The sequence below is a fragment of the Ochotona curzoniae genome, unplaced genomic scaffold (genome assembly GCF_017591425.1).
Source record: "Ochotona curzoniae isolate NIBS_2020 unplaced genomic scaffold, NIBS_Ocur_1.0 scaffold_1852, whole genome shotgun sequence".
NCBI lineage: Eukaryota > Metazoa > Chordata > Mammalia > Lagomorpha > Ochotonidae > Ochotona > Ochotona curzoniae.
In genome coordinates, this window is record NW_024467087.1 from 23,510,152 (window position 1) to 23,636,143 (window position 125,992).

Genomic DNA, 125,992 nt, shown 5'->3' on the forward strand with positions numbered 1-125,992 from the left:
TTTTTTTTTTGCCCTTCATTACCTGAGCACAGGAAAACTTAAGTCTGCTTAAGTGGCTTAAGTGTCCTGCCTTGTGCAGGACAGATGTATGTGTCAAACACAAGGACACTGAGCAAGTAGTTTTGATGGATTTCTGATCCTTGGACTGATTACACTAATTCTAGCCCTGACTTTTTTTAAAGAAAAAGATTTGCTTACTTATTCAAAAGACAGAGTACCAGAGAGATAGGGACACATACAACAGAGAGAGAGAGAGAATTATTTCCCATCTGCTGGTTCACTTCCCAAACGGCCCCAATAGAAGAAGCTGGCCAGGTGAAAGTCAACAGCCAGGAAATCCATCTGAGTCTCACATGTGGGTGGCAGGGTCCAAGCACTTAGGCCATCTGCCTTCCCAGACACATCAGCAAGAAGCTGGATTAGAAGCAGAGTAGCCAAGAATGAAAGTTATTGGAGTCCTTATGTCACAAGCAGCAGCTTAACCAGGTGTACCACACTGCTGATCCCTTTGAAAATAATTTTTAAAATATTTTTACTGATTATTTGAACTACAGTTTAAGACAGAGAGATAGAAAGAGAGAGAGAAGTATCTTCTATCTGCTGACTCACTCCTCTAATGGCCACAGTAGGCCAGGATGAAGCCAGGAACCTGGAATTCCACCCAGAGCGCCCACATGAGTGTCAGGCATTGACTTGGGCCATTTTTTATTGTCTTCCCAGGTACACTAGCAGGGTATTAGATTGGAAGTGGAGCAGCAAGGACTCAACCCAGCATCCATATGAGGATACAGGTAGCTGTCTAACCCTCTGAGCCACAACTTCACCCCCAGTCATAACGTTTTTTTTTTTTTTAATGAAAAACACTAAAGATAGTAAGAGTAAATTAGGGTCCTTATCTCTGAGAATCAGAGGGGAAATGAAGACAATAGAAAGTTGTTTGAATGACTGAGCAACCAGTCACCAAATATGCTAAGATTCTATGTATACAGGTATATACACACACCCATGCACACATACACACATATACTCTCCAGTGCACATGGTTCAGTTTAACATCAAGCATCAGGTCACCAGCAGCCAACTCCTTTCACTTAAGTTCCTTCTAGAAATTTGGTCTTTACTTCTGGTGGGGAATTTTAGCTCTACTGGTTTTCCTTCTCCAAGGAAAAAGTCCACAATAATTTTCCAATTCTCAGTAATCCTCAAGCATGCTGTGGAATTCAACCTACCTAACGTTATGAGAGGATTTACTGCAAATTCATTTATGAGGAAACAGCCCTGAGATCCTGGGCCACTACAGACAGAGACACAGCCAGCCTTCTCTGACCCTGTGACGTCAACCTCATAAAGGGCAGCTATCACAGGTTCTTATCAAGAACTGCCTTGGCTCTCGTCAGACCTAGCGTTGATGCTAGAGTGAGGAAGCTATGTGTGGTGCCTGAAGGTGATTCTAACGTTCTGAGTATGTTTCTTGGAACAGAAGCCGAGAGAAGACTATGCATTTCCTTGTGAGTAATGAGAGAAGAAAAGGGACTATCATGACAGGTGACTATTGCCCATCCTGTCCCCTCTCCCTTAAGTAAAAATAATTATTGTCAGACTGAAGAAATGATCTGTCCTTCATGGTCCTGTCTCTTACGGAATTAAAAAATTACTGTTGCTTATATAGTCCCTGTGAGCGGGATGGGAAGTTAGTCATGCACTATTACCCAGGGAAAGTAACAGACTGTGCACACACAGCCACCAAATCAGTCAAGTGTGTCCCTGTGGGTCGCAGTCTCTCTTGCAGTTAGATTGGGGCCACAGTTACTTTCTGCTTCCAAAACATGTGCAAAAGTGATGTGTGTCACCTCTGGGATGAGGCACGTAACACACATGGATTTCCAGTGTTTTCTCTTTGCCATAATATCGTTGGAGGTCATATGTCCCAGGTTGCCCTGCCACGAGAAGGCCAACCAGTCTGCATCAAGTTCTATATAGGCAACAAATAACCCTTGGTCATTTGTTTGCTACTACATCAAAATCTAACCAATTAAGAACAACACGGGAGCAAAGGAATTGTTACATGCAAGATGCCAGATACTTTGGGGCAAAAAAAAATGATTAGTCACACCATAATATATAGTTCCTTTTGAAGCTGCAAGTTTTACCAGGATGATGAGATTTCAGTTTCCTGAGACTATTCAATGAAACATTGGCCAGGGCGGGGTCACAGGTGGGAGAGGGATGGTTCATCCTGAACTAGTCACATTTAAGAAGTTCAAGTGTAAATGCTGCCTCTCTCCAGGACACACAATCTTCCAAATATCATAAGTTTTTTCCCAAATATCCATTCAATAGCTCACAAGCTTTCTTCCTAGGTACCCAACGTCTCCTTCTGTTACTTTTCATTTCACTGGCAGCACCAGACACAAATGTTGGCTTATAGTGTCCCTGAAGGAACTTTGTAAACTCTGTGGAAAATGAAATCAAATGTAAGTTTATTATGGTGCAGAAAATTTAGAAATCTAAGCAAATAGGCCAGCACCGTGGCATAGCAAGCTAAGCTTCTGTCTGCCATGCCAGCATCCCATATGGGCATCAGGTCCAGTCCAAACGGCTCCACTTCCCATACAGTTCCTTTCTTATAGCCTGGGAGGGCAGCAGAGAATAGCTCAAGCTCTTGGACCCTGTACCCATGTGAGAGACCCAGAAGAAGCACAAGGTTACTGCCTTCAGATTGGTTCAGTTTCAGCCCTTGTGCCCATTTGGGAAGTCAATTAGCAGATGGAAGATCTTTTGCTGATCTCTCTCTCTCTCTCTCTCTCTCTCTCTCTCCTTCTCTCTGTAATTTTGCATTACATGCAAAAATAAATACGTCTTAGAAAAGAAATCTTTGCATAGAAGAGGTCTTCAAAAAGGTCATGGGAAATGTGCATTACGACAAACATTATACATAAATTTTAAAAATTGTTTCAGCTAAGAAAAAGTTATCTTTCAACTCCATTGTTACCAAAAACATGTTGACATACCCTCAAAGACACAGAACTTCCTTATAAATTTAATTCTTGGGGTCTGGCATGGTAGCCTAGTAGCTAAAGTTCTTGCATTGAATGCGCCGGGACCCCTTTTGGGCACCGGTTCTAATCCTGGCAGCCCCGCTTCCCATCCTGCTTGTGGCCTGAGAAAGCAGTCGAGGACGACCCAAAGCCTTGAGACCTCTGTGCCTGCATGGGAGACCTGGAAGAAGCTCCTGGTTCCTGGCTTCAGCTCAGCTCAGCTCCAGCCATTGAGGCCACTTGGGGAGTGAACCATCAGATGGAAGAACTTCCTCTCTATCTCTCCTCCTCTCTGTATACCTGACTTTCCAATAAAAATACATAAATCTTTTTTAAAAATTTAAGTCTTACCAAAAGAAAAGAAAAGAAAAAGGAGAAATAATTACGTTTCTGTCAATAAAATCTCACGTTCAATTCACTTCTAATGTTTTTTATTTATTTCTTTAAAAGGGGAAGAGAGAAGAGGAGGTGAGGGAAAAGGAGATTTCTCCTTCATTTATTTAGTTTCCAAATGTTTCCACCAGCCAGAATCGGGCCAGACTGAAAGCAGGAACCAGGAACTCAATCCTGGGTCCCCCATGTGGGTGGCAAGGAGCCAAGCACTTGAGCCATCACCTGCTGCCTCCCAGGGTGCCCCTCAGTAGGAAGCTGCTGGGGCTCAGACCCAGGTGCTCCAACACAGATTGCAGATACCCAAACCAAATGCCCACCTCTCAATCTATTTCTAAATTTCAGAACAGAAAGAAGATGAATTTCCCCACTCACAGCTCCCAGAACATTCACAGTTAGCCTCTGGATTTCTCACAGCGAGTCAGCAACTCGAGTGTAAAATAGGAGATGCCAGGCTTCAAACCTTCCAACAAAAAGGCTGGAGATTACTGGGGCTTGGCCCTCCTGGCAAGCCAGGGAAAATCTACCTTGTGGCTGCTTTCCATGATAACTAGTTGAAAGCCCTACCTTGGACCCAGTGCAAAGGCTCAATGGCAAATGGCTAAAACCTTTCCTTGCAAGCGCAGGGATTCCGTATGAGTGCCAGTTCATGGCCTGGCTGCTCCACTTTCTGTCTAGCTCCCTGCCTGTAGCCCAGAAAAGCAGCAGGAAAAGGGAAAACCTTGGGACCCTTCAGCCACGTGTGACACCCAGAGGAAGTCCTGGCTCCTGGCTTCAGATCAGCTCGGTTCCGGCTGTTGTGCCAGTGCCAGTGGATAAAAGACCTTTGTCTCTGTCTCTCCTTCTCTGTAAATCTGCCTTTCCAATAAAAATAAATAAATATTTTAAGAAAGAAAGCCAGGCCCAGCGTGATAGTATAGCAGTTAAGGTCCTTACCTTGAACAACCCAGGATCCCATATGGGCACCGCTTCTAATCCTGGCAGCTCCACTTCCCATCCAGCTCCCTGCTTGTGGCCTGGGAGAGCAGTCGAGGACGGCCCAAAGCCTTGGGACCCTGCACCCAAGTGAGAGACCCAAAAGGAAGTTCCTGGCTCCTGGCTTTGGATTGGTGCAGCACTGGCCATTGTGCTCACTTGGGGAGTGAATCATCAGATGGACGATCTTCCTCTCTGTCTTTCCTCCTCTCTGTACATCTGCCTTTGCAATAAAAATAAATAATAAAAAAGAAAGCCAGCCATCCACCCCTACCTTGCCGAGCGTCTCCTCAAAGAGATGACTAGGAACCCAGCCGGACTGTCAATGAGCAAGCTTCATGCCTCTTCACATGAAGACCATTCTTCCAAAAGGCAGATTGCATTACAGAGAAAGTTGGAGGACTTGTACATAGAAATATTCTTCTTGGGACTAGGACTTGATGGAAATGTAGGATGTTCTCAGCCCCCAGTGAGAAAGACCTGTCTGGAGGTGAGGGGCTCTGCCAAGGCCATGACCTAGGTCCTGGAGACAAGCTTGTTCCCTTTGCACCATAGCTGGGATCCAGTTGTACTGCAAGGACAGGGTCAGGGAAGTCTTTACCTCGCCGACCCAGAAGGCCTCTTCTGCACATTGCCCAATGTTCCTGTTATACAACATGCAAAAGAAATAATCAACCTTAAAAGTCAGGCAGCCAGAGCTCTACTCACATAATAAGGCCTTTTACAGGCTGCTTATCATCTGCCAAAATCAGCTCCAGAGGAACACCAGGAACTCAAAATTCTATTGTTCTCGTTAACTACTTGGGCGAACTAGACAAGCTGCAGTGGCTTTATTGGTTTGCTAAGAGACGGAAACACAAAAGTTTTCATTTATCCACACCCCTTTTCCTTGACCTTAAACATTTAAATACAGCTCCTGTCCCAGTATCTCTCAGAGGGTCTCTTAAAAAAAAGTGTGAGGCTAGTGAACAGGCTGCTCTCTGCTTCCCTCCCTCTGCTGAGGTGTGGAAGGGAGGAATTGAAATGCCAACCCTTTGCAGAAAATTCAAAAACCTTTCAAAGTTTTCTGAAAACTCACCACGTTGAGAGGAAGAAGACAGAGGGATGTGAAATGTCACCTTCTGCCTGTGAGAGCCCTCTGGGTTAACCACAAAGGAAAGAAGAGCTTTGCCCAAGGAGACTATTCAAACCCGTGTCTGGCGCACTTGGTAAGTCTGGTACAGACAGAACGGCTTCTCTGGGTTTCAAAATACAGGAGGGGGCCACTTGCTCAGTGGATTTTTTTAATATTTATTTATTTTTATTGGAAAGTTAGATATATAAAAAGAAAGAGAGACAAAGAAGATCTCCCTTCTGCTGATTCCCTCCCCAAGTGGCCTCAAAGGCCAGAGCTGAGCCAATCCGAAGCCAGGAGCCTCTTCCAGGTCTCCCACATGGGTGCAGGGCCCCAAGGCTTTGGGCCGTCCTCCATTGCTTTCTCAGGCCATAAGCAGGGAGCTGGATGGAAAGTGGGGTCGCTGGGACACGAACCGGTGCCCATGTGGGATCCCGGTGCATTCAAGGTGAGGACTTTACCCACTAGGCTACCACACTGGGCCCTCAGTGGAGTTCTTAAGGGAGACAGATGGGAGAAGTGTTATAGAGCTCATCCTGGACGAACCATCAGAGAGACTGCTGTATTTATTTGCTCCCTTGATCCCAGGTCTACCAGCAGATGCAAAAACTTAGGCTCACCCTGCTCCAGAACACCTTACCACTCTGCCCTTTCTCCTCAATGCTCCCTCTTAGAAAATCGGCCCCTTCCTCTACCAGGCTAGATGACATAGCAGCCTTCTCATAGTCAGCTCCTTCACTAGCTTAGGGTTTTCTGAGACCAAACTTGCCATCACCTCCACATCCCTGCTGCATAGCACAGTCCTTGGAACTCTGCGTGTGCACTGCAGTATCTAATTACTGGTAAGGATAATACTTAATTTTTTTTACTTAGTATTTTAATGTTCAATAACTCTGGATTTAACTTCCTCTATTTTTCTCATTTCCCAGGGAAGGGAGTTGAAGCACTGAGGAGTTAAACATCATACCTACTTGTGTCTAGATATAATTGTCAAAGCAATGATATGGACTAGATTGTCAGACTCTAGAACCTTCGTTTTTAACCACCATCCAAGCAGGACATAGGAATGGATCATCTGACAACTGGGCTACACAGATATGAAAGTATTCAACATGGGCATAAATTGGTTTCATTTCTCAACTTAGCTTATGTATACAGAAAGCACCTCATACTCCGTAGCCAATCCCAGTGTTAAGTACCACGTGCATAGGATAAAAAATATGGTCTTATTCAAAAAGAGAAGTGGATAATAAAAGCTTTGCTGAGCATGTACTCTGTGCGGGACACTGTTCTAAGTACTGCGCATGCGTGAATTCCCATCATCTTTACAAATCCCCTATGAGGACAGAAGTGTTCTTATTATGAAATGGAGTTAAGATGGACACAAAACCATGGTACAGGGAGGTTAAGCTGTTTACCTAAACCACTATGTACACAACAGGAGCCTGCTCCAGAGCTCATGCGCTCATGCACTCCACTCCCCAGCTCCTTCAGTTTGCAATCACACATGCCTAACGAAATGTGCTTTGTGCTGGAAAAGACAAAAAGAAAACTTGTTCTAGAAATGCAAGCCAGAGATTATTTTGCCTCAGAGAGGATATAAATTAATATTATATATAATATATATTATATACTAAATATAAAATTATATATCAAATATAAAAATATAAAATATAAAATTGGAACCCTGGAGACATGATCATAGAAAAAAATTCACACAAAAATACTGCAGGAAGATCAGTAAAACGTGTAAGTAGCTTTCAAAGCCATCTCTACCAAAGCAAGCTGCAAAGCCAGAGCAGCATCACACTGTCTTTGGCTACAGAGCCCCTAATCCCATGGAACGGAGACATGAATACAACCGTGGCCCAAATTCTTGGGTCAGTTTTCCCACTTGGTTCAAACTCTGAGATTCAGTCAGCCTCACCATATGCCTAAGAACTTCCTACTTTCACTCTTTCTTCAATGTTATCAGATAATATTTCTGGAAAAAGACGCCCAGGTTCTCTTGTGGCTGAGGCCAAGCCCTCCAGAGGTGGCACGGGAGGCTGGCATTGCTCTCTGGCTGAGTACACAGCTGGACTTCACTACCCTGACATTTTCTACACAGGAGGGTACTCTTGTTAACTGCAGAGGTTCCAAGCTCACCTTTATAAACATCATCCACAGATTTCCTTCAAACTCATTCCACTCAAACATGCTGGCAACATCCCCTCCTGTGACATCCAGTTGCCCTGGAAATTACCAGCTACTATCTCAAGAACACATGTGAATAAAAACAAGCGAGAACTCTTTTTTTTTTTTCAGTATTCTTGCAGCAACCTGGTAGTCATTTCTTTTATTCTAAACAATGTTTTCTTGACTCCACACCTCACGTGAGTAACTGCCTCATGCCTCTGCTGCTCTTAACAGCAATTATCTTTTTTCTTTTTAAGATTTATTTATTTTTATTGGAAAGGCACATTTACAGAGAGAAGAGAGAAAACGAAAGACCTTCCATCTGCTGGTTCACTCCCCAAATACCTGCAATGAAGCCCAACCAAAGCTTCTTCTGGGTCTCTCAAGCAGGTACAGGGGTCCCAAAGCCTTGGGACATCCTCTACTATTTTCCCAGGCCACGAGCACAGAGCTGCATGGAAATGCAGCAGTCAGGACACGAACCAGCACCCCTATGAGATCCCGACACTTGCAGGTGGAGGATTATTCACTGGAACCATCATACCAGCCCCAACAACAAAAAATCTTCAGATGATTTATCTGAGGCAGGCATTCACATCATGGCTAAGACACCAGTTAGGATGGCTGTGTCCCATCTCATAGTGCTTGGGTTCAGTCCTGGTTCCAGATCTGACCCATGCTTTCCATTAAATACAAACTCCGTTTTTCACTTACCATCGGTATGGAGGGTGGGGGACAGCTGTCTCAGCCCAGTTGCAGCCACTACAGGGAGTTCAGGAGTGAACCATCAGATGGGTCTCTCTCTCTCTCTCTCTCTCTCTCTCTCCCCCCCCCTTCTCTCTTTCTCTTTCTCTCTCTCTCTCTCCCCACTCTCCTCCCTCCCTTTCAAATTTTAAACGAAAATAAAAATATTACACAAAAGTATTACAGTGTCTCAGGTGTGATCCTTTGACCCCTTTTCTTGTCCATTCTCACTTCCTCGGTGCTTTTATTCATACCATACTTTAAATGCTGCCTAGATGCTCATGACTCAAAAATGTTATCTTTAACCCAGACCACTCCTCTGAATGCCAGTCTCATATCTCACAACTTATAATATCTCCACTTAGACCTCTCGAATTTAGCATATTCAAAACTGAACTGCTTGTATACTCCCAGTCCTGTTCATCCAGTCTTTGCCACCATCAGGAGTAGCAAATCCATCTTTCCGGCTTCCCAGGCCCAAAACCTTGTGTCTAACACACGCTGCATGACACAACTGCAGGCAGCACCAGACACACTGTCCATGCTATTGGTATTGTGCTACACGGCCGCTCTGTTTCCCTTGATTTCTCTCCCATCCCAGTTGGCTCTACCTTCAGGATATATCCAAATTCTAACAATTCCGTCTTCCCACCCTGGCTCTCAAGGTTGTGTTTTTTTAATTTACAAAAGTGTATTAAAAAAACAAAGTATAATTAAAATATAACCTTAGTTTGGTGCAAAACATTTGAAATCCATACACATGAGAGCTCTTTAAAAAAAAACTGTGGATCAGAAACAACAATCTCACAACGGGGTATAAACCTGAAAAAGATGAACTCAGTGTAACAGAGAGATACCATGTTTACTGCAGCACTGTTTGTGATAATCAGAATATGGACTCAACTAAGGTATCCATCAGCAAATGGATAAAGAAAATGTGGTACAGATGCACAAAAGAATGCTATCAATCCAAAACGTGAAATTCTGTCAGTTTGCAGCATAATAGAACTGAAAGGCATCATATTGAGTGAAATAAAGGAGACACAAATACTTGCTCCCCCTCATATGTGGAAGCTAATTAAAAAAAAAAAAAACTCAGTCTGAACATAGAATGTTACCAGAGGGCAAAGCTTGGTAGGGTGGATCGAGGGAATTTGGATTTTTTTTAAAAAAAAAGGAAGAAGAAGCAGTATTGCATGGCAGCACGCAGCAATCCTGCAACGAACAAGGCTGAAAGATAGGAGCTGAAAGACTTAGAAACACAAGATTCAAGATTGATGGCGTGGATGAGGGGACTTGACACACTCTCGGGCCAGTGAGTGAGCAAGTTGTTCCCAAACACCAGTTTTATTAGGTTTCTTCCAATATGTCATTACAAACATCCCAGGGCCTTGTAAAAAGATCACAGAAACATAGTAGCATAATGAACAAGGTCTTGTTGTTTATCCCAACTGTTCTGGGCAGCTGCGTTGCAGGTGGTCGACCTTCCTCCTATTGCCAGATTACCATGCAATTGACCTTCCCCCTATCTCCAGATTAGCACTCAGTCAACAACAAAAGGCTTCCTTGACATCCCGGCCAAAACACAGTTCTTCCAGTATGTTTATCATAAGCTTTCTCCAGCGGCCAGCCATTCAGAGCCTGTGAGTTCCCATCCTTCCGATAAGGTTGCCAAGGGTAGCCCTGAGAGCGAAGCGTGTCTAACCTTGAGAAGACAAGAAGAGGCCTCACACCAGCAGCTCCCCACTTGTCATGGCCTACCTAATTCCTAAGCCTAAGCATGCTGAATTGCAAAGAATTACTGAGAGGCCACCATTGTGGTGTAGGTCAAACGCTAAGACACTGGTGTCCGTATGGGCACCAGTCCATGACCTGACTGCTCCACTTCTGCTCCAGCTCCTGGATAATGTGCCTTAGAAAAGCAGTGAGAGATGGCTCCAATGTTTGGGTTCCTGTCATCTGCATGAGAGGTCTGGATAAAGCTCCTGGCTCTTGGCCCCGACCTGGCTCAGCCCTAGCAGTTGTGGTCATCTGGGGAATAAGCCAGCAGATTGAATATCCATCTCTTTCCCTCTTTCTCTTTCTCTCTGTCTCTCTGTAATTCTAACTTTCAGATACATAAACTAATCTTTAAAAAAAAATAGAGGAAGCTGGGTTGGTTCACTAATTATGACAAATATTTATTAATATGAAATGTTAATGATAGTGGAATCTGGGGGTGGAGTATATGGGAACTCTAGTAGTTCACAATTTTTCTTTTGTAAAAAAAACTTTTGAAACAAAAAGTTTGATTTTTAGAAAATACATATTCTATAACTGTGTAATAGAAACTATCATATCAAGATATGTGAAGATACAAATTAGTATGCAGCTCTACTTCCAAATCAAAAATGGACTCCCAATGAAACTGTTACATTTCTTGACAATAGAATGCCGGGTTGTCTGCCATGTCCATACCTACAATATCAGGATACACTTAAATAGCAGAATGATGGAATTATGGTTGTTTATGAAAGATTATACAATTGCAATAACATAAGGGAAATCAGTAGTGGGGAGAAGAGACTTGGGGAAAAGGGAAGGGAAATCCCAGAGCCTATGGAACTGTATCATAAAATAATAAAATCAATTTTAAAATACATATTAAGAAAGGGCCCAGCGTGGTGGCCTAGTGACTAAAGTCCTCGCCTTGAACACACAGGGATCCCATATGGACACCAATTCTAATCCTGGCAGCTCCACTTCCCATTCAGCTCCCTGCTTGTGGCCTGGAAAAGCAGTTGAGGACAGCCCAAAGTCTTGGGACCCTGCACCTGTGTGGGAGACCTGGAGAAGGTTCCTGGCTCCTGGCATCAGATTGGCTCAGCCCTGGCCATTGTGCTCACTTGGGGAGTGAATCAATGGATGGAAGATCTTCCTCTCTGTCTCCCCTCCTCTCTGTATATCTGACTTTACAATAAAAATAAATAAATCTTTTAAAATTACATATTAAGAAATTATGCACAGATTTCAAATGGTTACACTAAAACTTATAGTTTAATTCTATTTTCTATAAACTTTTGGAATACACTTGTACTGTCTACAAAACAATACAAGCAATATGAAAGTCAGATCACAACGCTTCTCTACTCAAAATTCCCAACATTTGCCATCTCACACAGAATGAAAGCCAAAGTTCTTACAATGGTTAACAAGGTCTTTGCAGGGTTTTTTCTTCTTTTGTATTTATCATTGTCTAACAGATTATGAATTTTATTTATTTTCAAATTTCATTTATTATCTATTGTTTATATATATGTATATATACATATACATATATATATGTTTCATGAGGCCGGGGATTTGCCCTATTTTTTAAAAGATTAATTTTTATTGAAAAGGTAGATTTACAAAGAGGAGAGAAGGATCCTCCATTTGCTGGTTCACACCCCAAGTGGCTGCAATGGCCAGTGCTGAGCTGATCCGAAGCAAGGAACCAGGAGCCTCCTCCAGGTCTCCCTCACGGGAAAAGGTTCCAAGACTTTGGGCCAGCCTTGACTGCTTTCCCAGGTCACAAGCAGGGAGCTGCATGGGAAGCGGAGCTGCTGGGATTAGAACTGGCGCCAAATGGGATTCTGGCGCATGCTAGGTGACTTTACCACTAGGTTACCGTGCCAGGTCTAGATTTGACCTATTTTATTCACAGATGATGCCTCAGCATCACAGTATCAAACACAGTGTCCATACTTTATAGGTGCTTGTGGGCATGTAAGCAGAATGAATGTAGTTGACTGAGAAAGGAGGAAATCTTGATACATGGGCTAGAATCACACCAAAACTCACTATGACGAGGTAAATGGATTTGAGTACACCGCTAGTGCCAGCCTTGGATCAAGTCAAGTTCCAGGAGAGGTTTACTTCCTACTTCCTACTATTTGTTTTTCCACTGCTTTGACATTTTTTTCTGAGGAAATCTTTCCCTTGCCTCCTGAAGAAAAATTGATTTATACGTGGTAAAGTGCGCCCCCTAGTGGGAACAACTCCATCAAAGCAGTGGAAGAGAATAGGCAGGGGCTCCAATTTGCCAGGATCACTGAAAGCTAAGGAAGGAAATCCAATACTTCACTGGAAAAGTCCCAGAGAGAAATGGGCAAACTACAGATCCTATTCACAATTCTCAAGGAATGGTAACTTGCTCTACTATTGAACCTCTTTTGTATGTGACAGCGGGAGAAAATAATCTGTTTAAAATTGAACATATGCACCTGCCCTCACGGAATTCTCAGAATCTGGTAGAGAATGCAAGTGATGAACCAAAATAAGTACAAAGCAATGAGAGACATCCTGGAAATATATTAATACACTATTATATTTTTATCAATTTTAGTATCCATTGACAGTTCTTGCTTGAATCCATGGCTACTGTGGTAACTGCCAAATGGCATGTTTTTATTTCCATTATTCACTCTATATTAACTGGAACTCTACTATAAGCTGTTGCCTTCTTCCTCACTTATTCAGTTATCTTTTGATATTAGTACAGACTCGTGAATTCTTCTCTCTGAGGCTTACGGGGCACTACTATTTGTTTTGTTGCCACAAATCACCGTTGTGAGCCCCTTCAAGTTCATTCCTGCATCCTTTTCAGATGCCCCATCACTCCACGTACATTTCCTTACCCCTGCCACAGGACATTACAAACTAGGCTTACACCTTCCCTAACCAAGCTCAGAAATCAGCTATTTCTTGAAACAGCCCAGTCACCTTCACCCGGGGAATGGCATCTACCATCCAGTGCTAGGGGTGCTCCTTGGTATCGGGGTGTCCTTGTTCCTAGGCCTTCTCAGCAAGACAGAGCTAAGAAATATCACTACGTATGCCAACATCTAGATCTGCTGTTACATCGATCTCTGTGTGACCATGGAGTGGTGTTTATGTGTGTGTGTAACGATGTGTTCATATGATAGCCCTGATCACCGGCAGGTTCACTGTAGTCTGCTTTCCTTATTTGTAATCCTTTCCGTGACAGAGCAAAATCCGGCCTTCTTTATTTGCAATATATTTACTTATTTGCTCACAGTTCTAAACACACATTTGGAACAGAAAACAAAACAACACTGCAGTGCTTATGCAGTTATGTTTGTCTTTAGCTTTTAAACAGTGATTCTAAAGCCTGGTTCCTTGACGAGCAAGTTAGCATCACTTGGGAATTTGTTACAAAGTATACACATGTGACCTCGCCTTAAACCTGCCAGTCAAGACTTTATGGGAGTGGGGCCTGGCAATCTGAGTTCTTTCGAGCCCTCTAGGAGACTCTGATGCACACTGAAATTCAAGAGCAACTGTCTTGGTTGCTCTTATCTTAGTCAATGTGTTGTTTTCCAAATGCACTTAGCATGCCAGTCAAGAATATCATAACAGAACACCACACATGCTAACTTAAATAATGGAAATGTATTTCTCACAGTTCAAACTTCAAAGTCCAAGGTTGGTAGGGTTGGCTGCCGGGAAGGACTTCTCCTTGACCTGTGGATAACCAACTTCCTGTCATGTCCTCGCCTGGCCTTTGCTGTGCACACGTATTCCTGCCGTTTTATCCCCCATACAGACACCAGTCCCATCGGAATATGACCCAATGCCTTCATTCACTGGTAACCACCTGCCTTAAAGGTCCTGTCTCCAAATACTGGAGTTAGAACTTCAACATGAGAACCAAGGGAAGGGAAATTCTAGGTTAGTTACTTTCTCCTAGTACTCCTTTTGGCAGTATTTCATTTGTAATACAGTAGCATTCCTTTGTCTCTATTTAACTTCCACTGTGGGTCACCTTTTATCCACATTAGTTTTTTTAAATCAGGTAAAATGTTAATATGGTCCTAAAAATCAGAATAATGTACAAAAATGTATACATGGAAAAGGGCCACTTCCCGTTACTTCTATTCACATTACTCTATCATCTTACTCTGCTCCTATCTACTCCTGCAAATCACCTATCTCATCACTTTTTGATTCCACACAGGGATTGTTGCTTTTCTATGGGTCTTTAAGCACCATAAACATCAGGGCTCAAAACAGCACAGCTGAAAAAAAAATATGAAAAGTAATCTCAGGCTCTGGCACAATGGTTCAGTGGCTAAATCTTCGGTGGTTAAATATGGGACCCTATATGGGCGCCAGTTCGCATCCCTGCAGCTCCACTTCCCTGCCTGTGACCTGGGAAACCAGTGGAGGATGGCCCAAAGTCTTGGATCCTGCACTCACATGGGAGACCCAGAAGAAGCTCCTGGCTCCTGGCTCCTGGTTCCTGGCTCCTGGCTTCAGATCAGCTCAGTTCTGACTGTTGTAGCCATTTGGGGAGTGAACCAGGAGATAGAGGATCTTTGTTTGTCTCTGTTTTTCTCTGTAAATCCCCCTTGCCGATAAAAATAAATAAATCTTTTAAAATAAAAACAATTACAGTTGAATTATTCTATGGTTCTGAATGTCAGAAATCTGAAATAGCTCTCATGGAGTTAAGGCATGAGCAACATTATATTCCTTTTGGAGACTCAATTAAGAATCCATTTCCCAGTTGCCTCTAGGTGGCGCTCATGTTCCTTGGCTTACAGTCCCTTTCCATCTCCCAGCTGGCATTAGAGTATTTTCACGCCTCCCCCTGGCTATGACTCCTGCATCCCTCATCCCACATCCTTTTGCTGACTCGGGCCTTTCTGGCTGCCTCTTGTAATAACCCTTGTTAACTAGACCACCTGCATAACCCAAGATAATCTCCCCATTTCAAGACACTGAACTTAGTCACATCTACAAAATCACTTTTATTATCTAAGCGGACATATTCAAACTCTGGGGGCTGAAACATGGCCATCTTTGGGAGTCCTTTTTCTGTACACCAGACATATCTCAATTCAAATGTTTAAATTTTCTTAAAAACACAATAACAGGTCATGCTACTCTCCTTCTAGAATTGTAGAATTTTCCATTCACTGAATCAATTCAATCTTTTTATTGTGCTAAATTCCATCATTTTCTTCTAGTCCTTGAACTTGCCAAATCCTTTCTGGCTTAAAGGCCTTTGCACTTACCATTCCCTCTGTCTACAATATTCTTCCAGGCCTGGCATGGTGGCCTAGTGGCTAAAACCTTCACCTTGCATCTTACAAGATCCCATATGGGTGCTGGTTCATGTTCCAGCTGCCCCACTTCCCTTCTAACTCCCTGCCTATGGCAGCTGAGGACAGCCCAAGGCCTTAGGACCCTGCTTACACTCCCCCTCCCGCCATCAGAGACCCAAATCCTGGATCCTGGCTTCAGATTGGCTCAGCTCCGACTGTTGCTGCTATTTAGGGAGTAACCAAATGGGTGGAAGATATTTCTCATTTCTCTCCTCTCTGTAAATCTGACTTTCCAATAAAAATAAAATATTTTAAAATTTATATAGAATATTCTTTCCCTTTCTCATGATTGCCTCATTCTTCCGGTTGCACTTCAAATATCTCCTCTTCAATGAAGTTACCCCCACTAACCAAATGCATAACAACCATGCATGGATTTCAAACATTTTTTACACCTGTTTTTAGTGTACCTTTTGTTAAGATATATTTTTTATTGGAAAGTCAGATATACAGAGAGGAGGAGACACAGAAAGAAAGATCCTCCATCCAGTGCCTCACTCCCCAAGTAGCCACAATGGCTGGAATTGAGCTGATCCGAAGCCAGGAGCCTGAAACCTCTTCTGGGTCTCCCACACCAGTGCAGGGTCCCAAGGCTTTGCGCCATCTTCCATTGTTTCCCAGGCCACAAGCAGAAAGCTGAATCAGAAGTGGAACAGCCGGGACACAACCGGCACCCATACGGGATCCCAGTGCATGCAGGGCGAGGACTTTAGCCAGTAGGCTACCATGCCAGGCCCTAACTTACCCTTTTATTCTACTTTTTTCCGTGAATGTTTTGAGGTACCCTCATATGGTCTTACTACTTACAAGCAAGGGTGACTATGTCTCAAAGAAAACTTGATTTACGGGCCCGGCAGTGTGGCCTAGCGGCTAAAATTCTCGCCTTGCACACTGGGATCCCATATGGGCGCTGGTTCTAATCCTGGCAGCTCTACTTCCCATCCAGCTCCCTGCTTGTGGCCTGGGAAAGCAGTCGAGGACAGCCCAAAGCCTTGGGACCCTGTACCCGTATGGGAGACCTGGAAGAAGTTCCTGGCTCCTGGCTCCTGGCTCCTGGCTCCTGGCTCCTGGCTCCTGGCTCTTGGCTCTGGATCCGCTCAGCTCTAACCCTTATAGGCATTTGAGGAGTGAACCAGAAGATGGAAGAAGATCTTTTACTCTGTCTCTCCTTCTCTAACTCTGACTTTCAAGTAAAATAAATAAATCTTTAAAAACCTAGTTATATAATCCAAAATAGGTGATCATATCCATGCATTCTTGCTGGAACAGTGCTTGGGAGACATTTTCAAGAATTGCCTCCCTCAGAGCCTACAAAATCACAAGCATTAAGAAGCCTTATGGATAAGAAAGCTCTACTTACTAGTTAAACTGCAGGGGCAAATACGAGCAGCACCATCAACATCTTCTGGCTACTTCACAGAATGGCAAGTTGGTCCTTGGGACGCCTACAGCAGGGGAGAGTACACGTGGTCCCCAAACCACATGTTTGCTCAAATCAGACTGAATGCTATATCTTTTCATTTAGAATAGTTCCCTTTTCAGGGCAGGAGCTTTGCTCCTTGCTATAGCTCCCAGGCCTATAAAGGTTCTTGACTACATAATCATATCTCATTAAGTATTTGTGTAATTAATTGGTCCAAAACTTGGGTGCTAGAATGATTTACTCCAGAGTTTATCGCATGCACCCATCTCCCTTAATGTCCAGTTCATAGTTAATAAAGACCAAAGAAGTGAAGTTAATCCCCAAGGTCACACAGTAAACACATCACAATTGCTTTGCAATAATCTTACTCTCTTAAAATAGGAGGTGTAAAAACCTTTTCTGTAAAGGCCAAATAATAGCATTTTATGGTTTATGAATCAAAAAGCAAAATCAGTGATATTAAAATAGGCACTTCTAGTAATGAGAGAAAACAAATCTCCATAGAGCTTCAAAACAAAATAACTGAACACAAGACGGGGCTTTGGAAGATGGGTCTACAAATGCAAACATGGGATATGAGAGTACCATCCTGCCCCGCTGGGCTCAAACCTTCTGTTCCCTCCCATCAAACTGACCAAAATATGTCTCTGGAGGAAGAAAATCCATCCTAACTCACAGTTCATCCTCCATCAGTCCACCTACTGTATCATGTGGCTTACTCAACATTTTTGCCTTTTCTTTTGAAGTTTGAGTGGAAATAACATTCCTCTTTAACTGACAGCTGCAGCTGGGTGCTGCCATATGGAAGCCACAGGACATTAAAGCCCCAATGACGACACAGCTCCTCAACCACGAACACTGTCTTACTTCAGCTGCTGAAGGAGCTCACCACTGCCCCTGTCTGTCATTCAGACTGACAGGAGGCAGACTGCATTGTGACATACCTTTCGTAACTAATCCATTTATCCATTTGTTAAAACACACTGGCATCTAAAAAAAAAAAAAAAAAAAAAAAAAAAAAAGCTGAGGGGGGGAAACGCTATGGCTTAGTGGGTTAAGCCACTCTGTGCAAAGTCAGCATCCCATACGGGTGTCCATTGAAGGCCTGGCCATTCCCTTTCCCATCCAGTTACCTGTGAGTGCATCTGAGAGGCCAGCAGAGGATGGCCTATATGCTTGGGCCTCTATTTCCACATGGGAGATCCAGAGGAAGCTCTCAGTGCCTGCCTTCCGCCTGACCCAGCCCCAGCTACTGCAATCATTTGGAGAGTGAACCAACAGATGGAAGGTTTCTCTCACTCCCCCCTCTCTGTGGGTAACCCTCTCAAGTAAATAAAACGGAATCAATTTTTTAAAATTTTTTTTAAAGATTTGTTTATTTATTGGAAAGCCAGATCTATAGAAAGGAGGAGAGACAGAGAGGAAGATCTTCCATCTGATGATTCACTCCCCAAGTGAGCGCAACGGCCGTTGTTATGCTGATCTGAAGCCAGGAGCCAGGAACTTCTTCCAGGTCTCCCACATGGGTACAGGATCCCAAGGCTTTGGGATGTCCTCGACTGCTTTCCCAGGCCACAAGCAGGGAGCTGGATGGGAAGTGGAGCTGCCGGGATTAGAACAGGCGCCCATATGGGATCCCGGCATGTTCAAGGCGAGGACTTTAGCCGCTAGGCCACACCGCTGGGCCCCGGAACCGATGTTTAAAAGGAAGTTAGTGCTATAACTGCATCAGGGCTCTCTGGGTTGCCTGGTCACTTACAGCCACAGAACAGATGGCAACGAGATAAGCTCTGGCACGTCATTCTTTGAGGATGACAAGCTCTTCTAAAAAGCTAAGTCCGAGTCCATGATTCAGTATTTTAGGAAGCCAAAATTCCTAAAAGGTCATCTTCATGCACCTGAGGCTTCCCATTTAGAGAAAAAGAACCACTAGAAAGATCTTCAGATGATGGTAACCCAGTTGCTAAAGAAACAGGTAGACGAAAGGGCCCCCAACCCACTTGATATGGAGATTGGGCACTGAAAGGACCCTATGTTCATTTTTTAAGTCCCATATCCTTTAACCTCAATACCACTGTCTGAAAATGGACCTCTGAGGGATAGTATTCCTCATTACTTTCTTTCTTTATATCCGTTAAGTCATCTCATTTCCATAACATTCAAAAATACACATGATGCCTTTGGCAGGCCGGCATCATGGCTCAATAGACTAATCCTCCACCATCAAGTACTGGCAACCCATAGGGGTACTGGCTCATGTCCTGGCTGCTGCACTTCTGATTCAGCTTCCTGCTTGTGGCCTGGGAAGGCAGTCGAGGATGGCCCAAAGCCTTGGGACCCTGCACCTGCTTGGGAGACCCAGAAGAAGCTCCTGGTTCCTGGCTTCAGCCCAGCTCAGCTCTGGTCGTTAGAGCCTTTGAGGGAGTGAACCACTAGAATATCTCTCTTTCTCTCTAAATATCTGCCTTTCATACATGATCATTTTGGAAGAAAAACACGCTGCTATTCATTAGGAAATTGAAACTATTTTCACATTAGTGCAAATTAACTCGAACTTAATTGCACTGATAGATAAAATGATGATCAAAGCTGATAATCTTCAATCCACTTTTTCAGGTGCAACAGTGGTTTGTAGAATGCACTTGCAAATAGGATGAATTTTAAATATCAAAGAGGAAAAGCTTGTAGAACTATTTGACTTTTTAAAGTTACATGATAAAGGAAACCAGAGGCACATTAAGAGCAATTCCAGATAAAAGCTGCTTTGGGCTGGGGCTGTGGCACACTATGTTTAGCTTCCACCTGTGGTGCCAGCATCCCATAAAGGGGCTGATTTAAGTCCTGGCTGCTCCAATTCCTATACAACTCTCTGCTAATGTAATGGGGAAGTCATATGGGATAACTCAAAGCCGCAGGCGCCTCCACCCACGTAGGAGACCCAGAAGAAGCTTCAGGTTCCTGGCTTTGGCCTGGCTCAGCTCTGGCCGTTGCAGGCATTTGGCAAGTGACCAGCAGATGAAAGATCTCTTTCTGTTCTCCCTTTCTGTCTGTTAATATGTCTTCTCAAATACAGATAAATTTTTACAAGATTATTTTTATTGGACAGTCAGATATACAGAGACTAAGATTTTCCACCTGCTGGTTCATTCCCCAAGCAGCCATAATGGCTGGAGCTGAGGTGATCCGAATCCAGGAGATTCTTCTGGGTCTCCCACATGGGTTCGGGGTTCTAAGGCTTTGGACCATCCTCTATTGCTTTCCCAGGCCACAAGCAGGGAGCTGGAAGGGAAGCAGAGCAGTCAAGCCCAAATAAATAAATCTTTAAGAAAGAAAAGGAAGGCCCAGCACAGTAACCCAGTGGCTAATTTGCATGCCCCGGGATCCCGGCTGCCCTGTTTCCCATCCAGCTCCCTGCTTGTGGCCTGGGAAAGCAGTCGAGGATGGCCCAAAGCCTTGGGACCCTGTACCCGTGTGGGAAATCTGGAAGAGGCTCCTGGCTCCTGGCTTCAGATTGCCTCAGCTCTGGCTGTTGCAGCCACATGCGGAATGAATCATCAGACAGAAATCTTCCTCTCTGACTTTACTCCTCTTATATCTGCCTTTCCAGTGAAAATAAAATAAAACCCACGCGGGAGACCCAGAAGAAGCTCCTGGCTCCTGGCTTCAGATCAGCTCAGCTTTGGTCATTATGGCTGCTTGAAAAGTAAACCAGAGGATGGGAAATCTTTCTGTGTCTCCTCTCTGTAAATCTACTTTTCCAATAAGAATTTTTAAAAAGAAGAATGAAACAGCTTCCTCAGCTCTCCCTCCAACAAGCTGGATTAAGTATTCCTCCTGTGACCCCACACATCTTGGCTGGTTCCCCCACAGCACTTCCCATGCTCCTTGGTAACTATCTGCTTCCATCTCTGCCGGAAAGAACTGTGTGTTTTCCATTTCAGTTCCCAATTTTTCTAACATTAAAAAAGGATTAAAATGAAGCAAAATTAGTTAAGCCAAATACAAAAAGCACAGGATGTGGCAAATTGCCATGACAATGAGATACCAAACACGGTTGGTGAGGATATGGGAACCCGAGATCCTCAGATGGTGAAGTTACGATGATGACCAAAGGATTCCACCGCAAGCAAGTGCAAACATGTCCACACAAAAACTTTCACACGAATGTTCACATCGGAATTATTCACTATGACCCCAAAGTGGAAATCACTCTAATGTCTGTCAAGTGATGAATGAAAATATCAAAATGTGGTATATCCATTCCATGGAGTATTATTCGATCAGAAAAAGGAATGAAGTACTACATAACAGAAAGAAGCCACACCCTGCACAAGTCCACTGTCACGAAATGTCCACAAAATGCCACCACATGGAGACAGAAGGCAGGGATAAAGGGGAGAGGGAAGATTTACTAGTAACCACATTTAAGAATATTCTGGAGGATATAAAACATTCTAAAATTAGATCACCATGATACTAGTACAATTCATATGTCCACTAATTGTACACTGTGTACCGCACAAGGCTGTGGGCGGGCCTTATCCTATTACATTATCTCAATTCTAAATTAACTTCTTCTTCCCAGATCAAATTGACCCTATAAAGAATGGTAAAGAATGATATGTAATTAGCTTACCTGGAATGTCAAAGTCTACTTTTTCTCTCCCCCCCCCCTTTCTTTCAAATTCCAAGATGTCTCGAGGTACACAAGACAAGGGGTATTTCTGGTGGCTCATCCCAGTGTGCACACGGGATACTCCCTGGCTTCACGTCTCTGCACACTCAGGGCACTCAGGCCCTGTTGACAACCCAACTGTTCTATGACACCTCTGTGACAATGGTGATTGAACTGGCTGGAAAACTCTATACAGGAGCAACTTGGTCAGTGCTTATTGAGCATGGATGTCCTGTCAGATCCGGGAAGACCTACAAAGCCCTCCACAACACTCCCCCCAGCCCCGCTCCCGTGAGGTGGTCCAGGATAAACCTAGTGAACAATGGGATGTAAGGGGACCTCTCCAAGTTGGCAGAAAGGCTGAGTTAAAGTCCCTCTTCCTTGGCACTGGTGGAAGAGGCAAACAAACAAACAAACAAAAAACCAAACAAAAAACTGCCCGGAAGTCAAGGTGAAGTGTTTCCCCGTGGCCTCCTGGGGCCGGGGGAAACTCACACGGCTGCGCCCAGACTTCAGTCGCATATGCTGCTGGAACCCTACCCTACAGTGCAGAAAGGAAGAGGCTAACGCCCCTGTGCTCTTTTCTGCCTCACCTCACCCCTTAGCAGCCGTCCTCAGCTCCTGCCGCGGCCTCCTACACGACTGCTGCGTCGCTTGGCAACCACCCCTCACGGCTACTTCATTGTGCCGTAGCGCCCCCTGGTGACCAGAAGGCAAAGCCTGTTTCGGGCAGGAGAGCAGCCGAGCCGAGCCGAGCCGAGCCGAGCCGAGCCGAGCCGAGCCGAGCCGAGCCGAGCCGAGCCGAGCCGAGCCGAGCCGAGCCGAGCCGAGCCGAGCTGAGCCGAGCCGTGGCGAGCCGAAAGGAGCTAAGTCCAGCCCAGCCGAGGGGAGCCGAGTGGAGTCGAACAGAGACGAGCGGAGCAGAGCCGTGAGCAGCCGAACAAAGTCGAGCCGAGTCCAGCCAAACGGAGCCTAGCCGAGCAGAGCCGAGCAGAGCCGAGCATAGAGGAGCCGACTTGAGCCGAACCAAGCGAGACTGGCTGAGCTAAGCCCTTCGAGAGCCGCAGGCCTGAACTGAAATGGGTAGCGGCCCAAGGTATTCACCGTTTCCCTCTTTTCTCCATGAGGAAAAAGATCCTCCATAATGACAGAATAGCTTAGACGATTCTCTTGACCTTGGATCACACAACGGAAGGCAGTGTTCTTGAAGTTTTCTTGATGTTCTCAAAACCTTGTATTTGTAGCCTCGAGAATGTGTGCTGATGACGACTTCCCTAAGCCTCAGTTTCCCCCTCTATTAAAAGGGATAGGAATAATGCCACTTCATCAGGTGTTTGTGAGGCTGCTATAGAAACAGGGTTTCGCAGATTGCTTGAAGCGGGCAGGCGCTGGAAGCAGTCAGCCTGGTGAACGGCGATCGTGCGGCGGTAGTTTGCAGGCCCTTGCCTGGTCTGATGGAGTTGCTGCTAAGGCTGTGCGCTCTGTAGATGAAGGCTGTGATGCGCGTTTTCCAAACCCATCAGAGAAGACTACGAATAAACTAGCAGGACACCCCCTACCCCGTGGGCTCAGGCACCCAGCGTCACTTAGCAGGTGAACATTCAGATTCTTGTGGCCTCCAGTAGGGCGTGCAACAGCTTGGAAGAAAACATGAACTGGTCGCGAGAAGAGATGAACAAAATGAACGGTGAAAATTCACACTTTCTTGCAAGTTAAGTAACTTCATAGTGAATTATGTACAAACTGCATATTTTAATTGCTGGATAATTACACAGTTACGTTCTCATAGTCACCAGTGAGACTTTTTCTCTTCTTCTTTTTTTTTTTTTTTTTGGCTTTTAAAGATTTATTTATTTTTATTGAAAAGTCAGACATATCAGAGAGGAGAGACAGAGCAGGATCTTTCTTCTGATGGTTCACCTCCCCAAGTGACTGCAACAGCCTGTGCTGTGTCGATCCAAAGCCAGGAGCCAGGAGCCTCTTCCAGGTCTCCCACGCAGGTGCAGGGTCCCAAGATGGGCTGTCCTCAACTGCTTTCCCAGGCCACAAGCAGGGTGCTAGACGGGAAGTGGAGCTGCTGGGATTAGAACCGGCGACCATATGGGATCCCAGCATGTTCAAGGCAAGGACTTTAGCTTCTGGGCCACTTCACCAGGCCCAACTTTTTTTTTCTTTTTTACCGTGCTTTATAGATATGATGGTTTTGGCAGCAATGAGTTTACTTGTGGACCATGTTTCTCACTCAGTCGGCCAGCTTGGGAAACCCCATTTACTGCCTTCCAGGCGTGAAAAACGGGTGCCTGCAATCTCCTAGGTCCTACGTGCTAAACACAAATCAAACTGCCCATTAGAGGAAAAAGTTCACCTTTTTGTGATCTATAAATTTTGTTTTAAATTCTTCATTGAATTCTATCTTTGTGAACAAAAAAAAATCCTTAATCCTAATTGCAAATTGCAGCACACATGCTGTCTAGGACTAAAGTTTAGAATTCTAAAATAACTGAATGCATTCAGGAGTTAAGACTTTAGCTAAATCTTGGGAGCCCTAGTTTAAAACATCTTGTGCATTCACCCCTAGAGCCAGAAATGTTTGGTATACAATATATCAGAAAGCACAGAATAAAGGCCTTAATAATACAGAATTTTAACATGTGGAGATATTTTAGGGAACAGTGCTTTTCAATAATAGTGTTTGACTATGGAAAGTACTACAGCTGTCCATGCGGTTAAGAAAACTCTGTAATGGGGTGCATGACAACTCTTTATACTGGACAATTTTTGTTTTGTAAACTTAAAACTATTCTGAATTATGGGGGTAATGCGGTAGCATACCAAGCTAACCCTCCCCCTGAGGTGCTGGCATTAGATATGGGTGCCAGTTTGTGTCCTGGCTGCACCATTTCCCATCCAGCTTTCTCCTAGTACTAGAAAAGCAACAGAAAATGGCCCAAGTGCTTGAACCCCTGTACTCACATGGGAGATCCAGAAGAAGTTCCTGGTCCCTGGCTCTGGACCAATCCAACTCTGGCTGTTGTGATCATTTGGGGAGTGAATCAGTAGATAGAAAATCTGTCTCTCTGTTTCTCTCTCTCTCTCTAATGCTTTCAAGTAAAATAAGTAAATTTTTAAAAACTATTTTTAATTAAAAAGCTAAAAATCAAAGAAAACTCCTCAGTTTTACAAGAATCAATGTATGGTATCCTCTCCATTAACAAAGCAGCAATTTTATGATTTTTTTTTTTAAGTATTTCTTAGGATTTGCTAGATGCTAAAAAAAATGTGACCTTTTTCTCAGGATTCAGGAAAATGAGAGAATTTTGGCACTGTAAGATAAATATATGTCCAAGGTGAATTACTCAACAACGTATGTATCTGAGAAGGAATACTTTCTCCTTGGGAACCAAAACCGCACTAAGCTTAGCATCATCTACCTAAATGGTACGTTGCCAGTCCTCTGCCTTCTCCAGGGCTCTGCTGTGTGGGCAAATCGTTTTTCTATTCCAGAAATTTTCCCCTAAAGACCACCAACTCTTCAAACGGAAAGCTTCCATATTTCTGCTCAACTTCTTTGAGTGCCTCCACGTAGCACCCTCCCCTTGATGCTTCAGCCAATTCTGTACTGGGAGTCGCATGGTCCTTACTCACTCCCACCCGGGTCTCTACACTCAGACTCAGCGCCCTAAATCCAAGCTTCATTTTCAATATGTGCCAATGTCTCCTCTCCTCCCCTGAGCACTGGCAAAGCCTTGACAGGCAGTATTCTCCCTCACTGAGGTAAACAAGACACTCACAACCATCATCCACAGGTGCCTTGATGCTATTCCAGGAGCCAGCATTTGGCAGTTTGGAAGGTCTCACAGAGATCCAGCTGAGCCTGGGACCTCACTACCACAGCTTAAGAATTCAACTTGGAAGATAAGTGCTTCCCTCGGGCCTCTGGAGCCTTCCCTGGCTTGGGGTTCTCTGTCCACAATGGCAGAGCCTGCGGATTTCACACTGGCTAGAGCATTGAGATTTCCAAAATTGAAAGCCTAATGTGAGAAGGAGTATTAGCATTCTAATTGTGAGGTTGACCTGTGATGTGGCTGGGGCCTAGGTGATCCTTTACCCCAGTGTGTGTGTGTGTGTGTGTGTGTGTATTTTAAGTATATACAATATATTTGATATTTATCAATTTTATTGGAAAGTCAGATTTATAAATGGGATAGGAAGTGGAGCAGCTAGGACACAAACTGGCACACATCTGGGACATCAGCACTTGCAGGTAGAAGATTAGCTAGCTGATCCACCATGGGGGGAGGGTTAGGGGAGGGGGGGGATCCCAGTGCCTAAAAAACTGTGTCACATAATGCAATGTAATTAAAAAAAAAAAAGATTAGCCACCTGAGACAACATGTCAGCCCTTCCCATGGCTTTTGTGGTATTTTAACTATTATTTATTTTCATTTTCATTTTAAAAGCAGGTAGAGATTGTCCATCTGCTAGTTCATTCCCCAAATGAATGGCCCAAGCCCAAGCCAGGAGATGGGAATTCTTGAGCTATCACCCACTGGCTTTCTGCATGCGTGGACAGCAAGTTGAATCCTAAGTGGAGCCAGAACTTGATCCAGGGATTTAATACTGAAATGGATTTAAGTATCCCAAATAGATTCTTACCTGATGTCATCAAACATCTGTTCCTTGTGCTTTTTTTAATGGATATTTCTTATATTTTCTCAGGCTCTACCCCCTTTTGTGCTACCACACTTACTACATCTACCATTAGAAAACAACAAGCAATTTTAGAAACACGTGATATGCATAAATATAGCATCTCTAATAAATTATGCACATATCTACACTCTTAGAAAATATCTAAAAGAAATATACCAAAATTTTCAGTATTTACCAATGACTTATTCATCTTCCTTTATGCTATTATGATTATTTGACTATAGCTATATAGGAGCCAGAATGATGGCTCAACTGGCTAATCCGCCTGCAACACCAGCATCCCACATGGGTGGTGGTTCACATCCAGGCTGCTCCACTTCCCATCTAGCTCTCTGCTTATGGCCTGGAAAAGTAGTGTGAAATGATCCAAGTCCTACACCGTGTGGGAGACCCAAAGAAGCTCCTGGCTGCTTGCTTTTTATCACTTCAGCTTCAGATGTTGCAGCCATTTGGGAAGTGAGCCAGTGGATGGAACATCTTCCTCTGTCTTTCCTTCTCTCTGTAAATCTGCCTTGTCAATGAAAATAAATAAACCTTTAAAATTACATATATAGCTATATAGATTCTTCTACATGGATTTGTGACATTTTAAATATTGTACTTTTAGAAAAACCCTCAAGTTACTTAAAGAGTTTTATAAAATATTCTCACAGAGAAGTAGTTTATGGCCATTCTTTTTTATTTTAGTATTTATTTAAATGCAAAAAGGTCTTAGTTTAACGGAAATACAGACAATGATTATCAAGAATAGTGAAAAAAATGGTCATTTCACCCACATACAGTAAGTTATAAAGAAATCACAGGTCATTAAAACCCTGATAGACAAGTGTTCTTAGCCACTGTTTTGACAAAGGTATAAAACAAAATTTTACAAAACTTTATTTGCAGCAATATTGATACACAGACTTTTCTTTATTTTTCTTATTTTTGGATTTTTTTGTTTGTAATTTTAGTTCCCACATCTAATGGAGGACACGTGTTACTTGTCTTTCTGGGTTTGGCTTATTTCACTTAATCATATATCCTCCAATTTCATCCATTTTGCTGCAAATATAGAATTTCATTCATTTTTATAGCTAAGTAATATTCTATCATCTATATTTGTCACATTTTATTTATCCAGTTGCCTGATGATGGACACATTGGTTGATTCCTAATTGTGGTTGTTGTAAACAGTACTGTTGAAAACACAGTGGTACAAATATCTCTTTGACTCACTGTGTTGAAGCAAAAGCTTATGGCCATTCTTGAGTTTCAGATACCAATAACATTAAATAAGTGTTGTTTTCAATTATGGTTTCCTGAGCAAAAGTTAGATCTTGGTCCATTGAGGATATTTAAAACAAACTTCCATCATGTTCCCACCATGTGACATTTAGGTTCTTTTACTTAGAGTTTATCAAGCAGTTTTCCTCTATGTTGTTGAATAGGAAACTGGGCATGTATTTACATCTGCCTATCATCTCTGCCCCAATAACTGATTTTCCAAACCAATATCCTTTTTTTTCAGCAAGGTCAATATTTTTGCTTGAGATTCACAGTGGCAAGCTCACAGGATTTGAAGCCCTGTTTGCATTCTGCTTATTGGCTATATACACTTAGTCCCACTATTATCTCTTGCTGCAACTCATTTGTCACTTTTCTGAGATTTTAAAAAATCTTGGTATGCATAGTGATTGAAGATATCATTCATTATCATGACTCAGCTATTCCTAAATAGAAGGAAGATACTTCCAAACGTCTATATGTTGCTGCGCTGCTATTTTTAATACTCACTGTTAGAGCAAGCGATCACATCAGACCCAAGTGTAGGACTTCTGACAGCAGATCTGACAGCAGGTCCCGCTGCACTCCAGGAGTCACTGCGTTAGAAATCAGGTTTTTAAGCTGTCATCCTCCAATCAGATTGAGTGACTCAAAAGTACAAAGTTTCCCAGGAAGTACAAAACATTCAATTAACTAAGTGATAAGAGGCAGGAAGGGAATGTCTAGTCCAAAGTTTCTGTGTAGTCAATTAACCTTAGTACCAAGGAAAGAAGCAGGAGGGACTGGAGGCAGGAGGAGCTGGGTGCACTTGGAGCCTGCATAGCTAGTTTCTGCCTTGTCAATTCACTTGAATGGCAGGAGGAGGTAGGAAGGGCAGGGTGTGGAACCTTCATTTCTAGCTGTTTGCTCTGTCAATTTAAACTGGCAAATGGATGCTGGCTATCAACCAGCTGCACCCATCACACCAATGCCCATGAGATTATTGGGAATTTGAAACCCTCAAACCTAAAGTTTGATCATATAACATAAGCAAACCTGCAAAGAAACCCATCTCCCACTATCCACCCTGCGAGAAGTGAATAGTCGAACTAATAAATGACAACATGGGAAAGTGAGAAGCAAACAACTGAACGAGAATGTCTCCCAGGTTTCTGATCTCATCAACTAGGTGGGCCAGGGATCTAGAAAAGGGGAATCAAGGCTCACAGGTATCTGGAGGCCCAAGGAGCCAGAAGCACAGATTCATGAGTTGGGAGAATGCCTAGAACATACACTGAGACCCATCACCAACTCCCTAGAAGGTATAAGATGTGTGTGGGAGGGGAGGGTGGATGACAGATCATTAGAGAAGCAATTTGATCAATAAAAAAACACAACCTAATTATAGGAGACAACCCTTAGCAGAGGAAGTGGAAACAGCCCTCAGGGAGTAAAATGATTCTTAAAGCCTGAGAAGGATTTATCTAGGTAAAGGGGGTGCCCAGATTGCTGGAACAACATGTTGGAGGCCCAAGGCCTTCAGACCAGTAGTCTTTCAAGTTTTTGCTGGAGACACCATACTTTCTTTCTCCAGTTTGACCAAATCATCCAAAGTCACACCCAGAGGTTTAAATGTCTAGCATTCCATTGCAAGTATGGAACCTGGTTTATTTCACGAAACCTTACCCACTATCTTTTATACCACCTCTCATTTTCCATTATCATGCTCTTTTAAGTCGTTCCCAGTTTTTCACTATAATAAAATATAGAGAACCTAGGATAAGGATCTTTGTTCATAAAATTGTTTACACCTGTCCAGCCATTTTCTCAGTTTCAGGAAGTCAAACTGCTGTATTCAGGAAATTTCACATGTCAACCTTTGATGCATTTCCAGTCCAGCAAGATTATATCCATCTCAGTCTTAACAGCAGTGTGAGAGAGACTGTTTGCCCACATTCTCATCAACAGTTTGTTATTTTTAGCATGCTATCACAGGAATCACAGATAAAAATAAATGAAGAGATGGTTTCAGGCTTTGACAAGGAAATTTCTAAAACTGTCCTTTTTTTGTCTTAATAACCAAGGCCAAGCTACTGTGCAGACTTCTTGTCATGAGCATGGCAATCAGTAATTGGTACACAGGATGTGGTGATGCAGCAGGTTGAGTTCCTGTGTGGGACACCTGCATGCCTTATTGGAGCACAGTTCAAATCCAGCTACTCCACTTTTGATCTGGCTCCTTGCTAATGAATTTGGAAGGACAGCAGTTGACGACCTAAGTGCCTGGACCCCTGCTGCACCCATGAGGCCTTGACTTCTGGTTTCAGCCTGACCCAGGTCCAGATGTTGAAGGCACTTGGGGAGTGAACCAGCAGATAGTAGGCTCTCTCTTCTCTTTCTCTTTCTGTTCTTCTCTCTCTCTCTCTCTGTTACTCTTATCTTTCAAGTAAATAAATAAATCTTCCTTTTAAAAACCCTTCTCTTCATTAAAAAGAAGAAACCTGTGCCAGAATGATGTTTGTACCCATTATCTTAAGGTTAGTTTTATTTACAGTAGTATGGTAACGACTTCTAGCTCCAGGGAGAGGCAGATGTGAAGCTCAATTCCAGCTCCCACCCTTTGGAAGTGTGTGATCTTAGGCAAGAGACTCTAAGTGTGCACATCTCCAGCCTCTTCCTTGTAAAGTGTCAGGAGTGGCCATGGTAGATGTCTGAAGAGACAGTTGTAAGAGGCTGCACCAAGTCACAGCTCCTATCCCAGACCAGTGGCTGCAGGTGGGGAAACCAGAAGATCCAACCCCACTCTCTCTGCCGCCTTCTTTTCTGCCTTCTGAGATCACCGATGGGCTGGGGGGAGGGGAGAAAAGAGGGGGAAGATTTCAGAGGTACCCAAGTTGTAAGGGCTCCTCATACCTGCTCACTGTCTCCTTCCCTGCAAGCACCAGGGAACCTGCATGCCTCCAACATTAGCTCCCAGCATCCCTTGCAAAGGGAGTGTGGCTTCAGCAGAGGAAAACTGGACTAGACTTGAACTGTTTAAAAAAAAACTGTTAAAACACTGAAGTCTTTAAAAAGACTTCCACTGGACGTGCATGAACCATGCATGGAGGGGACAGGTGGGCCCAGTAGCACCCTGAGCAAGGAATCTACTTTGGCATCATAGGTATGAAACTCACAGGCACTTCTGGATGGACCATCATGTATGTCAGGGTAGCTCCTGGAGCCAGGCTGTCACATCCTCAGAGGCACGCCTAGTACCATCTTCACAGCTCAGGCAGCAGTTTCCTTTTCCAGCCCTTTCTTCCACAGCAGAATATAAGTGCCATAGCACAGGCCATGGAGCTGCCATTGTTTGAGAGCCTGCGGTGACCCATCCATGTGCTGATCTCTCATTTCCAATCTGTTCATCTCTCATCTCTCACCTGCAGGTCTTATCTAGGATTCAGCTTCCTTATATGTCCTACACAGATCATTACACTTACATGGTAGTTCAACTTGGGCTGCTGAGAGTTAAGAGTATAGGAAGTGTAGGCTTTGGTCCCCATCTTACTGGACCTTGACTTCTGACTCTACCAAGAGCTTGCCAGGGGAGTCTATTGGTGAACTGCTTCCCAGGATTTCACATGTGCTAATAGTAATGCCTATCTTTTGGGGTTAACATGAGGATTAAAGCAACTAAGGCATGTAAAGGGCTTCATCCAAGGTACTTGGCACATAGGCTCTTCAAAAGAATAATAATTGTGATAGATTTGATATTATTAATATTATGAGAACATCTAGAAGAGGGAAAAATTCAGTGAAGGAGCCTGAGAAGTGGGCACCAGAAAGGCCAGGGAGGGGGCAAGGTGGGAAGGAGCTGCCATGGAAATGAAGCAATGAGATACCAGGAAGCAGGAGGTGTTACAAAAGTGTCGCCTGACTTGATAAGGATGTTTATCTCTCAGCTACTATTAACAATGAAGACAGAAGGACAGAAATGAAGGTCTTGGCTGTCAAGAAAAATTCTTGAAATGCCTTTGTGTGTGTGTGTGTGTGTGTGTGTGTGTGTGTGTGTGTGTGTAGCTACTGTGGGAGCCATCAACAACTAGGGTTAACTAGGACCCTAGTCCCCCTTCCCCGGGTCCTTCAAGCTGTGAGCTATTCGTTGCTGGTACAACACAGCTCCAGAGTCTGTGACTGGCACCAGGCTTACCTGTCTCTGTCAATCTACAAGTAAGTCCCCCTGGCTGGAATGCCCCTCCCCTCTCCTGCAACACACTCTCCCTCCTCCCCAGCTGCATGCTCTGTCATCACAGCTCTGTGAAGCCTGCAGTTTCCTGCCTGGCGAACTTGTTCAGGGCCTCAGACTTCACCAATCATTCCACTCTCCGTGTGCTGCTTCCAATGCAGTCTCTTCCACTCTTATCCCTCCCCCACGCCCCCATCTCTGCTTAGTATTGCTCAAACAAACAAGGACTCCAGCATCTTCAAAAAACACAGGGCCCTTAGGGGGTCTTCAGTCACATAGGCCTCTTTCCTTGCCCTCCCAGATGAGACTGGGAGAGGAGACAGAGTGGGCTCCTACAGGGCAAATGTCTGGAAAAGTCTCATCTCCTCCAGGGAATGCTGTCTTCCCTGCTGAAGTAGGGAGTCATGCTTTTTTAAAAAAAAAATTTTTTTAATTTATTTTTAATTTGCATTTTGTTTTATTTATTTTCATTTTTAATGGGAAAAAGAGAGAGAGAGAGCGCGCTGTTGAACACTGATTGACTTGCGACCAGGACACTGCAAGCAGGAACAGCGGCAGTCACCTGAGAAATCCACACAAATGAGGCAGGACTGCCCCCGCTCCAGCAGGAACAGCAATGGAGCCCACAAAGTGCCGAGCTTGGGCTCTGCCCTGGACACCCAATTCCTCCAGCCACCAGCAGACGCCACCAGGTGTCTGAGAAGAAAGCACTGGGGCATTGTCCATTAGCAAGTGCTGCAATGGAGCTCAAAGAGCTAGGGGCCAGGTTGGTTGGGGTCGAGAGGCTGGGTCCATTTACCTTTGGGACAACCCACTATTACTTGCCTTTTCCTCACCTTCAAATAGTTTAATGGGGAAAAAAAACACGCTGATCTCAGAATATGATCTCCCCTTTATAGCAGTTGTACAATTTTTATTGCTTTTTCATTGACTTCTTTCAAACCATACCATAGAGACAAGAAAATAGATGCTGATATATATTTATTTATTGGCATAGAAAGAAGGTCACAACATATCTCATTTGGTGAAAAAATACAGAGTATATAACAACACTTATATTTTGTCACAACTGTCTCTATATCTAACTGGGTATATAGATATAATAGATATAGGGAAACATCTAGAAAGGGCATACACTGAAGGGTTGACAATAGTTATGTAAGGATATGGAGTTTGGGGTCATTTGTACCTTTTGCACTTTTCTCTATTACTTGAAGATTTAACAATGAATCATATCACTTTCACAAAGAGAAGAAAGCCATCAAGGAAATATGCACACAAAGAAAAATATAGACTCATAAGCAGAGCCGGGAGAGGGACAAAGAACAGAGGTCAGGCCAGCCCCTTCCATTGTGCATGTGTGCAGACTCTTTCTCTCCTCCACCTCAAAGTCAAGTCACTCTGCGGGTTTATTTCATGCAATTGGAACTTTTCTTCATCCAGTTTGCCAATCATTGGACCGTGGGTTTAGGTAAAGATTCATTTAAGGCGTAGGGGGTGGGGCTAGGGGAGACTAGCAGCTTACAGTGGCTCAGAAAGGTCGTTGTATTCATCCAGTGACTCTCCTGACCCTTCCATTTCTGTTTGCGTCAGCTCCTGCAGGGTGATGATCAGATTCTCAAAAACCTGGGCCTTGCTGCTCTCATTGTCACAGGTTTCTTTTGAGTGGCCCTCCTCCCCACAATAGGAACAGCGAACGGCGCATTTGCGCTTTCTGCTTCTACGCAGGTCTCCAGCACCGCTGTTCCTACGCCCAGAGCCAACGCTAGTGGAAGGAAACTGAAGCCCCGAGGTGTGCGGGGGATCAATGACCACCACCTGATCCTGAGATCTGGCCCTGCCTCTGAGGGGAGGGTCCGAAGTTTCCACCAGGATCACATCCTCATCGGAGTCATCCAGCGAGTCGTCTATCTCTATCACGTTGCAGGCAGCACTGCCGATCACGATGGGGGAGGAACCCTGAAATGCCACGGGGCTGGCTGCCCTCTCCACCATTGACTCAGATCTTTTGGGACGCTTTCTTCTAATGAAAGTGTCATCCCAGTCCTCCTCCTCCCTTATCATCCTGATTAGCTCCAAGAAATTGGGCAGATGCTCCTGTTCATTTGCATACGTTCTGAGAAGCCCCTTAAGCCTGAATCGTAGGTTCCTATTCAGCTCTGCTCCGGCCAGGAGCTGGTGCAGACGCATCTGGTTGGCGTCTTTCTGAGCTAGGATGCCAGCCTGAATGGCATTTTGCAGCTGCACCTCTAAACGGATCACGTAAAGAGAAGCTTTCTCCCCCTGCGCCTGCAGGGTGTTAAAAAATTTGCCATGGGCGGTCACGCTGCTTTCAGACTCCCCAAACACCAGTTTCATGGCCCGCAAGAAATCTGCTACGCTGAGGTTGGGATTGGCTGCCTGTAGCAGGCGCATCACCTCCCGGGCAGGGCCCCTAAGGGTTTTCGTCAAGCGCTTGAGTTTCTCCTCCTCAGACATATCCCAGTCTGGCAGGATCCCATTGACTTGGATCAGCCAGTTTTCGAAGGTTTCCTCCCCCTGGCCTGGTACCGCCCTCCCCGAAAACAACTTCATGTTTTTCTCGGCCATACTGGCCATTAAAGGACCGAGACTCCGTCCTAGGGACCTCAGCATGGAATGGGCCCAAGGCGGCAAGGGCGCGTTCTGCCGCCGGCTGCTACCCATATGCGCAAGGATGCTAGCCATGACTGAGCGATGGCGAGAGGGGATCTGAATCTAACAGGAGGTTCGGGACTTTTTCAGAAAAGCTGAATCCACAGGTGTGCTGGGGCGGGGAGCTCTGCCTGCCTCTTTCCTCCGTAGGAGCTGCAAAAGAGAAAAGGATGGAAGGTGGTCAGTAGGGGAGTGAGTTGCCTTCATTCTCTACCTAAAGAGCCGGTAGTGCATTCACTATTTCCTCCGTCCTTCAGTCTCCCACCCCACCCCGCGCGCCTCCTGCTGCCAAACTATCCTGCAGCCCACTGCATTTACGATCTCCTGGAGCCGGGCAATGGTCGCCTGCAAACAGGGGTGCTTCCCTCAGGCACATCCATCGCTTTCCACCTGTCCTTCGAGAAGGATGGCAACTGTTGCTTCCAATGCCAGAGCCGCTAGTTGGCTCTCAAAACGTGGCAGATGGACGCGAATGAAACTCTCATTCACCTCCAGAGCTTTTCGTCTTAACCACACCCCCTTCTTAGAGCCACCCCCCCCCATCGCCTCTACCCCAACTCGCACGCCTCTGTGTTTCTCACATTCTCAGAAGTGATCGCGAATAAGAGTGGTGCCTTGACTTCAACAGCAGCCTCTCCAATAGATGACCTCCGTGAGAAAGCTTACCTGGGGATGGGATCGGACTTCAGTGAACGGCGTGGGGAGCAGGGGTGGCAGCGGTCACAGATCCGGGTCTGCGGGGCGTCAGAACTGCGCCACAGCCGAGGGGAGGGCGGGGAGAGAAGGGTCAGAAGCTGTCTCGCGCGTCATCCTACCACCCACTCAAAACCCGCCCCCCACCCCACCCTACCCCGCCCCCTCTGTTGCCTAGCGGAAAATTTCCTCTCCCACCTGCGGAATACAAGCCAAACGCCCTGTTCCCATCCCATTACATCTCCCACCCCCACCCCCCACCCCCGGGGAAACCGAAGGCCTACCAGCTCTGCAACCTGCCGCATCGAATTCAAGATCGGATTCAGCCTAAAAGAGTCGTTAGGGAGAGAGGGAGTAACAGTTAAACACACCCGCCCATCTCTTTTCCTCCTCGGGAAGAGATGAAAAGACGCAAAAGGCACTGGAGGCGCGCGATTTGCGGAACCCTACCGCCCTTCGGTACCCGCAATTCAGGCAAATCCTACCCAGCGGGAAGTACCCAGACGACCCCCTTCCTCCCGCCCCGCGCCCCCCCGGACCCCGGCCACCAGCACCTCGGCGCGGCCGGCCCCTGCGAAAGCTCCTTCCCATACTTCGCAGTTCTCGATTCTCCAGGATGGGTGCCTCGCAGTGCAGGCGGCGCTTCTCCCTCCCCTCTTGCACCAGCGCCAGGCAATCCCGGCGCCCTCCTTCTTTACCTGCGCTCTGCCGCTAGCCAGCGGATGTTCGGGCAGTCTGCCTAATGGATCTCGTTTGCAGGTCGCGGCGGCCTCGCAGGAGTGAACAGCGGGATCTCCTCCGCTGTTTAAGCGATCCGGAGTTGCCGGCTGCAGCTGCTTCACAAGGCCGCCCAGCAAGGGGTAGCCAAGTCGAGGCAGCACGGTTCCCAAGGCAGCGGCTGCCGCTTTTATCCCCTGCCCGCTGAGACAAAAGAGGTTGACGGGTGGGCCCGCGCGGCCAATCAGCGGATCGTGGAGGCGGGCTTCCAGCGCAGCCTTGGCCCCTGGCGAATCTTCGGCAGAGAGGGTGGGGGCGCAGCAGTCCCAGAGGGAAGCAGGTGCAGCTGAGACGATTTGCGTTTTACACAAGCATTTGCGACTCTTTTCTCCTTCTCCCGACTTTCCCTTCCTGCCTTTGCGAATCAAAGCCAGGCACATTATCAGCACAAGAGGTGGGAATAAAAATAAAGTGAATAATAAAAAAAAAGTCTCATCTTGGTTTATAAGGGTAGGGAAGCATTAGCATTATCCTTGTGCAAATTAGTTGGCACCACAAATATCTTTTGTGTGGGAGGTGATACATGCCCATTTAACAGAGGGGACACGTAGAGCACCAAGGTTCTTATTTAACCCTTACTCAATAAGTACAAAGCCGGCTGCATCAGAATGGGGGGGGGGGCTTGTTAGAAATGCAGATTCCTGGATCCTCTCCCTGGGGCTTCTGCTTTATGAGTTTGGTGTTTGGGGTATGGTACTTTCTTGTGTTTTCAACCAATCATAGAATTTGACTATGTGGTGTAGAGAAATCTGTGAGTAAATGCATGCACTGACGGGTCTCTAGTGTGTCTGCCCACAGTATAACTGTTGCTAAATGAAACTGCAATACACAACCTTCCTACCTGAGGCCCACAATGGTATGCAAATATTTTGGACTCCGAAGGAGGCTGAAAACTGGCCACCCAAATGCATCAAGCCATAATCCCTGCAACCTGTAGATGACATCAAATGAGAATCTTTGCAAATGTGATTGTGCTAAGGATCTTGACTTAGGGAGATGATCCTGGCAGACCCTAAATCCAGTCACAGGTGTACTTATAGGAGAGAGAGAGAGAGAGAGAGAGAGAGAGAGAGAGAGAGAGAGAGAGATGATGCATGGAGAAAGGAATCCAATGTGAACACAGAGGGAGTAAATGGAATGATGTGGCTACAAGCAAAGGAATGCCTGCAGCCACCAGGAAGTGCAAGAGGAAAACAATGAAGGAGTGCAGAACGACCTGTCTGCCAAGGGCCACTGGAAGATTCACTGTCCAAACAACGTTATCAATTCCAAAATTAGCCTACTGTCAATTTATTGAATCATGAGCCACTTTTGTGGCTGCCTTGGCAGGGGTGCACCAAATGATTGTGTAGGCCTTAAATGACCCATAGGCTGGAAGTCTCCCTCCTTTGGAATACATATGGTCAGACAACTTGAATTCAGCACAAAGAAACTGATGTTGACCTTTGGGCTTCCTAAACTGTAAGAAAATAAGTTCAAGGTAATTTCCTGAGACAATATCTTAATCCACTTTCATTGCTATAAAAAAGTACAAGAGACTGGGTGGTTTATGAACAACAGATTTACTTCTCACAGTTTTGGGGGAGGGGCTAAGAAATCCAGGATAAAGATGCTGGCAGATGTAGCGTCTGATGAGGTACTGCTTGTTGGTTCAAAGATGGTGCCTTCTAAGGTCCATGTTGCAGTATAGTGAGTTAAGCCACAACCTTTGGAACCGGCATTCCATATGGCACTGTTGCAAGTCCCAACTGTTCCACTTTCAATCCAGCTTCCTGCTACTGCACCTGGAAAGGCAGTGGAGAAGGCCTGGATGAAGTTCCAGGCTTCCGGCTTCCACTTTGGCTGCAGCCAATGTGGCCATTTGGGTAATGAACCAACAGATGCAAGATCAATCTCTCTCCCTCAATCTTTCTGTACTCTACATTTGAAATGAGCATTTTATTTACTTATTTTTATTGGAAAGGCGGATTTACAGAGAGAAGGAGAGACAGATCTTCCATCTGCTGGTTCACTCCCCAGATGAACATAACTGCAGCTAAGTTGATCCAAATTCAAGAGTCAGGAGCTTCTTCTGCGTCTCCCATGTGGGTGCAGGGCTCAAAGACTTGGACAATCCTCCACTGCTTTCCCAGGCCATAAGCATGGAGCTGGATGGAAAGTGGAGCAGCCAGGAGAGGAACCAAAGCCTGTATGGGATAGCAGTGCTGCTAGAAAGAGGATTAACCTGTTGAGTTACCATGCTGGCCCCAGAAATTTACCTTTAATTTAATTTAATTTTTTAAAAATATGGTGTCTTCTTGGACTCAGTGCAATGGCTCAGTGGCTAAATCCTCACCTTGCAAACACTGGCATCTAATATGGGTACCAATTTATGTCCCGGATGCTACACTTCCCATCCTGCTCCCTGCTTGTGGCCTGGGAAAGCAATCAAGGATGGCCCAAAGCCTTGGAACTCTACACCTGCATGGAAGACCCAGAAGAAGTTCCTTGCTTCTGGCTTCAGATAAGCGTAGCACCGGCCATTGCAGCCATGTGGAGAGTGAACCATCAGATGGAAGATCTTTGTCTCTCCTTCTCTCTAAATCTGCCTTTCCAATAGAAAGAAATCTTTTTTGAAAATGATGGCACCTTCTCAATATTTCTTCACATTGTGGAGGTGGAAGTTAGCCTTTTGGAGTCTCTTTTATAAAGCCTCATCATCTATTCATCTATTAAATGCTCCTTTCTCTGATTTTCTTGGAGGTTAGAATTTTAGTATACAGGATCCACCACTGTGGCAGAGCCGGGATTTGAACTGGTGCACATATGGGATACTGGCACTTCAGGCTTGATCCCGGCTGCTTCACTTTGAATCCAGTTCCCTGCTAATGCACCTGAAAAATAGCCCAAGTGCTTGGGCCCTTGAATTCTCATCAGAGACCATAAGAGATTCCGGAATCTTGGCTTCAAATCAACTCAGGTCTAGCTGTTGTGGTCATTTGGAGAGTGAACCAACAGATGGAATAGCTTTCTCTCTGCCTGAGCTTCTCTCTGTAAATCTTCCTTTCAAAGAAACAAAACACATTTTTTAAATAAAAAATAATAATTGGGGGGTTAGTGCCATGGTGTTGCAGTTTAAACCTCTGCCTATGGTGTTGGCATCCTATTTGGGCAGCGGTTCCTGTCTTCGTTACTTCACTTCCAATACAGATCCCTACTAAAGTGTCTGGAAAAGCAGCAGAAGAAGATAGCCTAAGTCTTTGGGCTCCTCAACCCACGTGGGAGACCCAGAAGAAGTTCCTGGCTCCTGGCTTCATACTGGTACGGCCCCCAAATCATTGTAGCCATTTGGGGAGTGAACCAATGAATGGAAGGTGTGTGTGTGTGTGTGTGTGTGTGTGTGTGTGTGTGTGTGTCCTCTTCCCCCTCTGTATTCTATCTTTTAAATAAAAATAAATAAGTCTTCAAAAAAAAAAAAGAATTTTGGGGTAACACAAACATTGCCATGGCAGAAACTAACGTCTTCATTTTCCCACAACCATAGCTTTGCAGATTTTTTAACGGATCAGTGGTCCAATAATGGCTAAAAATATACCCATCCTATGATCTTCCTTCAGCAATCTCTGCTTGCATCCGGGCTTGCAGCGTGTGAAGTGAGACACAGTTTGAGAGGATCCCTGCAAGGCAGCACCCTGCCACCAATTCTGCTCTTCCACTCTCTGACTTTAAGAGAGGTCTCTCCATTGCTCTTCTATAAGCTCTTAGTGGTACTTCTCGTTCGCTACAAGTCTGCATTGTTGGCCCAGAGGAAGAATAACTCTACAGAAATAATACACAGGTGTATGCAGAATAAATGGACTGCGCAGCAACTTCACGTCTTGGTTGGCTAACACGACAATATAGCACAGGCTGGGTAGCTTCAGAAATTCATTTCCTTATGCTTTGGAGTTACAGTTCTGCAAGGCAGAAGTCTGTGACCAAGGCACCAGCAAGGTTGGCCTCTTCTGAATCCTCCCTCCTTGCTTTGCACACGGACACCCTCTTACTGCCTGTACATATGGCCATTTTCTCTGTGTACCTGTGCCCCTAACGACGTATCTCAATGTGGGCCAAACATTCTCTCTCTGTCGTCAGATGATTGTTTAATGAATTATTTTCCTTGATGTTTCTCAACTAGCTGGGCATTCCAAGGCACTATGGTTGATGCCATCTATGACATCAGGAGGGCAGTTCTTTGAGAGTTCTCTGGGTAAAGGTTAGTGGTACAGCTGCCCAGCAATGTTGAAAATCTCATCTAAAGTGAGATTTCGACTGTGTGTGATATTTTCTTTTCTCTTTCTTTCTCTTGGAGGTGTTCCGAGGGATCTGGTGGTCAGGGAAGTGGCAGAAAGCACCCCCTCAGTTGGGCTCACTTTTACTGAAATCTTCAAACCTTCAGACCCTTCCACTCTCTGGTTGCCTTAGCGGTATCATCAACAAATATTTTTGGTTTTTTCTTTGTTTCATCTTGTTTTGTTTTCTTTTGGTTTGGTTTTGAGACAGACCCAAAGAGCTGATCTCAGGGGCCAGGGCAGACATGGCTGGCTGACTTGCCCCCACAGTACCTCAGGCATATGGATTTCATTGAGTCTGGCCTTGAGTGCATGGTAGAGGCTGCTAGTGTTGGATGGACCCAAGTTTGGGACAAATCAAGAATGCTGCACCTTGATCTCCTCAAAACTGAATTTCCGTTTTTTGTCTTTTAAGATTTGTTTTGTTTTTATGTGAAAAGCAGGGTTACAGAGAGAAGGAGAGACAGAGAGGTTTTCCATACCTGGTTGACTCCCCAAGTGGCTGCAATGGCCAAAGCTGAGCCAATCAGAAGCCAGGAGCCAGGAGCTTCTTCTGGGTCTTCCACATGGGTGCAGGGTCCTTAAGGACATGGGTCATCCTCCACTGCTTTCCTAGGCCTCAAACAGGGAGCTGGATAGAAAGTAGGGCCACCAGGTCTCAAATTGGCAGGATTCCAAGGTTAAATCTCCACCTGCGATGCTGGCATCCTCTATGGGCACTGGTTTGAGTCCTGAATACTCCACTTGTGATCTTGGTCCCTGTTAACAGCCTGGGAAATGAGTGGAGGATGGCTTAAAGCCTTGGAATCCTGCACCCATATGGGAGACCCAGAAGAAGCTCCTGGCTTCTGGCTTCAGATCAGCTTAGGTTCAACTGTTGTGGCCATTTGGGGGAGTGAACCAGCAGCTGGAAGACCTTTCATATATATATATATATATCTAGATATATATGATATATATCTATATCATATATATATATATTTCATATATATAGATATATATATGAAATATATATATATATATTCCTGTCTCTTTTTGTAATTGTGCCATTCAAATAAACAAATAATTTGTTTAACTGAAAGCTTTTCTTTACTGTGGTGATAACTAACTTGGCTGCCTTTATCCTCTGAGCCAGGAATTTTCCACCTGAGAACTCAGTATCTCAGCAGTGTCCTGAAGAGGGTGTTGTTACCCCATCAAAGGGGCTGAGGACATTAGGCCCTTCACCCCAGGGCTTGGGCCTACCCAAGTCAATGCCAGGCTGGGGGTGCATGCAGAAGACCTTGCTTTATGTTGCTTTGATACCTTGGCACAGCATCATCCGTGAAAACATCCAAAAAGAGAGTGAAATAAAAAATTTTTTTCTAGAGATACAAAAAGTGAGTTTCTTACCAGCACAGAGCAGTAATGGAAATTCTAAAGGATGCTCTTGAGGCGAGAAGTCTCAGAAGAGCCGAATGCAAGAAAGGATGAAGAGCAGGAAAAGTGATGAGATGGCAGTGGAGGTGAACGTGGATGAAAGAAGGAATCACAAAGATGTCTATTCTGCTACTTTAAAATCAACCTAAAGGATCATGCTCACACAAAACAATGTCTGAGGGACATAATTGGAGTTGAACTTACTTCAGGGCCTTAAATCATACAAGAAGTGATTTGGTCTCTATTACATTTATACTTTGTCTGAGGGAGCCCAGAGCCAAACTCCCGATGGGGGACCGGCATTGAAACACTGAGTTTCCACCTGTTCCTGTAGCTCTGCCCCAAGCCTCTCCATGTAAGACAGGTCCCACTACAGAGAAGCCCAGCTAAAACACAGCCCCATCTGTGCAGCTGCAGCTCCTGCGGTCGTGGAGGCCAGCCAACCCTTCCCTGTCACTCTGCAGTCCCTGAGCTGACTGATGCCCAAGTGGCCCTTAGAGAGTTGTGTACTGGGCTGTGTACAGGCTCGGGGGAGCAGGGAGGGGAGGAGGATGAATTCCTGTTCACTGGTGGATGCATCTGCTACTGCAATGACCACAAGCGGAGCAACAGCTAGCTGGAGCCCAGCGGCAGAAGTCAATGGGGGAGTGAGGGGTCCTCCTGATTGCGTGTGGGCGTGGTAGGTGGGGCACTAATTTGTAGCTTTGAATGTCCAGGATTCAAAGGCCAGCTCTGCAACTAAACATTAAATTGTTTAATGAATAAGTCAATTAAATCTTCATGTGCAAAACAGAGATAGCAGTTGTTCTTCTTGCATTGGGTTGCAGTGAGAATCCAATGAAATGACAAATGATGGAACCCTAGTATGAACACTCCCAGGATACATAGATCTATGATGTTTTGTATTTATTTGTTTGATTTTCCTTGTGTGTTTCTGGTACCTGAGACAGTGTCTAGCACACATCAAGAACTATACGTTGGCTGAGTGAATCATAGGTGCACTGCATTGTCAGTCCTGACTCTTGAATGCTAGGTGACCATGATCAGCAAAAACTATGAGATGGGCAAAATAAGTCCTTGCACACTTCCATTCAGAGCATTGTGCCCTGTTCTTTGCAGCGTCCTGGAGCTTCCGCATCCAGTGTCCTCATGCTATTACATTCTCCCTCATCAGCCCACTTGTTATTAAAAAGGACGAACACAGTCGCTGCCTTTCATTGGAGGTTCATTATGTTCTAGGCACAAGGCTTCACAGGCACATCCTCCGCTTGAGCCGCACATCCACCCCCGCATTTAATGGCTATTTTCCTTGGGAGGAAAAAGAAATCCATGGTGATGGTGTAAAGCTCAAGTCTTATTATCTAGGCTGGAAGGAAAAATCCTGCAACAGAAGCCGGCATGATTCCTGCCGGAATTTTTCTGTTCCCAGGTCTCTCCTGGGCCAGTGCAAATCTAAGCTTGCAATTTTATAGCAAAGCAAACTGCCCTAGCTATGCCATTAGATGGAGCTGTGACTTGGGGGGCTGGAGGGGTGAGGGCAGGGGCAGGTGATGAACCAGGGCCCTGGGCTTTGACCTGGTCTGCACTATTCTGAAAGGTCAGCTATAGACTTTTTTTTTAAGATTTATTTTATTTTTATTGGAAAGGCGGATATACAGAGAGGAGAGACAGAGAGGAAGGTCTTCCGTCCGATGATTCACTCCCCAAGTGAGCGCAACGGCCAATGCTATGCCGATCCGAAGCCAGGAGCCTCTTCCGGGTCTCCCACGTGGGTGCAGGGTCCCAAAGCCTTGGGCCGTCCTCGACTGCTTTCCCGGGCCACAGGCAGGGAGCTGGAAGGGAAGCGGGGCTGCCGGGATTAGAACCGGCGCCCATATGGGATCCCGGGCGTGCAAGGCGAGGACCTTAACCACTGCGCCATCGTGCCAGGCCCCAGCTATAGACTTTTACTGTTGCTGCAGGTCCTGACCTGCACCAAGGCACCAAGGTTGTTCTACCCTCCCTCCCACTTTCATGGCTGGAACAAGGCAGCTTTCACTCAAACCCAGATAATCTCGTTCCCCTCTCTGTGACGTTTAAAGAAGAAGATGGAATGACATCTCAAATGCTTGTCCAGAACTGTTTACCTAGATTCACAAATTCTTCCCCTCCAGTCACTGCACTTTGCCTAAAGCAGCACTAATCTCTTTGGCTCACTGTCCTTTTCATTAATCCAACCATGGATGCAGGGGCCATTTGACACACTCAGAACTTCCTGGTACACTCTTGAATAGCCACTCGTTACCCTGATTCTTTCTTCATAGTCCTGTGACAGAAAGAATAAAAATCTTTGTAGAGAGCACCAGAACAGGTTGAATCCATTTACATCTCTGTGGCAATGACGAATTCAAGCTCTGAGTTTGGCACAAAGCAGGGTGCTGCATGGGAATTGGTCAAAGCTAGCATGGATTTATAAAAGCACACGTGAGTGAAAGCAGCACAGAATGAATTTGATAGCTGTTTTTGGACCTCTAAAGAGCTGTCATATGGAAGAGAACAGATATTTATTAACTTTTAAAAACAGTCTTAGTTGAAAGGTAGAGTTACACACACATACACAGAGAGAGAGACTTCTATGGCCACAATGGCTGGAAGTTGAACCAATCTGAAACCAGAAACTAGGAGCTTCATTTGGGTCTCCTGCATTGGTACAGGTGCCCGAGCATTTGCACCATCTTCCACTGCTTCCCAAGGTCATAAGTAGGAAGCTAAATCGGAAATGGAGCAGCTGGGACTTGAATCATTATCAGAATGGGAAGCTGCTGTCAAATATGGAGGCTAAACGTATAACATCAACCTCCTTTCATCAACTCTTTACCTTGAAATAATTTCAGAATTACAGAGTAGCTGTTAGAATAAATAATTCCCATATGCTACTTATGCAAATCTTATCCATTCAGCTAATTTGGTATCTTTTCTCTTTTCTTACATATGAACATTTCTTTTTGTCCTTCTGAAATACGCACAGGCAGGCTGCACACGTCATAACACTTGGCTCCTTAATACTTCAGTGCATAGTCCCCAAGGACAAGGACATGCTCTTAGACAACCACGGTACCATTATGAAGGCCAGCAAACATTCAGAGAGAAATACTGTAACCTAGAGTCCTGACCCCACTGTTCAACAATCTTTGAGAGAGGACTTTTTGTTCTGTATTATTTTCCAGGGAGGAAAGAAGATAAATGTGTAGAATGCCATTTTTCTCTAAAGAATGTGAATTCTGAGCTAAGAAATCAGAACTATCAATGATCAAACGACCCCTGCTCCAAACATGGAGACTTGCCTATTGGTGAAGGTGTTGAGGCAGAAACTAGATGCCTGCTTGGCAGGGAGGCCAGAGCACAGATGACCTGTAAGTACACACTGCAGAGTATGCTTCTCTCACAGTGTGTAGCTCTATAAGCCACATGATCTGCACACACCGCATAGGGCCTCATCACCTTCTCCATTTACCATGTCCAGCATCAGGGCTGGTCCTTGCACAGCGAGGGGAGCCAGCCTCTTACATAACAACATGTTGTTGAAGCCATTTCAAACATCCAATCAGCCTGAAAAGGATCTTCTCCTGAGATTTTCAGGGAGCTGGCTGGCTCTGAGACAATGATAACATACAGCATGTACTCCACAACGGTCAGCTCACTGCGTCTCCGGCGAGCCCTTAGGATACAGCTAGGATTATGATTCTTATTTTACCAATGCAGAATCTGAAGCACAGACACATTTGGATGTCTTGGTTTGCTTCAAGTGTGATCTGTTAAAAAGACTCAAGACATTAAGATCCTGTTGTTCAAATAAACACATATAGGGGTTTTAAAAAAATCAATTGAAAGAAAGACAAAATCCTAAGGTATCAAAACAGGTGCGCTTTTTAATTTATTTATACCCATTCCCTTCCCTAATTAGGGGGTGGGGTGGATGGGCAGTAGGAATGGGTCCTGATTATTGATATAATCACCATCTTTTTTTTTTTATTTGAGAAGAACAGAGTTTCCAACCACTGGCTCTCTCCCCCACAAACAGCTGGGAATGGGCCAAGCTGAAGCCAGGAGAAGGAACTCCATCTAGGTCTCCTACATGGGTGGCAGGACCCCAACCTCTTGAACCATCACCCATCACCTGTTGTCTCCCAAAGTGTTGATTAGAAGTAAGTTGAATTGGAAGTGGAGCCAGGACTGGAGGCCAGACATTCTAAGCTAAGAGGTCCTCACTGTTCAGCCAAACACTCACTCCCGTAATTATCATCTTGATTTTAGACATGCACTTTCATTTCAGTTGCCATGCCAACGCTGGATTACAGATTCTCCTAGGGCCGGTCCTTATCAACCAGGTTCCTGGTTCCTTATCACACTTATTCTAGAAAATAGGGCAACCAGGAAGATAGCCCCTTATTTTCTAGCCTAGTAGAGCTCACTTTCTTTCTTTCTTTTTTTTTTTCAGAATCATTAACTTCTGGCTGATTCTCCATGTTTCCACTTACAAGTCATATCCCCAGACAAATTTCCACTATGCTGCTGGGCTCGGTGAGATCCCAATGGGACCAGTTTTCACTGTCTGTCTTCTGAGGCAGTTCTCACACTTAAAATCACTGCTTCCAGTTTTTACACGTAAAACTGACAAACAGCTTCCCAAGTGGCTCCATTTGTTTTTTCTCCCTGATGCAGCCACTCGATAAACGCTGGTTGAACGAAGGAGTGAATAAGTGATGGTGCAGTTACACTTCAGAAAAGGATATCAACAAAAAGGAAACATAAATTAAAAGAATAGTGCCATTGGTGGCAAAAACAAAGCAAAACAAACCCACAACTTACAACAGTATTCTAGCATCAAAGGTCACAGCCAGTGACTCAGTCAAAATGTGGGTCCAGCAGGTGGCTATTGTAGTCTCAGCCAGAAAATTTGGTCGGTGGCTACAGGGTAGTAGCTACAACACTAATGCGGCTGGAAGTATTCTGCATTGAATGCCTAGATTCTTCTAGAATCCAAGAATGCTACAGAATACACGCCCCCATGGTTTTCTTAACTTGGGACAGAGAATGAGAGGTCGGCTTGGGAAGAGGTCAAAGAAAAGCTTTTGAACTGAGGGGCCAAAATAATGTCCCCTCACACTGAACAACCCTCTCCAAGCGGCGATTGCAATTCTACAGGTGGCCTCCAGGTGGCAGCAGTGTGTTACCCTCGAGCTGCAAGTGCGGCCTGCCATCTAGATTTGGGGATTCCTTACTGTGTGCTGGGAGGGATATCATTGGTCTTTATCTGGTGACTGGCTCCCATGACCCTGCCCCTTGAAGTTACTCTCCACTCATTGCCATCTCTGAATGTCCCTGATCCTGCTGAAAATCCAGAGCTAATGATTCCCTTCAGTACTCCATAGTCAACATATCTGAATTAAATTTCATATTTCTAATCCACCCACCCACACTCATGCTTCTCTCTGTTACGTTGAATATTTCCCTCCTGTTGATCAAGTCCCGGTGAGCCACCTCCAAACTGCTTCAAAAAGTTAAAGGAAAATGGAATTAAAATGCAAATACGTTTTGGTACAAACATTTTGAAATCGACATGGGTGTTTGGCGCAATGGTTAGGATGCTATGTGGAGCACCTGCCTCCTGTATGACGAGCGCTGAGGTCCATGTTCCGGATGTGCTTGTGTTTCCATGCAAATCCTGAGAGGCAGCAGGAATGACTCAAGCACTTGCTCCCTGCCCCTCCTGTGAGAGACCAGGTCTAGGTTGTCAGCTGCTGAGTACGGCCTGGCCCATCCCCTGCCTTTCACACTTTCTTCATCTGCCACAACTATCTGTACCTTTACTCAAACTCCCTCCCAGAAAAGGAATGTTCTGTGTTCTTCTACTCAGATTCCACTCACCCAGCCTTTTCTTCAGGGCATTTCTCTGAGTCCTCCTGGCTCATAAGCCTCCATCTCTTTTTCTGCTGCCTATCCACAGCACTTTACTTGCACCACCAGTGATGGTTCTGATGTTTCACATTTTGCAGTGTAGTTTGATCATTATTTATACACATGAATATCTGCCTTCAGTCCTTAGTCTATGATAGCAACTGCATGAGGCAGATGCTTCAAATCATCCCTTCCCACCCATATCCCAAATGGGAGGCATCACTGATAACTCTTTGTTTTCTTCCCACTCAACCCAATCTCAAACTTCTTTTCAAAGCAGTGGTCTAGTCCCACGAAATTTGCTATCCCTCCCTGAACTACAGTAAAATGAGAACAGGAAATACACCCTGTTTGTGTGTGTGTGTGTGTGTGTGTGTGTAACAACTTGCACACAATGCACCCATGTGCCAGCCTCTGGAGTGAATGCAGCAAGGCAAGAGGGATCTAGCAGATCCTGACAGCAGCAGGAGGCTTGCAGGCTCCGCTCTGCAGTGGGCCCAGCCTCCTTCACTCTGCAGTATTGGTAGATCTTGTTGCCAACAGCTACAGCGTGTGTGTCAGTCTTTCCTAGTAACATTCAAGGCAGCAGCTGATCAAAACTGCATGATCAAGTGTTACCTCAAGAGAATTAAGAAGCACACACTTATCCACACACGATGTTTCTCAACCTAACGTTCAAATTCATAAAAATGTTTCCTAATCTTGTTTTCAAAGTGTCAGTGTATTGAAAAACACCCAGAGGGAGGGGGGTCTTGATAAGATCATTTTGGTTGGAACTAATCCAATCCATGCAGAGGTGTTATCTTTTAATATCGGATTTCCAATATGTTTCTAGCAGCCGTTATGCTGTGAGAGAAAATGAAATGACAGCTTCTGTACTGACATGTGTAAAATAATTCCCTAGACATATTAGCAGTTGGCACAATGCATCTGCATGCTTGCTTTCTTAAGGAAGACTATAGCTTGGTTGGATGTGGACTTTTGCATTTGGAAGCGAAACTTCTCTCTTCTTGCACAGATGTCGTGCTGTGCTTATAAAGAGTTTTGAAATCCAGTGACATGCTAACCAAATGTTTAGTCCTAGCAGTCTGGGAAGGGAACAAGTGCTCCTCTGGGATCCCAGGGCCCTTGCTACTCACAGACGTCAATGCAGTAGTGTTTTAAAAGACAATCATTGGTTGCCAAACCCTCACTCTTGCATATCACAAAGCTTCAGCATGAAGCAATCCACTGGGTTCTCCTGGAGCAAAGTGTAGGAAAAAAGGCAACTGAGGTAATGTGAATATGGATTAGGTATTTGGAATATTGACCATTTGGTATTACTTGTATTACTGTACATTTTTAGAAGTATAATCATAGTATTAAAGTTCTTGTTTAAATATAACATTCCCTGGTTTGTAGAGATTGATATACTGAAATAGTTACAGATGAAACTTTATGATGTCTTGGATATACTTCAACATTCATTCTGTGGGGGAATAAAGAGTGAGCAGTTTTCTAAACAATAATGACCATGTCAAAGCTGTTGAAATTGGATGATGTGGGTACATGGTCCATTTATTTGAATAACCCCCAACTTGTGCATATTTGAACTTTGCCATAATAAAGTATTTTTTTAAAAAGTCCACCACAAACATGGTAGTAGCATAATTTTAAGGCAGCCCCTTATGGAGGCCCATTATACATGAATCTTATTCAGGAATGATAACTCACAAACTTCCTAACTCTCCTTGACTACCTTAACAAGGATGAACCAATGGAAACGTTTAATGGAAACGTTTCAAGAGGAGGCAGAAGCCAAAAAGAACAGGAAATGAGGAAGGTGACTCCAAGTAGAGAGGACATTCTGTGCCAAGGCATAAAACCGGCACAAGGCTACTTCACAAAGCTTGTGCAAAATGTAATTAAAAGATTAAGTGTATTTTGGTGCAAGATTTTTGACATGCATGCATAGGAAGAGTACTTCACAAAGTTCCAAAGTGCATAAAAATGCAAAACAAAAAACTATAGATGAAGTTCAAATTTTTGTAATTTGCCAGCCACTGAAAGAGAGGGTGGTAATAGCTAGAGAGAGGATGTTCAAAGAAAATTGTGAGCTCCGAAGGGGTCAGAGATTGTCTTGTGTGTTGGCATTGGTGGGGGCTAGTAGGACGCAGCTTGAATGTGAAGAGTATAAAACAGGGGTTGATCCTGGCTAATCCTTAACCTTACAGTGCCAGGATCCCACATGGGCACTGGTTCATGTCCTGGCTGCTCCACTTCCCATCCAGCTCCCTGCTGTGGCCTGGGAAAGCAGTATGAGGTGGCCCAAGGCCTTGGGATCCTGCATCCATGTGGAAAATCTAGACGCTCCTGGCTCCTGGCTTCAGGTTGACTCAGCTCTGGCAGTTGCAGTCATTTGGGGAGTGAAGCAGCAGATGGAAGAGCTTTCTCTCTGTCTCTCCTTCTCCCTGTAAATCTGTCTTTACAATAAAAATAATAAATCTTTAAAAATAATGTAAAACAAACTCCCCTTTGTGACTTGGGAAGCACCATGGGCTAAGCATACTTAGAATTCATTCTTGGTCTGATTCTCAAGTCAAACAATACCTTAAGGGGTCCTTTTCTGGTTTTCCCCACATGTTGAAATCCACAGGGCTGGATCAAGGGCTGTTTCTTTTTTACCTGCTTCCACTATCTTGCTAAAAATCATCAAAACTTACCATTTTATTGATTGTGAATTTTTTCCTAGAAGGGTCCCCTATAGGATCACTTATTTTTCTACAGGCAAGAAAATAAAAGCTCAAAAAGAAAAAAAAAAAAAGGAAAGAAATCAAACAACTTACTCAGCATCATGCATCATACAGCATCCAGAATAATGATTGCTACTCAATTGTTTGGAATCCAGGATTGCTACTTACCTACCAAGAAATTACAGCTGATCTCAGATTGGACCTGGGGTGTCCGTGTCATAGTTTTGCTATCACCCCTGCTTCAACAAACGAATGAGTGAATGAATAAAGTAGCAAAGCTTCATTAGTCCCGATTTGTGAACCTTCTTTCTCTGTAATTCAACTTCTAGTCTCTACGAGGTCCCTCTGAGCAAACAGGGTGAACTGAGCTCCTGGCTTCAGTCTGGTCCGTCCCTGACCAGTGCCTTTGGGGAATGAGCCAGCAGATCAGAACTCTGTCTCTCTAATAAATTAAAACAATTTAAATGAAGGATTGGTTTTTATGCTGGAAGAGTTCCCAAAAGACAAGCCTACTAAATGAAAACAGAACCACAATAAAGCATGTAATTAATTTTTAAAACACTAGGGGGAAAAAGTTCTTGAAGAGAAAAATATTGTATAGTAAAAAATTAAAAAACAACGCATATCATTATTTGAATATATCAAAATATTACATTAGGTATTCTATAAATGTATATGATTTTATTTATTAATTATAAATAAAGTTTGAAAAGAGAATGGGACTTTTCCAAAGCAAGAACACACTAGAATAATGTTTTCAAAATTTGGATTGGAACGTGCTCTTTGGTCATGTTTAAAAATATATTCAAATACAGTGAATTGTTAGACTTATTTATTTGAAAAGCAAAGTCACAGTGGGCTGAGGAGGGTGAGGCAGCGGAGACTGATTATCTGTGGTTCATTCTCTACATAGATCCAATGACCAGGGCTGAGCCCAGCCAAAGCCAGGAGCCAGGAGCTTCATGTAAACCTTCCCTAGGGATGGCAGAGGCTTAAGCACTCAGTCCACCTTCCACTGTTTTCCCTGGTGCATTAGTGGAGAGCTGGACCAGAAGTGGAGCAATTGGAATTTGAGCTGGGACGGTAACAGCAGGGTTGCAGGTGGCAGCTTAACTCACTGCACCAAAATGCCAGCTTCTGGCTACAAAAAAAGGTTTTTTGGGTTGTTGCTGTTCATTTGTTTTTTAATCCTCTCCCTGCAATCTTCCTGAGGAAGTCAGTAAAGGGTATATACCTAGCATGTTTGACTGTACTAAGGAGAGTTCATGGCTCTGTCAGAAAGACTGAGGCTAAACTGACATGTACCTAGAAGAACAAACATTAGAAAAAGAGACAATTAGCAGTACTCTCCATGGATCAACTGTGAATAATATTTACATGGTGTAATACAAATATTGAATTTTTATCCAGAAGCTTTTTATTTGCAGAAGTGTGTGTGCACATGCATGCACATTGTTATAAACAAAAGTTAATCCCTCATATTTCATAGCAGAAATTTATAGATAAATTATTTCAGTCTTGGGACTGTAGCTAAAGGAAGTACAATCTCTTTGTGAGAGAGTGACCTGCAACCCCATATTTATAATATCACAATCCACAATGGCAAAGACATGGAAACAACCCAGATGCCCATTGAAGGAGGAATGGATAAAAAAGAACTATGATACTACTCAGCCATTAAAAATAATGAAATTCTATATTTGCAACAAAGTGGTCCCAACTAGAGACCATTATGCTCAGTGAAATAAGCCAATTAAAAAAAGCACAAAAAATGTATGTTCTCTCTAAGACAACTTTTGTGCAAAAGTCAAAAAGATATTGATGCAAACAAATATAGATTTATAGTCCCAGGAAACAAAGAACTCCAGTATCCATTTCTATTCCCGAGTAAAAGAAGGCTTCCCAATGAAACTGTTCAATAGGCCCGGCGCGGTGGCGCAAGTGGTTAAGTCCTCGCCTTGCACGCCCGGGATCCCATATGGGCGCCGGTTCTAATCCCGGCAGCCCCGCTTCCCTTCCAGCTCCCTGCCTGTGGCCCCGGAAAGCAGTCGAGGACGGCCCAAGGCTTTGGGACCCTGCACCCGTGTGGGAGACCCGGAAGAGGCTCCTGGCTTCGGATCGGCATAGTATCGGCCCGTTGCGCTCACTTGGGGAGTGAATCATCGGACGGAAGATCTTCCTCTCTGTCTCTCCTCTCTGTATATCCGCCTTTCCAATAAAAAATAATAAAAATAAATCTTTAAAAAAAAAAAAAAGAAGAAACTGTTCAATATACATTAATAACAAGAGACTAGCTTCTCTAGCATTGCCTATACCTGCAATGTCTTGCCACATGTAAGTGGCAGAATGTTGGAGTCCTGAATGAAGCTGAAGGTCTGTATTATTTTAGAATACATTGGGAAGTGGGGGAGGGCAAAGGACAGGAAGAGATGGAAGGGTAGAGGGGAAGCCCTATACCTATAACTGTATAATGGAAAAAATTAAAATAATAATATAAAAAAATAAGTCCAGCACAGTACACTTGCACTGTCTGCTCAGGCTCTCCCAAACCCAAAACCTCTAGGGGACAATCTGCTTCCAGGTCCATTGAAGTGATTTGGCAGAACCTGGTTCTTCCCCATACTTTCTTTATTGTTATTTTTATTATTGAGGGTGTTTACATAGTTGATCAGGGTGGGAAGGATCGAAGGTTAGGGGAAAGTGGACGAGACCATTGTTTCCACAGTTTTCTTTCTTTTTTTTTTTTCCTCCTGTATCTGGAGGCAGTGGGGAGGTAAGGGGAGAAGCCACACCCAGCTTCCCTACCACCTTAGCACCCAGGGATGGGGAATGGCCCCCTGGAGGTCATTCCAGGGTCCCTGATGTGGAGCATGCTCCAAGCGATCTGCTTAAGCCTTCTCCATACTTTCTGCTCGGCCCATTATATCAAGTTAGCAACAATGCTTTCAGTCCTTTTCCTGCTTTGAATTTCCTCTTCTTTTTCCAGCCAGAGAGATTTTTCTGCTTTTAAGGACCCAGATACACAGGACGATCTCGTTAAGGTCTCTAACCAAAATCCCAACTGCAAAGTCCCTTTATAGAGTCACAGGTTGCAGGATTCCGGATGTGGGCACCTTTTCGGGAACAGGAATCAGGGTTAAGAGAGTTGCTGTTTCTTTTGGTTGAGAGGTCTGAATAATTCTCTGTGACTCATAAAATCTTGTACCTAGATTATTTTATCAAATAAAAAGTTCAGCTCAATTATCACATGTGCAAATAGTAAATTCAAATGGATTCCATTTTAGGTAGACATATCAAATGCAGTGGTTAGGGGTTGATACTGTGGCACAGTGGGTTAAGCTCACATGTCCCAGCTCCTTCACTTCGATTCAGCTTCCTGCTAATATGTCTGGGAAGGTAGCAGGCATTGGCCCATGTGTTTACAGGGTTCTTGCCACTCATGAGGGAGACCTGTATGAAGTTTCTGGTTCCTGCCTTCTGCCTGATCCAGCCTCGCCTGTTACAGGCATTTAGAGAGTCAACCAGAGGATGGAATATCTCTTTCCCTTTATTTGTCATTCTGCCTTTCAAATAGATTTTTAAAAATCTATGAGGTATCTTGAAAAAAGCTCATGGGAAAAAGAAAAAAGAATTATGCATGGATTTTCAAAAATAAATTTTGCACCAAAGTTAACACTTTTAATTCCATTTCCACATCCATTTTGAAGTACCCTCATATAAGCAATCTACTAGGACATGGTCCATTTTTTCCCTTCTAGGCAAATTTACCTAAGATCTGCAGAAGAGCCCGATTTGGGCAGACTACAAGCCTCATCCAATGTCAGTCCCTTTGTGCTTCCCACTGCATTAAAGGGACTGCTCCTCTGATTACTTTTGGCAGCTACTGCTAATAGCTAGCTACTTCCTGTACCAGAGTATACGTGACTATAAACACATTTTCTTGATTTGTGAAATGAAACTCATCATCTTAGCTTTTATTGTGTGCCAGAATTTAGAGCTAATTTAGCCCAACCTCTCACTTTACAGATAAGATATGTCCATGGTCACAGACTAATGTTTATAGAAAGAGTCTCATTTTCTAATGAGCTTCATAATTTAACAACACCGTTATGAGTTATGGGTGAGAATATAAATCATTTTATTTCACATCTTCATTTTAGAAATTGAGAAACAGATCCAGACAGGGAGAGAGAGAAACCTGCCAAAAGTCATCTGGAACTTCTAAATTTCTAATCCAGGCTTCTGTCCCCTCTACAAAGCAGCCTTTTCTTGACAAACCACCTGATACTAAGCCAAAACTTTGAAATTCCTATTGAATGACCTAGCAAACTGCCTGGTATAAATGTAGATAAATGCATAAATGAGTCTTAAGACGTCATCAAAACTTCACTTGGCAATGAAAATACTTGTAAGTTTTCCAGTTGATGGGCAATTTGGCAATAACGTGAAATAAGATTATCCTTTTCTTTCAGTAGCTCTCTTCTTAGGACAAATCAATGCATTACTGGCTATATTATATGGTTTTTAATATCAGGTCGACTTGCCTTCCAATTCTTAGCCACCTATTAGTTGAGTGAACTGGCACACAGAATGCCATCAATTGTTATTAGTTTCTTCATCTGTCAAATGAAGATATTCATGTAACCTATCTAATGGGATTGACACAGCAATTCAGTGAAACAACACATGCAATTTGGCATATAATAGCTACTAACTAGTCACTCTCTATTTAATTCTCTATCCAGAACATTTTGAAATCTAGCAAGGAAATATTTTCCTGTTACTAATGATAAGCTAAAAATGTGGTCATTAGGAAACAATGTTAAAAGCTCAGGAACCTTTAGGAAGAAATCATTCTGGGAATTGATGTAAAAATATCTAGCATAGCCAGATGTCAGTAAAAAATTTTTCTTGTTAAAGTATGCCAAGACTTAGCTAAAGTATTTACCAATAAAAGCTTTATTGCTTGACCCAATCATTATAGTTTAAGTCTCTTTAATACCTATTCTCTTAAAAAAACTAATATCTTAAAGATAGCATAGCATAATATGCTTTTTATGTGAGTATCAAGTTGAACTTTTAACAGAGCAAGAGTTCATTGTTACGACAAACACTAAATTACTTTGGAAAGCAAATGAGCTTAGGGTCGTTTGGTTCCACTTTCTCTGAGGGGAGGTGAACAAGTTTGTGGCTACAGGAGTTGGGAGCCTCAAGGGTACTTGGTGAATTGTTTTCTGTCATAACACTCAGTGCTGATGTGTTACAGATTAGACAGAGGTTTCTTATTTAACACACACAAATAAGTACATTTCCCTGGATAACTCTAGGATAGCTATATACATAACCTCATCAAGATCAGCACCACTATCTACACCCAAGCCTGTGGGTCCTATCAAGAGTCTGGGTATTGAACACATGTAATCTGGCTAAATACACACACTTCTAAAAACAAAACAAAACAAAAAAACAAAACAACACTTCCAGAGCTCAACACAAGGGAGAAACGGACTCTATTGTGCTAGTCAACTCATTTTGCTGGGAAGATAGGAGATTCTGTCACCCTCTCTATAGGTTATTGAATCACTAAAAATCAATCTTGTTAGTTTCAAATGCAACACACTAAATATGATTTGCTTGTAACTAGAGGTCCCTTATCATGTATGCCACTACAAGCCATGTATATACATCATCTACAGCATGACAGCAAGCACTCTGCATTCGATTTTAAGCTTAATGTTAGAAAGGATCAACTGTCTGCTTCCAGTAATTACCACTATTTATCAAATGTGTACATCTTTCATGTGCTGTTTGCAAAGTTTTTACTAATAGTAAATAAGGTGCATGCTTGTTTTAATCAGAAAACAGTAGGCACAACAAAACAGCAAAGGTGAAGGCAAGTGATATGTGATAAGATAAAATAGCTGCCCTGGAATTTTTTCATCATGTTTATTCTTTTAACTCCCACTTTCCTCTCCACTATTTACAACAGTTCCCCCCAAATCAGACAAAAGAGAAACATTTGGGTGACATACAAAAAGACAATTAATATTTATTTTACTCAAGCTTTCCTAAGAACAAGTTCAACAAATTGATCCTTGGTTGGTTTCATGCATTATAAAAACTGTTAACATTTTTTTCAGGTTATACCTTTTGGTGCCCAGTTGAAGAAAAAACTTATCTGAACCAAAGACTAGGAATGATGATTATTTACAGTGGGCTTATTTATATATATATGTATATATATAAATCCATGTAGGGTTAAAAGAAAAACAACTGATTTTCTATCGGTGGCATAAATCCCAGGAAAATGTTGAAGCTTCCAAGATTAGGCCTCAACTTTGAGAAACTGGAAAAGCATCAAAGGTACTCCCATGCCACCACCTTTCCTCTTGGCTATTTTACTGCTAAGAAGCAGAATACAAACAAAACCAAATTTACCTACTCCTGAGCTACATGACTGCAAGTATCAGTAGTTCATTCTCCTTTGCCAACTAAACAGATTCACAGGGGAAAATGACTTTGGGTGAGGCATTTATGAGTGGGTTTGCTTCTTGGCATTACAAAAGACCTGCCTAGGAAGTGATCTTATTCCTGTGTAGGAAAATCAAATATTCTTTCTGGTGAAGAGTACAATAATCCAGTATAGCTATCACCCAGCCTCAATCTGACCTCAAGAAACATAAGCACCAGAAGGAAATACCTTTAGATCTACCGCTTTCATGACCGCCATTCTCCATAGGGGCTTCTGCACAAATCTGGAGAGCAGAGGTCCCTAGTATCCCCTCACCCCTTAGAGTAGGAACTGCAGTTGACATAGTTTTAGGAATATAAATTTATAAATGTTTGGAGTATTTGCAGTGCAAACTTTTGTATTTCTCATCAGTAACTTGATTCTGTATTGCGTGGACATGAAGGGGTACTTGTGTGGGCTGAGGAGGGGGGCATCTCTCATTTCCCTTACTTTAAATTAGGAGGAAGCAAGAGTAATAGATGTAATATACAATATATGGATATGTTAGAAGGACTGAGAATAGAACCCTAACATATGAAAAAGTGAGTACAGGCATCGACACCTTGGATGGCTATCAATGTAAGACACAAAAACCTATGTAACCATTTGTGCTAAGGGAAAGAATCCTAGGGCCCATCTTGTTAAGAGATACAACTGTTCCTTCTTCTGAAGCAAATAGTTACATTTGAAGTAAAGATAATATCTCATTTCTGGGAAATGCACAGGGAACTATCCTCATCAGATGCTGAAAATCCTCAAACTGCAGACTCAAGTAGAAGTTACAAAATCAATGTTTTTCAGTCCACTCATACTTTCCTTGAGATGCATATCACCCCCTGCTTGTCTAGGCGTTCTGAGCAAATTCACATTTTAATTTCCAAATCAAAGGCAAAAGGGAAGGATAAATTGAGGTGGGAGTAGACTGTTTGAAAAACACTGGTAGAGACAAATTGGTAAGAATTAAGAAATCCCAATTCGACTAGTAAACTCTGCTGGGATGTATATGTGCCTCACTTCTGGGGCTTAGTACAAGACAAGCACTAAATACTTGATTTGAGTAGCTCAGGTGATGGAAAACATATAGACCCATATACCCACACCCACAATCATTAGAGACTTCATGGTTCAAAGTCTTAATAGCCAATGAGTCATTCTGCCCACTGCTCTTAAAAGCCTGCAGTGTCTTGGAACAGTCAGTAGAGGAAGTGCCTCCGCTTTTTCTGCTATTGTCATCAGCCTGTCCAATACCGATATCCGGGGCTTTCAAAAGCTAAAGGAAAATGCTATTGAAGGGGAACACACTGCTTTCAGGCTCTTAAGAATTTCAATAGCCACAAACAGTACACAATAGGCTCCCAAACAATACACTTCAGATATTTCTTTTTTCAATTTTGTTTTTTTCAGAGCTTTTCTATGACTTCAGTTCTGCATCAATGTTTGCGCACAAAATCAGTTCCCGCACAAATGAAGCTGTTGGTAGGTACTGTTTGACCCAAAGTATACAAAGGAAGCACAGATCACATCTCAGCTCTTGATGAGATTAACTCTACTGTCACCACTGCTTTTTGCTTTGTCCCCTAGCTTGAAGTCCTTGAACAAGATTTCTGCTTTTGTAATTCAGTGAGAATGAGTCCACCTCTCTTCTCCAAAGAGCCTGCATTTGTTTAGTCTTTCCGTGTATGACTCACAAAAAGACCTGTGGCTCTTCACGTTTTTCAATGATCCAGTAGTTTCAGTTTCTATTTAGCAAGTCCCCAGATAACAATTGGAGAATGGGATGACTCTTCACAGGGTCACATTGAAGGTAAAAATAAATTATCTCCATCACTGAGAGGCTTTCTTCAGGTTTTCTATCAGCACTACAGAGTCAGTTTCTTCTTTGGTTTGCTTCTCATAGATGTCATACTTCTTCCACTGCTGGAAGGAGGAAAAAAAAAACCACATGATGATTTTTCTAAACAATGTTCTTTCCCTGAGTACCCACAGTCAATGCTTATTTTTAGATTTGCGTGCGTAGAACCATGAGTGTATCTTTTCCTGTTTTTTTTTTTAAGTTATTTACTTGAAAGGCAGAGAGAGAGAGAGAAAGAAAGCGAGATCATCTTTATGCTAGATCACTTTCCAAAAGCCTACAACAGCCAATAGTCTGGAACCCCAACCAGGTCTCTGACACGAGTGGCAGGAGCCCAGGAACCCGGGGTCATCTTCCACTGCCTTCAAGGTGCATCAGCAGAAGGTAGGATCAGAAACGTGGAGGAGCCAGGCACTCCGATTTGGGGTGCAGGCATCCCATGAGGCTGCCCAATGCCTGCCGGCTTGTTTTTGTATCTTTAAACTTAAGAATGTGCATCTGTCTAATAATAACATTAAAGAGAGAGAAAGCATGGGATTGCATAGAATGCTTGATGGATGATTTAAAAGATAAACAAGATAAATTTGTACATTTCCAAAATTGGAAACAAATTCTTTAGAGGAAACATTATTGGAAGCATGCTTTCTTCACATCAACTGTTTCATTTAGGCCTTCATTTTCTCAACTTTCTTACTACTTAAAGTTTACCACTGGTCCAGAAATATAAGAGGTTGAAAGGGTCAACTGTTACCAAGGTGAAATGGTAATATACACAGGATGTCCCAAAGACCTAAGTGCAGTGCAAAGTTTCAAAAGACTATATATTAACAGTTTGATCCAAAATCACTTGCTAGAACAGAAAATTATGCATAAGGCAAGTTCATCTTGGACTCAATTCAAGTATGTCTTTTACAGTGGCAACCAGCACCTTGATCCCTGCCTTCTTATAAATAAGGAGGAAAGCAGGAAACATGAACTCGGGCCTCTTCTCTGCCAGACTACACCAGGGAACCAGGGAGCAAATCAGTCTACGTGCACATTTTCATAAAGTTTGACTGGAAAATGCTCAGTTGTTGTTTATGTTTATCTTACTGCTCTGGGCAAGAATGGATCTAACATCTGTATTGTTCCAGGTCCTTGCCTCAAGCTTAAGAAAACATTCTAAGTATAGGTACAAATCCGACTTACAAATTGACAAAATTTATTGAAAGAATAAGGCAACCACAGATACATGTGACCCACATTCAGAAACAGAGTGAGCCAGGAAGGGAAAGGTGGGAGAGACAGCTCTGTCTAAAGAAGACAGAGCATAAGCTTCTGTGAACTTGGGGGTGGTGGTTATGTGAAGTCATCCACGGGTCCCAGGTGAGAGGAGGTACCTCCTGGGGAAAAAGGCTCATCTGACTACATGAGGGTGTTTGTGGCTTCCAGCTCCTGAGGTTTAGATGAGCTTGCCTATCTATTCTGATATCATTACGGTTACTTTCACGCTATAATCACAGAACTTAGTTGTGACAAAGACTGAGTATCTGGCAAAGGTAAAAATATTTAATGTCTGTTCTTACAGAAATAGCTTGCTAACCCCTGTACCACATTTTGTCTAAATTGCCTTTCTGCTTTGATACTCTCTGATTCTGTAAGCTTAAGAAATGGGAAGACTAGAAACAAACAGCAGCAACTGTGATTATTCAGCGTCTTCAGATTGTGCAATTGAAGATGAACTGAGCAAATTAGGAATATCCAGTGTTAAGAGTGTGTACATACAGAGGAAGCAGTTGGGGAACCTTGCCTTGGGCTCAGCAAGCTAAATGGCCATATGCAATACTCGGTAGTTTGAGTCCTGGCTGCTCCACTTCTGATCCAACTTCCTGTTAATGAGCCGTGCAGGCCGAAGGGTTTGGACCCATGCTATGCACAGGAGGGTAGAGATGGAGACCAGGATGGGGCTTCCCAACCTTGGCTTTGGCCTAGCCAAGATCTAGCTAGCTGTGTAGTCATTTGGGCATTGATCCAGTAGATGGAAGAACTTTTTTTCTGCTTCTCCCCCAATGATGTTCTGCTTTTCAGATAAATTAAATAAATATTTTTCAAAACAAAACACTGCCTAAAACATCCGAATTCTTTTAAATAAATGGCTTGATACTGATACACACCTAGTAGATGAGTAAAATTAAAAAATAAAAATAATTCTGGGCCTGATGCAGAAGCCTAGTGGCTAAAGTCCTCGCCTTGCACACGCCAGGATCCCATATGGGTGCTGGTTCTAATCCCGGCAGCCACACTTCCCATGCAGCCCCTTGCATGTGGCTTGGGAAAGCAGTTGAGGACCACCCAAAGCCTTGGGACCCTGCAGAGGCTCCTGGCTCCGGATCGTCTGAGCTCTGGCTCTTGCACCACCTGGGGAGCGAATCAATGGACAGAAGATCTTGCTCTTTGTCTCTCTTCCTCTCTGTATATCTGACTTTCCAATAAAGATAAATCTTTTAAAAATACTTATAACCCTAAATGCTGATTAAGATCTTTCATAAATTGCTGGTAGAAATGTAAAATAGTAGTCACTATGGAAAAGTCTGATAATTTCTTAAAAGCATATATTTATAACAAATCTAGGAATTTCTCTCCCAGACATTTACTCAGAAGAAATGAAACCATGTCCCAAAGAGACTTCTACATGAATGTTTACAGTAGTTTTAATCATAATAGATTAAAAAGTGGACACAACCCTGATAACCTTGAGCAAGTGAATGGTTAAACAAACTCTGGCATAGCAATAGCAGGACATTCAACTCAGCAATAAAAAGAAATGAGCTACTCATACACTTAACAATGTGGACATCTCTCAAACGCATTATGTTAAGTGAAAGAAGCCAAAATGAAAAAGCTAGGTACTGTTTGATTTAATTTATATGACATTCTGTTAAAGGTAGAATGTCAAGGACAGAAAAGAAGTTGGTGACTGCAATGGTCTTGGATTGGGAAGGGATATGAAGGTGCCTGAGGGAGCTTTTGGGAAATAATGAAAAAAATTCCATATCTTAATTGGGATGGTCGCTGCAACATTGCATATATTTTCAAAAACTCTTCTAACTGTACACTTAAAAAGATGAAATCTTAGAGCTAGTATGATGGTTCAACAGGCTAATCCTCCACTAGCACTCCCAGCATCCCAAATGGTACAAGTTCTGGTCCTGGCTGCCCCACTTCTGATCCAGCTCCCTGCTTCTGGACTGAGAAAGCAGTGGAGGATGGCTCAAGTCCTCGGGTCCTTGTATCCATGTGGGTTGAGACCTGAGAGAATCCTGGCTCCTGGCTTTGCATCGGCTCAGGCTCAACTTCAGCTGTTGTGGCCATTTGGAAAATAGATGGAAAATCTCTCTTTTTCTGTGTCTCCTCTCTGCAAATCTGCGTTTCAAATAAAAGTAAATCTTTTTTCAAAAAATGAAATCTTATTATATGTGAGCCAACTTGCTTTTTTATATTGGGATATGCACAGATTTCCACTAAGAACAATGTGCAGTAATTTGGACCCAGCATAATAGTGTAGTGGCTAAAGTCCTCGCCTTGTATGCGCCCGGGATCCCATATGGGCCCTGGTTCTAATCCTGGCAGCCCCATTTCCCATCCAGCCCCCTGCATGTGGCCTGGGAAAGCAGTTGAGGACGGCCCAAAGATTTGGGACCCTGCACCCGCATGGGAGACCCGGAAGAGGCTCCTGGCTCCTGGCTTCAGATTGGCTCAGCTCCAGCCATTGTGGTTGCTTGGGGAGTGAACCATCAGATGGAAGATCTTCCTCTCTGTCTCTCCTCTCTGTACATCTGCCTTTCCAATAAAAATAAATAAATTTAAAAAAATTTTAAAAAGAACAATGTGCAGTAATTCTATAACTTCTAATGGCAATAAGACAACTGGCCATGAACTTGAAAAGCCAAGCTACACCCCATCTGGCTGCCTATACAAATAAACTGCTGACAGATTGAAGACTTGCATACATACAAAAGGAATAAAGGGAACACTGAAAAAATACATGGGTAAGAAGAGCTTTCTACATGTCAAAAATAGACAGATTTTACTGCATTAAAAGAGAACACACTTACACACATCATTAATCACCCTAAACACAATACAAGGGCAAACACGAATGACAAGTCAAAGGACTAATATCTGATATATAACGAGCTTCAGAAATTAGCAAGGAAAAGATGAACCACAGGGGGGAAATGCACAAAGAATAAGAATGCCACAAAACATTTATCCAAGCTAATGAACTTGGATGATACAAAATCTGACATGTAAAAGTAAAATAAGAAGCTTTTTTTCTTATTAATCATCATAACAAGATTTTTTTTAATTAGATGATATCATGTGACAAAAGTATGACCAGACAACCACTGAGATATACTACTGGTAGGTGTATAAACTGATAAAAGAGTTGTGACTTAATCTATGCCTCTTTAGAAAAATTTCATTCTGTGCATTCTAATATTCTTATTTCCTTAACACACACACAAAAGTTGTGCTGTACATAGGGTTGTTTCATTTAACAGTGTATGCTACATTAGTAAAACAGATGTACTTATTTTCTTTAACCTCTACATGTTTCAATGCATGAAGGCACTGTAACTTAAGATTTATTTATTTATTTATTATTTGAAAGGCAAAATTACAGTGGAGAGAGAGAGAGAGAGAGAGAGAGAGAATGAGAACATGAATGAGAATCTTCCATTTGCTGGCTCACTTAGCAAATGTTCAAAACAGTCAGAGCTAAGACAATCCAATGCCAGGAGCTAGGAGTTTCTTCCAGGTCTCCCACGTGGGTGCAGGGGCCCAAGGACTTGAGAAACTCCCTACTGCTTTCCCAGTGCAGAAGCAGGGAACTGGATCAGAAGTGGGGCAGCCAGGATTAGAACTTGTACCATTTGGGATGCTGATGCTGCAGGTGGAGAATTTAGCCTGCTAAACCATGGTGCTGGTTGCTGGTACCACTACTTATTTAACAAGTAACCTTAATAGATTCTAAACTTGTGTTTTTCAGGATATTGATTTGCCAATATCAGAATTTAAACTGTATATAAGAACACTCCCCTCAATTTGGCAATCTCACTTGGAACAATTTATCTGAATAAAGTAATAAAATATATATGTTAAAACTTGAATGCAAGATTGCCTATAAAAATGGAATTTAAATTTTATTTAGGTGTGGGCATTGGGTCAAGCAGTTAAGATACCTGTAACCCATTACCAGTGAATATGGATTTGATTCCCAGCTCTGGCTCCTGACTCAGGCTTTCCACCAACACAGACCCTGGGAAGCAGTGGTGATGGCTCAAGTATTTGGATTCCTGCCGTGTACATGGGAGATCTGGAATAAGTTCTCATCTTCTGCCTCCAGCCCCTGTCCAACCCTAGACATCATAGGCATTTGGGGGAGCAAATCAGTAGGTGAGGATTTTCTCTCCATCAAAAATAATAAATAATGAATGTTAAATGCCTTAGGGACTCAGGTAAATATACTACAAAATACCATTCAACAGTACTACTGAGGCATTTAGGATGTATATTATAGAACCAGGAATGGTAAACATTTTCTGTAAACAGCCAGATAATTATTTTCAGCTTTTAGGACCATAACAATAATTCAACCTTGCCTGTAGCACTAATGCCATCATGGATAATATACAGATAAATGGGCATGGGTGTGTTTCAATAGAACTGTTTATGGAAATTGAATCTCTTCAGATTTTACTGTTCTATGAAACAGTACTCTTCTTTAGATTGTTTTCAGTTATTTAAAAAGGAAAAAATTATACTTTAGGGGTTGGTACTGAGGTACAGTATGTTAGGTTCCCACTTGCATCCCATACTGAAGTGCAGGTTTGAGTCCTGAATGCTCCACTTTTGCTCTAGCTTCCTGTTAGTGCACCTGGGAAAGCAGTGGAAGATGGCCTGAGTCCTTATGTCCCTGTCACCTTATGCGGGAGATCAGTATAAACTTTTTGGCTACCACCTGGCTTAGCTCTGGCTATTGAAGCCATTTAGGAAATGTTTATCTCTGTATTTTTCACTTTTTATCTATTTATAACTTAGAGATAAGTTTATCTCTATTTATAACTCTGCCTTTCAAGTAAATAAGTAAATCTTTACAAAAGTAAATTAAAAACTTGTCTTCAGCTGAAGGTTGTGCGAAAACAAGTAGCAGGAAGGATCTTGTCTTTAGTAGGTGTTTGCACCTATTTGAGTTTAAGAAGAGAAAAGGAAACATCAAGATTTATTTTCTTATTTGAAAGGCAGAGTTACAGAGAGAAAGAGAAACATACAGATTTTCTATCTTCTGCTTCACTCCTCAAATGGCTGCAAAAGCCAGAGATGACTCAATCTGAAACCAGAAGACAGGAGCTTTTCCTGGGTCTCCCATGTAAGTGTAGGGTCCTAAGGCTTTGGGTAATTAATCCTTTACTGCTTTCCCAGGCCATAAGTAGGGAGCTGGAAGGGAAGTGGAGCAGCCGGTACACAAACCAGTACCCATATATGGGATGACAGTACTGCAGACAGCTTTAGCTCACAATGCCATGGGGTCAGAATTCCCAAAATAGTTTTTTAAATAAAAAAGAAATAAAGGCAGATGAAAACAGTTACTCAAAAGGTAGTAACCGGGGCCCAGCGGTGTGGCCTAGCGGTTAAAGTCCTCGCCTTGAACGCGCCAGGATCCTATATGGATGCCAGCTCTAATCCCAGAAGTCCCACTTCCCATCTAGCTCCCTGCTTGTGGCCTGGGAAAGCAGTTGAGGACGGCCCAACTTAGGGAGTGAATCATCAGACGGAGGATCTTCCTCTCTGTATATCTGACTTTCCAATAAATAAATAAATCTTTAAAAAAAAAAAAGGTAGTGACAATGTATGCAAAACTGACAAAGAAAATTAAGGAATAACATGACTGAAATCTGTAGATCAAGAAATTTTTACTGAAAAAAAAACACATTTGAAATGATATAATTAGTCATACCATATATAGGGTGAGTGTCTCCTATTCAAAATGCTTGGGACCAGAATCCTTTTAGATTTTTAATGTTTCCACATTTAGGAATATTTATATATACATGATAGGATATCTTGAGGATGAAACCTAATTCTAAACATGAAATTCACTTACAATTCCTGTAATACCTTATATGATATCCAGAAAAGTCATTTTATACAGTATTTTAAACAACTTGTTTACATAAGTCAACTATACTTACTACCTGTGGTTTATGTTAGCACTAAAAAGTACAGACTTTTGAGCATTTTGGATTTTAGGCTCACAGATTAGGGATACTGAATTTGCAATCCAGAATGGCCAACATCATCAAGATATATTCTAGTAAAATGATTGGACCTTGAAGGAAAATCCAATTTTATCAACCAGACAAAATACCATATGTTTCAATATAGAAAGAAAATTATTAATCAACTTTGATGATAAAATGTTATATCTGAAGAAAATGAGTGACACATAAGTTACTCAAGGCAGAACAAGTGAGCCATGGATTTTATATCATGCCAAACAACCTGTAATTACAAATGCACCCAACTCTATCAATATGTGAATAACCAAGGAAATGCTGGTCTCATGAATCCTTCCTGGGAAGATGTTTAGTTTCATAAACCAAAATGACTGGAGAGATGTAAGCATAAAGACTGGCAGTGAGCACCAAATTTAGTACCTACACAACTAAGTAAGACTGTGTGAAAGGCAGAGTTGCATAGAGGGACGAACTGGTCATTCCTCAAATGGCTACAATGGTTGGGCTAGGCCATGCTGTAGCCAGGAGCATGGTGCTCTATCTAGGTCTCCCATACAGGTGGCAGGGCCCCAAGCACTTGGGCCATCTTCTGCTGCTTTCTCAGGTGTATTAGCAGGGAGCAGGATCAGAAGTGGAGCAGCCGAGATCCAGACCAGTGCTCATATGGGATGCTGGTGTTGTATCTAGCATCTTAACCTACTGCACCATAATGTTAGTCCCCAATACTGGAAAACTTTTAGAAACAGGAAGTGAATGGAGAGAGTATATGGGAAAACTGTTTTTTTTTTCTTTCAATAATCATTAAAAATCCTCTGCCTGTGATGCCAGCATCCCATATGGGTGCTAGTTTTGAATTTTAGCAGCTCTACTTCTGAACTAGTTCCCTGCTAAGGGCCTAGGAAGGCATCAGAGGATGGCTCAAGTCCTCGGGTCCTTGTACCCATGTGGGAGACCTGGAAGAAGCTCCTGGCTCCAGATCAGTCCAGCTCTGGCCATTGTGGCTATTTGGGAAGGGAATTAGTGATGGAAGATCTCTCTCTCTTCTCTTGGTTACTCTGCCTTTCAAATAAAAATAAATGTTTTTTAAAATAAAAACTTCAATATGATGGTTTTGTTAAAATGTCTGATGACTGAAAATGTGATTCGGAGTCAGGATACCTGGCTTCATTTCTATACCAAGTCTGCCACTTGTTGGTTAAGCTGAGATCCTAGGTCTGCTATATAACCACCAGCAGTATCAGCTTTAACTAATTTCACATAATTGTCCTTCTAGCTCATTTTCTTCATCAGTATAATGGAAATAATGCATACGTCCCTCTGGATGGAGTCAAATTTATGAGGAAAGTGCTTAGACTAGTACCTTGCTCACAGTAAAGGTTTTGTTAGAACTGTTATGTAAGTAAATGTTGCTGTTGCCATTATTCTATTTTTTTTAATCAATTAAGTGTATTTCTTTCTCTACTTGAATATGGGCTGAGCCTCGGATGATATTAAGGGATTAATTTTTAAAGCATGATGATGCTAGCTGGCTATGTAGAAAAGCATTTTTAGTTTTTCAAGATACATACTGAGGCCAAAAAAAATCAGCAATATTTCAAAGTCAACTCTAATATTCAAATCTGCTTTCTGATCAGGAATGTAAAATTGGCACAATACTTACAATGTAACTGATTTCCAAGAAGTGGTGGAAGACTATGTGTTTTTTGTTATGCATGAAAGAAATGCAGATACCAAGAAGTAATTCCCTCTGCAACTCTCCTCCCACCATCCTGCATATGGCCAGCAGCCCAATTAGTCACAAGCAAAAGACAAATAGCAAACCAACAGGAAGAAATGCTGCTGGCCGAAATGTTACTACAGTGATGAACAAAACATCGTCAAAACACTAGAAACTTTTAGGAAAGCTAACCTGAAGATTTAATTTATTTGTGGCTATTATCTCAGTAATTCTTTTAAGGAGCCATTAATGAAGGCACAGAACAGAAGAAAGCAGTGTGTAAAAGGAAAGGCCAAAGAACTAGAGATTGTTAACCCTAGGATACTACTTCAAGTTCAACATATTACAGTTATTTCTCCATAGGCTAATCTTTGAGAAATTTCTCCATGGTCCAAATATACCCATTTCTAAAGTGTGGATGTTGGACAATGTCCAGAGTTTAGATAATTTACAGCTGAAAGAAATAATTAAACATGTAAACACAGGCCCATTAGATTGGTCATGTTCACTTTATAATGTTTCCAAAAATAAAAGGACAGTTTTTGCGGCACATACAGTTCGATTTGTGGGGGCTGTTGCCATGCACAGAGTACATTATTCATTTGGCTAAAAGCAGACATGAACATTTGTTTTCACCCTTTCTCTTATCTGGCATTTTTATTATACTTCTTGTTTTAAAGAATTGATTTTGTTTAATTGTCTGAAACCATCATGCACACAAACGCTGTATGCTTTCAGCGGTCCTTATCAACAGCATATCCACCCCACTAAATTACAGAATTATCTGACTCATCAGGACAGAAACAACATATCCTCCAGACAGTAAATTGAAAAAAAAAGCAATTTTCCCATCTCTCAGAAAGATAATTGATCTGATTTTGCTGTCAATGCTACCATCACTCACTCTATCACCCAGACTTGAAAACTTGAAATTATTTTTTACTCTCCCCACTTTTCATCTCCCACACAGTCACCAACTCATAATGAATTTCCTTTAATAATGTCTCTTCTATCAACTGCTTCTACTCCAATGAAGTTCGAGTTCTTTTTATCTCAGACCTGGAGGACTATAATATTCTGTTTCTCTTAATGACAGGTACAGGGTTTCTTTTATTATAAAAATAATATAGGCACATTACAGGCAATTTGGAAAATTCAAAATAGTAGACAGAATAATTTCGTTACCCACATTTTGCTGCCTGGAGATGATCATTCATTGTGACCCACTTCCTTCCATCGTTTTATATATATAAATACATTGATATTTTCATAAAAGTTACTATTATAACACACATTATGCTTCTTTGTCATATTATGACACTAAATGCTCTGAAAATCTTATTTTTTGAATTGGCCATTATTCATGTGCCACTGGTGTCTAATATTTCACGTTGGAAATAAATGCTGCCTGAGCCATTCTTGTGCCATTGTTCAATTTCCTTAAATTCAATTCAAATTTCCTTACAATCAATTTATAAAGGTATAATTACAGGATCAAAGACTCTTTTTAAATTTCACCCAACTACCTCCCAGAAAGGATATGTAAATAGAAGATTTTCTATGCTTATCAATGCCAGTTCGTTCCCTGTTGAAAACTGGATATTATCTCTTTTTTTCTTTTACTTTTTAAAAAATTTATTTTTGATGATGATTACATGGTACATCAGGGTGGGAATGATCAAGGATTAGGGAAAAGTGGGTGAAATTGTTGTTTCCAGGGATATTATCTTTTTATAAATTTGTTAGGATGGAAATGAACATCTCATCGAATTTTTGGTTGGTATGTCTTGTATATATTAGTGAGTCCAAATATGTTTGCACATGTTTTGTATCAAGGCATTTTAACTAGTGTCCATCGTGTTAAGAGGGGTAGCAGATTTAATTAAATGCCTTTTGGGTTCTAGCATTTAGGTTAATGTGGAAAACCACAGTGGAAATTAGAAATAGTAGGGTCTGAGATGAATTGGTGTGTATTTTGCCCAAGGTTTCAAATACCACACTGACCAAGCACAGTACCTACTGTGGTGAGTTCAGGCCTAAGTTGCTAGTTTGCTGCCATGCTACTTGCTTCCCTCTTGAATTCATTCCTTGCAGATTGCTGTCATAATATTCCTAATATTTTTCTATCTAAAACTATTACTGGATTGGCACTTAGCTTTCCAATTACGACAAAGCTTAAGACATCTGTGTTCCATATTGGGGTGCCTAGGGTTCACTTCCCAGCTGTGGCTCCTGACTCAAGCTTTCTTGCTAATGCAGACTCCCACAAGAGGTTAACAGTGATGATTTAAGGAACTAGGTTCCAGCCAAGAACCTGGGAGATTTGGAATGAGTTCCTGGCTCCTGCCTTCATCCCAGCCCAGCCCCAACTGTTGGGGCATTTGGGAGGTGAACTGACACATGGGAGCTCTCCTTCTCCTTCTCCCCATTTGTCTCTATGTCTCTGCCTTTCAAACTGAGAAGTTCTCCATAATGTGGGACCCAGATATTTTTCTCAGCACTATCCCACCCTGTATTTGGTATTAAAACAGACCACTTAGAAGACAGTAGGGTCCTTGAAGACAAGCACTCTGTCTCATGAGAGGGAGAAAGAGAATACAGGACAGGCAGAACTGGGTCAAATCTTGTCTTACCACAAACCACATCTAAGTTATTGAACCTGATTGAGGTTCCATTTTATCATCTGGAAAACAGTATTAACAGCACCTAATCCAGAAGGGGTTGTGAGGATTCAACAAGGTAATATAACCAAAACACTTAAGATACTGCCTGGCACAAGGTTAGAATTGTTAAGAGGATTTGCACATTTCCCAACCTCCAGTGTCAATCACAGTAGCTGCTGGAATGAAGAAACAGAACAGGAAAAGTATCTATCACAATAAAAGTAGCCAACAGATTACCTTACCAGGATAAGGATGACCTGTGGGCAGATTCCTGGGACTCACCCCTAGATCTGCTGAATCTGAAATTTCTACAGACAAGACTCCAAGAATTCATATGAGCGTACTTAAAAAAGTTCATGGAGAAATGAAAATAAAAGTATCACTGTACTTTGGTACAAAATAAATATACATGGGAAAGGGACATTAAGAAATTTGCATGCATTTCAAACATTTTGCACTGCAATAAATTCATACTTTACAAATTTATTCTATATAATTGAGGTGAGAGGAGAGGTATGTCTCATCTGCTGTTTCACTCCCCAAATGCCTGCAATACCCAAAGCTGCACCAGGCTAATGTCAGGAGCTGGGAACTCAATCCATATTCCCAGAGATCCAAGTACTTGAACCACTACCTGCTGCCTCCCAAGGTGTGCATTTGCAGGAAGGTGGAACTGGAAGCAGAGCTGAGACTCAAACCTAGGCACTCAGCTCTAGGACATGGGCACCATAACTCCTGAGCCAAACACCTACATCTAAGCTCACACTTGGAATCCCATTTTCTCACAAACCTTGAAAGTACCCGTGTATTTCGTACAGGCACTCCAGTTAAATGTAATTCAACTGGAGAAATGCCAGTTGCCATAGTCAGCCCATTTATAGTGGACAGTCTCCTTATTTAGGCTCCTAACTTCTTGACCTACCTGCCCAGGGGTGCTCCATCCCCAGGCTCAGGTAGGGCTAGCCACCATTTGTCCAGACGGCTCAATGAAGTGATTGAAATGAATCTCATTCTGGCAGTGTAGCTGCCTCCTTGTCTTCCTGCCTCAATCAAATTATCATTGCTGCTGTTGTGAATTATTCACTAAGAATTATTTTGAAAATCACCATCACCAATAACACTCATCATTACCACTTATTAAGCACTCACAATGTTACCAGGCATGCTAAGCAATTTCCACACCAGGAGGGTGCTATCCTTACCTCTGCTTTACAAATGGGAAAACTGAGTCACAGAGAGACTAAGGAGTTACTCAAGGTCAAAAAGACAGTAAATGACACAGCAGAGCCTGGAATCCAGACAATATGACTCCAGAGCCCAGGCTATTATCTAGTACACTGGACTACTTCTCTAAATTAACTGCCCTATGTTTGCTATTACTAATTTAGGACATACAAAACGATACTGATATTTCATTTTGGGTCTCTTTACTTCATTAGAATGAATGTGTTTGTCATAGGAAACTCAGACCCTTTTGTTCCCATGTCCTGGGTTTTTTAGTTATAAATTCTAGTGCGAGAGTCTGTAGGAAATCAACTCTAACAATTGGAGTGGGCTGGTTTTCCAAGCAATGGGACAAATCAAATGCATTTCAGTTACCTACCCTGTCCTTACACTTCTCCATGTCAGCTTTTAAATACTAAGGCAGAAAGCATCCTTATTAGGCTGGTGTCATAAGGAAAGAAGAAGGCTCCTTTACCTGCATATTTTGACAAATTATGTTCTCTGTTGCTGACAGAGAGAGGAACCCGGTGACCTGAGATGGGCAAAATATTCTGAGGACTGCTTAGTTGACATGTGTGGCCTGAGAGCCATTTCAAACCAGTTCTTTAATTTTTTTGGTAAACTATAGTTTCTTGAAACATACCCCAACATGATCAACCTTGCAATTATGATGCTAAGTGAAATAAGCCAAACACATAAAGGATTAATATTGCATTATTCTTCATATACAGTCTACAAGAGGCAAACTCAGAGACAAAAAGAGAATGGACAGTGGAATGGCCAGCTTTTGCCTGGAATTAGAAAAAATTCCAGAGACAATGTTTACAATGTTGCACAACATTGTAAACATAGTTAATATCACTGAGCTGTACACTTAAAATGCTAGGAAGGTAGATCTTAATTATTTATTTTTATTTTTTTTATTTTTCTTTTTAAAAAATGTATCTACTTTGATTGGAAAGTCAGACTTACAGAGAGAAGGAGAAACAAACAGAAAGCTCTTCTACCTGCTGGTTCAGTCCCCAGGTGCATGCAATAGCTAGAGCTGAGCCAATCCAAAGCCAGGAGCAGGAGCTTCTTCTGGGTCTCCCATGCAGGTAAAGGGTTCTAAGGCCCTGGGCCATCCTCTACTGCCCTTCCAGGACATAGGCAAGGAGCCAGATGAGAAGCAGAGCAGCCAGAACATGAACTGGCACTCATAGGGGATCTTGGCACATGCAACGTGAGGATTTAGCCACTAGGCTACTGTGCCGGGCCCATGCTATATGCATTTCACTATATATATACAGAATATATATGTTCTTTTTTTTAATCCCCTAGCCTCCAAAAAAAGAAAGCAACAATATCAAACCCCACAAAGTCAGTGCTTACCAGACTATCATCATTCTGGTCTCCAAACATTTCTTTAAAAATCTTGCCAGGATCCGGAATTGGAGGAAATATAATGATCTTGAGCCTTTAAAAACAAACATTTTGGATCAAAACTCCCAGTTTATAGAGCATCCCATAGAGCCACATTAAAGCAAGACACTGGGAAATAATATGATATATAAGTCCTTTCATCCAGCAAACCAGTTGTGAAAAAAAATTCTAAAATAAGCTATGGGAAGTCAGTATCTGCAGAGCATCAAGTTTGGGTGAAGCAAACTGATCAACAGATCAAGCAACTTACTTACATCCTAATGTTTAAATAATACTGGTGCTATACTTTTAATAGACCAGAGGGGAACGTACTGTATAATTTTGCAAATCAATTTTCTGAGATTAGGATACATTCTTCTGTTTCTTTCTTCTTAATTCTCTGCTCTCTACTTTGCCATCCTAAAGCCCTCTTTTGTGCTCATCCCTCAAGGTGTGCCATTCGTGTGATCCAGAGCTCCAACATTTGTCCCTTCTTCTTCTATCACTCACTTAGTTTATGAGCACTGTACTTCGGTTTTAAATGTTTAAGGCTTTAAAATCTATTTACATCCTGTAAGACTCCCAAAATTCTATAATCCCACCCAGACTTTTCTCTCTCTTAAAATTCCAGATTCACGTACAAGGAGGTGTCCAAAAAGTTCACAGAAATGCATACTATGAAAAATTCATGCGTGGATTTCAAAAATCTTGTGCACCAAGATAAACAAAATTTTAAATTCTGTTTTTCCTTAAAATTCTGAAGCATATTTGTGTACTCCAACTGCCTCATAATACCTCTACTTGATTACGCAATACGCATCCAGAACCTGTGCCTGAAGCCTTGTCTCTCACTTAATACCAGCCCTCCTCATGGTATTTGTTAGCGGTACCAGCATTTGCTCGAGCCCAACCGGAAGAGGTATTGTTGAATCCTCAGTTTCCCTCACATCCCCACGGACAAGCAGCTATTGTCAAGTCTTATCAGTGCTTTGTTCAAAATACATCCCCAAATCTCACCACCTTTTATCAACTCTACTGCCAACTCCCCCCTCACCTTTCTTACAGTCCAGTTCAATGTAACCTACCTATTTTACCTGCTTCCATTCCTGCCCAAGTCAATTATTACTCAGCATCTACAGTGATTTTCTATAAGAAAACTTCAGTTCATTTACCTGCCCTGCTTAAAATATTCAGTGTTTTCCATTATGACTAAGACAAAAATCTAAGTTCCTTGCCAGGGCCTGTACCTGCATGACCTGATTCATCAGCTTTGTCAGCCTCACCTGCTGCCATGCTCGCCTTTGTATCTTGAATTCCAGTCAAACACACTAAATGCCACCCAGCCCCAGGGCCTTTCCCTGGCCAGGAAAGGTTTTTCCTTGAATATGTGAAAGGCTCATCCATTCACTTTTCTGAGTCTCTTCTCAAATGTTATCTTCTTAGAAAGGCCTCTTTGGCAGTTTTATGTATGACATGCCTTTTATAACTTCTAACTCCCACTGCTACACTGCCAATCTTACTTCTCACTAAGTGAAATCATTTTGGTGTGAAAAATTTGAAATCTATGCATAGTTTTTCTAGATTATGCATCTTCATGAGCTTTGTGAAGAACAAACTGGTGAATTTTTCTGTACTGAGGTAAATTTATCTTTTAATCCTATTTTCCTTGAATGTTCTGAAGATATATATTTATATACACAGCTATACATACACATATATATCCTTCTGGAATATATCCTGCTAAAATATAGAAAGAGACTTTGTCCTGTTCACTTCTAAAACCTCAGCACTTACAACACTGCCTGGCAGCTAAATAAGCATTAAATAAATGCATGTTGAAAACAATAATAAAATATTCATTCTGGACCCAGCTAAACAGTTGTATTGCAATCTTGTACATTTACTGCAAGAGCAAGTAACAGTCCCCATCATGAGAATAAAATATAACATTCTTAAAGAATAGATATCACATAGAAGTGACAACCTGGTAAAGTTCTCTTTCTTATAGTCATATATACCAAGCAGCCTGCTCTATATTAATTATAAGTCACTTTATTAGTTACCAGTCTGCACTCTTAAAACTTCATTCCAAGAGCCACTAAGTGTTGATAAATTTGGCCTTTGAGAGGGTAAAAGGAATAAAGGGTCTAGTCAACAGTGCTAAACACATGTAAAGGGAGCAGGGCTTGAGCAGAGGCCTCGGGAACAAATCCAGCCCTTCCCTACCAGATAACATACTCAATACCAGTTTTTTTGCCATATCATCTTAGCAAAAATCATTTGTGGCCAAAATGCCTCTAAATGTACCAGGCAATATAAAATATCAGCATAGACAGCAATAACCATAGCAACTAGGCTCACAAAAACTATAAAGCTTGCCTGGAAAGTCTCCTTACCTTTTTAGGTAAAGCAGGAGGACTATGATAGCACCTGCAACGATGACAGGAATGATGAGTAACATGGTTATGTAGAATGTAGAATTGGGCTCCTTTCCTGGAGAATGGCAAAGCAAACAGAAAGACATGAGAAATGAAACCCTTTTAGTCATAAATTAAACAACAATTTTGCTAACAAGATCAGTAATATTTCTGCCCCCACCCCAATACATTTTTAAAAACTCCAAATATTTTTACCTTCCTCTTAGTATTTGTCAAAATTTAAAATTTTCAGTTTTTTCAAATCTGCCTAAAAATCTGTGAATGAGTAAATATCTTAAAGACTATTTAAAACTAGAATCTCTGAACTAGTTTAAGACAAATATTTAATAAACATACTGTATCAATTAAATATTATCTCATTAACAGTGATTATATTTTCCTTACCAGTCACTTATCACTATTAAAATATTTAAACTTCAGCACAAAACTACTATTCTACTTTTTAATATATTCTATTTTTTCTCAGAAATGGGGAGAGACAATGAGATCATCCAACTGCTGGTTTGCTCCTTAAATGGCTGAAACAGTCTGGGGTGGGCCAGGTTGAAGCCAGGAGCGAGGTGTTTAATTGCAGTCTACCATATGGATGCAGAAGCCCAAACACTGGGCTGCTGTCCCAGCAGCAGCAGGGAGCCAGAATGGAAATGGAGTAGCTTATGGGAAACAAACCAGTGCCCATACTGGATGTTAGCATTGCAGGCAGTAGATTAACCGGTAATACCAATGATTGACCCCATGAACTACTATTCCTAAATGAGTACCTACTATATGTCTGACTCCATAGTGGGTGCTTTAACATGCCTATCTCATATTTATACTATACGTAGTATTAACTGCTATTTATATGACAAGCGGCCCAGAGGAGTTTCCTAACTCACTCAGAAGAGTTTAGTAAATGATGGAGGCAAGCCTCAAGTACAGCAAATTCCAATGCAAAAGCCCGCTTTGCCACATCTAATAACCAGAACAACATTTATCTATTTATGCACTTATCTGTTACCATGGCATAAGAATTTAAAAGGCATCATCAGGGTTTAACACCATTGTTTTAGGTAGCCTCTAAGATGACCCTGAATGATTCCTCTCTGTTGATATTCATACTCTTATGTAATCTCCCCTGAGCATGGGCTGGACTAATTGACGCTCTTCTAAGCTACAAAACAGTGGCAGTGATGGAATGCCCTTTCCAAGATTAGGTTATAAAAGGCCATGGTTTCCACGTGGGCTGGTCTCTTAAACACTCTTGCTTGCTTGGATCACTCACTTGTGGAAGCCAGCTTCCATATTGGGAAATAGCATTTGGGCGAGGTCCAGGCAGCCGGCTGGGGGGAACTTTGATATTAATTTCTAAGGCTGTTGTGACAATTTATCATACGTTGGGAGCCTTCAAACAGCAGACCTTTTTCTCTCACACTCTGGGAGGCTAGACACCCAAAATCAAGGTCCCAGAAGGGCCATATGCTCCTTATTCACATTGCCTTCCTCCTTGCGTGGTTACGTGCCTTTTTGTATCCTGTCCTGTTCTTCTGCGGATATTAATCCGTAGATTTAAGGTGTGCTTTAATCAAATATGTTTTCATCTTAACGTAATTACATGGGCAAAAGAGCCTAGTTCAAAGATCATCACAAGCTCAGGTACCAGGAGTTGGAACTTGAAAAAACCTGTTTTTGGAGGGCATAATTCAGCTCACTACAGTCTTCACGTAGCAGCCAACAAGGAACTCGGGCTTTCCAGTTTTCCAACAACATAAATGAGCTGGCAAGTGGATCTGCCAGACCTGGCTAAGCCTTCAGATTAGGTTACGATCCCAGTTGCAGCTTGAATGCAACCTCGAGATCTCTAGCTAAGAGGTGCCTAGATTCCTGACCAATACAAACTGTGAGATAACAATATATGTTGTTTTAAGTCACTAAGTGTTGGGATAATTTGTCATGAAGCAACAACTTACATCATTATGTCTGGCACAACCTGTCTCTCTGATTTTGAGAGCTGTTTAACAAGTTCTTAAGTTGTTTCAATACTGCCCCCACCCCTGGAACCACAGGAAGAAAAGACAATTCCCCCCCTTTATCTGATAATTACTAGACTCCAGCAACCATGACTCCTCAAGGCTATTTCAGCAATTGTTCATTGTCAAGTTTTGAGGTTCCTCAACATACTGATTACCCTTTCAAGTACATATTCTGGTCTGCTCAAAATAGGCACACTTCTGATGGGGCCAGACTAGTTAGTTCCCCAACAGGCAGCAAGGCTCTGGTTATGGGAATTGCACTATCATTGATATCTGAGACCTCAAATGACTTTTAAGGATATTTAAATTTCCAGCACTGAGTCACAATGGGAGCTTATCATCAAATAAAGCCTTGTATTCCATCCCACAACATTCACATCCACAAAGTAAAGGTCTTTCCAATCCTGTGCTTGAGCCCAGCTTGGTCAGTCTCTCAACTAATAATTTTTTTTCAAACACAAATAGATTTAAATATCTAAGGGATCAGTTCATGGCATAGTAGGTTAAATTGCTCCCTACGATGCCAAAAACTCACATGAGTGTGGGTTAGTGGTCTGGCTGCTCCACTTCCATTCCAGCTCCCTGCAAATGCACCTGAGAAAGCAGCAGAGAAGGGCCCAAGTGTTTGGACCCCTGCATCCATGCAGTAGACTTAGAAGAAGCTCCTGGTTCCTGATTTCAGTTTGGCTCAGTCTAGCTGCTGCAGTCATTTGGGGAGTGAATTAATGAATGGAAGATCTTTCATTGTCTCTCCCTCTCTCTGTTTAACTCTTAAAATATGATACACAGTCACTGCTCCATTGTTGATTCTGTCAACTAGCCCATAAAGTACTTTTCTTGCATTGTACAATCTGCATATTTCATCATGTCCACCTTCTACATTGATGAAAATGAGAACAGAGGTGAAGATAAAACTATTTGAATTGTGGTTTTCCAAAGAGTTGGATATTGTAAGTTAATATAGATTAGCTTGAAAGTGAACAGAAAATAAATTTCAATGGTAATACTCTTGGCTGATGGCAAGAAAAATGACATTTTCTTTTTCCAATTAATTTTCTGCTTCACCTTAGTTCCATGCATCAACATTTTAAATCTTAATGAAACTTGTTTGCTTACCTATACTCATTGCTTGACTCCAATTACTCCAGAGTTTGTCATCCTCATAGCATAATCTATTTGTTTTGACTCTTATTCTGACTGTATTCAAAGTATCAGGAAAAACACCAGGGACCATGAAACAAATTGTATCCTTAGATATAAAAATACACAAGGGATATTGTCAGTTTATTTACTTTTGTAGCAATTGGATTGTAATATAATTATCTGCCAATTTCTGTATATGATTAAGACTTGGATGGTAATGTAAATCATGTGACTTCAACTCCTAAAAAAAATAGCAATAAAAAGTAGTTTCTTTTTCTCAAAGCAGTTTAGACTTATGCTTGCCACGCCCCAACCTCAATTGCTTTGTCTAAAGAGTAATTTACTAACCTCCATGTTTCTTTCAAATTCTAAATTTGAACATTTGGCCTCTTCAACCTTGAGAAAAGAAAAAAAAATCATGTGTCTCATAATAAACACAGTAACAAAAAATGAGTTAGCTGTTTCCAATAAGCTTTATTTTTATCCCATTAAATGAAGATCACAAACAGTGAAAACAGGTAGGTTCACCTAGGGAAAAAAGGAATCTTAGCCCCTACCTCCTGCTATCACAAAATCACTTCCATACACATTGCTGATCTAAATGTGAAAAATAAAGTCAATGAGCAAATAAATACATAAACACAGTACACTTTTAGAGGAAAACAGAATACCTTCATGACATTGAAAGATCCCATGTTAGTCAAAAAGGCAAATTTTTATAAAGCCATCGATCTTAAAATTCAAAACTTCTAGTCATCAAATGATACTCTGTTGCAAAAATAAATAAGTAATACATAGACTAAGAGAATACATTTGTAATTTCTGATGGAGGACTTGCACATATATTTTTATCCTAGTAATTAGTAAGAAAAAGACAACTTGATAGAAAAACAAGCAAAAGACTAGAATGACATTTCACAAGAGGCATTATACAAACTGTCAATAAACTTATGAAAAATTGCTTGACCTTACTGATCAACAGAGAAAGAATTTTTTTTTAATTTTATTTATTTTATTTGAATGGCTGATACAGAGTCAGAGGCAGAGGCAGGAGCCAGGAGTTTCATCCAGGTCTCCAGTGTGTGTTGCAGGGTAAAAGCACATGGGCCATATTCAACTGCTTTCCCAGGCACATTAGCAGGGAGCTGGGTTGGAAGTGGAAAAGCTGGATTCAAGCCAGTGTCTATATGGGATGCCAGTATTACAAGTAGTGGCTTAACCTTCTGTGCCACAATGCTGGCCCTGGAAATGCAATTTGAATCCATGAAACAATCCATAAACCTATCAGAAAATATCAAGCTCTACATGAAGCAACGACGAATTTCTGCTTATTATTGTAAATTGGGACAATCATTTGGAAAAAAACTGCTAACTATTAGAGGCAGTCACATGTAATATGAAATGCACATTGTGGCACAATGAGTTAAACTGTACTCCATCCTGATTCCATAGGTAAGTGCTTGGTTTGATCCACTTCCATTCTAGTTTCCTGTTGATGTTGCTGTGAGGCAGCAGCTGGTGGCTCAAAGTACTTGGTTCCTGCCATCCACATGGGAAACCTGAACTAAATTCCTAGCTTCTGATTCTGATCTGGCCTAAAACTGAGTGTTAAGGGTATCTGGGAAGTGAACCAGCAGATGGAAGACCTTTCTCTTTGTGTGTCTAATTCTCTGTAAATCTGCCTTTCCAAGAAAAATAAACTTTTTAAACAAAATAAACAATAGTTTTGAGAGAGATACACACACAGATAGAGGGAGGGAGGAAGGGAAGACAAAACGGAGAGGAGTTCGGGGGGGGGGTAGAAGAAAGAAAGGAATCTCCTTTGTTGAGTATAAAATACAAAAAAACAACTGAGAAAAGAATTTGTAATGTAAAATTCCTCTCCATATTGTCTAAGTCACTTTTCATCTACTGTACAGAAAATGATCAGTTGGTTAATTGCCAAGTATTTTCAACAGAAAGAATTAAAAAATTAATGCATGAATATTTCTTCCTTAAATAGTCAACAATGACTAAAGAAATGTTTAAACTTAGAACAAAGATCAAATGCATAGATAGTCATTCATTTTGGCATGTCATGCCACTCACTGAAGGGTTCCTGTCAGCATTTGTGAAGAGTTGAGAACCCAGTGTAATTATAGAGGGCCATCTTTTCCAATGTTTCACACATAGGCAGAGAAAAAGGCACCCAGAGGGGAACATGTCCCGGGACTGGCCATTTGGAGTCATAGGCCTGCTGGGGAGCCACAAGTGTCAAGATCAGCTTCAGGACTCACGCCCCTCCTACACTGGACCATCTCCCAAAGACATAAATTTCAAAGTTAGCAAAACATTGTGGAGATTTAGATCCCTAGGCTCTCGTCCAAATGTAAATCCCCTGGCATAGTTTATCATTTACTCAGATGACCATGAGAAGCAAAGCAAGGGCATAAAGCACCAAGCAGAGACAGCAGCAACCCGGCGGGGGGCAGGGTAGGGAGGGTATGTCAAAAGCAAGTTTTTCTTTTCTTTGGGATTCCTTCATGAGCTACTTCTTGCCATAACCCCTGTATCATGGCACCCATTCATGTTTCCGCTGACTACCCTCTCGTAAATGTTATCGCTTTATGAAATAATTCCTCAAATAGTCTTGAAAAAGGGGGGAAAAAGAAGTTTAACTAACAGAGCTTAAAATCAGTGAAGACTCAAAAAGCCCAGGACATTCTAGGGGCGGAAGCAGCTGGTGAACATCTGCTAGGAGAGAGCATTAAACTCAAGTGTATAAACAGATTTAATTCCACATAGACTATAGTTCTGATTTAGGTAAATAACTTCCATACTGTACAAGTTCAGTTGAGAAGTCTGTAAAACAATCAAACAAAAGCAGCTCAATTCAACAAGACTTTATTAAGCGATCATTATGTGCATGGTATAAGTAGTCTTGGTCAAAGTTTAATACATGGAGATGAACCCATCTTGAAAACCATCCTAAATTAGAGCTGTGTCGCCTATAACAAATTAGTTACACTCTCTGAACCCTATTTTTTTCTCAATAAAATGTAGGCTAAATATATACCTATTTCATGGGTTGTTATGGCCTTCTCTATTTCTCTCTGCCTTTCAAATAAATAAATACATAAGTGTTTTTAAAAAGAAAAATAGGAAACACTGAGCTGATTAGGTGGTGTCCAATGGTTAAGCAATACAAGCTTGTGAGAATTTTGTTTAAACCTTATTCCTACACTTACTAGAAAGGCACTCTTAGGAGTAGCTAAGTTTTCTCATCTGTAGTATGGGAACAACAGAGCAGGACCTAGAGCCCTGGAGTTACTGTGAGGACTAAACAAGGAAATTCACATTGAGTACCTTAGTAAAACATTACAAAGAAATTGCTCAATATGTGATGTTAGCTGCTATTGGCGGCAGGACTAGCGCCCAGCAGGTACCCTCTGACTCCTGTTTCTAATTTTTGAGGGCAAGAGGAGGCATACACGCAATCAGGTTAAACAGAAGAACATCACTGAGTGGTAAAGTAATAAAAGCAACAGGTGTCTCAGAATTTCACCTGGAAGGAAACAATAGAGCCTGGGGCAGTCAAATCTATTCCAGCTTTCGGTAACTTGCTTTGTTAGAAATCTAAACGTCACCCTTCTCAACACATGGAAGCCCTTTGCTTTGCCTCACTGTGTGTTATTTCACCGCACCAATAATTGATGATTAGACTTTCATCTGCAAATTCCCAGAAGAGCTCTGCTCTGCTGTGGACCTGCTCTCTCCCTCTGGAGTTACAGCCTGTCAGAACTGGCTGATTTTAATGAACATTTTCACGTTGACAAAAACAAAATCGGGCCCAGGAATGTGCTTACTTGTCAGCTGCTTTAAAAGCCAACCATAAAAAAAAATATGGCTTTAAAACAAGTTATCTAACATTTTCTTTAAAGATTTATTTGAAAGTCAGAGTTGGAGATAAAGAGGATCTTCCATCTGCTAGTTCCCTTTCTAAATGGCCACAGTGGCCAGCACTGGGCCACGACACAGCCAGGAGCTTCACCTGGGTGAAGGGACCCAAATACTAGAGCCATCTTTGGCTGCTTTCCCAGGCCATTAGCAGGGAGCTAGATCAGAAAGGTAACATTCAGGTCTCAAACTAGAGCCCATATGCAATGTTGGCTTCTAACTTTTTTTTGTTATTTTACGATTTTCAAAAATTTTTTTATTGGAAAGGCAGATATACAGAGTGCAGGATCTTAATCTGATGGTTCACTCCCCAAGTGGCTGCAATGGCCGAGCTGAGCCAATCTGAAGCCAGGAGCCAGGAGCCTCCTCTGGGTCTCCCACAGAGGTGCAGGGTCCCAAGGCTTTGGGCAGTCCTTGACTGCTTTTCCAGGCCACAAGCAGGGAACTGGATGGGAAGTGGGGCTGCCGGGATTAGAACAGGCAACCATACGAGATCCTGGTATATTCAAGGCAAGGACTTTAGCCGCTAGGCTATCATGCTGGGCCTTACTTCTAACTTCTAAAATTTAAATGTACAAAGGGCCCAGACAGACAGCATGCAAGTGAGTGGTGCAATCCTCGTGGTTTGGAGGTATCACCTACAGAAATATACTTCAGGGTTGGTATGATTTTAAATGTGGGGGAAACTGTGGACAGCAGTTCGTGTCCAGCGGCCCCACTTCCCATCCAGCTCCCTGCTTGTGGCCTGGGACAGCAGTGAAGGATGGCCCAAAGCCTTGGGACCCTGCACCCATGTGGGAGACCCAGAAGAAGCTCCTGGCCCCTGGCTTTGGATCGGCTCAGCTCCAGCTGCTGCGAACACTTGGGTAGTGATTGCGCAGACGGAGGACCTTCCTCTCTCTATATACATCTCCTATATATTTCCTCTTCTCTGTATATCTTACTTCCCAATAAAAATGAATATATCCTTATTAAATACATCTTTAATAAATAAATAAAAGTATTTGAAAGGCAGAGAGAGGGAAATATCCTCCCTCTGCTGGTTCACTCCCCAAATGACCACAACAGCCAGGGCTAGGCTGGGCTGAAATCAGGAACCAGGTCTCTGCCAGTGGCTGCCAGGGACAAAGCCATCTAGGCCATCTTCCACTGCTTTTCCCAAGCATATCAGCAGAGAGCTAGATCAGAAGTGGAGCTATCCAGACACAAAACAGTGCTCATATGAGATGCCAGCATCACAGGTGGTGGATTAACCAGTATGCCAGTCCCTAATATAATCATCTTAAATCATAATATCTTAAATCAAAATACAGTATCATAAATCAAAACAGTATCATAAATCCAAATACTCAGTCAAACAATAAAGCTTAGCAAAACACACTGTAGAGTCTCATTACTTCTCTTAATGATTGCTGAGCTACTTAGGAGCTACTTGGTACTACACATCACTAGCCTAAGAAAAGATCAAATCTCAAAACTCAAAACATGGTTCTACTGGCTGTACTTCATTTTCATACCATCATAGAGTCAAACCATCATCAGTTAGAGATCATCTGCACCTCCACAATTTGATCCCTAACTACTGTTTTCGGATATATTCTGGCAACAGCACCCTCCTTTTTGCTCTTCCCACATATTCCAAGCTCATTCTTGCCTCAGAACCTTGGTGTCTCCTCTACCCCATGATTTCCCCAGGAGTTGTATCCTGCTCATTATTCTGGTCTGGTCACAAATGTAATTACTTCAGATTCTCTCCACAACTAATACTCCTCTAGGTCTTTCCAGTCACCCTACCGCAGCACTCCATCTTATTTTCTTCAGAGCACTTACACTCTGAAATTAGCTTACTCATTTACATATTCCTCCTCTAGTGTGCAAACTTCATGATGGAAAAAAAAAAGGCAGTTAGTAGTCATCATGTGTACTATCTTATCCCCAGCATATAAAACAGTACCTGGCACAAAACAAACACAAAATAAAGCTGTGGTAAGCAAATACATTAACGAATGGCTTGAACTTTGTAGCCAATATTGTCAGAAACTCTCAAACACGCTTTTTATCAGACAAGAAGTTCCACCACCACCACCATCATCATCATCATATGACAAATGGCAGAACTACATTTCTTTTGTAGGAAATCCAAGTGAAAAGAAAGTATCCAAATAAGCTAAAACACTTACATAGAAAATGTTATGTGTCTCAGATCGACTGCTATTGACTTCAACTTCATAAGTTAAGCATCTGCTAATAAAATTCTGTGGATTCTCCCATTGCACATACAAGTTATCATTTTGGAGGAAGAGATTTTTAATCTGTGGAGGATCAGGTTTCACTGAAAGAAACAGAAGAAAAATTAATATCCAAAGTTTATTTTACTTTAGACACACATACACAAATAAAATATACTATCATGAAATTCAATCAAAGTTTGGTTGTTTCTAATAGCTTTACACAATCAGATTCATAGTTTGAGAATTTCTGATTAGCCACAAAATAAACTGTGGAGGAAGTTTATCTTAAACTGTATTAAAATGGATTTAAGGAGAGTCTTTGTGGGTTTCTGGCAAATGGCATGAACTCTGATCTGCATCCTGGTTATAAGCTGACCCGGGTATAATCAGGACATCTAACTGCAGGATATAAAGAAGACTTTTGGTTCAGATGTTCTTCCACATACAAGGATATTCCCTAGCTATTGCTCACTTGTACCAACCAAAAATCACAATTAAACCATTAGTCTAAGCTCTCATTACACTACAACATGGATGCTGCTCAAGTATATTATGTTAAATAAACAAACTAATCACAAAAGGACATATACTGTATATTTCCTTCATAAGAGGTATCTAAAGGAATAAATTTATAGCAACAGAAAGTAGAAAGTTAACAATGATGGAGGAATCAATATTTATCTGCATAGTTTCATTTTTGCAGGATGAGGAAATTCTAGAAATCTGTTGCACAGCACCATGTGTATACTTAACACTGATAAATCATACAATTAAAAACATTTGTGATGATAAATGTAGTGTTACATGAGTAGAATCACATGTCAGCTCAATTTATTTTTTTCAGAAATCAGTTATTAATGCCACGTAATAGAGGGTAACAGATAAACAACTTGCTAATGTCATCTTCTAGCCGAAAAGGGACTTCCTCATTGTCACCATCAATGTCCAGGGAGAAGCAAAATAAGCCTTTGAAAGTTTATTTAGGACAATCTTCCAAACAAGGAGATGAAAAGAGAAGGGATTTGCTTTATCTTAACATGCTCAGCAAATTACGCTGCCCTCACTCCCTTGGCCTATAAACAACTGCCTTTGGTCAGGAGACCTTACCTCTTTGACAACATGAAAGGGATGGTAGTCTTATACTCATAAACTCAGGAACCTTGTTAATTAAAGGCTATCTATCAATGATTTGTGTACCACTGAGCCAGAATCTGAACTCCTTATTAAACCATTACAAGAAACCATCCACATGACTATAGTACTTTGCCTTAGAAATTCAGGGGGGAAAAAAGCAAAAACAAACAAACCTCTTCTTTATCCTTGTTTCCTTTGGACCTTACAACAGTTCTTTGAGGTCAAAAGGAACTATGTATTCCATTTAATACTTAAGAAATCACTTCAAATGGGTGGATAGGACTTGTCCAAAGTGGAGGAGGTTGGACCTTAACCATACCCTGTATAGGTATTGTTAGTTGTGCTAACAATTGATTGATTAGTGCCTGTGTTGTACAGGGTGGGTAAGTATTTTGAATATCACCCCTGATGGCATATACCACTTTGAGTCTAGGATTTTTCTAATGATGAGATAGGATATTCAGGAATCATCTTCTCAAATACCTTAACTGCAAACAAAACAGATCTCAGAGTCAGACAGACTACATTTTGCTCTTGACTCTACAACTGACTGCTCTAAGTATCAATGGAATCCTAACTTAGCAAGGATAAAATATCTGGCATGTGCTCAATATATATTAGGATTTTCAAATTTAATTTTTTAAAAAAGGCTCTATCAAAGAAAGATAAGCATAAGCAGAGTTCCTTATTTGAGCAAATGCTTGAAGACCAAAATAATAAATTTTTATTACTTGTGTAAATATCCAAAAGCTAAAACATACTTTTATCCACAGTCACGGAAAACTTCTAAAGCTTACCATGGGAAGTTAGTGGCACTATGTTGAAAGATGGTCTAATTTTTCCTGCATTATCCTTGACCATTATTTGAATACCATGCTGTTCAGAAGTAGAATCCTTCACTTTAGTCACATCAAAGGAACAAACAATGTGTTGATCTTCTTTATAGAAGTTTTCACATTGAAGAATTTTTCCTAGGCTGCTGTGCCTGCAACACAAAATGGGACCAACTTCTGTATTATTTTAATAAGCTTATTCAAGAAATAGGTACAGTTTTTTTGTTTATTATTTGACAGGCAGAGAGAGAGAGAGAGAGAGAGAGAGAGAGAGAGAGAGAGAGAAAGACAATGATTGAATGTGTGTATTCCCATCCAGTGGCTCATTTTCCAAATACCTACAACAGCTGAAGCTAGGGCCAGGTCTGCAGCCTAAAACCAGAAATACAATCCAGAATCTCATGGTAGGAACCTATCAATTGTGCCAATATGCGGACTCTCACGTTCTGCACTGATCAGGACACTGAAGTCAGAAACAAAGAATTGAACATAGGCACTCTGAAGTGGGGTGTGAACATCTTAACTATTGAGTTAAACATCTGCTCCCTAGAATGTTTTTTTTTTTAAATCACTGAAATGCATGTCCCTGGAAAAGTATCACTTCTAATAAAACAAGCAAGATGGGTTTCGCAAAACTCCATTTTACAATGTAGCCCATTTCAAACTCAAGTAAGGAAATACTTTCTTTTTAAAAAAGATTTATTTATTTTTATTAGGAAGTCAGATTTACAGATAGAAGAGACAGAGAGAAAGATCTTCCATCAGCTAGTTCATCCCCCAAGTGGCCGAATGGCCGAAGCTGAGCCAATCCAAAACCAGGAGCCAGGAGCTTCTTCGGGTCTCCTTCTCATGTACAAGGTGCCAAGGCTTTGGGCCGTCCTCAACTGCTTTCTTAGGTCACAAGCAGGGAGCTGGAAGACAAGTGGTGCCAGTGCTCCACTTGAAGTGGGACAAGAACCAGTGCTCATGTGGGATCCAGGTATGTGTAAGGTGAGGAGGACTATCAAGAGCCATGAAAACTGGATTTCCAATTATTTCCACTTCTGTATAAAAGCAAAGTTTTTGAACCCAGAATAAGAAGTTTTATGCTTCCTGAAAATGTCTATCTGCTAAATCCCTCCCTGCGATCTTAGCTTCTTCCTCTCCCTCCTACCTCTTCCCAGGACATTCTTCTCTATTTCTGACTATTTTTCCCACTCATCCCCAATTTAACACTCCTGCCCCTTAACTACAACTTCTGTGCTGGTGATTTCTAGTCCTGACCTCTCACCTCAGAGCTAGTAACAGATTTTTAATTGCTCAGTGGAGTCTTCCACTCTTCAAAATCAGTAACCAATTACGTGTCCTCTTCCCCAGCAAACTGCCTTTCCTTCCTATTTGCATTATGCAGACAGGCTCCTTTCCTTTGGGCTCCCACTGAATTCCCAGATTAGATACTTTGAAATCACCTTTCCCACCACCCCATTTCCCTATATTCATCATACCTATCACTAAATGGATTCTTGTCTTTTTTGACATTCCCATTGCCTACATTCTAATTCATGACCTCATCACTTTAGGCTTTATTTTTAATTCATTTTGAGCAGATTTAATATAGCTCATAGATACAATTCTTATATTTACTTCCTCTTCTCTCCTTTGCCTCTCCCTCTCCTTTTCTTTTTTTTCTTTTTTGAAGTTTTTGAGATAACATCTTAAACTTAATACATTATAGTAAAAAAAAAAAAGTTTAATGATTTACCAAATAAGAAGTTTAACAAGTAAAAAAGCAAAAGATTCTAGTTTAGAGGGAATATAGGCAATGGCTATAAACAATAACTGGACAGAAACAAGCATTTCACCCACATACAGTAAGTTATAAGGTAATCATGGGTCATTAGAACTCCAGTTTTACAAAACTATATTTGCAGTAATAGTATCACACAGGCATTTCTTTCTTGTTTTGGGGATTTAGTTTTACACACAAGAACATACAGCATTTGACCTCCTCCGACCTTCCTTTACTAATGTCCTGCAATCATTGCCAGACTAATGTTCTTGAACAGCTTTCTTTTAAAAATAATTTCCTTTATTTGAAGGGCAGAGTTATATAGCAAGACAGGGACAAAAGGAGGTCTTCCATGCACTGCTTTGTTCCCCAGGCTGAAGCTAGGAGTCAGTACCTCCATCTCGGTCATCCACAGGGGTAGCAGGGGCCCAGGTAATTGAAGCATCATTCACTGCCTTCTAAGGTACATCAACAGGGGGCTAGATCAGAAATGGAGCACTCAAGACTCAAACTGATACCAACATTATGGGTAGTGGCTTAACTTGCTAAACCACGACAATGGCCCTCAGAATGGTTCTAAGTTTCTTACTCCATTGGGTGGTTTTCAATGTTTCCCACAAAGCGGTACTGCTGGTATTTTATTTACCACTTCACTTCTCATGTATCTTGCCCAGTGATTATCAGTATCTAGTACAGTACAGACAAATACAATAATACAATAATACAATGTTTTCATTTTTTTTTTTTTTTTTTTTTTGGTCTAAGGCTAAGGCTATCTGATAACTCTTTTTATAAAGCTGGCAGAAGAGACCATTAAGTCCTGCATCATCAGCCACAATGGGACTAGTTAAGGTTTCTGCAGAAAAGGGACACAATCTTTAAAATGAACTAAGGGGTAAGTATTTGGTACAGCAATTAAAATACCTGTTAAGACTCCTGTGTCCCATATCAGAAGGCTCAGGCTCAAGTCCCAGATTGGCTTCTGATTTCAGTTTCCTGTTAATGCACACCCTTGGAGGCAACAGTGTGGCTCAAGTGACTGAGTCCCTGATACCTACACTAGAGACCACACTGAGTTCCAGGTTCCTAGCTTCGGCTTGGCTCAGCTCCAGCCATTACCAGCATTTGGGAAGTAAATCAGCGGATGAGAGATCTCTGTTTTTCTCTGGATTTGTTCCTCTACCTGCATCTCAAATAAAATTTTCAAAATGTGTAGAGTCACAACCCCTTGACCTATCTGATCAAGGACATCCTTAGACATATAAAATGCGTATTTCTCAAACCATCTCCGAGAGAATCTAACCTTGAAACTCTTTCCAGACCCAAGGATTAGCTTTCTGATAGCAATTTTCCAGGGGAGGCTGCTACAAATCAGTTTTTAGAAAGCTCAGATCTAATGCATTTATTCCTTTAATGACTACTCAAAGAAATACTTCACATGAAATTGTTCTTGTCTTCAAGACATAGCATAAAAGCTTTCTGTCTTCATTTCAGGTTTGTAGTGAAAGCAGTGTTTCAAAATTATGTTACTGTATGGCTAGTTTTTAGATCAGATAGACCTAGAATGTTTTCCACCCACAGCAAGAAAAAGAAAGTAAAGAAATCGATGACATTTTTCCTACATAAATAAAGAAAACTACTCATGAAATTAGTGGGTTTTTAAAATTATGAAAAGAATTTCAACAGTCTTTTTAGATACCCTTTTCATCTTTAGACTATTTCCTATATACTTATTTACAGAAGATGTGAAATTTCAAAACAACTATGTTACAATTTAGAAATAATAATAAAAGGGAAAAAACTGGCTTTGAAAAGACTTCCTTGGACTTCCTGTAAAAAAAAATAGATAACCCAAGATAGCAGGTGTTTCCTCTTAAATCTAAGTATGAGTTCCTCCATGAAAGGACCCTGCAGACATGAGGAGGGGAAAATTATTCCTCCCACTCTGAAGATGACTAATCTGGTAAGAAATTCCCTAAATGTCACTGTCAAGACTAGTCTAGAGCTGCATAGGTAAGGATTTCAATGCCACACTAAGGCAAGGAAACAAGTCACTGTTCTGGGGCTTCAAACAATTATTTGGAATACAAAACTGACTCCACACCTCTTGGTTGGACGTGGAAGAACACTGTCATCGGCCATCTTATGTGACATGATTTAAACTCGCACCTAAACCATTTCTGGGTGCCTGCTAATGAGCACGCTGTGGTGATTCCCTTCTGTGGTTTCGATTGGGAAAGATGTATCCAGGGGACAGCAAGAAAGGAGGAGTTATGTGCTGGTAATTCTGTGAAGTCAGAGGTGAGGTCAGCACGGGGTAATGACAACATCTGCAAGGGGATGGGGATGAATAACACAACCAGACATGGAAGCCACCAAAGCCTGAGAGCTTACTCTATACATGCCAGCAGTTAGTCATGGCTCCAAACATTCCTTCCCTCCCTTCCTCCCTTCCTTCCTTCCTTCTCTCTCTCTCTCTCTCTAAGACATACTTATTTCCTCCAAACTCAGAGTTACAAAGATACAGACAGACAGACATACACACACACATACACATTCACACATAGACCTTATATCCAATTGGTTCACTCTCCAGATGGTTACAATGGCCAGCACTGGGTCATGCTGAAGGCCAGAGCCAGGGGCTTCATCAAGTCTCCCATCATGGATGTTAGGGGCTCAAACCCCCATCACTGCATCCAAGTCCCAACTCCACTTCTAATTCTAGCTCCCTAGTAATCCCAAAGGGTTGAGGAGGCAACTAGTGATGGCTAACTTGCTGACATCCCAGAAATCACTGTGGGGAAACTTGGACTGAGTTCCTGGTTCCTGGCTCCAATTTAGCCCAACCCTTGGCATTGTGGACATTTGGAGAAAGAACCAGCTTATGGAATTTCTCTATCCTGTCTGCCTTTCCAAAATACACACATGCATAGTTTAAGAAAGAGACAGGGCTTGGCGCAATAGCCTAGTGGCTAATGCCCTCGCCTGACACACACCGGGATCCCATATGCGCACCAGTTCTAATCCCAGTGGCTCCACTTCCTATACGATAGCTCCCTGCCTGTGGCCTGGGAAAGCAGTCAAGGACGGCCCAAAACCCTGGGACCCTGCACCCACATGGGAGACCTGAAGGAGGATCCTGGCTCCTGGCTTCAGACTGACTCAGCTCCGGCCGCTGAGGCCGCTTGGGGAGTGAACCATTGGACGGAAGATCTTCCTCTCTGTCTTTCCTTCTTTCTGTATATCTCTGCCTTTCCAATAAAAATAAATGGATCTTTAAAAAAGAAGAAGAAGAAAAAAGAGATATGAACTATTTTTACTGTCTTTATTTTACAAATTAGAGAACCAGGGTTCAAAGAAAGTGGACTTTGCCCAAATCACATTGCTAGTAAGAGAACCAAAATTTGAACCAGAGTGATGTGGCTCTATAATGAATCAGCTGTAGTCAGGGTAGAAGATACAGAATTTATACACTGGCCAATTGACCTTTCTGTGATTATAAAAATATTCCCATCTGTGTTGTGCAATACAAGAGCCACTAGTCACTGGTAAAACTAGCTTAGTAAGATTGAGCAACTGAGTTTTGGCTTATTTTTATTTTAATTAATACAAATTATAATGTAGAGGTGGACCAGATGGCTCAACTGGCTAATCTTGTGCCTTGTAGTGCTAGTATCCCATATGGTGCTGGTTCAAGTCCCAGCTGCTCCACTTCCTATCCAGCTCTCTGCTGGTGGCCTGGGAAATCAGAAGAGAATGGCCCATTGTCTTCGGACCCTGTACCCACATGGGAGTCCTGGCAAAAGCTCCTGCCTCCAGATTGGGCCAACTCTGGCCTTTGTAGTCATTTGGGGAGTGAATCAACAGATCGAAGATCTTTTTCACTATCTCTCCTCCTATCTGCAAACCTGCCTTTCCAATAAAAATAAACAAATCTTTAAAAAAAATAACAATGTAAATAGCCACATGTAATTAATGACTACTGTGCTGAACAACACAGGTGTATACTACAGAAAGAGACCATGCTGACAACTGGCATGGGAATGTGTAGGACAAGAATCTTGGGTGCCAGTGAACCACCATTCTCTTGGGATTGCCTCTTGGGTCACTTCCAATGGTTACACAGATTGTGACCTGCAAAAAGGCATCAACTGAGGGATGAAAGCCAGCCCAAGCACTACCTTCTGCCAGCTTTGGCAAGAGCCTGCAGCAGCCCAGAGAAGAGCAATGGTGTTTCTAATTGGTCAGTCCACAATTTTGTAATTCATTCACCCAGTAGAGACACTTTTTGCCATCTGCACTGAGACTTGGTTTGTGCTAGTATACCCTCAAGGCATTTCCTTATTTTTTTCTTGCCACAGATCCAACGGATTAAGCCAACAACCTACCTCCAATGTCATCCTGACTATAATAATTGGGTAATTTTCATACACAGACTGCCATGGAATGAGACGCTGTTTAAGATCTCTCCCTTTAATAAAATTTTTTTTCTCCCTTTTCTTTCCTACTCTACTAGACACAGACCTTTTGTGGTTTTACCATTAATGACTCCAGAGAAAGAAGGAAAGATGGACTAACAACAGAATCAACACAGCGATATGTTTTTAGCTTTATTATTAGCTCTCCCCAAATTTCACTGCAACAACCAGAGACAATCGTGTCTAAAGTATACAGTTCTTTGCCTTCTTCACTAGCAAGTCCTCAGGAAGCCAGAGTGACTCAATCTTTTTTTATTCCTAAAGTGTTCCTATATTGCTTCTATTTCCTAAGTCCTCACCCTAACTCTAAATGTGCTCCAGCTTGCTTTGGAGTCTGACTACCATCCACAACTTATTTATGGAATCCTTACCACGTGTTTGGCACTGGGTAGAACAAGACACAGTTCCTGCTCTCAAGGGATATTGCAGCTTGGGTCAAACTACCATCAAGTAAACAGGAAATGACAACACAATGTGTTGAACACCATGACACTCTCAAGTACGAATTTCCGTGGGATACAATGAAGGAACATGTCTCTAGACTTGAGAGGTCCAGAGAGGCTCTCTGGACAGGAAATGGTGTTTGAGCTGAAAGAAGACAATCAAGAGACATCAGGTGAAAAAGATCAGCTATGTGAAGATGCAGAATACTTTTACTATTTCGTCGGAATACTCTGAATTCTACTGTTCAGCTGGAGTGTTTGAAGAGTCTGTTTGAGGAACTGAGAGAAGTGAAGTGTTTGCTGACCAGTGTGGGTTGCAAAACAGGAAGAGGAGCAAGGAAGAAGATGAGACCAAGGCTAGAGAGGTCAACAGCACCAGATCATAACAGGTTTTGTCTGTCATGCTGAAATACTGGGGAACTATTGAAGGGTTTTGAGTAAATAAAAAAAAAAAGCAACAGGTACCAAGAGTGGGCAACTAAAAAACCTACAAAATCATAAATGAAATCTATTTTCATCAAGGGAAAAAACCTTCAGACAGAACTACATAATCTCAGTGTTACCTGCTTCACCAGTGGTACTTTTCAACTTTGTCAGAAGGATCCTACTCCTGAAGAGAGTGAATATGAATCCTGAGGTTTGCAGGTTTTCATTGAAAAAAATTCTCATCATTTTGGGGCAGTATTTTCCATAATATAGCTATGAGGCTTATAATATACCAAAAGTACTCCCCATGAAATCATCAGGCAATCTGAACACTCCGTAGTGAAGCACCATGGTCATTGTATAGCTTTAGAAGTACTACATCATGCCCTCTCAGACGTAATTGTGTGACGTAGTTGTGTGTGGGTTGGGGGTGGTGCCAATGTGGCCAGAGGGTTAAGCAGCTAACCACGAAACTAGCATCCCATCCCAGAGTGCTGAGTGCTGGTTCAAGTCCCGGTTACTCTAGTTTGAGTCCTGGCTGCTCCACTTCTGATCCAGCTCCCTGATAATGTACCTGGCAAGGCAGTAGCAGATGGCCCAAGTGCTTGGGTCCTTGCCATTCATGTGGGAGACCCAGATGGAGTTCTTGACTCCTGTTGCAGCTATCTGGGGGAGTGAATCAGTGGATGAAAGGTCTTATTTCTTTTGTCTCTCCTTCTTCCTGGTTTTCAAATAAAAATAAATAATCATTTTTAAATTTGAAAGGCAGATTAAAGAGGAGAGACAGAGATATCTTCCATCCATACATATCACAAACAGCCACAACAGCCAGCACTGAGCTGTTCTGAAGCCAGCAGCCAGGAACTTCCCCTGGTCTCCCATTCAGGTGCAGGATCCCAAGGTTTTTGCCCATCCTCTACTGCTCTACTAGGTCATAAGCAGGGAGCTGGATCAGAAATGGAACAGCCAGGACATGAACGGGCACCGTATGGGATGCTGGCTTAACCAATTATGCCAAAGTGCAAGCCCATAAAATAAAGCCCTTCCCCAAAGTTCAGTCTCTGAGAAACTGTGTGTAAGGCAGGCTGTCCCCCTTGTCAAAGCCTCCTAGGCAACCAGCCCTGCATCTACGCTAGCTTTCCACAAGTGTCTGTCTATCTGTACAACAGCGTCTGGCATATACTATGCTATCTTCACACAGGTAACTATGCTGGGTCCTCTCTCTCTCTTTGTATGTTAGACTTTAAGAGGAATGAGACATGTTTCTTATCTCTGCTGTCCATTCAGTGTTTTACCCACTGCATACTAGTAAAGGTTTAATGGGTTGAATTGGATTAACATGGCCCTTTCTTTCTTGTTCTGTTGCTAATAGTACTAGGATCTAAGAAAAAGAAACGATCACAGGCGAATTGAGAAAAGTAACAAAGTGCACAGTCTCAGAAAGCAAATACCATAACACCAGAGTATCAAATATAAAATTATCAGTTATTTTATGTGAAACTCAACTATTTGTTGATCTTAGTAGACTCCCAAAATTCATATTGCTGGTGGGAGTGTAAGATGGCTCAATCACTTGAGAAAAAAATCTGGAAGATTTCATAGAACTAAATATACAATCACCACATGAGTGAGCAACTGCACTCTTTGGCACTGATTGTGGAGAAATGAAAAGTTAGGTCTATATAAAAAACTGTACATGAATATCTATGGCAACTTTATTACAATAGCAAAAAACTGTGAACAACTCAGATGCTTTATGGTTAAACAAACTGATGTTTCCACATCGTGGACTGCTACTCAGCAGAAAAAAAAAAAAAGAAAAACAAAGAAATGAACTCTTGATGCACACAACAATGTGTGTGGATCTCAAGGGTATTATACTGAGCAGTCTTAAATGGATATATACTTCAGAATTTCATTCCAAAACATTTTTGAAATGATGACACTAAGAGATGCTTAGCGATCCCCAGAGGTTAGAAGGAAGAGTTCTCAAGTAGAGTGGGTGCACAAGGCATGTGATTGTGCCTATAGCAGAGTAACAGGAAGAATCCCATTCTACCTCTTCATATGTGCTAAACTGCACATAACTGCATGCACACACAAGTCTGTGTCAAACTGATTAAATAAGAATGGGGCTGGTGAATCCTTCCAATGCTAGTTTTCTGATTTTGATATTGCACTATAGTCAAGTAGCAGATATTTCCATGGGAGGAAACTAGGTGATGGGTACAGGGAATCTCCTTGTACATTCTGGCACCATTCTGTGGGTCTATAGTTAAAAACAAAAGAAGGCTTTTCAAAAAAGGAAACACATGAAGCAGGTGTAGTTTTCCTTGAAATAAATCTTTTTTTTTTTTTTGCATTAGAAGAAAACAGGATGTTTAGCTTTGTCTTTCACTTGCTCCCAACACAGTCATAATGAGTCCTCCAGTAACTCCACAATGTATACTCACCAATAGTAGAGAGTATAGTTAGTATCAGGACTAGTATTCCTTCCAGGGAGCCAAGAACATTTCATGTAGCTCAGGTTGTGCCAAACACACTGCAGCTCAGTCACGGCCGATTCAGGATCACCTGGAAAAGCCAAGCTGAGAGTTTAGAAGCCTTCTTGCTATACAACGCTAGAAACCAGCAAACAGGCCAACGGCATGGGGAATTAAGAGGAGGATGTTTCACTAAAGGTAATTCCTAATTACTCACACTCCCCATTTCACCCAGAAGTCACTCAGAACAGAGAAAGCCCGAAGCTCATTCGCTCCTAACTTTTGTCCCACTGACTGATCCAAAGAAGTATCTTGGCTACATCTGAGGGTCTCTTCACCTTTGTACCCCTAACTAGAGGGTTAGGTTAGAAGTAAAATAGTATTTCCATAATAGGCAATGGCCGAGGAACTTGTAAATGTGTGTGGGAACACAAACAATCCCTTTATCTCCTGGTCTTAAAAAAACTTCATTAAGGTACAATTTTCCTTACCATCATTTGATGAACACTGACCTATCTAGTTTTAAAAGGTAAACAAACATTTATCCTCAAACAAGTCTGAGGAAAAAGCCAGTCTAATTTAATTCTTTCTAGTTGCCTATTATGTGCTATTGGGAGGTCTAAAATCTTTCTTACTTAAAATCTCGATCTTTGGGACTTGTGCTGTGGTTAGCATGCTAAAAACTTCCACTTGCAGTGCCAGCATCCTATATAGGTGCTGGTTTTAGTTCTGGCTACTCTACTTCTAATCCAGCTTCCTATTAATGGCTGGGAAGGCAGTGGAGGATGGCTCAAATCCTTGGGCCTCTGTACCAACATGCAATACCTAGAAGAAGCTCCTGGTTCCCAGTTATGAACTGGCCCAGCTCTGGCCATTTCAGCCATTTGGGGAGTAAACCACCAGCTGGAAAATCTGTCTTTTCCTTTGTCTCTCTATAACTTTGACTTTCAAATAAAATAAATGTGTAAAAAATCCCTAATTATAAAGTCATTTTAATTGAGGTACTATGTCTCTAAATTAAGATGTATTTAGTTAAAGTATAAATCTATTATTCCTTCTGAGCCTTGAAGGGATAATACACTGAGCTATCACCAACCACTTCACATCAGCTTAGGCTGTTTTCCCAGAATAGTCATTATAGTATAGTTAGAGGGTATTCCTAGAGTACTCAACTAAAAACATGAAAACAGGTCAGGTAAACTGTTTTAAACCATGTTCCTAGCCTCCTGGTAGCCCTGATTTATAGAACCACATAAGCAGCACATATTTTTGATCACTGCAAGGCTGGTAGACAGAATGGTCCAGAGCGCACAGGCCCAATGACGTCACTGGAGGTTGGGGATGAGGCCTTGGCCTTTCCCAAACAAGGGACAACGTCATACTAGAAGACAATAGACAAACAGTATTTACTCTTTTTCACCAGGCCTGGTTTTAAGCAGCTCATACATATTATGTAATCCTCTTAATTGTGCAAAGCAGGTAAAATGGTTCTTATTTTATAGATGAAGAAACTGAGGCATGGCGGGACTAAATAAACTGTACAAGGTCACACAACTAGTAGCTGGCAGATCTGGGATTTAAACTTGAACAGTTGGCTTTTGGTAGCCCTGTTTTCAGTTTATGCTACTCTTTGTATACAACATGAGTCAGAAGGACATTGGTGATATAAGAATACCATATCAATCATCAACTTCACTGCCTGACAGATTTCCCTAGGAATTGTTTTGCATTGGAGCTTGGCTGCATGCTTATTTCTCTCCTTTAATAATTTTATCTCAAATACATGTGATATATTAAACTAATCTCCATATATTAATGAATAAAATAGTATTTTGTCTTTTTAAAAAAATCCCTGGACCTGGAATCTGAAAGCCTAGAGCAAACCATTCCGTTCCTTTATTCTTTACAAAATGGATTAGTGTTAATATATACCTTACACACTTCGCAAGATAAGCTTATAAGGCTTGATTTACGGGGTGTGTGTGTGTGTATTATTTTTCAAATCATTAAGTGTTATATAACTATTAGACCTTGCTACTCAAGTTGCCTGTGAGCTCATAGATGGCAGCAACATCTACACATTAACTACTGCTTTGCCAATACCCACTACAGTGCCTGGCACTTACTAGACTCGGCAAATGTTTAAGAATTGAATGAATTAATAGACAATGAATGTATTAAGCATATGGAGCATGTGGATTTATGCCCTGAATCGAAAGAAATAGTGTGTGCAGATGTTACCTTCAGGGGGCAAGATACACTTTTCCACCAAGATGCTAGGCTTCTCACTTTCACTGGTGCTACACTGGGACCCAACTTGCAGACAGACTTTCTCATTTAAGGGCACTTCTTTTGAACGACGAGTTTCTGGAGCAATTTTCTAAGATTTGGAAATAAATAAAAAAGGTATTGCTATACCCAACACACACAAACATTTTTAAAATAATAAAACATTCACATGGTCAAATGTGTACAAAACAATTAAGCTCTCAAATGATACCGATCACTGATTCTCAACCAGGAGTGATTCTGCTCCCCCTGCACCCCTCAGAGGCACTGGGCAATGCTACTGGACATTTTTGGTTTGTTGTAATTTGAGAGCAGGAGGCTACTAGCATCTGCAGATGCTGTTAAACAGCCTGCCATGCACAAGATGGCCTTCCCTGCTCCAACAGTAAAGGATCATCCTGCAGCAAAATTATATATCCACATGCAGAAGAATGAAATTTAGACCCCCTCTCTCACCAAATGCAAAAATCAACTGAAAATAATTAATGTCCTAAATGAAAGACTGAAAACTATGAAACTAGAAAATGACATACAATGCCTCAGGACATCAGAATATACACACATTTTGAGGAGAGTGGATCAGACCTCAAAAGCCCAAGAAACATCAGCAAAAACAGATCAATGAGATTTCATCAAACTCTCTACAGCAAAACCAATATGAAGAAACAAGCTGATGAAATTCAAGAAATTGTCTGCAAGCTATGCATCTGACAGGGATTAACAGAATATATAAGAAATTTAACTTAATTGAAAAAAATTATAACTCACAAAAAAATGCAGTTTAAAAATGAGCAACTGATCTAAATGGATATTTCTCAAAGGAAGGCATACAAATGAGCAACAGGCACATGTAAAAATGCTTAACACCCCCTAATCACTGGGAAAACGCAAATGACAACCACAATGAGATATCACCTCTCTTCACTTTGAATAAATATTCTCAAAAAGACAAAATAACAGTACCATGGGGCAACCATAGTTAACAATAATGTACTATACACTGTATAAAGAACTAGGCAAGAGGCTCCAAACAGAAAGAAAATGTAAATATTAATTTCTTGGTTTGACTGGTTTATGCCGTGTATCTGTATTAAATACTGTCCAGTAGTACATAAATGTGTTACATGATAATAAAAATTTTTAAATATTTATTTTTATTGGAAAGGCAGACATAGAGAAAGAAGGAGAGACAGAAAGATCTTTCACTTGCTGGTTCACTCCCTAAGTGGCCACAATGGCCACAGCTGAGCCAACTTGGATCAGTCCTGGCCATGGTAACCATTTGGGGAGTGAACAGATAGAAGAGCTCTTCCCCCTCCCCCTCCCCCCCCTTGTCTCTCACCCTCTCTCTTACTTTTTCAAATAAAAATAAATCTTTAAAAAATTATTTCTAGCAATCTGTTTTACAGTAGGGTGACTACAGATAGCAATAATGTACTATATGTTTTTTTTAAGGTTGAAAATTTTTACAGTTTTTCATCATAAAGAAATGATAAGTATTTTGAGAAGATCCCATTTATCCTGAGTATTACACACTTCTTCAAACATTGAAACATTACATAACACCCTTTAAATATGTACAAGTTTTATGTCAGTATAAAATTTTTAAATAAAATACAATCTCTACCAAATGACCAGTGAGTCGTGAGAAATCCTAGTATAGATAATGCAACTGCCCACATTTCAAATGTAGAATAATCATTGAATAATTCTACCACTAACATTTAAACTGTGTGGAAGAAATTTTAAAGGAGACACAAAATGGTTATTAAAACTGAATTGCAACCAGATGCAGTGTCCCATAAAAGAAAGAAAGAAAGAAAGAAAGAAAGAAAGAAAGAAAGAAAGAAAGAAAGAAAGAAAGAAAGAAAGAAAGAAAGAAAGAAAGAAAGAAAGGAAGAAAGGAAGGAAGAAAGAAAGGAAGGATAGATGGATGTTTTAAGAATTTGCTACACACGGTTACCTCTGAGGAGATGAAGAAAAGGAGGGGGCACAGGATCTGAAGAAAGGCTTTCCATTAAACACCTTTCTAGTCTGTTAGGACTATTTGATAGGGATTCCAAGGACCCACAGATAGGAAGCAAAAACAGCAAAATCATAGCAAAGAAAACCACCTGACCTGATTGTTAACACAGCACACTTCTGTACAAAATAAGATACTCCAATATCAGCACCCTATTGGCTCATGTATCCAGGTCTCTCATTGTTATCCTTCCTTCTGATTGGTTAAATCTGTACTCATCTCTCAGAAAGTAGCCACAAAGAACCTCTTTGTGTATACCAGAGCAAGTACTGGCAAGCTTCTCTGACAAAGTCTCCCTTTGGAGTCTCCCTCCTGCTGCTATAGCAGGAAGTTTCTCACTTTCAATAAACGTTGCTTTGCTCACTGTTCCTGTTCACACAGAAATTCTTTAGCATGAGATAAGAATTGAGATTACTCTCATCACCCCACAACAATCTCATAAACATATAAATTTCACTTGTTGTTACATACAGAGTACATGCACTCTTATTCCAAAAAGTACATAACCTTTGTGAAATCACAGAAAGCCAGACATAAATCACAAATATGGCTATTACAATTTAGAATAATGAGATTAAAGGTTTCTCTAGGAAATTAACATTTCCCAAGGTGACAGTGTTGGAATAATTGAGAACAGAGCTGCTTTTAATCAGAGTTTCCTGTTTTGCAATAGTTTCTGACTCATTTGAGATAGTGTGTCCTTTTTATAACCAGGACAAAATCTGTCACAGCTTTTCCTGCCACCCAAAGGAACTGTTATGCCATTTCACATGCCTGCTGTCAAATATGAGGGACTCCCACAACTAGGATATGTGACACTCTGAGAAGTAGCTAGCAAAACAAACATGAATAATAAGAATGTGGGGAAACCACTTTACATAGAACAGTTCTTAGGCTCAGTAAGGCTACTACTCTGAAAGCAGTCTTGGTCATCGCTGTAAGAAGAGAAAGAGAAATAGCTGTGAGCACATAAGCACTGTGGCACAGCAAGTTCAGCCACCACGTGCAATATCAGCATCCCATGTGAGCATTGGTTTCAATCCTGGCTGCTCCACTTCTAATCCAACTCCATGCTAACACACCTGAGAAAGCAACTGAGAATGGCCCAAGTTCTTAGATCTCTGGAGTCCCTGCTCCTGATTTTAGCTGGTCCAGCCCTGGTTGTTGTGGCCATTTGGAGAGTGAACCAGAGAATGGAACATCTTTCTCATCCTCTCTCACTCACTCTCCCTTTCAGATAAATAAATGTACCTTTAAAAAAACATATCTGTGAGCAAAACTCCTGGTAGGGAGAAAAGAGAGGGTGATTCAGTTATGCAGACACTAAATATTTCTGTCCCATTGGCAAAGCTATGCTTACCCTAAGTGGGACATCCACCCATTTTTAGTCAAGTACATTTTCACAGCTAATTCCTAATTCCTTCCCAAGAAACCTGCTTATCAGTTGGCTTTTCATTACAGCCTCTGCCTACAGGGGATGGGACACATCAATTATGATGACAGAAGCTCTTTTAGAACACTTCACTTCACCATTATACTAACCACAGAAAAATATGGTACTGGTCTTTGAGAGATGAATATGTGCTGAGGAAATGAGGTTTCTGAATTTATGAAGCTGAAGACCAGTCCCCATTCCCTGCCTGGATAATGTAATGGTGGCAATGGTGGAAGGAAGGCTTGGATGAGAATTTTGCCAACCTTACAGTTTCACTAAATTCAAACCCTGTATACCCTTGAATGAACCATCATGACACAAGGATCCTTGACAATTCTTGTTTGGGAGTTATACTTTGAAGGCAATGGAGAAAAAAAATGGATGGTCAAATGCCATAAATTACAATCATCAAAAATGAATCTCAATTGTTTTCCTATATTAGATACTGTTGCAGTTAGAGTCAAGGAACTTTATTACACAAAAAATTTCATTATAGGGTGGTAATATGGCACAGCAAATTAAATCACTGCTTGAAATGCTCGTAACTCATAGCAGAGTTTTGACGAGGGCCCTGACTAATTCCCTTTCAATTCAGTTTCCTGCAACTTATCCTGGGAGGCAAAAGATGATGGTTCCAGTACTTGTGACCCAGGTGGGAGACCCAGATGTAATTCTTGCATCCTGACTTAAACCTGGCCCACTTGAGGCTCCTGTGGCTTTTTGGGTGACTAAATTACCACAAAGATCTCACTTCCCCAGACCCCTTCCTTCAGTCTGCGTGTAATGTATGTGAAAACAAATACTTTAATTCAAAAATTGCTTTATTACAGTTGATTTTTAATTTAAAATGTGAGGACCTTGTGTTCTAGACATATAAATAACAAAAGAGTCTGCAGAGTTAAAAGATCTTTTAAAGAAATAACACAGCTTAAGGATTCTAATATGAAATTATAAATGGTTCAAAATTGGATTTTGATATTAGGGATTTCAAAGTGTAGAGTCTACACAAACATTCTACAAGCTGAAATTCTCAAAAAACCCGAAATACTTCTGGTCACAACCTTTTTGTTTAAAAGATACAATCTATACTTTTTAAAAATCTCTTTTAAATGTCAAGCCAAACACTATTACATTGGCATGAATAAGGAAACCTTGACTATTGATGCTTGCCAAGTCAAGCATGCTTCAGAAGGAACCCAATCCCTCCTAGCTGAACTTAAGATCTGTTTGAGGGTTCCCACATGACTTTTGGCTTTTTTGAGACATTCCACTGTTAGCTGTTGGAGGGTGTTGCACTCCACCTGTCAGGATAGGAGGTCTCCTTTGAAGAATGATCAAATATCATGGCCAGAGTCTCTTCCCCATCAGTACCAAGGCTTACTTGGCTGCATCATACCTTGCCCAATTCCAGAAGTCCATTCTCTAAAGGATAATCATCAGCTTCAGCCTCACTAGATATCTGGACAGAAAAACGATCTTTTGATTAATTAGCCTACTGGGATTTTCCTATCTCTTGGTGATGAAAGATAACTAACATCTAAAGCCAGGTCTGGCTTCTACTTGCCAAATTTGAAAACTAAAAAAGCAATGATGGAGGGTAACCACTTAACTAATCTAATCTTTATTTAAAAACTTGCCTATAAATCTCTTTCTCTCATCTTGATGAGCCTCCAATCTGAAGATTGAAAATAACCTCCATAGTTTATCTCATTCATAAAAGATCATTGCTTCAAAATGCTTTAGGCACACACACACACACACACACACATATATCTCATTTGTCTGATGATGTTAGCGTTACATCCAAGGACAAAAAAAAGCAACAAAGTTACTCTTGTTATTCATGTCCAGTCTCAGGACCTGAGAATTGCAAATTTTAAAAAGGCCAGACAGGAAATCTTTCATCATGAACCGAAAGGAACACAGGCATTTGATCACAACTGCACTGACAAGTGCTTGAGACAACTGAGAATGCCTTAGGCAGAGATCATCCTTTATAGTCATCATGTGGTCTCTGCAGGGAAAAAAATGGAGGAAACAAGTTGATGTTAGGATCAATCATAGACTACTGATAACACTCAGGTTTTATCCTATAAAAGTAGCAATCTCATGTAGTTCAACCTAACAAAATAGAAACTAACGGGTCCAGTGCAATATCCTAGTGACTAAATCTTTTCCTTGCAATCGCCAGGATCTCATATGGGTTCTGGTTCACGATCTGTCTGCTCTACTCCCTATCAAGCTCCCTGCTTGTGATCTGGGAAAACAGCGGAAGATGTCCCATTGCCTTGGGACCCTGCACCCACATGGGAAATCCAAAAGAAGCTCCTGGCATCAGATCGGTTCAGCTCTGGCTGTTACAGCCACTTGGGGAGTGAACCAGCAGATGGAAGATCTTTCTCTTCGTCTCTCCCCTCTGTAGATTCAACATTCCAATAAAAGTAAAGCAAATCTTAAAAAAAAAAAAAAAAAGAAACTACAATTATAAAAGCTTCCAAAAACTTTATGGGAAGATGCATATTATGAAAAATGAGGTATGGTCTTCAAAATGCATTTTGCATCAAAATAAACTTAGGTTTTAATTCCATTTTCCATAAACTTTTTGAAGTATCCTAGTCCTTTGCACTAACCTGTATCAAGTTTATTATAAACCTTATCTCCTTAACTATACACATCAGCCATATGAACAGGTACTATTATTGCTTGTCATTCCATCCAAATTTTACAAACAAGAAATCAGACTTCGAGAGTCTCTGCTCAAGGTCGTACAGCTTGAAATGAAATGAAATGGTCTGCTCAAGGCCACACAACTTGAAATAGACAAAATTTCAAACCTAATTCTACCTGCACGGCCTACTAAAGTTTTTTTTCAAGTGTAGATTTCTGTAAATATACTGAGAATGCAGCTCCATTTCTGAGCTAGAACATATCAGTATGAGTACCTGATTTATGCTTGACAGGCTACTGAAAAGAGATCTGAAAGAATACTTCTCGGGATTTCTCAGCTGCTTGGTGACTATGGGCTTTAGATTCGCAAACACCTAACAATTTTTTCCCGTTTGAACTACCACAAATCCTTAGCATAGAGCCCCCCCGCCCAAGTGTCTAAAGCATGTCCTTAGGAACAAGAGAAAGACAACAATATATATGTTAGGGGGGAGTGCTAGAAGTTCTAGAAGTTCTAGCTAGTGTTCCTCATTTAAAGGAGCTATTTTAAAATAAAATTCTTCTTTTTTAAAGATTTACTTATTTATTTGAAAGTCAGAGTTAACACACAGAGAAGAGACAGATCTTGCATCTGCTGATTCACTCCCCAAATGGTCAGATTGGCCCGGCCCACCTAGGGGCCAGGAGCTTCTTCCAGGTCTCCCACATGACTGGCAAACGGCCCAAGGACATAGGCCATCTTCCCTGGTTTTCTCAGGCACATTAACAAGTAGCTACATTAGAAGTGGAACATCTGGGATTCAAACAGGCACCCATGGCAGCTTTACCCACAATGCTGGTGCCAGCAAATACTTCTGACTTGACTGGATTCTGTACCAATCAACACCTAAGCCACGATGAAAACCTTAGCTTGGAAGGGGAGAATAAAGGACAGAGAAACTGATTTCCCTCCAGCAAAAGAGCCTGTTCCAACCTCACTATTAAACATTGTGATCTGTGTCCCAGCAAGCCAGAAAAGTGAGCAGTATCATCCTTTTTACAAAGAACACTATGGCTAAGTCATTTATCCCAGGTCACTGAAACAGCAGAGTAGTGTATCAACTAGAACCGAATCCTGCCACTGAAGCTGCCTGAACAGAATGACTTCACAATTCATCATTCCAAAGTACTGCTGCTAATAACTTCTCATTCTGCCTCCTCAAAATCCCAGACAATTCAAGTCGAGACACTGTTTCTTTGAAACAAATATGAAGATATAAAATAGCTGAATAAGATGAACACAACCAGAATTAATCCAACTGTGTTAATAATAAAAATGCACCCCTAACTGGTCACGTACATCTGGAAAGGGAGAAAGCTTCCCTCATGTATCCTCAGGTTTCAGAGAACTCTGTCCTCAAACCCATTTGTTGCTGACACCCATATACTCATATACTTGTACACTACATGGTTCTTACATATTTGTACATGTGATTAAGAAGATACTATACGTGAAAGTCCATGAAATGTTAAGTATTATACAGACACAGGGAAGTACAGCAACAGGCAGGAACACAGGGAACAAATTTTAACAATGACATAACTATTTAGTAAAGTCCTAGTAGATAAAAAACGTCTCATATGTCCTTATATAAACAATCTCATTGCTTTTAGTTATCAGGCAACTAGCAGATGTTTTTAAATGTCCAATCTGGTCAACAGTTACTTCTTAACATATTTCCCAATGGAAATCTGGACACAAACAACCCAAAATAAAAGCCCCACTTGGCAGTAAGATTAGAACTTGGCTTCCTCTTGGTTCATGGTGTTCATATTACCACATTAATGTAATAAATGTCACAAACCTTACCTTATCCTGTTTGTCACCAAAATGACTAAAATATCGTAGACTACAATTTGGGCTGGCTCCCTCAGGAGGATTCCATGTCCATATTATTGTGCACAGATTTTCAACAGAGACACTCAAATTTGTCACAGGTGGCTGAGTTTCTGTTCAAATCAAGCACAGAAATAAACATCAATTCCAGTGTAACACTTTATTCAATCCATTCTCAGAAATACTAGAGACCAAGCACAATAACAGCTGAGTAAACAACATCTTACATTCACTGAGTCAAGTGCTACTCTAAATATCTACATATACGGATCTGTTTAATCCTCAAGATGACCTTTGGCATATGAACTACTATAAGCACCATGTTAAAGATGAGATGACTGAGGTCACTTGCCACATATCACATGACTAGTAAACGAAAGACCAGTGCCAAGGTTACATTCTGAACTATACTCCCCTCCCTGCATTTCAGCAGGTGCTTAAATCCCTTAGATACAATTCTATAGTATTCTCATTTAACACACACATCATCCCAAATAATCTAAATCATCTCTGCATTATTTATAAAATCTAAAACAACAATTGCAAAAACCATGACAAGGAAAAGTTTGTATGTGTTCAGGACAGAATTCTTTTTTCAGATATCCCCTATCTGTAGTTGATTTAATTCACAGATGTAGGACTCAATCACAAGGATGTCTGTACTTGCTCTACTGTGGACACAGAGATGAGCACGTTCCTAAAGGCTAGTACCTCCAAGAAATCTGCACTTCCCACACTTGGGCCCCACTTCTTTCTCACGCATAAAGATATTTCAATCTCAGCAGTTCCGTGTTTAAGAAATTGATTTGGGGGGCTTGCACGGTAGCTTAGTGGCTAAAGCCCTCGTCTTGCATGAGCTGGGATTCCATATGGGTGCTGGTTCTAATCCCAGCAGTCCTGCTTCCATCCAGCTCCCTGCTTGTAGCCTGGGAAAGCAGGCAAGCACAGCCCAAAGCTTTGGAACCCTACATCTGTGTGGGAGAAATGGAGGAGACTCTGGGCTCCTGGCTTCAGATTGGTGCAGCTCCGGCCACTTGAGGAGTGAATCATTGGACAGAAGATCCTCCTCTCTATCTTTCCTTCTCTCTGTAAATCTGTTTTTCCAATAAAAATTTAAAAATTAAAAAAAAAAAGAAATTAATCTTGGGGACTGGCACAATGACTCAGTGGCTAAATCTTCACTCATACGGGCGCCGGTTCTAATCCCAGCAGTTCCACTTCCCCTCCAGCTCCCTGCTTGTGGTCTGGGAAAGCAGTGGAGGGCAGCCCAAAGCCTTTGGGACCCAGCACCTATGTGGGAGACCTTGAAGAAGCTCCTGGCACCTGGCTTCAGATCAGCTCAGCTCCGGCAGCTCTGGCTACTTGGGGAGTAAACCAGAAGGTGGAAGATCTTTCTGTTTCTCCTCTCTTCAATTTTGTATTTCCAATAAAAGTAAATTAATCTTTTTAAAAAAAAGATGTATTTATTTTTATTGCAAAGTCAGTATACAGAGAGGAGGAGAGATGGAGAGGAAGATCTTCTATCCATTGACTCACTGCCCAAGTGACTGCAATGGCAGGTGCTGCGCCAACCCGAAGCCAGTAGCCAGGAAACTCCTCCAGGTCTCCCATATGGGTGCAAGGTCCCAAGGCCTTGGGCCATCCTCCACTGCTTTCCCAGGCCACTAGCAGGGAGCTGGATGGGAAGTGGAACTGCCGGGATTAGAACCAGTGCCCATAGGGGATCCTGGCGCATTCAAGCCGAGGACTTTAGCTGCTAGGCCATTACACCAGGCCTGTAAATTAATCTTAAAAGAAACAAATTAATCTTGATTTATACTTGTTAATATGAACTGGTAACTGTTTTTATAGCTTTTCCAAAGAAGTACTGAGAAAGAGATTTAGCAGCCTTTGTTTTTCCCCTGAGGTCTGATCCTAAAAATTGGAGCTTTCCACTAATTTGAAGACGGAAGGGAAAGAAGATAAATCCAGAAACATCATTTCAAGCTTTCCTGAGAATTTTTAAGACCAGGATCATCAAATCATCCCCACAAAACTGGGCAAGGGATTGTATAGGAATTCTGTCTTTCCAACTTTTTCTGTAAATAAAAATTATTCCAAAATAAAGTATATTACAAAATTTTCAAATAATCTCCCACATGTTCTACAGTGGAAAACAGAATCATTTTCAAAGATTATAATTACAGAAATTTATAAAATAGTTAAATTTTATATTCTAAGCCAAACATTAGAGTACACTGGGGTCGCTTACACGATCAACAACAATGATATCTTTAGCTTCCTCTCTAAGCCAAAAATTCTGGTTTTTTCCCAAGCATCAACATATTAGGCACTGAATATTTGGAATTTCCCCAACAGTCAATATTATTGATAACAGCTATGTGGCTAGCAGCTTAAAAAGGCCCTAAATTTTCCAATATTCATTCCCATTCTTCCAACTGTACTTTTGAGTGCTCGCTTCTGCACCACATATACCAACTGTACTATGGAATCTTTTCCAAAGTCCCAACTGTAGGAAGGGGCATCCTAGAGCAAGACAAGGCCAGGCGGATGTAAAGATATTCTTAGTGCATCGAAAATCCAGCTAATGAGATGGATGTGTGGTGAAGAAGCACTTAAGTTGCCATTTGGAACACCAGCATCCCGTATCAGAGTGCCTGGTTCAAGTCCGGGCTCCTTTGCTTCCAGTTAATTTTCCTGCTAATGTACACGTTGGGAAGCAGCAGATTATAGCTCAAGTACTTGGGTCCCTGACATCCACATGGGTGACCTGAGTTGAGACCCAGGCTCCTGGCTTCAACCTGGCTCAGAAATTTGAGTCACCATATGGAAGCTTGCTGATGTTCACCTGCTCATTGTCTATCCCTTCCCATCCCTCTCCTACAATGAAAATTTTTAAAATCTGGCTATTACCAAGTAGCACAAATAGCTTAGGCACAGTATCATCTCTGGAAATTTAAGCAATGACAAGAGTACATAGCTATTTCATTTTAGCCTTTCTTATATGTCAATACTATGCTGGAAGACAATTTCTTAGGCAGAGCTTCCAACGTCTTCATTCCTACAAGACTATAACCAATTTTAAGACTACTGGCCTTATTTTGCAGTTTCTAGAAATGTAACAAAAATTTAGGAAATATGGATTGGTACTTTCTGATTTATTGCATTCCCATACAAAACTAAATGTCTTAACAATAAAACATCACTTCTTTATGGCTAACATCAACCGTATCCCAATTTTCAAGTTAATTCAAGACCTACTGAAACCAGTTTTTAAATTTTATTTACTTATTTTAAGAAGGGGGAGGGATATCTTCCATTCACTGGTTCACTTTCCAAATGACTATAATAGTCAGGACTGAGCTAGGACAAAGCCAGGAGCCTGGAATTCCACCCATATCTCCCATGTGGGAGATAGGGCTCTAACCACTGCTGTCACTCACAGTGTGCCATTTAGCAGGAAGTTCCATCAGAAGTAAAGTTGGGACTCAAAATCAGAAATTTTGATATGGAACACGAGAATCCCAGGCAGCAATTTAACTCCTGTGCCACTGTGACTGTCTCTTCTAACCTACTACTCTTTAACTTAATTTTGCAATAGAACAATAATCCAATCTCTCAAATGGAATTCATTTTGCTCATCTGATTTGAAATATTATTTAGCCAAGTATTTGCACTGGTTTGCATTCCATGCTACTTGGAAGTATTTACAATCCTTTTTTTTTCCAAGTGGTTTTCTCCATACATCTTTTTTTCTTTCAAAAGATTTGTTAGATTTTTAGTTTTTAACAGATTCAATATAGTTCATAGCTACAACTCTAAGAATATATTGAAATTCCCTTCTTCCCTCTCTTTCCTTAGTTTGTGAGATATTAAATTTATATCACAGTAAAAAGGCTTAATGTTTTACCAAATAAGATTAACAAGTAAAAACCAAAAAGACTTTAGTTTAGTGGGAATACAGACAATAGCTATAAAAAGAAGTTGAATATAGAAATGACCATTTCACCAGAAAATTTCACCAGAAAAATTTTAAATACCTACAACTTTGAAAACACACATTTTTTGGAAGATGGCAGAGTAGGAAGCACTAGGAATCTGTTTTTCCTCCTAGACAACAATTAATTGGCAAAATCTATGTGATGTAACTAACTTTGGAACTCTGGAGTCCAATCAGACACTTGTCAATTTCTAGAGGCAGGTTTAAACTGCAAATTGTGATTAACTTCAATCAATTTCAGCTTTTTAAAAACGTTATTTTTTATTTGAAAGGCAAAGTTACAGAAAGAGAAAGACAGGCAGATCTTCCATCTGCTGGTTCACTCCCCAAACGGCTGTAACAAAGTCAGTTACAGTTCAAAGTCAGGAGCCAGGAGCTTCCTTCGGGTCTCCTAGATGAGTCCAAGAGCTCAAGCATTAGCAGAGAACGGGACCAGAACTGGAGCAGGGACTGGAATCAGCACCCATATGGGATGCTGCCACCACAGATGGCAGCTTTACCGGCCATACCACAGTGCTGGCCTCTCAATTTCAGCTCTTAGTACAGTAGTAGTCATCCATCCAACAGTCTCAATTCCACTACAAGAACTCTTGCACGTGGTCTTTGGAAACGCCTGTAAGAGCCAGGGTGAGCAGAAAGAACTTTGTCCTCCAAGTATTAGTGATCTGTAATCTGACTGGCCACTGTTGCCGCAGTAAAATGGCTAGTGGTCCTTGCAGTATCAGCACCAGTGTTACAAGCACCTCCCCAAGCTGAAGTGATTTTCAGGGGACTTAAAGAACTGGCGCTCTTCCCTACTCTTCATTTTCTTTCTTTTCCTCTTTTGAGAGCTAGACAATAAAGATTAGGGCCTTCAAAATCAACTGTATGTATAGGAACAATTAGAAAGTAACCACGCATGCCACTGGTCTTACCACAAGCTGTTCAACACAGACAGCCCACAGCAATAAAAATAAACAAAAACAGTAATGAGATATACCCAGAAATGCTAGAAAATGGGGAGAACTTGATTTTTTCGGGTTAGCACACATTAGATTCAGATGCCGAGTTTTCAACAACAAAAAAACTTGGCATTTAAAATATATATATATATTATATACATATTCATGTGTATGTATATATACATATATATGTGTGTGTGTGTATATATATATATGAAAACAAAACCAAAGGAAAAATGTCAATCAAGAAAAATGATCTCTGAAAAAGATCTTATGATTAAGATACTAGACAAAGGCTACCAAACATCATCTTAAAAGTGCATGAAGAACTGGAACATGGAAAATTTAAAGAAAATGGAAATGCCTATCCTAAATAGCTCAAGCAATCAATATATAATGTACACCATACTCCATAAAGATATAGAATTATTCGCTGCCAATAAAAATGGAAATGGTAATACATGGATAAAAACCTATAAACAAATTTTTAAAATGCTATGGTTGAAAAGTTCATGGGGGTCAGTGCCACAGCATAAGAAGCTAAACCACAGCCTATGGTGCTGGCATTTCATATGGGCATTGTGTTCAAGTTCCAGCTACTCCATTTCCTATTCAGATCCCTGTTATCACACCTGGGAAAGCAATAGAGGATGGCCAAGTGCTTGGGCCCCTGCCACCCACGTGGGAGACCAGGACAGAGTTCCAGGCTCCAGGCTTTAACTGGCCCAGTCCTGTCTGATGTGACCATTTGGGGAGTAAACCAGTGGATGAAGATCTCTCTTGCTTTCACTGTTGTTCTCACTCTGCATTTCAACTAACTAAATAAATATTTTTAAAAAACCCTGTAGACCTATGTTTTTCATGAATATCGATGGTCGCATAAATCCTCAACAAAAATGCCAGCAATGTAAATTTAGGAGCATATCAAAAGGACTATACATTAGGATTTGTTCCTGTAATACTAGGAAGGTTCAACAAACAAAAATCAATCACTTATAATACACCACATTAACCAAAGGAGGAGAAAAACACATGATCATCTTAACCGATGCATGAAAAGCATTTCAGAAAACTCAACACCCTTTCATGCTAACAACTCTCAACACATTAGCACTATGAGGAAACTACTTTAAAATAATAACATCTCTATATGAAACACCTCCACAGCAAACATCACAGTCAGCACCAGGAACTGGAGCAGGAACAGGAACCACACAAGGAGGCCTATTTTTGCCACTTCCATTTGACATAATACCAGGAGTTCTAGCCAGGTCAATTAAGCAAGAAAAACAAACAAAAACAGTCAACTGGGAAAGGAAGACGCAAAATTGTCTTCATTCACAGATGATATGATTTTATGTTGTCATCCTGGGTTCCACACACACAAAAATAGAGTTAATTTAGCAATGTGGCAGGATACAAACTCAGCATACAAAAAATACTCATCATTTCTATACTAACAATGAAGAGTCTGAAAAAGAAATTATAAGGCAATTCTGATTACAATAGTATCTGAGGAAAATGAACAGTTAGAAATTAACCAAGTAGAAGAGGAGAAGAAAGTTTTTTATAATGAAACTACGAAATATTTGTCCAAGAAATTAGACGTTAAATAAGTGGGAAAGCACCATATGTCCATGTTTTAGAATACTTAAATAATGATGTGAACACAACCCAAGGTGAAATGACACATCTCCATCAAAATCCCAATGATATGCTTTTGCATAAATAGGCACATTCATCCTAAAATTCACATGTAATCACCAAGGGACTCTGAATGGCCAGCACAATCTTGAAAAAAAATAAATCTGAAGGACTCCCAGTAATTTCAAACATTACTGCAATGCTATCATAATCAAAACAGATGGCACAGGGCATGAAAAGAAATATCTAGAACAATGGGATAGAGTAAAAAGCCCAGAAGTGAATCACTACATATATGATAAAATGATTTTGGACAAAGGTGCTAAGACCACTCAACAGGGAAAAGGCAATCTCAGTAAGTGAGTGCTAGGGAAACTGATTATTCATGCAAAAAGAAGGCTTTTTTTTTTTTTTTTTTTTTTTACATTACTGTATTTAATTGAAAGGCAGTTACAGAGAGAGAAAGAAAGAGAGAGCTTACAATCAACTGGTTAACTCCCCAAATGGCCACAACAGCCACAATAGCCAGCGTGGTCCAAGCCAAAGCTAGGAGACCAGAGCATCTTCTGGAACTCCCATGTAGTTCCAGCTGGCTCATTCTCTGCTGCTTTCCCAGGTATTTTAGCAGGGAGCTGAATTGGAAGTTTAGCAACCAGGACTGGAACCACCGCCCATACGGGATGCCAGCATGGCAGATGGCAGCTTAACCTGTTACACCACAATGCAGGTTTCTAGACATTTTTTAAAGGGCTATGTTTTAGGGTTATGGTTTTTTTTTTTTAAGTCATTATGTCACAGCACCAGCTTCTTATCAATGTCACTAATAGCTCTTTACAAGTAATTTCCGAATAATGTAGTAGATTAGGAATATAAATTTTGGAGCCAGACTACTCCAATTCATATCCTAGGTCTGCTACTTACTAGCAGGCAAGTTATTTAACCTCTATTCTTTTTTTTTTTTAATCTGTAACATCAGAATGATAGTAGTAAGCTACTACAAAAAGTTGTTATATCCATTACATGAGTTAGTAACAGCAAAATTTTACAACAGCACCTGCACAGAGCAAGCGCTATGTGTTAGCTCTGCTTTCTTTTTTCTTTTTCTAAAGATTTCTTTTTATTTGAAAGGCAGATTTATGCAGAGAAGGAAAGACAAAGACAAAGATCTTGTTCACCCTCTGGTTTACTCCCTAAATGGTTATCCAAAGCCAGGAGCCAGGAACTTCTTCCAGGTCTCTTATGTGGGTACAGGGTCCCAAGGCCTTGGGCCATCTTCCACTGCTTTCCTAGGACATAAATAGGCAGCTGGATCAGTAGGGTAACAGCAGGGATACAAACCAGGATTCATATGGGATGCCTGTGCTTGCAGGTGGAGGATTTGCCTGTTCAGTCACTGAGCCGGCTCCAGTTCTGCTTTCTTTTTTAACATATAAAACACCACTAAATAGTTGCTTTGGGTTTCCCTGAAATTAATTGGTACCCACAGCCTTTGAGAGAGAACAAGTATCCCTTTCACCTGACAAGCTTTCCTTAAACACCTCATTTCACCCATTTCTTGGGGGGCTGACCAATGACTCTAGAAAGGCTAGCAGGGAGGAGGAAAGAACTCAGCTCATCTTCAAACCATATGAGTCTGTGTGATCATCTTGCACAACACTATTTGCATTACGAGTTTGTCAATTCTCTTTACTTTCAAAACTTTTTTCTTAGCTTATAGCTTTTGTTTTCTCTTATCCGATCCCAGGAACTCGCAGAGTCATGCACATTTCGGGAAAAGTGAAGGAAATCACAAGAGTCACACATGAGTCATCCATCTTCTTTCCTCACATCCACTCAGTCAACTCGTCTGCTTTCTCTTGCCACATCTTTCTTAATCAACCCAAATGCACTTACTCGCCCTGTCCTGCCCTGTGCCAGCAAGAACCCAGCAGAAACACATCAGTAAGCCATGGTCCTGGACATGACTTCACAATCCATCTTGCTAGTACAGACCAGGAACACCATAGATTCCTGCGCTGCTTCCCACTCGAGGCTCCCCTTCTCACTCAAGTTTTCCCGCTTGCTTCTGTTCCAACGCCACTTCCCTCCTGCTCTGCTCTGCTCCAGGCCTTCTAGGGCAAATAAAGCTCTTCTGCCTGGACTGACTTTGCCAGTGCACCTTCCTGCCAAGCCTGGCTTCTTGCTGACCACAAAGGAGCACTCTCAGCCACCTTTTCAGGTCTCTGTTCTTGCCATCCCTCATGCAGTGGCCAGGGAGAGGTCCACTTCTCCACCTGCTCAAATTTCCTTCAGCCCAAAGGACTAAGTTCAAGTTTCACTTACCCCTTTCCTGAAACTACTAACACTCAAAATTTCCTCTATTTTGAATGCCATCATCACTGGATAGCTGAACTACAGCCTGGCTATTATAAAGTTAATCTCCAATATATGATCATTTGCTTGTTAACAAATGGTTGGCATTTAAAGAGCATCTTCAAAAGTTCATGAAAAAAATGCCTATGGATTTCAGCAAACTTTGCACCAAAACAAAACAAAACAAACAAAAAAGTCCTCCTCTCCCTTTTTGATTCCATTTTCATGCACTTTTGGAAGCACCATCATCCTTTTATAGGGTCTGTACCCAGTCCTGCCCTGCTGCCCTGGGAGGCATTGGGCTTTGCTGCCAGCCAAGGACTCTCCTCACTTGTACCGGAACAGGCACTGAGTATCGAGTAGAAAGGGTGAAGGGCTCACCAGCTACGCAACTGTGAGCGTGGAGCTTGGCCTGACTGTGCCTCAGCTGCCTCACAGAACAAAGCAGGACTCCCAACAGCACCTACGGGTTAGCGTGTTTGTAAAGATTCAATAAACTTGTATAAACAAAGCACTTAGAAATCTGCCACGCACAGTGTGCAAACCCTATAATAAATTCTAGTTGCTCTTATTAAGACATGTCACAATATGGACTATTGATCTAAACAGAGTAAAGTAAACTGATAAATGTAATCATTTTTAGAACCATTCAACAGATCAGAACTGGAGGAGTGCTTAGAACTGAGTTCAGTCTCACTTTGCAGGTGAGAGAAAACACATGCAATGCAGAAGGCAAAGCGTTAGCCCATAATCCCGCAGCCCGTCACTGCCAGGATCACTAAAACCCGACTCCTGACTAGAGACATTTAATTGGTTTTTTTTTTCCCTCATCATAACTCAATGCAATTCTACCGATATTCCTAATCAGTTTAAAACGGTTTCTGTATTCTGTATTCTAACTAGACTACAAAGAGTTGTGACAAAACTAAGCGGAGGTTTCCACTGTTGCTGAGAAGGCCAAGATGTTCTTTGAGTTGTGTGGGGGTAGGAGTCCGTAGGAAGGAGGGTGCTGCAGGAGTACTGTGAAAATCAGGAGACTAATGAGATGGGTGACCTTAGATTAGTCCCTTGCCTGCTTCTGGAAGGCAGCATAGCCAAAGGATTCTGAAACTCAGAGGTTTCCGACTGAACGAGGGGTAAGTTGGAGACATTGCCTATGCTGTGCACTGGGAAGGCTCTCCAACAACCTACCAAGCCCGAGTCGGTACTGTGCAACTCAGACACCTCATCCACCAGGAAGCTTCAGGCCTCCCTTAGCTTTACCCGCACACAGCTCCTTTTCAGTGAGGTGTTTTCATGCCAACTCTTCACAAACTCCCTCCCAGGGGTGGCAGTTAAGGTGCTGCTTGGGAAGCCCACTTCCCATATTAGAGTGCTTCAAGTGAGACTGAGTCCCGCTCAGCTACTTGCTCAAACAAACCCTGGGAAGCAGCAATTCATGGCCCAAGTGCTTGGGTGACTCCCCCTACGCCCTTCAAATCAATCAATAATGTTATAAAAACTTGTATGTTCTCCCTAATACTTAGTATGGCGGTTGGCACATGTCACCGCATTCTTAGTCATGTCTAATCTGCTAGCCATTAATTTAAAATTAAAGAAAAAAAAATACTTAGCACTATGTAACATAGTATATATTTTATACCCTACCCCATCCCACTCCTCCCCAATGGCATGTTCAGTTCCACATGGCAGGCACTCCATCTACTGTTTCACAACTACACCCCTAGCCTCCAGGCCATGCCTGGTAAGAAGCAGACCACATACACGTCGTTGGTTAAATTAACAGAGAGCACAAAGGTTCCCTACCCAACACTTCAACTTGATTTTCACAACACAGCACGTTAGTAAAAATGCAAGAGGCAAATAGTACATCTGTGTGCAACGAAACCTATGCAATTCAAGGCTACCCTTGTCAAGCAAAAAAAAAGTCTCCAAGTTTATGTGTGCCAGTTGTTGGGCCTGACAAAGTCATTAACACACAATTTTCCACAGCCACTGGACCAGGTTGTTTAATTAAAAGTTACTGCACCAAGTGTGGGGTACACTGGAACTAGTACAACGAATTTTGCAACTTTTTCATGAATCTAAAATTATCTCAAATTACAAAGTTTGTTAAAGAGAGAGGGGAGAGAGGGAACAACAAGGATCTGCTAGAATGCAACTCCGGGTTTAATATCGAATTCCCTGGAGGCCAAGGGAGGTTGTGGCTCCTCTCAGGTCCTTTTTTCACAGGGACTGGCTATCACTACCCTTCACTTCTCGTATCCCCCCGCCTCAGATAACTGAGCCAGAAGACGGCCACTCGGACTTTCATGGCCTTCCCTGCTGGTTCCTCACCCCGTCCTGGGGCTCACAGGCGACTCTCCTGACGCGGACCCCCGGGCCCTTGGACGCCACGGAAATGGTTCGGTCCTGTCCTGTCCTGGGCCGCCAGCCTCGTCGGCTCTTCCCGACTGCGCAAGGGAAGTAGGGCAACAACGCACCGTCTGCCCGCTCCGCTACCGCGCCCGGTTTCCAGGAAAACCCCGCCGCTCCTGGCTCTCCCAACCTCCTCAAACCGAAGGCGAGTGTCCCGGTCCCTAGCGCGGAAACCTGCGCTCGCCGAACCAGGGCTGTGTCGCCAGGGTAGCCCCCAAAGGGCAGCTGCGCCGCCACCCCCGCCCCGGCCCCCCCCCCCCGGAACCCTCGTGGGCCTCTTGGCTTAGACCCCCGCCGGCGCGTTCCTCGGGGGTCTCCCTCACCTGTGAGCCCGGCGTCCCCAGCAGCGCCGGCGCAGAGCAGCAGTGCCCACAGCCCGCACAGCCAAGCCGGCCGCTCCATGCAGCCCCTCGCCTCGGAGCCCGGCCGGGCTGGAGCCTCGGCAGTCTCCGCCTCCCCCGCTCCCTTTCCCACTTCCCGGCTCTGCCGGCCTGGAGGCTAGGGGCCGGCGCAGACGGGAAGGCGGCCCCGCCCACCGGCCGCAGGTAACCCGAGCCCGCGAGCGCGGGTGGAAGGCGGGGCGTCGGGTGCTCCCGCGGTTCCCCGACGCCTGGCACCTGGCCTCGCGGCCTGCTCGCCGCCCGCCGCTCCTGAGCCCAGTCCGCGACCCAACAGAACTTCTTAGACCACGTCTCGGCCCACTCCAGGCCCTCCGCGCGGTGGAGCTAGGGCCTGCGGCCATCAGGTCTGCGTGCTGTCCTGCCAGGCTCTGCAGGTACCAAGGGTTGTGCTCTGCTGGATACCAGGGCTAGGTCATCTAGGGAAGAACTTTGGTCAGGAAGTCTGGGAACCTGCCATATTTAGCGCCTGGCCTCTGCCCTTTCCTAAAACTCTGACACAAAGATTGGCATTACCAGCCCTACTTCACGGAGTGGGCATGGGCAGATTAAGTAGGGAACTTGGTGGGCACCATGCTCTGTGACAAGAACAAATGGCAGGTTACAATTGTGACAGAACAAGAGGCTGCGGCTGCTATGCCAGCATCCTCATAGGAGCGCAGTTCAAGTCATGGCTGCTCCACTTCCCATCCAGCTCCCTGCTCATGACCTGGGAAAGCAGCAGAGGACACCCCAAGTCCTTGATACCCTGCACCCAGGTGGGAGACCAGGAAGAAGCTCCTGATTTTTGGCTTTAGCCTAACCCAGCCCTAATGCCCTGACTATTACGGCCATATAGTGAGTAAATTAGTAGATGGAAGACCCCTTTCTGCCTCTCTCCCTGTAACTTTGACTTTTAAATAAATAAATAAGTTAAAAAACAAAACAACAACAAAAACCCTTATGTCTCGTGGCTCACTTCCCACATCCTTCCCACATCCTTGCTCAGTCCAGCTCGCTCTGCAATGGGTGGCAGGAATTTCAATTACAGGCCACGGCTGCCTCCCACCTGCCACACGAGCAGGAAGCTGGAATAAAGAGTGTGAGGGTGGATTGAAACCAGACACTTGAGTGTGTGTGGGTGTGGTGGTGGTGGTGACTGTTCAGTTGTCCCAACCCCACAGGCAAGCCGTGGTTCCCAACCATGTCTGTATACACGTATATATGTTGGATCTGATTTAAAAAACAAACAAACCAAGCATTGCAAATGCCATGGACTTGTATTGTTTTAAAGCACACAACCAGCTTTTTATTGGCTTGTTTTGTGGAGTGTGGAAGGTGAGTGGGAAGGATAGGTACTGAACACATGCGAATGCCTACAAGGATCAATGCAGCTGGGAAGGCACAAAAATTGACAATCCTTATGAGTTTCCTGCTACTACTGTAGCAAATTGCCACAAATATAGTGATTTATCACATATTTATAACAGTTCCGGAGGATGGAAGAGACCCTGAGCTCCATTCCAGCTGTGGACAGAGGTATATTCCTTCTGGAGAGTCTGGGGAGAACCTGTGTCCTAGACTTTCAGCTTCTACAAACAGCCATTTCCAAGCCTTTTTTTTTTTTTAAGATTTATTTTATTGGAAAAGCAAATATACAGAGAGAAGAGACAGAAAGATCTTTCATCCCATGATTCACTCCCAAAGTAACCACAACAGCCAGTGCTGTGCCGATCCGATGCCAGGAGCCAGGACCCTCCTCCAGGTCTCCCACATGGGTGCAGGGTCCCAAGGCTTTGGGCTGTCCTCGACTGCTTTCCTAGGCCACATGCAGGGAGTGAGATGAAGTGGAGCTGCCGGGATTAGAACCGGTGCCCATATGGGATCCCTGTGCATTCAAGGTGAGGACTTTAGCCATAAGACCTCCGCACCGGGCCCCATTTCTGAGCTTTTTGCTGCCTCATTCAGACCTCTGCTTCCTTTGTCATATTTTTTACTCTCACTCTAGCCTGCCCTCTTCCCTTTTTTGCTTGTGGGGTGTTGTTTGGCCTATTTGAGTCCTAACTCTGCTCCCAGTTCCAGCTTCCTGCCAACGCAGACCCTGGAAGGCAGCAGGTGATGGCTCAAGTACTTGAATCTGTGCCAATCAAGTGGCAGACCTGAATGGAATTCCAGACTCCTGGTTGCTCCCAGCCACTTTGGGCATTTGAGGAATAAGCCAGTGGATGGAAGATCTCTGTCTCTTCCTCTGTCTTCTCTGTCTGACTTTTCAAACAAAGTTTTAAAAGATGCTTTTGATTAGACTAAATATTACCAGTAATCCACATTAATCTTTCTATTTCAAAATTCTTGAGTCACATTTGCAAAAACATTACACACTTGGGGATTAAGGCATGAATGTAGTATGTGGGGGGGAATTTTTCTGCCATCTTCCACAACTAAGAGATAGATGTGAAGTGTATTTTGGTGTGATCAACCCAGTATACAGTATACACACCTGAGAACAATTACATAAACCATAGCAATAAAAATGCTGATATAATATTCCTAGACTCTACCCAAAGGGCATGGGAATATTTAATGTATCTGAAACAAAGCCTCACACTCTTGGAAATAAGGCACTAACATTCAATAAATATTTATGAAGTCCTTCGGGGAACTGTTAAAGAGACTTAATAAAAGCGGGCCTGTGGGGTACACATTTGGTACAATTATTGAGACACCTACCTTCTTTCCACATTGGAGTTCCTGGGTTTAAGTCCTGCCTCTGTTTCCACTCTGGATTCTGGCTTCCTTCTTACTAATGCAGACCCTGAGTGGAAGCAAATGATTGGGTCTCTTACAGCTCATATTGGAGACCTGGATTGAGTGCCTGGGTCCTGGCTACTGCTTTCCCCAGCCCCATCTTTTGCAGACATTTGAGGAACGAATTAATGGATGGCTGATCTCTTGGTCTCTGACAAGGAAATAAATAAATAAATAATTTAAAGTTGATTTGACAATATAGAGCTGTATCTAGTTTGAGAGGCTGCCACAGGACAAAGGATTTTGAAATTTTAAAAATTTGTTCAAAGGAAGGGGACAAGCAAGCAGGCTTCCAGGAAGAAGACTCGGCTGGGTTGAGTCTCAGAATATTGCTTGATGAAGACTAAATGTTAAAAATAGATTCTTGCCTGCACATAACAGGAACAAAAAAAAAATTTATGAAAACGCTTGGTTAACCATTAAACCTGAAGAATTGAGAATTGTTCCTATTATTGCTAAATGCCCCACAAATTAGTGGGGCTACTCTCTAACCCAAAGTTTCCTCCTGCTTTCCCCATAGACATATATACCCTTGTTGACATTTACTACATACATAATCTGTTTATACTGGCATTTCAAAATAATGATGTCATCTGCCTTTTAAGGAGTCTAGTTGGAGTGGGAGTCTCTGGGGACTGGCTGAGTTCCATCAAGGGCACTGCTTGGCATACAAATTGAGTACATAATAAAATGAACAGTAATGGTAGCAAGTGATTAGAAAACTCGGGGTCACAACTTGTCATGAGACTTCAGAAAAGGTTCAGTGTCTTTGAGCATTGTAAGGCAATTAACAGAGGGTGGGGGAGCTGGAGAGGGAGGAACCTGATTTCTTTTCCCCAACCTAGCTCTGGCCTGCTGTCCATAAGTAAGATGATACAGTAGTCACTTTTCTTTCTTCCCCATCAAGCCATATTCAAAAAGGAAAATAAAAACTTTTTTTTGAAGGGGACAGAGAGGGTTAAGAATTCTGCTACTTCCCCAATTAAATGTTTTATTTGTAATCTCTGTGTATTTTTAAAGAACAAATCCAATTGAATTAGGCTACTGCCTGGGTCTGCAGGAAGAATGAAGACAAATGAAAGGCTATCCAGGAACTGCAGTAAACAAGAAATTCTCAGTTTGGCTTTGCATAATCAAAATGATGAGGCAACATCAAGTTTAAGTGACCCTTCGAGCCCTGAGGACTTAGGGATGACACTGCCATTTGCCTTTGCTTCATTCTGGCCTAGGGGTGGCTATCGTCCTGTGAACCTGTGTACCTCAAATGCCAAAGTTAGCTGTCCTGATCTTTTAAAAATATTTGTTTATTTGAATGGCAGAGAAAGAGAGAGTGAGAGAATCTCCCATTTGCTGATCTATTCCACAAATGGCTGCAACGGCTAGGCCTGAGCCAGGCCAAAATCAGGTGCCTGGAACTCCATCCAAGACTCCCATATGGGTTGTGGGTGTGATAACAGGGAACTGGAAGCAAAGCAGCCAGACTTGAACTCACCTTCCGACATGGGGTGCTGGCATCATGAGCAGTGAATTAACCCAGTGTGCCACAACACTGGTCCTCAGCTGTTTGGACCTTCACGCTTCCTGCTACAGTTTTCTCCATGGAAGACCCAAAAGAAGTTCCTGGCTCCTGACTTTGGATGGGCTCAATTCTGACTGTTGTGGCAATTTGGACAGTGAGCTAGTGGATGAACGATCTCTATATAGCCTTCTCTCTGCAACTCTTTCAAATAAAAATAAATCTTTAAATAGAAAAATAATAAAATGTTTTAAAAATATTTATTTATTTGGAAGGCAGAATTACACAGAGACAGGGAGAGACAGAGATCTTCCATTTGCTGGTTCACTCGACAAATGACTATAATAGTCAGGGCTGGGCCAGGTCAGAGCCAGAAGCCAGGAGCTCCCTCTGGATTTCCTATGAGGGTATAGGAGCAAACACTTGGGCTACCACCGTACTGCCTTTTCAGATGCATTAGCAGGGAGCTGGATCTAAAATAGAACAGCAAGACTCAAACTGGTACCTATATAGAATGCTGGCACTGCAGGCAGTGACTTAACCCACTACTCCATGACACAGACCCCAAGGGAGTAAAATTTTTAAAGAATTCATGGGAGCACAGAACAGTGGCCTAGTGCCTAAGTCCTCACCTTGCATCCTCCGGGATCTCATATGGACACCAGTTCGTGTCCCAGCGGCCCCACTTCCCATCCAACTCCCTGCTTGTGGCCTGAGAAAGCAGTCGAGGACGACCCAAACCCTTGGGATCCTGCACCCATGTGGGAGACCCAGAAGAAGCTACTGGCTCCTGGCTTCAGATTAGCTCAGCTCCAGCCATTGTGGTCACTTGAGGAGTGAACAGTGGATGGAAGATCTTTCTCTATCTCTCCTTCTCTCCATAAACTTAACTTTTCAATAAAAAATTTAGAAAAAGAATTCATGGGAAATGGAATTAAAACATGTTTATTTGGTGTATAAATCTGAAACCCATGTATAATTTGCTTTATAAGGTATTTTCCATGAATTTTTGAATGCCCTTCATATGCTATGGGCTTAGCTGAAAATACTGGTCCCTTGGTTAAAATTCCCACATAAAGTCCTCTGTGTGAAAAATAATAAAATTAGAGGCCAACATGATACCTGAACTGACAAAACTTCTGCCTTCAATCACTGATATCCCATGTGGATGTCGGTTCCTGTCCCAACAGCTCACTTGCTTTCCAGTTTCCTGCTTATGGCCTGGGAAAGAAGTGAAGGATGACTCAATGCTTTGGGACCCTGTGCCCTCGTGAGGAACTTGGAAGACGCTCCTGGCTCCTGGCTTCGGATTGGCTCAGCATCAGCTGCTGCAGCCATTTGGGCAGTGAACCAGCAGATGGAAGATCTTTCTCTGTGTGTCTGTAAATCTGCCTTTTCAACAAAAATAAATAAATCTTTTTTAAAAGGATAATAAAATTAAACAAAAAGTAAACAAATTCTCACATCAATGCTGTGCAGAAACAGGAAGTCATAATCAGGAAATTTTTCTACTTCTGACTCCAGAGCAATTATTCCCTACCAGGGGCATTTTGCTTCCTAGGCGACATTTAGTAGTATCTTGAGATATTTAAAACATTTCCTTAAAGGAGTTATTTATTTATTTGACAGAGAGAAGGACAAAGAGACAGACACAGAAAAATAGATGGCCATCTGTTAACTCCCGAATGACTGCAAAGGGTGGGGCTAGATCAGGCCAAAACAAGGAGACAGAAAGAAATTCCATCCAGGTCTCCCACAAGAGTGACAGGAACCCTCACGCTTGAGATATCTTCTACTGCTTTCCAATTGCATTAGCAGGGATCTGGATCAGAACCTGGGCAGCAAGGACTCGAACTCATACTTCTAGATAGGAAGCCAGTGTTACAGATAGTTGCTTAACCCCCAGCAGGACAAGGCCAGCCCAGGGACATTTTTTGACTGTCTTGATTTAAGGTTGGGAAGGACATGCCCCTGACATATATGGGTAGAGGCCAGGGATGTTGCTGAACATCCTGTAATGTACTGGACAGCCCCTCATGGCAAAGGGTGGGATCTTGCTCAAAATGACAGTGGCGCTGAAGTTGAGAAAGCCCTGTGTTGTCCTTTGTAACTTGGCTCCCAGCCACTGTCCAAAATCAGGGAGAAATCAATGCTCCAAGTACTGGCTCATGACACCTCCCTTTCCTGTATCTAGCACTTCCAGTTCCCCTAACTCCTCATCTAATCAACCAGTGGCTCACTACTTATTATCCCTTCCCCACCTCCACCTGTGGTATTTCAGATCATTATCACCTTTCCCTTAGACAACAGCAGTGGTATTGAAACCTGCCCTGAAGATCCACTCTACATGAGACAGGGCAGCCTAATGTGCCAATTCAATTATCTCCCTCCCTAGCTTCAGCTTTTTCAGTGTTACCCCTCCCCTTTAGTACCACCAAGGGAAACCCCAACACCTTGGTCTGCAAGCTGTCCTCTTCCAGACAGATGCCCCATATTCTTCCCTGCTTTATCTCCATCCAGGCTATCATGTCCTTTGGAGATCCAGTGCCACTAGTTGATAGTTTAGTATTCAGTTGATTAATGGTTGACATTAGAGCTGAATATCCCTTTCCCTTGTGGGCAGTTTTGTTTGGCCCACAGTATCCTATAATAAATGTTTACATTTATTTGCATAACAGAGTTGTACCACCAGTGCAGCTAATGTCCATTGTAGATGCACTGCAGATGACAAAGTATATACTGAAATATAGCTGTTACCATAAAAATCTGTAGAAGAAAGTAAATGAAATCAACTACATCTTGGAAAAAAAGAATGTACTCACCTTAATGAGCAAAAAGTATTGCTAAAAAGTGCTGGTAATCATCTGAGCTGTCAGGAAAATGGCATTGATAGATTTATTTGACATAAGGTTGCCAGAAACCTTCAGTTTGCAAAAAAAAAAAAAATGCAAAATACAGCATTAAGAAATAAGTAAATAAATAAATTTGGATCTAGATACCAAAAATTAAAAAAAAACCCTAGAGATATTTGAGTAAAACCCCAGTTATCCAGCTTCTCAAAAGGAGCAAGAGAATCTGGGGGCTGGTACTGGGCATAGTGGGAAAAGCTGCTGCTTACGACACCACCGTATTTGGGCACCAGTTCAAGTCCTGGGTGCTCCACCTCCTACCCAGCTCCCTGTTAATGTACCTGGGAAAGTATCAGAAGATGTCCGCAGTGCTTGGTCCCCCTACAACATGGGAGATGTGGATGAAGCT

The 125,992-nt window shown here is 42.0% G+C and overlaps 2 protein-coding genes across 2 annotated transcripts; both read right to left on the reverse strand.

The window, feature by feature from the left end:
• Positions 1 to 32,842: 32,842 nt before the first annotated feature.
• ZCCHC12 (zinc finger CCHC-type containing 12) lies at positions 32,843 to 35,748 on the reverse strand. Its single transcript, XM_040999756.1, has 3 exons — positions 35,525 to 35,748; positions 35,214 to 35,297; positions 32,843 to 34,700 (listed from the first exon to the last, which is right to left on the reverse strand). Exon 3 carries the CDS (start codon positions 34,578 to 34,580, stop codon positions 33,396 to 33,398), a length of 1,185 nt encoding a protein of 394 aa, XP_040855690.1. The 5' UTR covers positions 34,581 to 34,700; positions 35,214 to 35,297; positions 35,525 to 35,748; the 3' UTR covers positions 32,843 to 33,395.
• Positions 35,749 to 54,824: 19,076 nt separating this feature from the next.
• IL13RA1 (interleukin 13 receptor subunit alpha 1) lies at positions 54,825 to 118,492 on the reverse strand. Its single transcript, XM_041000030.1, has 11 exons — positions 118,360 to 118,492; positions 106,655 to 106,794; positions 98,633 to 98,771; positions 96,362 to 96,482; positions 86,755 to 86,942; positions 84,773 to 84,924; positions 79,005 to 79,052; positions 78,630 to 78,762; positions 75,460 to 75,556; positions 73,034 to 73,118; positions 54,825 to 58,843 (listed from the first exon to the last, which is right to left on the reverse strand). The coding sequence occupies exons 1-11, from the start codon at positions 118,436 to 118,438 to the stop codon at positions 58,751 to 58,753; spliced, it is 1,275 nt and encodes a 424-aa protein (XP_040855964.1). The 5' UTR covers positions 118,439 to 118,492; the 3' UTR covers positions 54,825 to 58,750.
• Positions 118,493 to 125,992: the final 7,500 nt, after the last annotated feature.

Excerpts from the sequence above, each read along its gene's own strand:
- ZCCHC12 (XM_040999756.1), bottom strand. The coding sequence starts at position 34,580 with ATGGCTAGCATCCTTGCGCATATGGGTAGCAGCCGGCGGCAGAACGCG.
- IL13RA1 (XM_041000030.1), bottom strand. The coding sequence starts at position 118,438 with ATGGAGCGGCCGGCTTGGCTGTGCGGGCTGTGGGCACTGCTGCTCTGC. Across the intron at positions 106,795-118,359 it reads TGGGGACGCCGGGCTCACAG|AAACTCAGCCACCTGTGACA; the intron begins GTGAGGGAGACC and ends TGATTTGAACAG. Across the intron at positions 86,943-96,361 it reads AACTATACTCTCTACTATTG|GCACAGCAGCCTAGGAAAAA; the intron begins GTGAGTATACAT and ends TTTGTGTTGCAG.